Genomic DNA, 130881 nt, shown 5'->3' with positions numbered 1-130881 from the left:
GGCTGCATCTATGGAGCGAAGGAATAGGTGACGTTTCGGGTCTCGAAACGTTCTCCCCGTGACTTACGTGGGTTTTCTCCGGGTGCTTCGGTTTCCTCCCACACTCCGAGTAGGCCATTCGGCCCCTCGATCCAGCACCGCCATTCAATGTGATCATGGCTGATCATCCCCAATCAGTATCCCGTTCCTGCCTTCTCCCCATATCCCCTGACTCGACTATCATCAAGAGCCCTATCTAGCTCTCTCTTGAAAGTATACAGAGAACCGGCCTCCACCGCCCTCTGAGGCAGAGAATTCCACAGACTCATCACTCTCTGTTAGGAAAAAGTGTTTCCTCGTCTCCGTTCTAAATGGCTTACCCCTTATTCTTAAACTGTGGCCCCTGGTTCTGGACTTTGTTTAGAGTTTAGAGTTTGTTTAGAGTTACTTCAGCATTTTGTGTCCATCTTAGACAATAGACAATAGGTGCAGGAGTGTGGCCCCTGTTTCTGGACTCTCCCAACATCGGGAACATGTTTCCTGCCTCTAGCGTGTCCATCTTCAGTGTAAACGAGCATCTGAAGTTCTTTCCTGCACTTGGTTTTAACTCCGTTTAACTTTATTCAAAATTTAACTTTGGGATCAGTATCTATGTAAACAAATGGGTTGTGACAATATACTAAACTAAATATTACGTGTCATCTTTCGCAACTCGTGATTATCTAAAACATGTGAAATTTAATTGTCAGTTTTGAGATATAGTCTCACTTGTGATGAAGGTTGAGAACTAAGCTGTGAAACTGTGGGTGTGTGTGTGTGAGAACAAACGCCACAGGATGAAGTGAGAAATTAAACCCGACAAATTCACCCTTAAATTCAATTATGTTAGACTTTACACTTCAGAGATCCAGTGCGGAAACAGGCCCTTCGGCCCACCGAGTCCGTGCCGACCAGTGATCACCCCCGTACACTAGCACTATCCTACACACTAGGGACAATTTGCAGTTTGTACCAGAGCCAATATGCCTACAAAATCTGCACGTCTTTGGAGTGTGGGAGGAAACCGGAGCACCCAGAGAAAACCCACACGGTCACAGGGAGAACGTGCAAACTCCGTACAGACAGCACCCGTAGTCAGGATGGAACCCGGGTCTCCGGCGCTGTGAGGGAGGAACTCTGCCGCTGTGGCACCCCATGTCTTATGGTCCTAAGTGATGGAGCAGAACTAGACTCTTCAGCCTATTGTGTCTAATACACCATTGAACCGTAGCTGATCTATATCTCCCTCTCAACTTCATTCTCCTGCCTTCTCCCCATAAGCTTTGACACCCGTACTAATCAAGAATATGTCAATCAGTCTTCTCCATAAAAATACCGAATAACCATATAACAATTACAGCACGGAAACAGGCCAACTCGGCCCTTCTAGTCCGTGTCGAACACTTACTCTCACCTAGTCCCATCTACCTGCACTCAGACCATAACCCTCCATTCCTTTCCCGTCCATATACCTATCCAATTTATTTTTAAATGATAAAATCGAACCTGCCTCCACCACCTCCACTGGAAACTCATTCCACACAGCTACCACCCTCTGAGTAAAGAAGTTCCCCCTCATGTTACCCCTAAACATTTGTCCCTTAATTCTCAAATCATGTCCTCTTGTTTGAAACTTCCCTACTCTCAATGGGGAAAAGCTTATCCACGTCAACTCTGTCTATCCCTCTCATCATTTTAAAAACCTCTATCAATGCCCCCCTTAACCTTCTGCGCTCCAAAGAATAAAGACCCGACTTGGCCTCCACAGCCGGCTGTGGCAATGAATTCCACAGGTTCACCACCCTCTGGCTGAAGAAATTCCTCCTCACCTCCTTTCTAAAGGCACGTCCTTTTATTCTGAGGCTGTGGCCTCTGGTCCTAGACTCTCTCACTAGTGGAAACATCAGTTCGGTTTATTGTCACATGCAGTGAAAAGCATTTGTTTTGTTGCGTGCTAACCAGTCAGCGTAAAGGGCCTGTCCCACTTGCTGATTTTTTTCGGTGACATGATTACAATTGAGCCATTTACAGTGTATAGAGACATCCTCTCCACACTGTAGACAATAAAGACATCCACTCTATCCAGGCCTTTCACTATTCGATGTTTCAATGAGGTCCCCCCCCTCATCGTTCTAAACTCCAGCGTGTACAGGCCCAGTGCCGACAAACGCTCATCATATGTTAACCCACTCATCCCCATGTGGCTCCATAGATGCTGCCTCACCCGCTGAGTTTCTCCAGCATTTTTGTCTACCTACCCTATATGCTTGGTGTAAATTTATTTTTCCTGCATTTTCAATGATTCCAGATGGGATACTTGATTCCACTGTGGTTGTTCACCCTCTAGATTCACGTGAACTTGCTGCTGATGGAGGCTCGCATGCAGGCGGAGCTGCTGTATGCTCTGACCGCCATCACCCGCCACCTGACGTGAGGAGAACGCAGCCGTCTGTCGACCGTGGAGGAAGCTGCCAGTTGATCGGGACCAAAGGCAGCCAGTTGCCCCAACCCACCGCAGTGTACTGCACCACACCCGCCCTGGGACAGGTGCTCCCCCCTGCTGCACTGTGGCTCAGCCTCTACCTACCCTGCTTACAAAGGAAACGGAGGAGCTAAGAGCCGAGGCGTTTGATCAACGCTCGTGGTTCTGCAAAAAATACACTGAACGACTATTGATAAGAAAGCTATTCTTCTTTCTGTGTAAAAAAAAAAATAGACTGTGTGGTTGCTTAAAGTAGAAATAAAGAACTGCAGATTCTGGTTAATAAACAAAAGGACACAAAGTGCTGGAGGAACTTGGGGTGGTGCGAGTTGCGCTGGAGTTGCCGCCTCACAGTGCCAGAGACCCGGGTTCAATCCTGACTACGGGCGCTGTCTGTACGGAGTTTGTACGTTCTACCCGAGACCGCGTGGGTTTTCTCCGGGTGCTCCGGTTTCCTCCCACACTCCAAAGACGTACAGGTTTGGAGGTTAATTGGTTTCAGTAAAGATTGTAAATTGTCCAGGCTAGTGTGAGTGTACGGGGAGATCGCTGGTCGGCACGGACTCTGTGGGCCGAAGGGCCTGTTTCTAGGCTGTAACTCAAATCTAAACTCAGCTGGTCAGGCAGCCTCTCTGGAGAACATGGATAGGTAATGTGTCCGGTCCAAGACCCTTCTTCAGATGTTTCTCCAGCACTTTTGTCTCCACCCAAAATAGAGTTTTATTTTGTTTTATAAAAGTATTTTGAGGACTGGGAGATTTTGTATTTGGAGGCCCATGTTGCAGCTGAGTTGTTGTTGGTGCCTCTGTATCTGCCAGTGAATATCTCCAACACTGATCCGAGCTAAGGGTAGCTGGGACATTGTTGGCCGGTGTGGGCGAGTTGGGCCAAAGGGCCTGCTTTCCACACTGTAACTGATTTTGTATATATTTGTTGAAATGTTGCTGCATCTCTGTATAAATGTTTGGAAGTATTTCTGGAACTTGTATTTCTGCTGTGAAACGACAAACAAGTCCCTTTTGTATTTGGTTTCATAAAGGGGTGAAGTAGAGGCGCTGCCTCACAGTGCCGGAGACCCGGGTTCGATCCTGACCTCGGGTGCTGTCTGTGTGGAGTTTACATGTACTCCTCATGTGACTGCAGTTTCCTCCCATGTCCCAAAGACGTGTGGGTTTGTAGGTTTAATTACCCCTAGTGTGTGGCGAATGGGTGTGAAAGCGGGAATAACATAGAACTAGTGTGAACAGGTGATCGAATGGTGACATGGGCTCGATGGGCCGAAAGGCCTGATTCCATGCTGTACCTTTTCACAACACTAATAATAATAACAATTCAATAATAGTGATGTATGATACGAGTACCGTCTTTCTGAAAGAACAGTATTCTGTTTTTCTCACTTCTGGGCAAAACATTCATTCTGTAAATGTGGAGACACATGGAACTGCAGATTCTAGAATCTTGAGCAAAATACAAAGTGCAGGAGGAACTCGGGTCAGGCAGCAACTGTGGGGGGGAAATGGAGAGCCGATGTTTTGGGTCGAGACCCTTCTTCAGACTGACCCAACCCCAAATATCCATTGTGTACAAAATCACGAGAGGAATAGATCGGGTAGATGCACGGAGTCTCTTGCCCAGAGTAGGGGAATCGAGGACCAGAGGACATAAGTTTAAGATGAAGGAGTAGAGATTTCATGGGAATCTGAGGAGTAACTTTTTCACACAAAGGGTGGTGGGGGTATGGAACAAGCTGCCAGAGGAGGTAGTTGAGGCTGGGACTATCCCCATGTTTAAGAAACAGTTAGAGAGTTACATGGATGGGATAGGTTTAGAGGGATATGGGCCTAATGCAGGCATGTGGCACTAGTGTAGATGGGACATGTTGGCTGGTGTGGGCAAGTTGGGCCGAAGGGCCTGTTTCTACGCCCCATTACTCTATGCTGCCTCATCCGCTGAGTTCCTCCAGCACTTTTGAGTTTGTGCATAGTTTGTATCAAAGATCCTATAGTGAGCAAGATAGATCACTCGACGAATAAGACGTAGTACGGTCATGGGCAGATTTTCGGCTCCATTTCCGTAACCGGTTTCCGTCTCCGCACCAAAGATCCCGTAGCGGAGCAAAGATACTAGTGCGGAGACGGAAGCCGGTTACGGAAACATCCTCGTAAAAATAAACTGTTCCCCCGCAACGTTGATTACACTGCGAGTCGGGTTGGGTCGGGTTACTGAAATGGATGGAAAAAAGGCCCACGTTCCGCTCCGTTGTGTGCTACACGTCAGCCCATTGCATTTAGTAGTGGTCTATCTTGCTCCGCTATAGGATCTTTGGTTTGTATTGCAGGGTCTGGCCACGATACAGTTTTACTACCTGGTTCATTTTTGCTCTTTGGCAATAATGTCTTCAGTAGCTATGTCTGGGAGCAGGTTCTGGTTGACTGAGCAGGAGTTTTCAGAACAGTAGCAACAAATCCCTAATCTTTAATGTGATATTTTAACCATTAACAGCTTACCCAACAGAAAGCTGAAACATTGTGTTTACTGATCACTCACACGTGACTTAGAATTTCCGCATTGAGCCTTTTGTATGTTCGTCTGGTTTTCATCAACAATTGTTATAAAAAAATATTAAATGTTTTGGAAAAGTAATTATTGACATTTGAAATAAAACTGAATTTATAACCTGGCTGTTTTATTGGCACAGAAATATAGAACATAGAACAATACAGCATCAGAACAAGCCCTTCGGCCCACAATGTCTGTGCTGGATATGTCAAGATAATTGTCTGAAACTGCAGGAGTAGGCCATTCGGCCCTTCGAGCCTGCACCGCCATTCAATATGATCATGGCTGATCATCCAACTCAGTATCCTGTACCTGCCTTCTCTCCATACCCCCTGATCCCTTTAGCCACATGGGCCACATCTAACTCCCTCTTAAATATAGCCAATGAACTGGCCTCAACTACATTCTGTGGCAGAGAGTTCCAGAGATTCACCACTCTCTGTGTGAATTTTTTTTTTCTCATCTCGGTCCTAAAAGATTTCCCCCTTATCCTTAAACTGTGACCCCTTGTTCTGGACTTCCCCAACATCGGGAACAATCTTCCTGCATCTAGCCTGTCCAACCCCTTAAGAATTTTGTAAGTTTCTATAAGAACCCCCCTCAATCTTCTAAATTCTAGCGAGTACAAGCCGAAGAAGGGTTTCGGCCCGAAACGTCGCCTATTTCCTTTGCTCCATAGATGCTGCCTCACCCGCTGAGTTTCTCCAACACTTCTGTCTACCTATGTCAAAAATAATTGCTTATCTTCCTGTACCTGATCCATATCCCTCCATTCCCTGCACCTCCTGTGCCCGTCTAATGCGCTATGGCCTACTTGAGGTGATTCATTACACGAGTGATCATTGGGTGCACATCTGCTGAAATCCTTTGAAACGTTGTCACTGTTGAGGAGAGAATGCAGGCATTCTTGTCAGATGTTTGTTGCATCTATTGTACAAAAGTACAGCCTTCTGCTATCTATCGAAAAAAGAGCCCGCAGGCAGAATATTCTGCAGCTCAGCAAACCCTTGGGCTTGTAGCTGCTTCCTGCACCACCACTTCCTGAAAGACGTTTGTGAAAAAAGATAAAATTAGCTTGTCGCCTGCCTGTGTGTGGTGTGACATTGCAGACAGATTTAAGCCCTGGTGTTGAAAGCAGATTCATGTACTTGGTTGATTCTGAAAAGCGTTTAGGTTTAGGTTTATCATTGTCATGTGTACTGAGGTACAGTGAGAAGTTTTGTTTTGCATTCAGATAGTATTATACATAAATAGAAACATAGAAAATAGGTGCAGGAGGAGGCCATTCGGCCCTTTGAGCCAGCACCGCCATTCATTGTGATCATGGCTGATCGTCCCCTATCAATAACCCGTCCCTGCCTTCTCCCCATATCCCTTGACTCCACTAGCCCCTAGAGCTCTATCTAACTCTCTCTTAAATCCATCCAGTGACTTGGCCTCCACTGCCCTCTGCGGCAGGGAATTCCATAAATTCACAACTCTCTGGGTGAAAACGTTTTTTCTCACATCAGTCTTAAATGACCTCCCCTTTATTCTAAGACTGTGGCCCCTGGTTCTGGACTCTCCCAACATTTTTCCTGCATCTAGCTTGTCCAGTCCTTTTATAATTTTATATGTTTTATATATAATACCATCAATTCAAACTCGAGTAAATAGGTAGTGCAAAGGGGGAAGACTGAGAGTGCAAAATATATCGTGTTCAAGAAGGAACTGCAGATGCTGGAAAATCGAAGGTACACAAAAAAGCTGGGGAAACTCAGCGGGTGCAGCAGCATCTATGGAGCGAAGGAAATAGGCAACGCTTCGGGCCGAAACCCTTCTTCAGAATGAATGCAAAATATAGTTCTCAGCATTGTAGCGCATCAATTGCACTTGTGTCCATTCTAGTTTACTGGGCCTTGTATTTCCATCTCTCTCTGTGCTGAGTTTAGCTTGTAGATACAGCATGGAAACAGGCTCCTCGGCCCACCGAGTCCACGACGACCAGCCAAAACCCCTTCACACTATTTATATGTTATCCCACTTTCACATCCACTCGCTACATATTTACAGAGTGCAATTAGCCCACAAACCCGCACGTCTTTGGGATGTGGGAGGAAACCAGAGCACCCGGTGGAAACCAATGTGGCCACAGGGACAAAGTGAGAACTCCACACAAAGGTCAGGATCTAAACCGGGTCTCTGGCGCTGGGAGGCAGCAACAGCTCGACTAGCTGTGCCACCGAATATTGGGTGACCTGGTGATGGTGGTAACAAGACCATTCCTCTTTCTAATCATGTGACTTCCATTTGGGCCACCCCTTTATCCACATTGTGGCACATATAACATCCTGAAGCCGTGGTCTCCGGTAGGAAAGTGCCGATTCGGGCACTCCAAGCCGCGGATCGTGTTCGACTGTCCCGACATAGAAAATAGGTGCAGGAGTAGGACATTCGGCCCTTTGAGCCTGCACCGCCATTCAATATGATCATGGCTGATCATCCAACTCGGTATCCTGTACCTGCCTTCTCTCCATACCCCCTGATCCCTTTAGCCACAAGGGCCACATCTAACTCCCTCTTAAATATAGCCAATGAACTGGCCTCAACTACCGTCTGTGGCAGAGAATTCCACAGATTCACCACTCTCTGTGTGAAAAATAAAACTCTCATCTCGGTCCTAAAAGACTTCCCCCTTATCCTTAAACTGTGACCCCTTGTTCTGGACTTCCCCAACATCGGGAACAATCTTCCTGCATCTAGCCTGTCCAGCCCCTTAAGAATTTTGGAAGTTTCTATAAGATCCCCCCTCAATCTTCTAAATTCTAGCGAGTACAAGCCGAGTCTATCCAGTCTTTCTTCATATGTAAGTCCTGCCATCCCAGGAATCAGTCTGGTGAGCCTTCTCTGGTGACGTGAACCGACGTCAGAGTTTCGAGCATTCCGACGAGAGGTACATCCGGCCGCCCGTAGCGGCGACTACGGAGGGTGTGCGGCCCCGACCACGGATGACTGGCTGAACTCTGTTGCCTCCCACCACAATCAAGAATGCTGTGGTGCATGTTTGTGTTAAATTCCATTGTGTATTGTGTGTTCTTTTTTTTAAGTGTATCGCTGCTGGCAAATTCATTTCACTGCACCTTCGTTGGTGCATGTGACGAATAAATTTGACTTTGACTTTGATTAATTGGTGCGGGTTCCTTCGATCAGTATGATGCCAAATCCAGAAATAGATGCACAACAAAATAGCAACATTCTGACTGTTCTAAACAAAATGGTTCCAGTTTGCGACCATTATATGGACTTGATTGGTCTGGAAACGTAGTCACAAGGAATTGCCGATGCTGGTTTACAAAAAAAAAGACACAATGTGCTGGAGTAACTCAGCCAACATTATGCACATTGGACTTTGTCTGTGGAACTGATGCGCTACAATGCTGAGAACTATATTGTGCACTCTGTATCTTCCCCTTTGCTCCACCTATTGGACTTGAACTTCATCGTATTTATGTTTTGTATTATCTGATCTTGGGGCAGCATGCAAAACAAACCTTTTCACTGTACCTCAGTGCATGTGACAATAGTAAACCTAAACCGTTCTAACTTCTGGCTGAACCTATATGCTGTCTTTAGGTGACTTCTCTCTGCCATCCCGATCCCTTTCAACATCATCAATTCCTCATCCCTCACCACAGAGTCATAAGGCAGGGAGACAGGCCCTTCGGCCCAACTCGTCCATGCTGACCAGGATACCCCACCTTAGCTAGTTCCACCTGCCTGCATTTGGCCCATATCCCTCTAAACCTTTTCTGTCCACGTACCTGACCAAATGTTACAGTACTTGTCTCAACTACCTCCTCTGGCAGCTTGTTTCGTACACCCACCACCTTTCTTGAATCCATAGCATTTTGGAATAAAATAAAATGAAACTTCATGACAACCTTGTGGTTTTGTGGTGTCTGTGGCTGAGATACTTGTTTTCAATTTCCAGATTTATTTAGTTTTTTGTTACGATACATTGTGGAGAAGGGGCCCCACCGAGTCTGCGCCGACCAGTGACCCCCACACACTTACATTATCCTGCACACTCTGAGGACAATTTACAATTTTACAAAGCCAATGCGCCTACAAACCTGCACGTCTTTGGAGTGTGGGAGGAAACTGGAGCACCCGGAGAAAACCCACGCAGGTCACAGGGTGAACGTACAAAATCCGTACAGAGAGCACCCGGACATAACACACACAGGTCACAGGGAGAACGTACAAACTCCGTACAGAAAGCACCTGGACATAACCCACACAGGTCACAGGGAGAGTGGACAAACTCAGTATGGACAGCACCCGGACAAAACCCAGGCAGGTCACAGGGAGAACGTACAAACTCCGTACAGAGAGCACCCGGACAAAACCCAGGCAGGTCACAGGGAGAACGTACAAACTCCGTACAGTCAGGATCTCTGGCGCTGTAACTCTACTGTTGCCGCCCTGATTTAATTAACTGAATTTATTGTAGATTGTAGTGTCGTGCGGTGCAACATTTTTTGATTCTATATTTTTCTGCTCCATCACATCTTATATTTACTGCTCTGGGAATCGTTTATAATGAAGACATAAATGTAGAATTTTTATTCTGTTATCAAACGAAAAATTGATATCCACATTAAATTAGATTGCCTCGTTTGAGCTGAAATTACTCATAATGTACAAAAATATATTTCGTTTTTCAACCTCGGTTATCATTATAGTTCAGACAGGTTCTGTATCTTACACTGTACATTAATATAACGGAAGCCACATACAAAGATCAGATACCAACCCCCAGCAACCAGCGGAAGAATCACATCACTCAATTTAACAGTGTTAATTTCGGAAATTTGGAATAACATATTTTCAAGGCTCTGTGATTTTGTTGTCCATGGGGTAGATTAAACTATCAAGCAAAGTGCAAACAAAGCATTTCTATCTGGATCTGGAATGGAGGTGTTGGGTGATAACTTCAATGTTCGCAACTGAAGGCCACATCTGTCAAGGAAATACAGAATCATGTTTTTTTTTAACCACGCCACACCACAACATACGTCTGGAAGAAGTGATGAGAGGAGGGTCAGTTCTGTGCTGGGGAGAAGGGTAGGGGTTCGAGGTGACTGTGATGCCTCTGGATCCTCTGCAATAGTTGTCGTGCCACAGGGACAAACTCCGACTCCCAGCAAACTTTGTGCTGCTCCACGAGTTGCTCGTCCGAACCATTCGTCTCCAAGTCCAAGGCTATTCCTTCGTCTGAGGAACAAAAGAGCGGGATGAGTAAAGAAGCCGGCTTTTAGAAAAAGGAAAGGAACTCCTCATCGGGTATTTTAAAGCAAAATCAAGTTTGATGTTATGTCAGGTAAACAAAAGCAACTTATCTCTGTGGCAAACGGAGAGCGCAAGATGGAAAATGTTGCAAAAACAAATGATAGTACATAGAACAGTACGGCACAAGAACAGACCTTTCAGCCCACAATATTGGTGCCGAACATGATGCCAAAAGGCCAAGACCATGGGCTGGCGCTAGAGACCCGGGTTCGATCCCGACTACGGGTGCTGTCTGTACGGAGTTTGTACCTTCTTCCCTGTGACTGCGTGGGTTTTCCCCGGGTGCTCCGGTTTCCTCCCACATTCCAAATAGATATAGGTTTGTAGAACAATTTGCTTTGGTGACGATTGTAAATTGTCCCCATTGTGTATGATAATGCTAGTGCATGGGGATGGCTGGTCGGCATGAACTCAATGGGCCGAAGGGCCTGTTTCCGCGCTGTATCTCTAAATTAAACTCTGCCTCCACATGATCCATATTCCTCCATACTTTGCATATTTTGTGTTTAAAATCGTGAGAGGAATAGATGCACAGTCTCTTGCCCAGAGTAGGTGAATCAGAGGTAATAAGACCAGAGGTAATAGGCTTAAGGTGAAGGGGGAAACATTTAATAGGAATCTGAGGTGCTGCCTTTTCCCACAAAGGGTGGTGGGTGTATGGAACAAGCTGCCAGAGGAGGTAGTTGAGGCAGGGACTACGCTGGATCACTCTATAATGCTATAAACCTCCTCTGCGCCCTTTCCAGAGCCTCCAATTCCTTCCTGCAATGGGGCAACCAGAACTGCACACAATAGTTCATGTTTCACCAATTAATACTGCACTGCTCCCTATTCAAGGATAGCAGGGAGTTCCGCAGAATTATTTACTCTCTTCTCACTTTTATGATTTACAAATGATTAAATACTAAGTAGTTTCATCTCAACTAGGGCCAGAGCCAGTTTCCCGGTGGAGAGATTCAAAGGATAGGTTGGGGTGTGTTTGCGCTAAATTAAACACAAATATACTTTAGCTACCAGGATGGGAAAATCATATCAAATACTAGAGGGCATAGCTCTATGGTCATAGTCATACAGTGTGGAAACAGGCCCTTCGGCCCAACTTGCCCACACTGGCCAACAATGTCCCATCTACATTCAGTCTAAAGAAGGGTCTCGACCTGAAACGTCACCAATTCCTTCTCTCCATAGATGTGGCCTCACCTGCTGAGTTTCTCCAGCATTTTTTGTCTACCTTCGATTTTTTTCAGCATCCGCAGTTTTTTCTTAAACAAGCTATCCCATCTACAATGGTTCCACCTGCCTGCATTTGGCCCGAATCCCTCTAAACCTGTACTAATCATTTACCTGTCTTGATGTTTCTTAAACATTGCAATAATACCTGTCTCAACTACCTCCTCCGGCAGCTCGCTCCATACATCTTGTCTGTACCCGTTCCAACTTGACAACATTCCTGTATCACGGTGCCCAGTACTGAACACAACACTGTAAATGCGGCCTCACCGACGTCTGATACAACTGCAACATGACCTCCCAACTTCTATACCCAATACTCTGACTGATGAAGGCCGATGTGAGAGGAGCAAAGTATAAAGGAGATGTGCTGAGCAAGTTTAACAGGGGGTGTTGAGTGCTTGGCACGGGCTGCCAGGGGTGGCGGAGGCAGATACGATCATGGCATTTAAGAGGCTTTAGATAGGCAAATGGATATGCAAGGAATGGAGGGATATGGAGAGATGGAGTTGGCTTCATGTTCAGCACAGACAGTGGGCTGAAGGGCCTGCTCTTGTGCTGTACTGTTCTACATCCAAAATTAGCAGGGGACGGGCGACCCGAATGTTGTGGGAGAATAGAGGAAGGCGGCGCAGAAAGTAGTGTGAGTGCTAGCACCAGAATAGGGAGCAGTATTAGTTGGTAATACTGCACTGTTCTGGCTGCTGCACTATAGGGAAGATGCAACTGCACTGGACAGGCCCTTGAGCCTGGCCAACTGGCCACTCACCACGATGCTGTCTGCGTTGGAGCCCCTCAATTATAAGGAGAGATCGAAGTTTATTTTAGAACCAAGGAATTGCAGATGGTGGCTCGTTTAGTTTAGTTTATTGCCACATCTACCAAGGTACAGTCAGGGGTGGAAATCGCGACCAAAACATGGGGGGGACACAACACACACACACGGGAGGCTTCAGCCGTGGGCCCTGTGAACGGTAACATCGGGAGCTGACCTGGTTGATGACCGACTCAGAACTCCAGCAACAGCAGCTTCGTCCGCCCAGAATCGTGGGGCTTCAATCGGCCCATTCGCGGGGCCTTTCATCGCCTGGCGCGGCTTAAAATCGGCTGCGGGATCTTCCATCGCCCGGCGGGGGCTTCAACATCGGGAGCCTCGATCACCTTGATGCAGCAGTTTGACCGCGGGGTGATGGAAGATCCCGCGGCCGATTTTAAGCCGCGCTGGGCGATGAAAGGCCCCGCGAACGGGCCGATTAAAGCTCCGCTCTATGATCTTTGCTCCACCAGGACGTCTCCCTCCTCCAATCACAGCGTTCTATCGTCGGTCCCACCCCCCAACTTCCGCCTCTGACCGACACCTTCCTCCTCCAATCATCGCGCGGAATCATCATGTCCCCCCCACTGCCTGCTGACTGACGTCTCTCTCGTCCAATCGCCGCCCTCGATCATCAGTCCCACCCCCACTGTCTCGCGGAAAGCCGAGATTTTTAATAGATTTTTATCACCGAATTTCTAAATTACAGAACATGGGGGGGGATTGTCCCCCACCTCTCAAAACATGGGGGGGACGTGTGTGTGTGTCCCTCCTCCCCCCCGATTTCCGCCCATGGGTACAGTGAAAAGTTTTTGTGTCGCGTGCACGGTGGAGCAGCGGTATAGTTGGTGCCTCACAGCGCCAGTGACCCGGGTTCAATCCCGACTACGGGTGCTGTCTGTTCCGAGTTTGTACCTTCTCCCCGTGACCGCGTGGGTTTTCCCCGCGTCCCGCAGTTTCCTCCCACACTCTAAAGACGTGCAGATTTGCGGAGTTAATTGGCTTCGGTAAAAATTGTAAATGCTCCCCCGTGTGTGTGTGTGTAGGATAGTGCCACAGTGTATGGGGATCGTAGGTCGGCGCGGACTCGGTGGGCCGAAGGGCCTTTTTATCCGGGCTGTTTAAGAAGGAACTGCAGATGCTGGAAAATCGAAGGTACACAAAAATGCTGGAGAAACTCAGCGGGTGCAGCAGCATCTATGGAGCGAAGGAAATAGGCAACGTTTCGGGACGAAACGTTGCCTATTTCCTTCGCTCCATAGATGCTGCTGCACCCGCTGAGTTTCTCCAGCATTTTTGTGCACCTTCTTTTTCCGGGCAGTATCACTAAAGCAAACTAAACACCAGTCGGTGAAAAGATTATACATGACTACAGTGTAGGATAAAGGGAATTACGTTTAGTGCAAGATAAACAAATATAGCCATCGCAGGCAACATCTCTTTTCCATTTGCTATGACTTCTCATTGAACCTTTTGTACCTAAATATGCAGACAGGAGTTCCAATAGTTCCCCAGTCTCCTCTTCGCCAAAGCACAATGCAGCGATCGTTATTTTCTCACTGTAGTTCCAAAGTGTTTTGCAGACAAGACTGGCCAGTTGCCAGTCAGTGAGTCCAAAGTCTCTCAAGCAGTCAATCAACCTGAATCAAGAAAAAAACAGTGCTTAAAAACAAGGGCGTTGTGGAATAGACTGTAGAGCAGTACAGCTCAGGAACAGGACCTTGGGCCCACAGTCCATATCCCTCCATTCCCTGCATATCCATGAGCCCATCCAACTGTTTGTGAGATAGAAACATAGACAATAGGTGCAGGAGTAGGCCATTCGGCCCTTTGAGCCTGCACCGCCATTCAATATGATCATGGCTGATCATCCAACTCAGTATCCTGTACCTGCCTTCTCTCCATACCCCCTGATCCCTTTAGCCACAAGGGCCACATCTAACTCCCTCTTAAATATAGCCAATGAACTGGCCTCAACTACCTTCTGTGGCAGAGAATTCCACAGATTCACCACTCTCTGTGTGAAAAATGTTTTACTCATCTCGGTCCTAAAAGATTTCCCCCTTATCCTTAAACTGTGACTCTATCCTTGTTCTGGACTTCCCCAACATCGGGAACAATCTTCCTGCATCTAGCCTGTCCAACCCCTTAAGAATGTTGTAAGTTTCTATAAGATCCCCCCTCAATCTTCTAAATTCTAGCGAGTACAAGCTGAGTCTATCCAGTCTTTCTTCATATGAAAGTCCTGACATCCCAGGAATCAGTCTGGTGAACCTTCTCTGTACTCCCTCTACGGCAAGAATGTCTTTCCTCAGATTAGGAGACCAAAACTGTACGCAATACTCCAGGTGTGGTCTCACCAAGACCCTGTACAACTGCAGTAGAACCTCCCTGCTCCTATAGTCAAATCCTTTTGCTATGAATGCTAACATACCATTCGCTTTCTTCACTGCCTGCATGACTACTTACCATGACACCCAGGTCTCGTTGCATCTCCCCTTTTCCTAATCGGCCACCATTCAGAGAATAGTCTACTTTCCTGTTCTTGCCACCAAAGTGGATAACCTCACATTTATCCACTCTAAACCAGTATATGCAGTTCCTTCCTATACTTTGTTTTACATCAATTGGTACATTGTTCATAAAATTTGAAAATGTGCATATTGAACCTTGATGTTAAGGCGGCACGGTGGCGCAGCGGTAGAGTTGCTGCCTTACAGCGCCAGAGTCCCGGGTTCCATCCTGACGACGGATGCTCCGGTTTCCTCCCACACTTCAAAGACGTGCAGGTTTATAGGTTAATTGGCTTTGGTAAAAATTGTAAAAATCGTCTCTTATGTATTGGATTGTGCCAGTGTACGGGGTGATCGCTGGTCGACACGGGCTTGGTGGGCCGAGGGGCCTGTTTCCGCGCTGTATCTCTAAACTAGACTAACCTAAACGCTGAGCTCAGAAGTAAGACTGCAAAGTCGTTTACCGCCATTCATTATTCATTTTACTGGGGTGGAGAATTGAGGCTTTAAACTTACTTTTTGATCCCTCCATCCTGTTTCAAAATGGGGCGCTTGCTTTTGTCAACGGTAAGGTTTATAAGTACTCCACAGGCAGCGAAACAGACATCTTGATGCTTGGCATCCAGTAGTGTGATCATGAATTTGTCCACTGAGGAGAAAAATAATTTTAAGTGACATATTTTTATATGATTTTGCTAATTATTAATGCCATGTAATTTAGAAAGTCCACGGCTCCGAGATGGCGCCCAGGCCAGGCGACTCTTTTTGTGGTGGTTACAAGAGTGGGTCTGCAATCATGCATTACAACCCCTCCACTCTTTTAAACAACGGCAGATTCACGTTATTTCCTTCATCAGGTGTCATGTATCTGTAGATAGACACAAAAAAGCTGGAGTAGCTCAGCGGGACAGGCAGCACCTCTGGAGAGAAGGAATGGATGATGTTTCGGCTCCAGATCCTTCTTCAGACTGGTTACACGACTTTTTCGGCTACTGCCGGCAACCGTCACAGGACGCCGAAAATGTTCAACATGTTGAAAATTCAGCAGCGACCAGAAAGACTCTACGACTCTTTGGGTGACTGAGGAGACTACACACGACTATACAGCTATATTTAAGAGGGAGTTAGATGTGGCCCTTGTGGCTAAAGGGATCAGGGGGTATGGAGAGAAGGCAGGTACAGGATACTGAGTTGGATGATCAGCCATGATCATATTGAATGGCGGTGCTGGCTCGAAGGGCCGAATGGCCTACTCCTGCACCTATGTTCTATGTTTCTATGTTTCTATGTTTACAGGCGACACCCTGGCGACATGTCACGGGGTGAAGCCTGTATGGTCGTGAGTAGTCGCCCAAAGAGTCGTACCTTGTTCTGGTCGCTGCTGGATTTTCAACATGTTGGAAATATTCGGAGCCCTGCTGCAACAATGATGGGTGCCGGCAATCACCGAAATAATCGCATAAGTGGGACAGGCCCAATAGGGATACGAGAGATGTAGACGGTGATGTGGAGAGATAAAGAACAATGAATGAAAGATATGCAAAAACGTAAGGATGATAAAGGAAACAGGCCATTGTGAGCTGTTTGTAGGGTGAAAATTAGAAGCTGGTGTGACTTGGTTGGAGGATGGAATGCCGGGGTTACCTGAAGTGAGAGAAATCATGTATCTGTACACTGTGGACGGCTTGATTGTAATCATATATTGTCTTCCCGCGGGCTGGTTAGCATGCAATGAAAAGCTTTTCACTGTAACCTCGGTACACGTGACAATAAACTAAACTAAAGTACCTCTGTCTTAAAAGAGAAATTAGTAAAAGACTCTATCATCAATCTATGGGGTGGAAGATTGCAACCTTCACGTGGTCCGCCCTGTTTCGACTAATGCAATCAACTAGACGTGCACAAACAGAAGATCAAATAGAACAAGTTGTCATACAACTTTAAGCTGTGCATGCCACACGAAAGAAGAAGAAGCTCCATCTATTATCTATGGCATCTCCCAAAAATGCTTCATAGCCAAAGAACCAGAATTTAAACAGGTTTTTTTGTAAACAAGTACAATAACTTGCATGTGACAACAAGCTGCAAAGTGTTTTGTTAGGCAGACAAAAGTGCTGGAGAAACTCAGCGGGTGCAGCAGCATCTATGGAGCGAAGGAAATAGGCAACGTTTCGGGCCGAAACCCTTCTTCAGACTGATGGGGGATGGGGGGTGGCGGGGAGAAGAAAGGAAAAAGGAGGAGGAGGAGCCCAAGGGCTGAGAGATGGGAGGAGACAGCCCGAGGGCTGAGGAAGGGGAGGAGACAGCAAGGGCTAACAAAATTGGGAGAATTCAATGTTCATGCCCGCAGGATGCAGACTCCCTAATACAAAAAAAGTGTTTTGTTATGTTTTCCATGGTTAATATTTACTCAGAAACATTCTGCATATGAAATGGAATACTTTATTGTCACGTGCCACCAGGCACAGTGAGATTCCCTGCTTGCAAACACAACGTATACAAATAGCAGCCACCCACGACGCTGTCAAAGTTTCAGCTCCCGCTTTTGTTCCCCCACCCCCAAAGTGGATCCCCCACACCGGGTCCCCATTGTCCTTTGTTCTCCCCCCTCCCCAATTGTCCACTGCTCTCCCCCTCCCCTCCCCCCCCCCTCACAGCGGTCCCTCCACGCCGGATCCTCCATTGTTCTTCTCCCCCTCACTGTGGTCCTCCACGCTCTCATTGAGGCTTCACCACCACCGAGGCCCACCGACCAGGACTCCGACCCGTGAGGCCCGGCTCCTCCGTCCGACTCGCGAGTCCCCGGCCCGGGCTTGTACACGCCGATCCAGAAGGCATCGAGACCGCGGCGCCTCGATAAAGGCCTCCAGCCGCGTTCCCAGTCCCCGTCGGGAAGCCTTTGTGCATATCTTTATATGCTGGGGAAATGCTGGAGTAACTCAGTGGGTCAGGCAGCTTCTCTGCAGGAAAGAAATAGGTGACGTTTCGGATCGAGACCCTTCATTAGTCTGATGAAGGGTATCAACCCGAAACGTCACCTATTCCTTTTCTCCACAGATGCTGCCTGACCCGCTGAGTTACTCCAGCATTTTGTATCCATCTTCGAGGTAGATGGTAGGTCCCGTTGGTGATAGGATGGTTGTTGCCTGAAAACAGCTGTGAAGAAACTGCACCTAAATCTGAAAGAAACTGTCCCATTTCTATGCTGAGAGAATGGAGCAGCTGGGCTTGTACACTCTGGAGTTTAGAAGGATGAGAGGGTATCTCATTGAAACATATAAGATTGTTAAGGGCTTGGACACACTAGAGGCAGGAAACATGTTCCCGATGTTGGGGGAGTCCAGAACCAGGGACCACAGTTTAAGAATAAGGGGTAAGCCATTTAAAACGGAGACGAGGAAACACTTTTTCTCACAGAGAGTGGTGAGTCTGTGGAATTCTCTGCCTCAGAGGGCGGTGGAGGCCGGTTCTCTGGATGCTTTCAAGAGAGAGCTAGATAGGGCTCTTAAAAATAGTGGAGTCAGGGGATATGGGGAGAAGGCAGGAACGGGGTACTGATTGGGGATGATCAGCCATGATCACATTGAATGGCGGTGCTGGCTCGAAGGGCCAAATGGCCTACTCCTGCACCTATTGTCTATTGTCATTGATCGAAGGTAGACACAAAATGCTGGAGGAACTCAGCGGGACAGGCAGCATCTCTGGCGAGAAGGAATGGGTGACGTTTCGGGTCGAATCTTCTTATCAATCTCCGGTTACAAAAATAAATGCGCTAGTTGAGTTTAAAATGTTGAGACATGCAAACTAATGCCGCAAACTCAAACAAAGCATCGCCTAGCATTACACTGTTGCACAACAATCTAAACGATGTGCGCAAGAGCTGAAATGGGTCTTTTAACTTAGAATCTGTCTCACGGCAAGATTGCCAGCATCAGAGCCAAGCTGGCTTTCAAGTAACTCCTGGAAAAGGCTCCATCCTGTCCGAGCCACTTTGTATGAATTGGAAACTACTCCTACCTCAGGAGAATACTACTCCTACCTCAGCAGAAGGCATTAAAACGATACTTCCGTTTCTGAAACCTTGAACAATGATGCTGCTCGGTAGGTTATGTGTGAATTAAAAGATCTGAGCGTGTATTCCAATTGAAATCCGATTGCATTCTTTTCAATAGGTCATCTTAAAACAATGATCCAAAAAAAGTAGTGTGAAATTCTGTAATGATAGGCAGACAAGGTTCATGCCTGGTACGGCTTTGTTGAAATCTCTAGAGACAACAAACTAAACTCTCCTTCCTTGGCACTAAACTTACTAATCAACAGACGAGACTTTGAAGAATAGAGGGATGTTGAGAACATAGACTATAGACTGACGTCTATTACAAACCCACTGACTCCTACAACTATCTCAACTATACTTCTCCCCACCCTGCTTCCTGCAAAGACTCTATCCCCTACTCCCAAATTCCTCCGTCTACACCGCATCTGCGCACAAGGTGAGGTGTTCCGTGCTAGAACATCCAAGATGTCCTCATTCTTTAGGGAACGGGGGTTCCCCTCTCCCATCATAGATGAGGCCCTCACTCGTGTCTCCTTGGTACCCCGCAGCTCTGCCCTTGCGCCCCCCTCTCCCCTAATAGAGACAGAGTCCCCCTAGTTCTTACCTTCCACCCCATCAGCTGTCGCATACAACGCATAATCCTCCAAACTTTCCATCACCTCCCACGGGATCCCACCACCATCCACATTTTCCCATCTCCACCCCATTTCTCTCCGCAACTCCCTGGTAAACTCATTCCTTCCCACCCAAACCACCCCCTCCCCAGCTACCTTCCCCTGCAACCGCAGAAGTTGCAACACCTGTCCCTATACCTCCTCCCTCGACTCTGTCCAGGGACCCCGACAGTCCTTTCAGGTTAGGCAGAGGTTCACTTGCACCTCCTCCAACCTCATCTACTGTATCCGTTGTTCAAGATGTGGACTCTTATACATCGGCGAGACCAAACGCAGACTGGGCGATCGTTTCGCGGAACACCTTCGCTCAGCCCGCGTGAACCAACCTGATCTCCCGGTTGCTGGACACTTTAATTCTCCTTCCCATTTCTACACTAACCTTTCTGTCCTCGGTCTCCTCCATTGTCAGAGTGAGGCTAAACGCAAATTGGAGGAACAGCATCTCATATTTCGCTTGGGCAGCTTACAGCCCAGTGGTGTGAATATTGATTTCTCTCACTTCAGGTAGTCCCGGCATTCCCTCTCTCTCTCTATCCCTCCCCCACCCAAGTCGCACTAGCGTCTCATTTTTACCCTACGAACAGCTTACAATGGCTTGTTTCCTTTATCATCATTACTTTTTTGCATATCTTTCATTCATTGTTCTTTATCTCTCCACATCACCATCCATATTTCTCGTTTCCCTTATCCCTAACCAGTCTGAAGAAGGGTCTCGACCCGAAACGTCACCCATTCCTTCTCTCCAGAGATGCTGCCTGTCCCGCTGAGTTACTCCAGCTTTTTGTGTCTATCTTCGGTTTAAACCAGCATCTGCAGTTCCTTCTTACACATAGCAAAATCCAGCACAGGAACAGGCCCTTTGACAGGCAATGCCTGTGTCAAACATGAAGCCAAGATCAGTTAATCTCATCTGCCTGCATGTGATGCATATCCCTCCATATCCATGTGCCTATCGAGTCATATACAGTGTGGAAACAGGCCCTTCGGCCCAACATGCCCACTCCGACCAACATGTCTCATCTACAACAGTCCCACTTGCCTGTATTTGGCCCATATGCCTCTAAACCTGTCCTATCCATGTATCAGTCTAAATGTTGTGATAGTAACTGCCTCAACTACCTCTTCTGCCAGCTCTTTCCATACATCCACCACCCTAATTAAATGCTACTATCGTATCTGCCTTCACCAACACCCCTGGCAGCGCATTCCAGGCACCCACCACCCTCTGTGTAAAAAACAACTTGCCCCGCACATCTCCTTTAAACGTTGCCCGTTTAACTTTGAAGTTATGCCCTCGGGACTTTGACATTTCCATCCCGGGAAGAAGGGTCTGTTTCCACACTGTATCTCTAAAGTCTACAGATATATTCTCATTACCATTTTTCTGTACAATGAAGTCACGGATCTCCTTGGATCGAGAGAGATTACCAAAGACCCGGGCTCCTTCCAGAATTGCATCCATGCTGTTACACAGCAGAAGTTTCATCATTACTGAAAAGGGAAATAAATTAAGATCGTGGTTACTGATAGAGGACTTCAATTGCAACATTGATATTTAGTTTAGAGATACAGCACGGAAACACGTCCTTCAGCCCCACCCAGTCCGTGCCGACCAGCGATCCCCACACATTAAAACCCCTGTCCCACGGTACGAGTTCATTCCAAGAGTTCTCCCGAGTTTGCCCTGATTCAAACACGGAGATTTACGGTAATGGCCACTCGTCAGTACTCGGGGCTCTCGTGGACATTTTTCAACGTGTTGAATAATCTTCACGAGTCTTCCCGTGCTTACCTGCCGTTAGCGAGTCTTCCCGAGTACCTGCCGTTAGTGTTACGAGCCGCTAGGAGACGTCCCCGAGCTCCGACGTACCCGCTACGTTAATTCTCCGTGCTTACCACAAGAGCTCTTGAATGAACTCGTACCGTGGGACAGGGTTATTACACTATCCTACACACATTAGGGGCATTTTACAATTATACCAAGCTAATTAACCTTCAAACCTGTACGTCATTGGCGTGTGGGAGGAAATCGGAGATCTCGGAGAAAACCCACGCAGGTTAGAAGGAGAACGGACAAACCCGTACCAGATAAGCACCCGAGGTCAGGATTGAACCTGGGTCTCTGGCGCTGTAAGGCAGCAACTCTACCGCTGCACCACTAGATGCTGGTTTAAACCAAGGCATAACTGTTGGAGTTCCAGTCCTTTCAGTTGAGGCAGAGATTCATTTGCACCTACTCTAACCTCATCTACTGTATCCGTTGTTCCAGGTGTGGATTCGTATACATCGCTGAGACCAAGCGCAGGCTCAACGATCGTTTAGCAGAACACCTTCGCTCAGTGCGCCTGGACTGATCTCCCATTTACCAAACCACTTCAACACCATCCCATTCCCACACTGACCTTTCTGTCCTAGACCTCCTCCATTGTCACCAGTGACCCAAACACAAATTGGAGGAACAGCACCTCATATTTCGCTTGGGCAACTTACAGCCCAGAATATTGATTTCTCTAACTTCAAGTAACCCCTGCATTCCCTCTCTCTCCATCCAAGTCATACCAGCTTCAAAGTTATCTTGTGGAGACTCATTCTCACCTAGCCTCATCCACTGAATTACTGCAACATTTTGTGTCTACCCACAGCAAACAATGGCCTGTTTCCTGAATCATCATTACTTTTTTGCATATCTTTCATTCATTTGTAGGAAGGAACTGCAGATGACGGTTTAAACCAAAGATAGACTCAAAATGCTGGAGTAACTCAGCGGGATAGGCAGCATCTCTGGAGAGAAGGAATGGGCGACGTTTGTGGGTTAGAATGAGTTACAGATAATGGGACTCAACAAGACGACTTTGAAGCTGGTATGACGGAACCAGTCTGAAGAAATGTTTTGACCCAAAACGTCAGCCTTTCCTTCTCTCCAGAGATGCTGCCTGTCCCGCTGAGTTACTCCAGCATTTTGTGTCTATCTTATTTTATTCATTTGTTCTACATCTCTCTACATCACCATCTACATCCGTCGTTTCCCTTTCCCCTGTCTGAAGAAGGGTCTTGACCCGAAACGTCACCCATTCCTTTTCTCCAGAGATGCTGCCTGACCCGCTGAGTTACTCCAGCTTTTTGTGTCTATCTTCTTTATAGGGTAGGTAGACAAAAGTGCTGGAGAAACTCAACGGGTGCAGCATCATCTAAGGAGCGAAGGAAATAGGCAACGTTTTGGGCCAAAACCCTTCTTCAGACTGATGTAGGGTGGGGGAAGGGATGGGGAGAAGAACGGAAAAAAGGAAAAAGGTTGAGGAGGAGCCGGAGGGCTGAGGGCGAGCTGGGAAGGGGAGGAGACAGCAAGGGTGCAGACTGCCCAAGACTGACCAAATGAGGTGCTGCTCCTCCAATTTACGGTGGGACTCACTCTGGCCATGGAGGAGGCCCAGGACAGAAAGGTCGGATTCAGAATGGGAGGGGGAGTTGAAGTGCTGAGCCAACGGGAGATCAGGTTAGTTAATGCGGACCGAGCGGAGGTGTTCGGCGAAGCGATCGCCAAGCCTACGCTTGATCTCACCGTTGTAGACCAGCTGATATCTAGAGCAGCGGATGCAAAAGATGAAGTTAGCGGAGATGCAGGTGAACCTCTGTTGCACCTGGAACGACTGCTTGGGTGGAGTCGAGGGGGGAGGTAAAGCGACAGGTGTAGCATCTCTTGCGGTTGCAAGGGAAAGTGCCCGGGGAGAGGGTGGTGCGGGAGGGAAGGGAAGAATTGATTTTCCAGCATCTGCAGTTCCTTCTTAAATTCTTTATAGGGTAGTTGTGCAAGGTAGTGTCATCTGCAATTGAAATGGTGTTCACCTCGATGGAACATAGAACAGTACAGCACAGGATTGGGCCCTATGGCCCACAATGTTTGTGCCGACAATCAGACAACTTGAAGTGCCTTTTAATTCTGACAGAAAGCACAGTGATAGATGGAGCCACACTAGAGTAATGGACATACATTCTGCGATATGCAGCTGCCTGGTCCTGATAGCAGATTTCTTGACTTGATAGTAAGACAGGTTATTAATTGTTGCGGCCGCATTCATCATCAGCTCTTCACATTCTTCAACCTTGTTTGATTCTAGTTGCAAAACAAAAATTATAAAATATGGTTATGATTTGTTCTAAACAATCGAGAAATTGCCCTCAATCTTAAAGGGCCTGTCCCACTTACGCGATTTTTTCGGCGACTGCCGGCACCCGTCATAGTCGCAAGCAGGTCGCCAAAATTTTTCAAAATGTTGAAAATCCAGCGGTGACCAGAAGAAGGTGTGACTCTTTGGGTGACTACTCACGACCATATAGGCGACGTGTCGCGTAATGACAAAACGTATAGAAACGTACATAATTCTTAAGGGGTTGGACAGGCTAGATGCAAGAAGATTGTTCCCGATGTTGGGGAAGTCCAGAACAAGGGGTCACAGTTTAAGGATAAGGGGGACCGAGATGAGAATTTTTGGACCGAGATGAGAATTTTTGGACCGAGATGAGAATTTTTTTTTCCACACAGAGAGTGGTGAATCTGTAGAATTCTCTGCCACAGAAAGTAGTTGAGGCCAGTTCATTGGCTATATTTAAGAGGGAGTTAGATGTGGCCCTTATGGCTAAAGGGATCAGGGGGTATGGAGAGAAGGCAGGTACAGGATACTGAGTTGGATGATCACCATGATCATATTGAATGGCGGTGCAGGCTCGAAGGGCCGAATGGCCTACTCCTGCACCTATTTTCTATGTTTCTATGTTTCTATGTTTCTATGTTTCTATAAATCACATAAGTGGGACAGGCCTACAGACCTGCAGACTCCTACAAACTTCATATCTGGAGACAGAAGGAACAGGATCTTGAACAAAACACAAAGTGCTGGCAGAACTTAATTAGGGCTACTTCAGAGTACATCGTGCAAACAGGCCCTTCGTGCCACCGAGTCCACGCTGACCACCGATCACCCCGTACACTAGTTCTATCCTACACACTAGGGACAGTTTACAGAAACCAATTAACCTACAAATCTGTACGTCTTCGGAAACCAGAGCACCCGGAGAAAACCAACGCGGTCACAGGGAGAAGTTACAAACTCCATACAGACAGCACCCATAGTCAGGATCAAACCCGGGTCTCTGGCATTGTAAGGCAGCAGATCTACCACTGCGCCACCATGCCGCCCTAAGGTCCAAGTTTGAAGAAAGGTTCCATCCCAAAAGATCATCTGTCCATACCCTCTACAGGTGCTGCCTGACCTGCTGAAGTCACCAGCACTTTGTGTGTAGACCTAGAAGCCTGGATGCCAACAAGAGGATACCAACCAGCCTTGTCAGTGGCAGGTGCAATATAGTGTAGGAAAATGTAAAGACAAAGTTCTCAAAATAGAAAAGCAGAATATATTTTAAATAGTAAGAGAATGGGTAATGTTGATGTTTTAGGAACTTGTAGATGTTTTATATCAAGCTAATGCGTAGGTGTAGGAAGTAGGTAGATGAAAAATAGCACGTTGACCTTTTGTTACAAGATTTGAGTAAGCAGGAAAGAAGTCTTGTTGCAATTATTACTCATCTTGCAGCATTTGGGCTTCCAAGCCCCTGTGAATCAAGTGCTTGTGTTCTTGGTCTCAAACTGTGTTAAATGCCTTACAAAGAAACAAGTCTGTAACCTCTGAATACCTTTTCCATCCAAAACCAGAGCAATGATTTGGTAGATACAAACTGCAGATGCTAGTTCACATAAAAATACACAAAGTGGTGGAGTAACTCAGCGACATCTCTGGAGAGCCTAGACAGGTAACATTTCGGGTTGGGACACTTCTTCAGACTGACTGTGGTGGGGGTGGCGAAAGTTGGAAAAGAAGAGAGGGGGAACATAGCCTGACGAGTGATAGGTGGATACATGTGAGTGGGGGAGGTAGGCGCAAAATGCTGGGGTAACTCAGTGGGTGAGGCAGCATCTCTGGAGAGAAGGAATGAGCGACTGGCAGGAACGGGGTACTGATTTTAGAAGATCATCCATGATCATATTAAATGGCGGTGCTGGCTCAAAGGGCCGAATGGCCTACACCTGCACCTATTTTTCTAGGTTTTCTATGTTTCTACAGGCCCGGTGCCGTCAAACGCTCATCATATGTTAACCCAATCAACGCTGGGAGAATTCTCGTAAACCTCCTCTGGACCCTCTCCAACGGCAGCACATCCTCAGCTGGAATAAGTGGAAAGGGGAGGGTTTAGGGGAGAAAGGGGTGAGCTTCTAGGTGCGGGAGAAGGAAGGAAGGGTCTTTGTAGGTTTAGTTCCCTAAAATTGGAGAATTCAATGTTCCTACCATTAGGTTGTAAACTACAGGTGAGGTGCTGTTCCTCCCAGTTTGCATTGGCATTGAACCAAGTTAGTGTGGAGCAAAGTACAACGCCAATCTCACTTGAATAGAATTGTGATTTATACTCTTTGCAATCCCAGAACCTCGCAAGTTCAGAAATATAAAAATAATTTGAAAAACTACTTTTAAAAACAAGGCAGACGTAACAGCCACAGCTTTGTAAACTGGGCTTCATACTCATGGACATGTCAATAAAACTCCAAGGAAGAGTTTAGTCATGGCAGCAACATAATCCACAATTTGAATTGTAAACATATTCAAGAGTGTCACAAGGTTTCAAATGATATGTAAATTGCTAAGAAAAATGTATTTTTGGTTTAAGCTACAGCATGGAAACAGGCTCTTAGAAACATAGAAAATAGGTGCAGGAGTAGGCCATCGGCCCTTCGAGCCTGCACCGCCATTCAATATGATCATGGCTGATCATCCAACTCAGTATCCTGTACCTGCCTTCTCTCCATACCCCCTGATCCCTTTAGCCACAAGGGCCACATCTAACTCACTCTTAAATATAGCCAATGAACTGTGGCCTCAACTACCTTCTGTGGCAGAGAATTCCACAGATTCACCACTCTCTGTGTGAAAAATGTTTTTCTCATCTCGGTCCTAAAAGATTTCCCCCTTATCCTTAAACTGTGACCCCTTGTTCTGGACTTCCCCAACATCGGGAACAATCTTCCTGCATCTAGCTCTTCAGCCCACTGAGTCCATGCTGACCATCGATTACCTGTTCACACACGTTCTATGCTATTCCCATTTTTCCATGCACTCCCTACACACTGGGGGTAATTTGACAGGAATAGACTATTTCAGTCTGCGGAAGGGTTCTGACCTGAAACGTTGCCTGCTCCTTTTCTCGAGAGAGCCACTGCCTGACCCACTGAGTTGCATCAGCAGTTTGTGTCCATCTTCAATTTTATAGAGGCCAATTAACCTAAAAAGGATTTCCATGTGGTCACAGGGAGATCGTGCAAACTACACACAGACAGCACCTGAAGTCAGGATTGAACAGGTCTCTGGCGCTGTGAGGCAGCAGATCTACTCACCGCACCACTGTGCAGTATTCTGGGACGACAGATGGCACAATGGGCTAAGTGTTCGGCTGGCAACAGGAAGGTAGCCGGTTCGAATCCCGCTTGGAGTGCATACTGTCGTTGTGTCCTTGGGCAAGACACTTCACCCACCTTTGCCTGTGTGTGAATGTGAGTGATTGGTGGTGGTCGGAGGGGCCGTAGGCGCAGAATGGCAGCCACGCTTCCGTCAGTCTGCCCCAGGGCAGCTGTGGCTACAGAAGTAGCTTACCACCACCGAGTGTGACTGAGGAGTGAATGAATAATGCGATGTAAAGCGCCTTGAGTATTAGAAAGGCGCTATATAAATCCCATCCATTATTATTATTATTATTCATTACTTACTTTCCAAAAACTGAAACAGGATTTAGATAATCTCAACTTCATTATCTACCATATGATCTTTTCATTATACAATACGTTTTACTTGCAAAAGCTCAGTTCAGTACAGTGAAAAGCTTTTGTTGCGTGGTAACCAGTCAGCGGAAAGACAATACATGGTTACAATCGAGCCATTTACAGTGCACAGATACATGATAAGGGAATACTGTTCAGTGTTATAGTTAGTAAGAAATGTTGCGGTTCGAATAGGGATTTAAGAGCGAGGAACGATTGTAATATGTGATTGTAGATCTGCTTCTATGGCTAACATGCAAATAGTCGCCTGAGTCCATAGGTAATTCTAAAATAACTCTTATTGTCTGTATTGAAGCAGGTAAGTGCTTTTTAAACATTTACTTATTCATATATCGGCATAAAATGACTGCATACCAACCTAATACTTTAATGAGCAGTTCCACACAGGTCCAGTTTCCAGAGAGTGCAGAGCCGACCTCGCTGTTTATAGATAGATTGGCAATCACTCTGATCAACTTTATCAAGACATCTTCCACCTCAGAAGGTTTCTGGCTTTTGGATTCAGTCATTCCTTTTTCGCTCTGAGTCAGTGGTGGAGTGAGTTTTCTCTTAATATTTAGCTCATGATATATTTGGAACAAAGTCAATAACGTTTCCACACTGTTCTCCTGTTTATACAACTCCTCTCTTGCATTATTGTTCTTTGCAGTCATATTTCCCAAAATGAAGACAACACGGACTATTAAATCCTGGAAAGTGAAAAAGAAACACATTGTGATGGTGTGAATTGTGACAACTTAATAATAAATATGTAGGAAGGAACTGCAGATGCTCGTTTACACCGAAGATGGACACAAAATGCTGGAGTAACTCAGCGGAACAGGCAGCATCTCTGGATAGAAGGAATGGGTGACATTTCGGGTCTGAAGAAGGGTGTTGACCCGAAACGTTACCTATCCATGTTCTCCAGAGATGCTGCCTGTCCCGCTGTTACTCCAGCACTTTGTGTTTAGAATATATATTAAATTTGCACACTGTTAAAATCAATTGTAAATCCAATTTGGAAGCCTAGTATCTAAATCTCTATATAACTAAAAGTCTTCGTCTTGTTTATGTGTGTGTGCCAATCTGGTTAATTCCTATCTTCTTCAAAACGCAAGACCACAGCCTTCCCATTTTCACACATCCTACTCACATTTCCCCCCTGGTGACGATAAACATCTTCCCGCCACATTGCCACCTATATTTCCAAAGTTATTAACCGTTGAAATTTTTAAAACAGCCAAAACCGCCTTCCCACAGACGGCTTCCAGCTTTCTCACAGTGATGATGTCACAATGCACCAATCACAATGGGCTCTCAAGCTGGTTGCCAGCTGCTACTATGACATCATAATGGGATGTTGCCAACGGTAACAATGGACTCTCAAGTTGGCTGCCAACTGCGCAATGACGTCACAATGGGACGTTGCCAATGGTAATGAGGTTGCTGCCCCTCTACCAATATCTGAAGGGGCTGCTCATCGTACTGGTTGCATTTTTGTCCCACGATCCCGGTGTTTGGGCACAAGGCAGGGAGTGGGGAGGGCCGATCAGGGAGGGGGGAACTCTCATCAACCCCACCATCCACCTAACCCACTTCCCCCCCCCAGGGGGAACGCCGATGCCGCACCCTTCCCCCCCGCGTTGGGGGTCTGGGCCCAATGGGTCCCAGTTGGTCTAGAATAATTTGAAAACTTCCTGCACTTCAGTCAATGAAGTAGATTAGAACATAGAACATAGAAAAGTACAGCACAGGAACAGGCCCTTCGGCCCACAATGTTTGTACCAACAATGATGTCATGATAAACCAATCTCCTTTGCCTGCACATGATCAAGGAATGGATAAGGGTGAGCCAGTGGATGTGGTGTATCTGGACTTTCAAAAAGCTTTTGACAAGAGATTAGTGTGCAAAATTAGAGCACATGGTATTGGGGGTAGAGTATTGACATGGATAGACAACTGGTGGGCAGACAGGAAGCAAAGAGTAGGAATTAACGGGTTATTTTCAGAATGGCAGGCAGCGACTAATGGGGTACCGCAATGTTTAGACCCCAGTTATTTACAATATATATTAACGATTTGGCCAAGGGAATTAAATGTAACATCTCCAAGTTTGCAGATGACACAAAGCTGGGTGGCAGTGTGAGCTGCGATCAGGATGCTATGAAGCTGCAGGATGACTTGGACAGGTTGAGTTAGTGGGCAGATGCATGGCAGATGCAGTATAATGTGGATAAATGTGAGGTTATCCACTTCGGTGGCAAAAACAAAAAGGCAGATTATTATCCGAATGGTGTCAGATTAGGAGAAGGGGAGGTGCATCAAGACCTGGGTGTGCTTGTACATCAGTCACTGAAAGTAAGCATGCAGGTACAGAAGGCAGGGAAGAAAGCGAATGACATGTTGGCCTTCATAGTGAGAGGATTTGAGTTTAGGAGCAAGGAGGTCCTACTGCATTTGTACAGGGCCCTGGTGAGACCGCACCTGGAGTATTGTGTGCAATTTTGGTCTAATTTGAGGAAGGACATTATTGCTATTGAGGGAGTGCAGCGTAGGTTCACCAGGTTAATTCACGGAATAGCGGGAGTGATACTTTACCCTTCCATATCTTTCATTTCCCTCTCCCCTGACTCTCAGTCTGAAGAAGGGCCTCGACCCGAAACGTCACTCATTCCTTCTCTCCAGAGATGCTGCCTGTCCTGCTGAGTTACTCCAGCACTTTTATGTCTGCCTTTGATTATGTTGCCTGTTCTTCTGAGGCAACGTGAAGTGTAGATGAAGCCAATGGTGGGGAAGTTGGAATGATAATTCACAATTTTAAGGAGCAGAATTAGGCCATTTGACCCATCAAGTCGACTACATTATTGGAACAATATTGGAAAGCCATGCCTGGAAGGATGCCTGGATTCAATGACCTTCCTGTGTCTGATTCCATGTATACAGTTCATTGACACTCTGATCACCCATGGCCCAAAGTGATCAATACTTCTAATGCAAAACAAAAACTGATCAGGCAGGTTTGAAATTGATCTCGTCACCAACCTTACTAAGTGGATCAAAATATACAATAGACAATAGACAATAGGTGCAGGAGTAGTACATTCGGCCCTTCTAGTCAGCACCGCCATTCAATGTGATCATGGCTGATCATCCCCAATTCAGATTCAGATTCAATTTTAATTGTCATTGTCAGTGTACAGTACAGAGACAACGAAATGCAATCATCCCCGTTCCTGCCTTCTCCCCATATCCCCTGACTCCGCTATGTTTAAGAGACCTATCTAGCTTTGAAAGTATCCAGAGAACCGGCCTCCACCGCCCACTGAGGCAGAGAATTCCACAGACTTACAACTCTCCGTGTGAAAAAGTGTTTCCTCATCTCCGTTCTAAATGGCTTACCCTTTAATCTTAAACTGTGGCCCCTGGTTCTGGACTCCCTCAGCATCGGGAACATGTTTCCTGCCGCTAGCATGTACAAACCCTTATTAATCTTATATGTTTCAATAGGATTCCCACTCATCCTTCTAAACTCCAGAGCATACAAGCCCAGCCGCTCCATTCTCTCAGCATATGACAGTCCCACCATCCCGGGAATTAAACCTACGCTGCACTCCTTCAATAGCAATAATGTCCTTCCTCAAATTAGGGGACCAAAACTGCACACAATACTCCAGGTGTGGTCTGATGAAAGAATGGGTCGACTGGGCTTATATTCATTTGACTTTAGAAGGATGAAAGGATATCTTACAGAAACATATAAAATTCTTAAGGGATTAGACAGGCTAGATGCAGGAAAAATGTTGCCGATATTGGGGGAGTCCAGAACTAGGGGTCACAGCGTAAGAATAAGGGGTAGGCCATTTCGGACTGAGATGAGGAAAAACTTTTTCACCCAGAGACTTGTGAATCTGTGGAATTCTCTAACACAGAAGGCAGCGGAGGCCAGTTCACTGGATGTTATCAAGAGAGAGTTAGATTTAGCTCTTAGGGTTAACGGCATCAAGGGATTATGGGGAGAAAGCAGGAACGGGGTACTGATTTTAGATGATCAGCCATGATCATATTGAATGGCTGTCCTCCTACACTCCAAAGATGTGCAGGCTTGTTGGTTAATTGGCTTAGTAAAATTGTAAATTGTCAATAGACAATAGGTGCAGGAGTAGGCCATTTGGCCCTTCGAGCCAGCACCGCCATTCAATGTGATCATGGCTGATCATCCCCCGTTCCTGCCTTCTCCCCATATCCCCTGACTCCTCTATTTTTAAGAGCCCTATCTAGCTCTCTCTTGAAAGCATCCAGAGAACCCGCCTCTGCCACCCTCTGAGGCAGAGAATTCCACAGGCTCACCACTCTCTGTGAGAAAAAGTCCCTAGTATGTGTACGATAGCATTAGTGTGTGTGGATCACCGGTTGGTATGGACTTGGTGGGCCGAAGGGCCTGTTTCTGCGCAGTATCTCTGAACTAACCAAAATGAGGCATTTACGAGACTTTTAGATAGGCACATGGACACATGGGGAATGGAGCAATGTGGACAAATATCGTAGGCTGACGGGCCTGATCCTGTGCTGTATTTTTCTACATTCTATGAAATGGATCTGCTTTTGTTGCTGTTGATTGAGGCAGGGATTGAGAATCTTCTGCTCCTTTTCAAATTAGCTCTTTTATATTCAGCTGCAGAAGTCACCGTACTCTAGCCTAAGATCTTACACATAAAACCAAGAATCATACCACAGCCAAGCCTCGATCATGTGATCGGTTCTTGGACTAAAGCCATGACCTTCTGATTCAGAGACAAGTTGAATTTGCTGAGTTAAGCCAAAATTATTAACCAGTTGGTTCTCAGCTATCTCGGCTGACAAAACAATCTTGCATTTGGATCTTCAGATGTCCAAGGTTGGTTGCAAAGTTACAATATGTGCACATTTATTTTGTTTGTTCAAAATGAACTCGTTATGTTCTTGAGACTCACAAAGTGCTGGAGTCAGGTAGCATCTCTGACCCAATGAAAACAAAAATGTGCAAAGTTGGGGTTTCTGCAGGTTGAATAGTGTTATTGTGTAGGAAGAATCTGCAGATGCTGGTTTACACTGAAGATAGACACTAAATGCTGGAGTAACTCAGCGGGACAGGCAGCATCTCTGGAGAGACATTTCAGGTCGAGACCCCTCTTCAGACTGAAAGTAGAGGGGGGGGAGGAGTGAGGGGGGAGGAACTGGAGATAGGAAAATGGGGCAAGTACAATAAGACTGAAGAAGTTTGAAGAAGGGTCTCGTCCCGAGAGTTCACCTATTCCTTTTCTCAAGAGATGCTGCTTGGCCCGCTGAGTCACCCCAGCATTTTGTGCCTATCTTTGGTGTAAAACCTGCATCTTTTTCACACAAAGGGTGGTAGGGTGCCGGAGGAGGTAGTTGCGGCAGGTACAATCGCAAATTTAAGAAATATTTAGAGAGATACATGGATGGGATGGGTTTAGGGGGATATGGGACAAATGCAGGCAAGTGGGACTAGTGTAGAGTTGTGAGTCTGTGGAATTCTCTGCCTCAGAGGGCGGTGGAGGCCGGTTCTCTGGATACCTTCAAAGGAGACCTAGATAGGGCTCTTAAAGATAGCGGAGTCAGGGGATATGGAGAGAAGGCAGGAATGGGGTACTGATTGGGGATGATCAGCCATGATCACATTGAATGACGGTGCTGGCTTGAAGGGCCTGTTGTCTATTGTCTATAGTGTATTGGCATGTTGGCCAGTGTGGGCAAATTGGGCCGAAGGACCTGTTTCCACGCTGTATGACTCTATGACACTATCTGCAGTTCCTTCCTACACAATAACACTTATTCAACCTGCAGAATCCCATAGTTTGCACATTTCTGTGCACTTTGCAGGTCAATTTCAATAAGAAGCAGAGTTGATTTTTTTTGAACGGAAATTAGATTGTGAAGCACACAAAAATGTGGCAGCTGACTTTAAGCAGCCCCCTCAATCTGTTCTGGCATGTGTGTGTATGCCTGTGTTGCAATGACTGAGATAAGGAAAGCAACAAGAAGCACACAGTCACAGTAGAGCTAAGGAGAGGCCTTCAGCTTTATCTTGTTCCACTCCCTTAAGTACTCCAACAGATTATTCTTGAACGTGGCCTTCTTAAGCGGTATCAGTTGCACGCGGTTAACGACTTATCCTCCTGTAGGTTTAGGTTTATTATGGTCGCGTGTGCCAAAATACAGTGAAGAGATTTGTTTTGCATGCTACCCAAATAATCGTATACATAGATATAATACAGTCAAACTCACTACAATAAGTGGAGCAAAGGGGAAGGTACAGAGTGCAGAATATAGTTCTCAGCATTGTAGCGCATCAGTTCCAGAGACAAAGTCCCAATGTCCACAATGGGGTAGAGGTGAATCAGGCAGTACCCTAGTACCCGGCGACTGCCTGCTCCTTCTCAACCTCAGCGCAGCATTTGATACTGTCGACCACACCATCCTAATTGACCGTCTCCAGTACGGGGTTGGTATTGATGGCACTGCCCTGAGCTGGTTCATCTCCTACCTCAAAGGTGGGAGTTTCTCTACTAACATAGGCAACTCTTTCTCCTCCCCAGCTAGCCTCTGCTGCGGGGTTCCACAAGGTTCCATCCTTGGCCCCATTCTCTTCTCCCTCTATATGCTCCCCTTAGGCCAAGTCATTCAAAGGCACGGCATTTCCTTCCATTGCTACGCAGACGATACACAACTCTATCTCCCCCTGAAGCCCAAAAACCAATCAAATCTACTTAACCTTATCCACTGCCTCGAGGATACAGAGTGTTGGATGGCCCAAAACATTCTCCAACTGAACGAGTGTAAGTCTGAGGTCATCCTTCTCGGCTCCAAGGACTCAATCAAATTGATAGCAGGCAGTCTTGGAAGCCTTACCCCACTACTCAAACCTCACGTCAAAAACCTTGGCGTGATATTTGACTCAGCATTGAAAATTGACAAACAAGTCAATGCCGTGGTAAAAGGTATCTTCTTCCAGCTTCGGACGATAGCTAAAATAAAACAATTTCTCCAGTTTGATGACCTCGAAAAGATCATCCACACATTTATCTCCTCCCGCCTCGATTACTGCAACTCCCTCTACACTGGCATCAGCCAATCTTCCCTGTCCCGCTTGCAACTGATCTAAAACGCCACAGTGAGACTCCTGACGGGCACCCGAAAAAGGGACCACATCACCCCGATCCTGGCCTCTCTCCACTAGCTCATATTGTTAGATGACAGAGCCACTGGGTGGTAGTCATTAAGGCACACTACCTTACTTTGGAGTGTTGTTCCTCCAGTTTGTATGTGGCCTCACTCTGGCAATGAGAATCGGAAGGGGAGTTAAAATGCTAAGCAACCAGGAGATCCAACAGGCCTTGGCCAAATGGTCGCCTAATCTACACTTGGCCTCGCCGATGTAAAGGGGGCCACATCAGGATCAGCGAATGCAGTAGACCAGGTTTGAAGAGGTGCGTGTCAACCTATGACTCACCTGGAAGGGTTGCTGGAATCCATGGATGGAGGCGAGGCAGGAAGTAAAGGGACAGGTGTTGCATCTCCTGCGGCTTCAAGGGAAAGTAACTGGAGAGGGGGTGGTTTGGGTGGGAAGGGATGAGTGAATGAGGGAGATGCAGAGGGAGCGGTCTCTGCGGAAAGTAAAAAGGGATGTGAACGGGAAGGTGTGGTGGGTTCAGGTTGAAAGTGGTGGAACATGTAGCCGTAGATTATGCACTGATAGTGAAATGATAGGTAGCATCTCATTAATGCCATTGACAAAGTAACCAGCAGCTATATTGTATTGTAAGACTATATTGTATTGTAAGGAATGCAAGGGTGAATCTGTGGAATTTGTTGCCACAGACGGCTGTGGAGGCCAAGTCAATGGATACTTTTAAAGCCGAGTGACAGATTCTTGATTCGTGTGGGTGTCAGGGGTTATGGGGAGAAGGCAGGAGAATGGGGTTGAGAGGTAAAGATGGATCAGCCATGATTGAATGGCGGAGTAGACTTGATGGACCAAATGGCATAATTCTGCTCCTAGAACATAAATTCAGCCGGTCAGGCAGCATCTCTGGAGGACATGCATAGATGATATTTTGGGTCGAGACCTTTCTTCAGAATCTTTTAACCTCTTTGGATACTTTTGTACCATCGTATCTTCATGCCTCTCCAAGTGGAACAGCATCACACTTAGTTGATGGTCCTGTATACTAAACCTCCTGTGATTCATGTTTAACAAGGAACTGCAGATGCTGGAAAATCGAAGGTAGACAAAAAAGGCAGGCACGGGTTATTGATTGGGGACGACCAGCCATGATCACAATGAATGGCGGTGCTGGCTCGAAGGGCCGAATGGCCTCCTCCTGCACCTAGTTTCTATGTTTCTATAAAAATGCTGGAGAAACTCAGCGAGTGAGGCAGCATCTATGGAGCGATTTCCTTCGCTCCATAGATGCTGCCTCACCCGCTGAGTTTCTCCAGCATTTTTGTCTACCTCCTGTGATTCATACTGTTTTGGAAGCAAATGACACTGGTACATTTCTTCCCTTGGGCGGTTGCGTTGAACTGGACCAGCAGAAATGTGAATCCATTTTAGGGCATTCTCACAACATTTTCCAATGGGCTTGTTTTTTTTTAAACTTATTACTTCTGGCTCAATACTAAATTAAACCTATAGATAATTCACAAGATCACAAGATAAATGCACAGAATTAGGTCATTCAGCCCTTCGAGTTTGCTCTGCCATTCGATCACGGCTGATCTATTTCTCCCTCTCAACCCCATTCTCCTGCCTTCTTCCTGTAACCTTTAACGTCCTAGCATCACCTATTCCTTCTCTCCATAGATGCTGCCTCACCCGCTGAGTTCCTCCAGCATTTCTGTCCTCCTACGATTTTTCCAGAATCTGCAGTTCTTTCTTAAACAAGGACCTGCCAATCTCCGTTTGAAAAATGACTTGGCCTCCACAGACGTTTGTGGTAATGAACTCCACAGATTCACTGCCCTCTGGCTGAAGAAAGTCCTCCTCATCTCCCTTCTAAAGATATGTCCTTTCATTCTGAGGCTATGACCTCTGGTCCTAGATGCTTCCACTCCTGGAAACATCCTCTCTATCTAGGCCTTTCCTACATTAGTTGTAGCATTTCTAATTCCCCATCCCAGTCACATTGCTGGTGGGATCCTACCATGTATATTTTAACTGAACCCAAGCTGGAAGCAGTTTAGTTTCAAACAGTCAGCAACCTCGTAAAGCCATGATTGGTATTTTCATGAACTCTATAAAGTCCAAATCTGGAGTGCAAGCGGAATTATGGCTCATTTGGACACATATAACCATATAACAATTACAGCACGGAAACAGGCCATCTCGGCCCTACAAGTCCGTGCCGAACACTTATTTTCCCCTAGTCCCATCTACCTGCACTCAGACCATAACCCTCCATTCCTTTCCCATCCATATACCTATCCAATTTATTTTTAAATGATAAAATCGAACCTGCCTCCACCACTTCCACTGGAAGCTCATTCCACACAGCTACCACTCTCTGAGTAAAGAAGTTCCCCCTCATGTTACCCCTAAACTTCTGTCCCTTAAACATCCCTCCAAATGAACTGGACTAAGTAATCCCTCAGTGAGATGGCTATTTATTTCCTTTATTTTTGTTCCCACTTCTTGAATTAGATGTATGATGTTAACTTAAGTTTAATGCATTCTGTGGTGTCTGTAGCGATGTCTCGTGTGGTTCAAAAATTGATTTAGTTCATTTTTGATAAATTCTGAAGCACTGAGCTGGCAGAGTGTGAATGTGAAAGTTCCTTCTCTTCCAAACATAGAGTAAAGGAGATACAAAGCTATACAGCATGAAAACAGACCCTTCCGCCTAACTTGCAAAATGCCTCTCGTGTCGTACATTTTCCACCCTGGGTGAAAGGTTCTGACTGTCTACCACGCTATCTATGCATCACATAAATTTATATACCTCTATCAAGTATCCCCTCAACCTCCAGTGTGTATAAATGTTAGACAATAAACAATAGGTGCAGGAGTAGGCCATTCGGTCCTTCGAGCCAGCACAGCCGGAGAGGAATTATTCTCATATCTTGGCCATGCTACAATTAGTATCAGGTGGCAGAAACCCAAGTGGTAGGAATAATACAAACTTATGTGGGTCTTGAAAGTCATGAAATTATGACCTACCCACATATATAGTATAGAACAATAGGTCAATATCACCAACAACTACAGGACCACCCTTATTGAAGCAACGAACCTACGCCTCTACTTACCTAGACGGCTTGGGAAGTTTGTCATGTCCCCTACAACTCTCACCAACTTGTACAGATGCATCATAGAAAGCATTTTATCAGGATGCATCACAGCTTGGTTTGGGAACAGCTCCGTCCAAGACAGCAAGAAATAGCAGCGAATTGTGGACGCAGCCCGAATGCATCACACAAACCAACCTCCGTTCCATTCAGGGCCTTCTTAACGTATGGGCACGCTGGGCAGTTGCCCGGGGCCCCACTGGCATAGGGGCCCCATGCTAATCTATGTATTGTAGAATGTTATTGTAGAACGTGAAAACGGAGAAGAACATCGCAAGTGCATGACGGCATATTTGATTCGGCATAAAGAAACTGGAAGTGTCGAGGCCCCAGTTGTCCGGGGGCCTATAATGCTGTTAAGGCGGCCCTGCATCCATTGACTCCATTTATACCTCACGCTGCCTCGGCATGGGCAGCAGCATAATCAAGGACGAGTCTCACCCTGCCTGGCCACTCCGCTTCTCCCATCAGGCAAAAGGGAATAGAAGTGTGAAAACGCACACCTCCAGATTCAGGGACAGTTTCTTCCCAGCTGTTATCAGGCAACTGAATCATCCGGCCACAACCAGAGAGCAGTGCTGAACTACTATCTACCTCAATGGTGACCCTCGGACTAAGCTTAATCGGACTTTGCTGGCTTTACCTTGCACTAAACGTTATTCCTTTATACTGTATCTGTACACTATGAATGGCTCAATTGTAATCATGTATGGATTTCTGCTGACTGGATAGCATGCAACAAATCCTTTTCACTGTACCTCGGTACACGTGACAATAAAATAAATAAACTAAACTAATATTAAATGGAAGAAGTCTAAAACAATGCATACGTTCCAGAAGATATTCTTTGCCCTTATTCTATTTATGCAATGTTACAGTTGGTATGCAGATTTAAATAACCATTTAATGTTAACTCTATTGCTGAAGCCACATCAATAGATATTGCCTTCTCATAAAGAACAAAGTACATATTGTACAACTACAATGTTAAGGACATTCCTATACATAACAATGATATTTTAAACACTGCATTTTGTTTGCAATCATAAGCCACAGCAAGATTAAACTGGAAAGGGTGAAATAAAGATTTGCCAGACTTGTAAAGAGGCAGTAAAAACATGATCATATTTATGCAGGTGCGTAGCAGGCTAATGGGTGACCTTGTAGAGGCGTATAAACTCAGGAGGGACGTAGATAAGGTGAATAGCCGCAGTCATTCTCCCAGGGTAGGGAAGCCTAAAAATAGCAGGCGTGGGTATAAGGTGAGAGGGGAAAGATTTAAAAGGAGCCAAGGAGCGATTGTTTCACACAAAGGGTGGTGGGTTTGTGGAACAAGCTGCCAGAGGAGGTGGTAGAGGGAGGTACAATAATGACTTTTGAAAGACACTTGGACATGCACACGAACAGGAAAGGTTTGGAGGATATGGGGTTGGGAGGGAAAAATAGATCTGAGGAAGGATCCCGACCCGAAACGTCACCCATTCCTTCTCTCCAGAGATGCTGCCTGTCCTGCTGAGTTACTCCAGCTTTTGGTATCTATCAATGATCAGCCATGATGGAATGGTCCAATTCTGCTCCTGTGACATGACAAATTTATGATATGGGCCAGATTCATGCAAGTTGATCTTGCTCGATTAGGCAACTAGTCCCAGGGTGGAAGATGTCCATCACTAGAGGCATAGCTATAAGGTGAGAGGGGGAAAGTTTAGATAGGCACATGGAAGTGCAAGGAATGGGGGGGTTTGGATCATGTACAGGCAGATGAGATCAGTTTAACTTGGCATCGTGTTCAGCACAGACATTGTGGGCTGAAGGGCCTGTTCCTGTGCTATACTTTAGTTTAGTTTAGTTTAGTTTAGAGATACTGCGCGGAAACAGGCCCTTTGGCCAACTAGGTCCGTGCTGACCAGTGATCCCTGCACACTAACACTATCCTACACCCACTAGGGACAATTTTTACATTTACCAAGCCAATTAACCTAGAAACCTGTACGTCTTTGGAGTGTGGGAGGAAACCAAGGTTCTCAGAGAAAACCCACGCAGATCACGGGGAGAAGGTACAGACAGCACCCGTAGTCGGGATGGAACCCGGGTCTCCGGCGCAGCATTCGCTGTAAGGCAGCAACTCTACCGCTGCACCACCGTGACCACCCTGTTCTGTGTTCTGTTTTATTTATGCCCCACTTTTCTAATTGCTGCTGACCCCCATCATTTGGAATACAAGAGGACCATGCCCATAACAACCGACTGATGCACAGCACTCCCTTTGCAAATTCACTGTAGTCCCATACACCTTGACCCAATTAGTCTATCATTAAGGACTGTTGGCAAGTGGGAAATGCGGCCATGAACAAAATTGCCGCACTGCGGAAGATGCCTAGGGCAGCCGGCAAATCCATCCACCAGTCTCCCACACGTTCTTATTCTATGGACAGCTTGTATAAAAGTCAGGCAAATGAAAGCTGGACAGGACCTATATTCATATTTCAAGCAGCAGCTTCTTAAAGAAGATAAGCAGTGTGTGTAGGGAGGAACTGCAGATGCTGGTTTACACCAAAGTTACACAGGAGATGCTGGAGTAACTCAGCGGGTCAGCCAGCATCTCTGGAGAAAAGGATTAGGTGCCGCTTCGGGTCGGGACTCTTCTTCAGACTGAGAGTCAGGGGAGAGTAAGTAAGTAAGTTTATTGGCCAAGTATTCACATACAAGGAGAGGGAAACTAGAGATATGAAAAGGTGCAGGACAAATCAGAGCCGGAACCAATGACTCAAGAGAAAGCTGGAGCCCACAATGGTCCATTGTTGGCTGTGGAAGAGGTGATAACAAAGGGATACGAACAGTGAAACGAGCAGGACGACTAGGGCGGGGGAGGGCTGGAGAGAGAGGGAATGCAAGTGTTACCTGAAGTTAGAGAAATCAATATTCATACCGCTGGGTTGTCGGCTGCCCAAGTGACATAAAGTGCCGTTCCTCGAATTTGCGTGTGGCCTCACTCTGACAGTGGAGGAGGCCCAGGTCAGTGTATGAATGGGAAGGGGAGTAAAATCTTAAAGCTCTTAAAGAAACTTTGCTTCTTAACTAACCAATATATAGCTTATGCACACATTCTCTCCCTGGTTTTCTGAAGGAACCTCAACCTTAGCACAATATGTTGTCTGAGACCTATTCCTCAGTCCTAGCTCACCAGAAGTTTCCATAGCTTTTTGCCTGTCTCACCTGCAAACACCTAGTGCAACATCCCAGCACTGTGCCACAGCATGTCATCAGTCCCATATCATACACAGCAACAGGGCAGCATGGTGGCGCAGCGGTAGAGTTGCTGCCTTTCAGCGCTTGCAGTGCCAATGACCAGGGTTCGATCCTGACTACAGAGTTTGTACATTCTTCCCATGACCACATGCGTTATCCCGAGTATTGGAGCAAAGAGGTCCTTCTGCAGTTGTGCAGGGCCCTGGTGAGACCACACCTGGAGTATTGTGTGCAGTTTTGGTCTCCAAATTTGAGGAAGGACATTCTAGCTATTGAGGGAGTGCAGCGTAGGTTCACCAGGTTAATTCCCGGGATGGCGGGACTGTCATATGTTGAAAGAATGGAGTGACTGGGCTTGTATACACTGGAATTTAGAAGGATGAAACATATAAGATTCTTAAGGATAAAACATATAAGATTCTTAAGGGATTGGACATGCTAGAGAGAGTGGTAGCTGTGTGGAATGAGCTTCCAGTGAAGGTGGTGGAGGCAGGTTCGTTTTTATCATTTAAAAATAAATTGGATAGTTATATGGATGGGAAAGGAATGGAGGGTTATGGTCTGAGCGCAGGTATATGGGACTAGGGGAGATTATGTGTTCGGCACGGACTAGAAGGGTCGAGATGGCCTGTTTCTGTGCTGTAATTGTTATATATAGAGGCAGGAAACATGTTCCCGATGTTGGGGGAATCCAGAACCAGGGGCCACAGTTTAAGAATAAGGGGTAAGCCATTTACAACGGAGATGAGGATAAACGTTTTCACACAGAGAGTTGTGAATCTATGGAATTCTCTGCCTCAGAATTAGTGGAGGCCGATTCTCTGGATGCTTTCAAGAGAGTTAGATAGAGCTCTTAAAGATAGCGGAGTCAAGAGATATGGGAAGAAGGTAGGAACGGGGTACTGATTGGGAATGATCAGCCATGATCACAGTGAACGGCGGTGCAGGCTCGAAGGGCCAAATGGCCTACTCCTGCACCTATTGTCTATCGAGATCTTCGGTTTCCTCCAACACTCCAAAAACGTACAGGTTTGTAGGTTAATTGACGGTATAAATGTCAAAAATGTATCCCTCGTGCGGGGATCGATGGTCGGCGCGGAATCGGTGGGCCGAAAGGCCTATTTCCGCTTTGTATCTCTCAACTAAACTAAACACCAATTTCTGTGAGAGAGAGAGAGAGAGAGAAAGAGATAGCTTAGATTCCAAATTCCTAGTAAAACACAAAGTACTTGTGATATAAAACCAGGATAAGTGCTCAACCGAGAAAACCAAGCTCAAAGGCAAAATAGTATCTAAATTGCTTCTACGCATTTATGCTGAGGACAATAACTAACTCCATATGTAATAATAAGCTATCTACATGGGTAGGGTAGACAGTAATAACCTTTCTCCCAGGGTGGAAATGTTAAATACTAGAGGGCTTAGTGTGTAAGAAGGAACTACAGATGCTGGTTGACACCAAAGATAAAATGTCGAAGTAACTTAGTGGGATAGGCAGCATCTCTGAAGAAAAGGAATGGGTGAGTCGAGACCTTTCTTCAGACTCCGGCATAGTGTGTGTAGGAGCCAAGAAATTGCCATTACAGTGTTAAACTGAGAAAGTCAACATTTCAAGAATCGTCTTTTCTTAATGTTCTTTTTCTGGCTCCTACTTCAAAATCAAAACGAATATCCACGAGTGAATTCAATTCCAGGAATGCCCCAAAACATTTTGCTATATAAGGGCTAATGTTGGACAGGCAGTTGTGGTTAAAGTGAAGCCATATTCCTCACTTAAAACTATTCTCTGGTAAGTACCTTAATACATTGTAGTAAACATTTTTGAAACACATTTTAAAATGCTCAAGTCTCCTCTACCACTCTGCGGCCATTGGACTTAGTCTCAACTTTAATCTTCAGAGATACAGCATGGAAACAGGACCTTCGGCCCACCGAGTCCATTCCGACCAGTGGTATTTCGACCCCAGTGACGTGCGGTGAGGTCAATGGCTGAGCGCTGGCTAGTTTCAGTGGCCCAGCCCTCCCTGTATTGATCACCGCGTCTCCCCGGGGAGAGAGAGGGGTGGAGCCGGGGCTGTGTGCGTGAAGTACGGAGACTGGAGGGGCGGGAGCGATGCCCCGGGACCGTGAGGGAACAATCCACCTCCCCCTCTCCCCCTCACACCTCACACCCCCCTCCCCATCTACCCCTCGCTTCCCCCTAGACCCCTCTACCCCTCTCTCCACCCCTCCACCCGGGGTAGATCTACCCGAGCCGAGAGTACATTACTCCAGCGCGTGGGCCCCCTTAGGCGCTGGGCCCAATTGGGAGCTCTCAGCGGCCCAGAGCCTCCGAATCGGCCACTACAAATCAACGAATCTACCTACCAGTCAGTGCCGCTCGCAGCTGGAAAGTAAGCGCCTCCCACGGCTGGAAAGTCAGCGCTGCCAGCGGTGGAATCCAGTGCTGCGCCACCGCTGCTGAAGCTAGCTAACGTGGAGGGAGAGCGAGGCAGCGTCAATTACATGGGCTGAGCCTAGGTAATTGACGCTCGCTCTCCCTCCACTGGGCTCAAGACACGCCCCTCACTGAGGCAGATGTGATCGCTGCCTCTCCTGGTGCTTTTTCATTGCAGTTTTATGACGAGACCAGCGAGCCTAAATTTAATATATTTATACGTGAAATAATCTACCTGGACTATGGAAGGCGAGGAAATGTAATGAAGGGGTTTACAAACATTACATTGGTGACATACATAGCGATAGTAACAGGCACACGCTTATTGCCCGCGCTCCATCCAGTTTCTGAGGGGTTGTGCAATCAGAGGGGAGGCTCAGCTCGTCGCTGCCTCACCTCTCATCTCTTCCTGCATTGGCAGCGGAGCTGCGCAAATTTGGCGATTTTGACTATAAAAAATGATTAGATTCATATAGAAATGACATTTATAACACAGATCAGTGGAAAAATCTTTATATTTCTTTTATTTTATTTTTTATTTTTTAAACTTTTCTTAACAGCTATTTTCATTGGGCGTATGACAGGTGAGGCTCTGCCTCCCCTGCCTCCCCTGACCGCACGTCCCTGTTCGACCCCATACACTGGGACTATTCTACACAATTAAGCTACAAACCTGTAAATCTTTGGACTGCGGGAGGAAACTGGAACACCCGGAGAAAACCCATGCGTTCACGGCGAGAAAGTACAAACTCGGTACAAACAGCACCTGTAGTAAGGATCGAAACCGAGTCTCGGGCACTGTAAAGCAGCAGCAGCTTTACCGCCGTCCCAACTGGAACTGATGCACGACAATGCTGGGAACTATATTCTGCACTCCGCATCTTTCCCCTCTGCTCTACCTTGATTGTATTTATGTATAGTATAGTATTGTCTGATTTAATTGGATAGCATGCGAAACAAAGCATTTGACTGTACCTCAGAAAATGTGGCAATAACAAACCTAAACAGTAGAAACAAGGAACTGCAGATGCTGGTTTACCAAGGAAAGACACAAAGTGCTGGAGTAACAATGAGTCAGGCGATATCCCTGAAGAACATGGACAGGTGATGTTTCGGGTCAGCTCCCTTCCTCGGTCACCAATGCTGCCTGACCCATCACCGAGATACTCGAGCATTTTGTGTCTTTCCAGAATAGCCATGTTTTGACAAACGTCAGAATTTAGGTTAAACCATTCATCTCTATTCCACGGGTAATTATTACAGTCATCAATAATTCACCAGTCTGGAGAAGGGTCCCCTAGACAATAAATGATTACATTTTTGAATAACTTGAAGAAGGGTCTCCATCAATCCCCTCTGCTGATGCTACCTGACCTGGTGAGTTCGTCCAGCAGTTTGTTTTGTTTGTGTCTCAATAACTCAGTGTCAAATGAGCCAATTCAAAATTTAGCAAAAGTTTTCTTTAATGTGCGAGTCAAACATTTCAAAACGTACACATTTCAAACTCAATATAACTTACTCTCAAAAGCCAAACACAATCACACACACCTCATAGAAACCCTCTAAGGCTTTAATACAAAAGAGTGCTGCAAGGCTTGATCATGTAGACTTTGGGCGGCATAGAGTTGCTGCCTTACAGTGCCAGAGACCAGTGTTCCATCCTGACTACGGGTGCTGTCTGTATGGCGTGTGTACATTCTCCCTGTGACCGTGTCGGTTTTCTCCAGGTTACAATAGACAACAGGTGCAGGCGTAGGCCATTCGGCCCTTCGAGCCAGCACCGCCATTCACTGTGATCATGGCTGATCATCCACAATCAGTCCTGCCGTCCCCCCATATCCCTTGACTCCGCTATCTTTAAGAGCTCTATCTAACTCTCTCTTGAAAGCATCCTGAGAATCAGCCTCCACTGCCCTCTGAGGCAGAAAATTCCACAGACTCGCAACCCACTGGGTGAAAAAGTGTTTCCTTGTCTCCGTTCTAAATGGCTTAATCCTTATTCTTAGACTGTGGCCCCTGGTTCTGGACTCCCCCAACACCGGGAACATGTTTCCTGCCTCTAGAATTTCCAATCCCGTAAAAATCTTTTATGTTTCAATAAGTACTCCCTCTCATCCTTCTAAATTCCAGTGTATACAAGCCCAGTCGCTCCATTCTTTCAACATATGACAGGTCCGCCATCCCGAGAATTAACCTCGTGAACCTACGCTGCACTCCCTCAATAGCAAGAATGTCCTTCCTCAAATTGGCAGACCAAAACTGCACACAATACTCCAGGTGTGGTCTCACCAGGGCCATGTACAACTGCAGAAGGACCTCTTTGCTCCTATGCCCAACTCCTCTTGTTATGAAGGCCAACATGCCGTTAGGTGCTCTGGTTATCTACCACACTCCAAAGACGTGTGGGTTTGCAGGTTAATTGGCTTTGCAAATTGTAACTAGTGTGTAGGATGGAACTAGAGTACAGATGATCGTTGTTTGGCGTGGACTCGGTGAGCCAAAGAGCCTGCTTTACCTGTATCGCTGTATCTCGAAACTAAACCTGGATCACGTGCATTTAAACATCCCCACCTTGGTTAAAAGTCCAGCACCTTCAAATTTCCTATTGTGGTTCAAACTGTCATTGTTTAGAAGACAACATGCCAATGTTTGCAACTTTGACTTTAATCTTTGGTATTTTGTTCACATTTCCCTTCAAGACTTGTTTTACAAACTTAGGGAAATTATGTAATGAGAAGAAAACAAAGGGTCAACCACCTCCAGCTCTGAGTATGAGTAATGTTAAAGAAAAACTGCTGACAGATTTTTTTAAGAACATGCTCTCACACGGGAGAGCCAACCAGGCATACATTGAAACTCACATTCACATGAACTAGCTTTCACTTCCCATCATACATCCTGTGACTTGGTTCAATCATTTGACTTCTCTAATTTTCAGACGCAAAGACACACTAGCTTGTTATGAACAAGGAGGATGAGTGGTGGTCTTATGCAGGTGTGCAAAATAATCAGAGGAATAGATCGGGTAAATGTACAGTCTTTTAACCAGAGTAGCGGCATCGAGAACCAAAGGACATGGGGGGGGGGGGGGGGGGGGGGGGGGAAGATTTAATAGGAACCTGAGGGGCAACTTCTTTACACAAAGGATGTTTGGGGTACGAAACGAGCTGCCGGAGGAGGTAGTTGAGGCAGGTACTATCGTAACATTTAAAAGACATTTGTTTTGACAGGTACATGGATAGAATAGGTTTCAAGGGATATGGGCCAGGTGGGACTAGTGGAGATGGGGCATGTTGGTCGGCGTGGCAAGTTAGGCCATAGGGCCTGTCTCCACGCTGTAATGACTTTAACAGTACCATTGGCAAGCACGCAGTTGATGCTTCTAGTGACAACCTGTCATGAGGGTTACAGTCATCACCTCTAGCTTTATATTGTTAAACAATTAATGGTGACGAAGGCAAACGACTGTATTTTTCACCAAACCGGACATACTACAATTTCTGCATATGCTGTTGTAATATCAAAATAATTCACATGTAATATTCGTAAGCATAAAATATATTTTGTGTTTGACAATAAACTAAACTGAACTGTGCTTTCTGGTACAAATATAAACATTATACACTAAATAGTTTAGTTGAGAGTTTAGAGATACAGCATGGAAACAGGCCTTTTCAAGTCAAGTCAAGTTTATTTGTCACATACACATACGAGATGTGCAGTGAAATGAAAGTGGCAATGCTCGCCGACTTTTGTGCAAAAGACAAACAACCAAACAAACTATAAACACAATCATAACACACATATTCTTTTACATAATAAATAATGGAAGGAAAAACGTTCAGTAGAGTTAGTCCCTGGTGAGATAGGCGTTTACAGTCCGAATGGCCTCTGGGAAGAAACTCCTTCTCAACCTCTCCGTTCTCACAGCATGGCAACGGAGGCGTTCACCTGACCGTAGCAGCTGGAACAGTCCGTTGCAGGGGTGGAAGGGGTCTCTCACGATATTGTTGGCTCTGGAGTTGCACCTCCTGATGTATAGTTCCTGCAGGGTGGCAAGTGAAGTTCCCATAGTGCGTTCGGCCGAACGCACTACTCTCTGCAGAGTCTTCTTGTCCTTGGCAGAGCAATTCCCAAACCAGATGGTAATGTTCCCGGACAAGATGCTTTCCACAGCCGCTGCGTAGAAGCACTGGAGGATCCTCGGAGACACTCTGAATTTCCTCAATTGCCTGAGGTGGTAAAGGCGCTGCCTTGCCTTACTCACGAGTGCTGAGGCGTGTGATGCCCATGTCATATCCTTGGAGATGTGGACTCCCAGATATTTAAAACAGCTCACCCTATCCACAGTATCCCCATTTATCCTCAGTGGTGTGTACGTCCTCGGATGATGTGCCCTCCTAAAGTCCATGATCAGCTCCTTCGTTTTTTTGATGTTCAAGAGGAGGCTGTTATCCTGGCACCAGAGTGCTAGACCAGCCACCTCCTCCCGGTAGGCCTTCTCATCGTTGTCTGAGATCAGGCCCACCACCACAGTGTTATCAGCAAACTTAATTATTGAGTTGGAGCTGAACCTAGCCACACAGTCATGTGTGTACAGGGAGTACAATAGGGGGCTGAGGACGCAACCCTGGGGCGATCCTGTGCTCAGGGTGAGGGACTTCGATGTATTCCCTCCCATCTTGACTACCTGGGGCCTGGCGGTGAGAAAGTCCAGGTCCCAGGCACACAGGGAGGTGTTGAGCCCCAATTCCATTAGCTTCCCGGCCAGTCTGGTGGGGACTATCGTGTTGAAGGCTGAACTGAAGTCTATGAACAGCATCCTCACGTAGCCCCCCTTCTGGCTGTCAAGATGAGAGAGAGCGGTGTGCAAAACCTGGGAGACCGCATTGTCCGTGGATCTGTTCGGACGGTGTGCGAACTGTAACGGGTCCATGTTCCGAGGGAGGAAGGCGCAGATGTGTTTCTTCACCAGCCTCTCAAAGCATTTCATGACTACCGAGGTGAGGGCCACCGGACGGTAGTCATTCAGACAGGCTGGAGAGGCATTTTTTGGTACCGGTACAATGATGGATTTTTTGAAGCAGGCAGGGACCACGGACTTGACCACGGACTTGACCACAGGCAGGGACCACGGACCACAGGGACCTTAACATAGTATTTTTGGCCCACTGAGTCTGCACCGACCAATGCTCACCCGTTCACACAAATTCTATGTTATCCCAGTTTCGTATCCTACACACTTGGGCCAATTTACAGAAGCCAATTAACCTACACAACCTGCATGTCTTTGAAATGTGCAAGGAAATTTGAAATGTGCAGAACCCATAGTCAGGATTTAACCGGATGTGAGGCAGTAATTTTACTGCTGTGCCGCCCAGTGGCATATACCGTTCTATTTCTCTCATCAAACTATAAACATTATACCTTAACATAGTATTTTACATTGAGGGATTTGTATTAGACCTCATTGTACTATGACATTTAGTTTTGACATTCAGTGCGAAAACAGGGCCTTCGGCCCACCGAGTCCACACGGATCAGCTATTCCCGCACATTAACACCATACACTAGGGACAATTTTACACTTATACCAAGCCAATTAACCTACAAACCTGCAAGTCTTTGTAGTGTGGAAGGAAACCGAAGATCTCGGAGAAAACCCACGCAGGTCACGGGGGAGAACGTGCAAACTCCATATAGACAGCACCCGTAGTCGAGGTAGCAACTCTACCGCTGCGCCACCATGCCACCCTTTCATTACTTGTGGCATGCATACTTGTAGATGCTTGGGTTTGTGATAACTCCTGATCAACAGCAGGTAACAATTTCAGCACTGCAAAATGTATAAAATGTACCGGTATTTGTGATTTAAATACAAGCTATTTAAGGGACCTGCCAGATGAGCAGAAACAGAAGAGCAAAACAAAATGGGATGAGGCAGATCACTTTAATATTTAAACTAGAAGGAGCAATGATAAAGACACAAGAAACTGCATAGAAACATAGACAATAGGTGCAGGAGTAGGACATTAGGCCCTTCGAGCCTGCACCGCCATTCAATATGATCATGGCTGATCATCCAACTCAGTATCCTGTACCTGCCTTCTCTCCATACCCCCTGATCCCTTTAGCCACAAGGGCCACATCCAACTCCCTCTTAAATATAGCCAATGAACTGGCCTCAACTACATTCTGTGGCACAGACTTCCACAGATTCACCACTCTCTGTGTGAAAAATGTTTTTCTCATCTCGGTCCTAAAAGATTTCCCCCTTATCCTTAAAATGTGACCCCTTGTTCTGGACTTCCCCAACATCAGGAACAATCTTCCTGCATCCAGCCTGTCCAACCCCTTAAGAATTTTGTAAGTTTCTATAAGATCCCCCCTCAATCTTCTAAATTCTAGCGAGTACAAGCCCAGTCTATCCAGTCTTTCTTCATATGAAAGTCCTGCTATCCCAGGAATCAGTCTGGTGAACCTTCTCTGTACTCCCTCTATGGCAAGGATGTCTTGCTGGAATCTTGAGAAAAGCACACATTGCTGCAGAAACTCTGCAGGTCAGGCAGCATCTGGGAAGTGGATAGACAGATGTTGTTTCGGGTCGGGACTCTTATTCAGTGAAGACTCTTCTTCAGAATCCTGAAAGCACCCTGCTTTTTTGAATTACAGAGTAGTTCCCCTTTCAAGCTATGAAACTTTCCATAACTCAACACCAAATATTTGACCTGACCAGTGGAGACAAACAAAAACTGTCTGCACATCATCCACTCAGACATATAATGAAGGCTGACTAATTGTCCTGACGCCACCAGTCCATTCCCTCCACTGGTGCTACCTTACCTGCTGAGTTCTTCCAGCACTTTGTATTTTGCTTCAGGGAAAAATTATCCTCTGTTTAAGAAGGAACTGCAGATGCTGGAAAATCGAAGGTAGACAAAATGCTGGAGAAACTCAGCAGTCGCAGTCGCTGCCTCAAAAAGTCTGGCAGTATCATCAAAGACCCACACCATCCTGGTCATACATTCATCTCCCTGCTACCTTCAGGTAGAAGGTACAGGAGCCTGAAGACTGTAACAACCAGGTTCAGGAATAGCTACTTCCCCACAGCCATCAGGCTATTAAACCTGGCTCGGACAAAACTCTGATTATTAATAACCCATTATCTGTTATTTGCACTTTATCAGTTTATTTATTCATGTGTGTATATATTTATATTATGGTATATGGACACACTGATCTGTTTTGTAGTAAATGCCTACTATGTTCTGTGTGCTGAAGCAAAGCAAGAATTTCATTGTCCTATCAGGGTCACATGACAATAAACTCACTTGAACTTGAACTTGGGTGCAGCAGCATCTACGGAGCGAAGGAAATAGGCAACGTTTCGGGCCGAAACCCTTGGGTTTCGGCCCAAAACGTTGACTGTTTCCTTCGCTCCATAGATGCTGCTGCACCCGCTGAGCTTCTCCAGCATTTTTGTCCACCAAAAAATATCCTCTGTTCCCTGGTTATCAAAATAAATCCTTTGTAAAATGAAACCCACAACAGGTAAAGGCCCGGTTCTCAAACAACAGAGGAGGTAAAACCCAGGACTTTCAGCAACAGTAAAACTAACCTGCTTCCTTTGGTGTCTGTGGAGGATGGTCAAAAATAATTGGTAGCAGCTGAAACATTCGGACAACACAAGGCAGAAATCATTGTAGGCTGAAAGTTTGCTGCAAATAGAGATGAATTAATTGAGTTATACGAGTGATAACAAAGCAATTTTGCATGAGGGTTGATATACTAGAATCATAGAGTCACACAGCACGGAAACAGGCCCTTCAACCCCAGCTTGCCTATGCCAGACCAAGGCGCCCATCTACACTAGTCTCGCCTGCACGCATTTGGCCCACATCCCTCAAAACCTTTTCTATCCATAAATGAATTATAAATGTTGTTATAGTTTCTGCCTCAACTACCTCCTCCGGCAGCTCATTCCATAAACCCACCACCCTCTGTGCGAAAAAGCTGCCCCTCAGATTTCCAATAAATCTTTGCCCTCTCACCTTAAACCTACATCCCATGGTTCTTGATTCCCCTCCTCTGGATAAGTGACTCTGTGCATCTACCCTATCAATTCCCCTCAGGGTCTTATACACCTCTATAAGATCGCCTCTGATCCTCCTGCGCTCCAAGGAATAAAGTCCTAGCCTGCCCAACCTCTTGCTATGGCCCAGGTCTTCAAGTCCTGGCAACATTCTTGTACTGTACCGAGTTGCTCTACGCAGCATCGGATTCATTTTTTCTGCATGAAGTTAGTCCATCCAAAAGCAACATGTTGTATGTAGCCTCCCAAATTAGTGCTCAAGTCATCCAAAATTCCTGTTTGAATCACTCCAATATTCTATCTCTGCTAAAACGCCAAAGGATCTCTTGTCAAAGTCACTGATGGCATCCGAGGTATTGAGACATCGGTAATAAATCCATGTCCTTCTCGACATGTGCCTAGTCTATGACATGGTTAGAGCCTTCGGCCCAACTTGTCCATGCTCAACATAATGCCCCATCTTAGCGCATGCCATTTGCCCGCATTTGGCCCATATCCCTCCAAACCCTTCCTATCCATGTACCTGTCCAGGTGAATTTTAAATGTTGTTATAGTACCTGTCTCAACTACCTGCTCTGTGAGCTCTTTCCATATATACCTACCAAGTGCTGAGTGAAAAAGTTGCCCCTCAGGTTCCTATTCAATCTTTCCCCTCTCACTTCAATGATTCAATGACACTTTTTCATCACATGTACCTAGGTGCAGTGAAATACTTTCTATGTTTCGAGGTTTCAAGGTCAGTTTATTGTCACATGTACCAATTAAGGTACAGTGAAATTCAGATTACCATACAGCCATACTAAAAAAGCAACAAGACACACAACTACATAAAAGTTAACATAAACATCCACCACAGCGAATCCCCACATTCCCCACTGTGATGGAAGGCAATAAAGTCCAATCTACTTCCTCTTTATTCTCCCGCGGTCGGGGCAGTTAAACAATCCGTAGCCGGCGGTTGGGGCGATCGAAACTCCCGCGTCGGGGCAATCGAAACTCCCACGTCGGGGCGGTCGAAACTCTTGCGGCTTGGAGTCCCCAATGATGTTAAAGTCTCGCAGGCTCCCACGGTTGGAGCTCCAAAGATAACTCCCCGACAGGGACCGCGAGCTCTCGGTCGATCTCCAGCAAAGGCCGTCACTCCACGATGTTAGGCCAAAGATACGATACGGAATAAAATCGCAACTCCGTCGAGGTAAGAGATTAGAAAAAGTTTCCGCCAATTTCCCCCCCCCCACATAAAACAAGCTAAAGAACACTAAAAAATATACATTTAACACATACAAAAGGAAGGGACAGACAGACTGTTGGCGAGGCAGCCATTTGTTCTATGCCATTTGGTTCTTGATTCCCCTACCCTGGGAAAAAGACTGTGCATTCGCCCAATGACATTTAAAATACTTTTGGAAAGACACATAGATATGCAGGGAACTGAGAGATATGGATTATGTGCAGGTAGATAAGAGTTGGTCTTGGACTTATGTTCGACACAGACATAATGAGCCGTAAGTTGCATTGTTCTATATTCTATGTTCTGATTAAAATGTGAAAGTAGGAGCAACTGACAACAGTCTGCAGCTGCCCAGGGAGAAATAAACACAAATTACAGTCATTTCTATCCAAGTTATCAAATAAAATTCAACTCTAAATTTGTCATTACACACATAAAGGATATAAAAAACCATTTAATCATTGCAACATGCTAAATTGTATTACGCACTAAATTAATTCAAATATGTGTTAACTGGTGTTACTTTTGATCCATTAAGTAATAATCACGCAGTTTCTAACCTTGACTCTAAACATGGCGGCACTGTGGTGCAGCGGTAGAGTTGCTGTCTTGCAGCGCCAGAGACCCGAGTTCGGTCTCGGTTAACTCAATCGGACCCGATTAACTCATTCCTTCCCTCCCAAACCACCCCCTCCCCAGACTCTAAACTAGAAAAAAACTAAACTAATTCGTAAGCACATGTGATTTAAAACAAAGATTTAAAGCAAAATGAGATATTAAGTGAAATGTTTTAATTTATTTAGAGATTTCCAACAGTTGCTCACGGAATGTTTTTATCCTATTACCTGAATATTCTGGCCACATTCAAACAAATGTCTTTGTCGTTTATGTGTTGCTCCATTATCACACACAGTTCTGATAGAGCTCCAGTGCCTAGGAACCGAGAACGGGACTGAGGCAGCTCCGCCAGGTTTCGCAGAGTAGCGGTGACCTTTCAATGAGAAAAACACATATAAATACAAAAACAGGATAATTCCCAAAACATTGTTTACAAATCTGAGTTAATTCCATTTTAAATAATTTTTATTTTACATTTATTTCACACTTATTGTCAAATAAGGAAAACGGAAAAATTATGTCAATAGACATTAAGTAGTGGGCATTTAAGAGAATCAAACACTTTTCAGGTTTCAGCAAACCTCTGTATAGCATTTCTCAACAAAACTTTAAGATGGCCACTGCCGGGGAAGATGATGGGACGGTCAGTGCGGGAGGCATCAAGACCGCCACCAGCGCCGCCACAAGATGGCCGCCACGTGAGGAGGCAACAAGATGGCTGCTAGTAGCAAAGTCAAGATGGCCGCCTAGGGAGAGGACACAGGTTGATGGAATGTAAAGGAATGGTGAAATAAAACAAGGTTTCGAGGTTTAAGGTCAGTTTATTGTCACATGTACCAGTTAAGGTACAGAGAAATTTGAGTTACCATGCAGCCATACTAAGTGAAAAGCAACCAGACACAAAAGCACATAAAATAAAGTTAACATAAACATCCATCACAGTGGATTCCACATTCCTCACTGTGATGGAAGGCAATAAAGTTCAATCTTCTTCCTCTTGTCCTCCCGCGGTCGGGGCAGTCAAACCATCCGGAGATCAAAGCTCCCGCCGCCGACCATCAAAGGGGTGATCAAAACTCCCACGTCGGGCGGTTGAAACTCTCTCCGCGGCATGGAGCTCCCGAATCGGCCTCTTCTTACCAGAGACCGCGGGCTTCACGATGTTAAAGTGCACGGGCCCCGCGGTTGGAGCTTCGATCCCCAGCAAAGGGATCGCAACCTCCGCAATGTTAAAGTCCGGCAGGCTCCTGCGGCTTGGAGCAGCCGTCGGTCTCCAGAAAAAGCCGCCAACTCCACGATGTTAGGCCGCAGTGGGGACGGAGATACGATACGGAAAAAAATTGCATCTCTGTCGAGGTAAAAGATTGAAAAAACGTTTATGTTCAGTGTCCTTGAAGTGTGTTTATTATATTCGGTCCAAGTGAGGATCTGACATTAACATGTAGCTTTATTTTCTCTCTATATAACTTTCTTTACTAATGTATTAACCGGACAGGTTCATAAACATAAGGATTGCCCAGGTAACTCTGGGCACACGTGATCAGAGATATTCCCTTTCTCCTATCCTTCGTTCCCCTGCTTTCTCTAACTTGTTTTCTCACCGGGGCAGCCTGGTGGTGCAGTTGTAAAGTTGCTGCCTAAAGGGCCTGTCATAAAAACATAGAAAATAGGTGCAGGAGTAGGCCATTCGGCCCTTCGAGCCTGCACCGCCATTCAATATGATCATGGCTGATCATCCAACTCAGTATCCCATCCCTGCCTTCTCTCCATACCCTCTGATCCCTTTAGCCACAAGGGCCACATCTAACTCCCTCTTAAATATAGCCAATGAACTGGCCTCAACTACCTTCTGTGGCAGAGAATTCCAGAGATTCACCACTCTCTGGGTGAAAAATGTTTTTCTCATCTCGGTCCTAAAAGATTTCCCCCTTATCCCACGAGCATGCGACTCCATGCGGCAAGCACAACCTAACGTGGACACAAAAGCTGAAGTAACTCAGCAGGACAGGCAACATCTCTGGAGAGAAAGCATGGGTGACGTTTCGGGTCGAGACCCTTCTTCAGACTCAAATCTCATTTGACATTAGAGATGCTGTTTATAATGTTTCAAGGAGATAGTTGAAACAAGTGTTGCGTTGAATCTTTTTAATTTTTTGACTTTAGACTTTAGAGATACAACTCGGAAACAGGCCCTTCGTCATTACTAACGTTGAGGCAGCACAGTGGTGCAGCGGTAAAGTTGCCGCCTCACAGCGCCAGAAACACGGGTTCAATCTTGACTACAGGTGCTGTCTGTGTGGAGTTTGTACGTTCTCCCTGTGACTGCGTGGGTTTTCTCCGGGTGATCCTGTTTCTTCCCACACTCCAAAGACGTACAGGTTTGTGGGTTAATTGGCTTTGGTAAAATTATAAATTGTCGCTGGTGCGTAGGATTGTGCTACTGTACAGGGTGATCGCTAGTCGACGTGGACTCTATGGGCTGAAGGGCCAGTTTCCATGCTGTATCTCTCAAGTCTAAAGTCTGACCCCCCCCCCCCCCCAGTACATTATTGAAAATCAGACATCTATTACTCTGTTGATTACTCCTGTCCTTCAAACAGAATGATTATTACTTCAGTGAATATCACATTCACGGTGTTCCCTCAATTCAAGCAAATTAAAATTCAAACTAAATAATCTTTACTTAAGGGCCTGTCCCACTTAGGCGATTTTTTAGGCAACTACAGGCGACTAGGCTGCCGACCACATGGGTGTCGCCTGTATGCTCGTCAGTAGTCTCCTCAGTCGCCCAAAGAGTCGTAGCGACTTTTTGGTCGCCGCTGGATTTTCAACATGTTGAAACATTTTCGGCGACAGTCGGCGACAGTGGGTTTGACGCTGTTGAGCGTAGCTTGACTTCTCCTGATGTAGGTGTTGTCGTAGTTGTCGCCAGGTTAACGTAGATTGTCGCCAGATGCTGACTTCATTTTTTTGTTGTTGTTAAAGTAATGATTCTATTTCAAATTTTATATCGAAGGGGGGGTCCAGTTGCCGGTTTTTCGGCGACCTGCTACGACTATGACAGTCGTCGGCAGATGCCTAAAAATAGCCCAAGTGGGACAGGCCCATAAGTCAACAGCAGGTCAGGTAATGAAAAAATATTGCTTTTATAAAACCCTTATTGACTCAAGGCATTTCACAGATCAGTTGCAATTAGTTGTTGGGTGGTGCAGCATGTATTTGGAGCTTGCCAAATAGTTCAAGTCAAGTCAAGTCAAGCAAGGATTTTGCCACATGCAAAAATGCGGTGAGAAACAGCAACAGTGAAAATCCTGAATGCAGCAAGATTGCGGACATATGGACTCAGACATCAAACTAAAACATAAAACATAAATTATACTGAACACGTACATGAATTCTCCTAGACAATGAAAAGAAAAAGATAGGAAGTGCTGGAGTAACTCAGTGGGCAGACAACTGTGGCGAACAAATTTAGAAAAGAACTACAGATGCGGAAGATAGTCACAAAGTGCTGGAGTAACTCAGCAGGTTAGGCAGCATCTTTGGAAAAAAAGGCTAGGTGACATTGCTGTAGTAGCTCAGTGGATTAGACAGCTCCTCTGGAGAACATGGATAGGTGATGTTTTGGGTCAGGATCCTTCTTCATATCAAAAAAGACAAACTGCTGGAGTAATCAGCAGGTCAGGCAGCAAAGAAAAATGCTGTGCAAAAACACCAAGACATCCCGACAAAAATACACAATTATGAAATGTCCAGAGTTGAGGTCCATCAAAATTGGAGTAGCTGACTCGGTATATAACCCCTAGCTGTGTGCTCGAAACCTAGTTGACCATACTTCAACATGGGATTTTACCAAATGCTTCTGAGAATCCAAATACAGTACAGCCACTGATTTCCCCTTATTATCCATTCAGTCATATCCTCACAGAACTCCATTAAATTATTTAAATCAAAATATATCAGTGCCAACAACTTTCTGATTCAGACAGGATCGCACTACCAATTGGTCCAACCTCCTTTGTACACTCTGGAGTTTAGAAGGATGAGAGGATATCTCATTGCAACATATAAGATTGTTAAGGGCTTGGACACGCTAGAGGCAGGAAACATGTTCCCGATGTTGGGGGAGTCCAGAACCAGGGACCACAGTTTAAGAATAAGGAGTAAGCAATTTAGAACGGAGACGAGGAAACACTTTTTCTCACAGAGAGTGGTGAGTCTGTGGAATTCTCTACCTCAGAGGGCGGTGGAGGTGGGTTCTCTGGATGCTTTCAAGAGAGAACTAGATAGGGCTCTTAAATATAGCGGAGTCAGGGGATATGGGGAGAAGGCAGGAACGGGGTACTGATTGGGGATGATCAGCCATGATCACATTGAATGGCGGTGCTGGCTCGAAGGGCCAAATGGCCTACTCCTGCACCTATTGTCTATTGTCTTTGGAGATATCACATGCACTCTAGATAAATGGGAGCAGATGGAAAGTCCTGATTACTGCATTTGATCAGATGCTGCATCACAGATCGTACGTCCATGAGTTCTAGGGGCAGAATTAGGCCATTTGGCCCATCGAGTTTACCCAGCCATTCAACCATGGTTGATCTCTATCTTTCCCTCTCAACCTCATTCTTCTGCCTTCTCCCCATAACCCCTGACACCCACCCGTACTAATCAAAAATATCCATTGACTTGGAATCCACAGCCGTCTGTGGCAATACTTCCCACAGATTCACCACCCTCTGACTAAAGAAATTCCTCCTCATCGTTCTAATCATGCGTCCTTTAATTCTGGGGCTATGACCTCTGGTGCTAGACTCTCCCACTATTAGAAACATAGCCATGTTTGAATGGCAGTGCTGGCTCGAAGGCCGAATGACCTACTCCTGCACCTATTGTCTATTGACAATCATTGTCTATTGCCTAACATCATCTCCACATCCACTCTATCCAGGCCTTCCTCTATACGGTCAGTTTCAATGAGGTCCACCCTCATCCTCCTAACTCCAGCGAGTACAGGCCTAATGCCGTCAAACGGCCATCGTATGTTAACTAAGTCATCCCAGGGATAATTCTCGTAAACCTCCTCTGGACCCTCTCCAGAGCCGGCACATCCTTCCCCAGATATGGGGCCCAAAACTGCTCACAATACTCCAAATGCGGTCTGACCAGCGCCTTAAAAGCCTCAGTATTATATCCCTGTCAAGGGATGACAAGGTTGATGGATAATGTAGTATAATATAGCATGTTTAGAACATGAGGACATAACATGATTTTAGAAGAATGATTAATGATCTTCTTAGAAAATATTAAATTCTGAACGGAACTGACAGAGTACAGATCCCTCTGGCTGGAGTGTCTAGAACTAGGACACAATGTCAAGATAAAAGGTTGGCCGCAAATCAGAGTTGTGAGGTTTAGTTTAGAGTTACAGCGTGGGCCCTTCGGCCTACTGAGTCTACGCTGACCAATAATCACCCGTACACGAGTTCTATCCTACACACGCAGGACAATTTACAGAGACCTATTAACCTACAAACCTGTACGTCTTTGGAATGTGGCAGGAAACCGGAGCTCCCGGAGAAAACCCACATGGTCACAGGGAGAACATACACACTCTGTACAGACAGCACCCATAGTCAGCATCGAACCCGTGTCTCTGGTGCTGTGAGGCAGCAACTCTACCGCTGCTCTAGGTGGCACTGTCGGTGATGGCTGCCTTGCCTACAGTCTGTCTGTCTTTTTGTCTTTATTGTTATTTTTAGTGTGTTTTAAAAAGTTTGTGTATGTTCTCTGGTTTGTTTTATGTGGGGGGGGGGGGGGGGGGGGGGGGGGGGTCGGGGGAAACCTTTTTTCAATCTCTTACTTTGCCGGAGATGCGATTTTTTTCCGGATCGTATCTCCGGTTGCTCTGCGGCCTAACATCATGGAGCTGGCGGCCTTGCTCGAGACTGACTTTGATCCCCATCGCAGGGCCGTGGACTTGCCATCGGAGCCTGCGATCCCTTGCCTGGGATTGACGCTCCAACCGCACGGCCTGCTGATTTCACCATCGAGGAGCTCGCAGTCTCGGGTAGAGACTGATGTCGGGGAGCTCCAAGCCGCGGGAGGTTCGACTAGCCCCGAATAGGTAGTCTGATCACCCGGCGCGGGGAGCTGAGGACACCCGGGTGCGGGAGCTTGATCGCCCCGACACAGAGGGCTCGACCGTCAGTTGCGGGAGGCAAGATCGCCCCTCAACGGAAGGTTCGAGTGCCCCAACCGCGGGAGAACAAAGCAGGGAAGAAGATTGAACTTTTTTTACCTTCCATCGCAGTGAGGAATCCGTTGTGGTGGATGTTTGTGTTAACTTTTATGTGGTTGTGTGTCTTGTTGCTTTTTCTATGGTATAGCTGTATGGTAACTCGAATTTCACTGTGCTTAAATTGGTACATGTGACAATAAACTCACCTTTGAACCGCCCTGTAGAATTCTTAGTCCCCTACAGCTATGGCAGGATCGTACATTGAAGTTGAGATCAATAGATTTGTTTTGAGCACCAAGGGAAATATAGATATCAGGCTGGAATGTGAACCAGTAAGTGGATCAATGGTAATGCCACTGAAAGACAGACCTGCCTCGAGAGAATACATGCTCTATCATTGCACCTGTTTCTAACAATCTTATGATCCAAGGTCGATGCCAAGAAAGGCAATTGGAATTTCTCTGTTACACCCAAGACAGCGGGGGGGGGCGAAAACATTAACAACTGCCACTCAATCTAATTAAACACTGCTTTATATGGGTAAACAGTATCTCTGTAGACTGTAAGCAGCAGTGATAGCTCTATTTGTTACAACAAACGAGAAAAAGATATAGCAGGGATCAGTCCTAAGGCGCTTAAACTTGTCTGTGCATAACAAGAGCACCATCCACTGGTTGCTTTGAGAAAAGCTAAAAGATTTGAGTATATCTGTATTATCTGTATTTATCTGTATTTTGAATATTTTGATGCAATTTACACAGAAGGAGTTTTTTTAAATAGCCACTTTGATGTCTGATCTTGCATTCATTCCCTTGTTTAAATTGAATTTGCCTTGGGCAGTGGAACAGAATAGGTAATAACAAACCATCAAGCTGTTTCACACCACCTTGATTGTTTAAAAATACTAATGACTAAAAGCAAAACTAAAAATCTAGTAAGAATGTACATGTAAAATGAAATAATTGGATGTTCTTAATCAAATCTCACAGTTTAAGGATAAAGGGGAAATCCTTTGGGACCGAGATGAGAAAAGCATTTTTCACACAGAGAGTGGTGAATCTCTGGAATTCTCTGCCACAGAAGGTAGTTGAGGCCAGTTCATTGGCTATATTTAAGAGGGAGTAAGATGTGGCCCTTGTGGCTAAAGGGATCAGGGGGTATGGGGAGAAGGCAGGTACATGATACTGAGTTGGATGATCAGCCATGATCATATTGAATGGCGGTGCAGGCTCGAAGGGCCGAATAGCCTGCTCCTGCACCTATTTTCTGTGAATCTATTAATCTAAATTGCTATTAATAGGGGATCAGCCATGATTGAATGGTGGAGTAGTTGAAGGGCCGAATGGCCTAATTCTGCTCCTATGAACATCAATGCATGGACAGTGTGTGGAAAAACAATTAGGAATATGTATGTCTGAAGAAGGGTTTCGGCCTGAAATCTTGCCTATTTCCTTCGCTCCATAGATGCTGCCTCACCCGCTGAGTTTCTCCAGCATTTTTGTCTATTTAGGAATATTTTCGCATAACTTACCTGCTATCAAAGTGGTGACCATGAAAAATATCAGCATGTAAATATGACAAATTAAATGTTACTGACCTGGACCAGTAAGTGCCCAGAGCTGCAAAAGTATGTGTCACTTGTTCTGTTAGCATCGTTTATCTCCTTCATTAACTGTACCAAAGACTCAACCAAACCTTTGTTGAGTAGGTCCTTGAGTAAGATCACATTCCCAGTGAGGAATTTGATTGTTCCCATAAAGTACAAAAAAGCATCGATGTTACTGAGTGGGTCTGCAAACCTGAAGACCTCCAAAAGATAATCTGCAAAAAATGCAGTGTTCAATCAGCGTTCAATATTTTTTTTAATGTGAAAATAAAATAATTAATATCTTACATTGTAAATTCTTGAGCAATTATTTAAAAATGCATTAATAACAGGACCAATGGAAGAAATTTCAGAAATTTCACAAATCTGACTACAATATTTAAACCTTCAGGACTGAATAACTAAATGTTATTCCCTTTATTGTGTATCCATCTGTACACTGTGGACGGCTCGATTGTAATCATATATAGTCTTTCTGCTGACTGGTTAGCACGAAACAAAAGCTTTTCACGTACCTTGGTACATTTGACTATGAACAAAACTAAACTGAGGGGCAACTTTTTCACTCAGAGGGGTATATGGAAGGAGCTCAGGGGAGGTAGTTGAGGCATGTACTATAACAGCATTTAAAAGACATTTGGACAAGTATATGGATAAGAAAGGTTTAGAAAGATATGGGCCGCACGCAGGTTTAGAAAGATATGGGCCGCACGCAGGCAAGTGGAACAAGTGTAGATGGGATATTTTGGTCGGCATGGATGTTGGATCAAAGGGCCTGTTTCCATGCTCTATGACTCCATGACTCTAATATTGCTAAATATGTGCATTATAGAATAGATGTTGGGGAGAGTATAATGCACCTCAAAACAAATACACCTGTTACATTCAAACCTCTGGGGTTACATTCATACTTAAAAGCAGTCAGTACCTTTTTTTTCCCAGGGTGGAAATATCAAAGTCTAGAGGGCATAGCTTTAAGGTGAAAGGTGCAAACTTTAAAGGAGATGTGTAGGGCAAGTATTTTTACAGAGGATGGTATGTACCTGGAACATATTGTCAGGGCTGGTGGTGGCAGCCAGATACAGCTGTGGCTTTTTCAGTTTTATTTCTAGAGATAGGGCAGCCCACCGAATCCACGGCGGCCAGCAATGACCCATATACTCCTTCCATACTACACACTAGGGACAATTTTCAGAAGAAAATTAACCTATAACTCTGCATGTCTTTGGAATGTGGGAGGAAACCGGAGAAAACCCACGTGATCCCAGGGAGAACGTGCAAACTCCATACAGTCAGCACCCGTGGTCAGGATCAAACCTGGGTCTCTGGTGCTGTGAGACAGCATCTCTACCGCTGCGCCATTGTGCCGTCCAGAATTTAACAGGCTTTTAGATGGCCAGATGGATATGTAGGTTTAACAGGCTTTTAGATGGCCATATCACAATGATATGGCCATGATCATGATCAGCCATGATCACAATGAATGGCGGTGCTGGCTCGAAGGGACGAATGGCCTCCTCCTGCACTTATTTTCTATGTTTCTATGTTTCATATGGATATGTAGGTTTAACAGGCTTTTAGATGGCCATGTGGATATGTAGGGAATGGATCAGGTTCAGGCAGGGTAGATTAGTTTAACTTGGCATTATGCTTCAGCACAAACATCTGTTCATGTGCTCCTCTGATCTATGTCGCATGGTTTATGTTCAAACCATTAATATATGCAAAGTTAAACTCACTTGGACAGGAACCAACTGATAATTTTTTTGTTGAATTTGGAAGATCACCGAATTGAGGGTCACAAGAGGAACTAACACAGAATAGAGATAAGGGCTGGAGCAGATCAGGCATGGTCATATTGAATAGTGGGACAGGCTTGAGAGGTAAAGTGGACTGACTATTCCTGCACCTATTTCCTTATGTATCTATGCTTCATCTCAATTTAAAATTACAGTTTTTCAAGTTGGAGGCAAAAAAAGAAAGAATAATGGAGAAAGCATAGCGATCTTTTACATGAATAGTTTTTAATGCATATGATTCATGAGGGCACTAATTAAAGTATTTCATTTAGAGGCTTGTATTTTTCTAGTTAATACCAGCAGATGGCAATGCATTTCAGTAAAACCCAAGGCAGAATGTTGAAAGAAAGAGCTGCAGATGCTGCCTTATACCAAAATAGACGCAAAGTGCTGGAGTAACTCAGCGGGTCGGGCAGCAACTCTGGAGTAAAAGGATAGGTGATGTTACAGATCGGGGGCCTTCTTCAGACTCTGCGTTCTGAAGAAGTGACGCGACGTGAAATGTCACCTAGCCTTTTTCTCCAGAGATGCTGCCTAACCCGCTGAGTTACTCCTGCTTTGTGTCTATCAAAGTGCCACAAAGTTCAGAATGGTGGTACTAATGGTGATCCCGGGGAAATTTCAATGACCTTTTCATTGATTTTATTTTTAAGTAAGGGAAAAAGATTTGATAAGCACCTGCATATCAGCTTATACATTAGCACACCATCCACCCTTTAAACATCACCATTACCCAATCTCTCACCACTTCACCAAAACTCAGCTTTTCTATTACTCTAATTAAAGAAGATGTCCACTTTTTCTGCATTATATTCCATCTGTCATGTTCTTACCCCCTGACTTGGATTGACAATATCCCTCTGAAGCCTTTTTACATCCACCTCTATTATTACAATCTTGCCGAGCTCAGTTTATCAGCAAACTTGAAAATGTAACAATTGTTCCCCTTGTGAAATAAATCGATTGCTGGGACCCAAGAACACTGATTGTGGATGATCAGCCATGATCACATTGAATAGCGGTGCCAGCTCAAAGGGCCGAATGGCCTACTCCTGCACCTATTGTCTTTTGTCACACATCTCTGTGATATCACACCAGAGATAACCTGTAAATGCATGCTTGTACGACGTTTCGAGACCCGACCCGAACCCATTTCTCGACCCGAAACGTGGCCCATTGCTTGTCTCCAGAGATGCTGCCTCACCCACTGCGTTACTCCAACATTTTGTGTCTACCTTCAATTTAAACCAGCACCTGCAGTTCTTCCTTACACATAAATGCATGCTTACTCTGTTCAATCCTATTATTCTTTTTGAGACAAAGTGCTGGAGTAACTCAGCGGGTCAAGAAGCATCTCTGGAGAACATGGATAGGGAAAGTTGCAGGTTGGGACCCCTTTTTCAGGCACAGGGTCCCAAACAGAAAGGTCACCTATCCATGTTCTGGTACTGCCTGATCCGCTCCAGCACTTTTCACTGTATGTCGGTACAAATGACATTGATCTAAACTAAGGCTGGATAGCATGCAACAAAAAGCTTCTCGCTGTACCTCAGTACAGGTGGTAATAAACTGAACTAAGACATTTTGTATCTTTTTTAGTAAACCAGCATCTGCAGTTACTTGTATTTGTTATTATATCTTACATCGTAACTTCCAGCATTTTTCTCACCACTCATGTTCAGCTAACAGGTCAGTAGTTCTTCGTATTCTTCCATTTATTTAAATAGTGGGGCCATGGTTGCTATATTCATGCCCAGAGGTATAATTCCACAGTCTATTTCCAGTAGATAATAACCAAAGCATCCGTTATCTCTCAAGCCTCCTCCTTCAAAACTCAGGAATGCTGATCCTTGAGATTTATCAGCTTTTAGCCTCACCAACTTCTCTAGTACTATTTATGAACTAATAGTTATAGACAATAGACAATAGAAGCAGGAGTAGGTCATTCGGCCCTTCGAGCCAGCACCGCCATTCAATGTAATCATGGCTGATCATCCCCAAACAGTACCCCGTTCCTGCATTCCCCCCATATCCCCTGACTCCGCTATCTTTAAGAGCCCTATCTAGCTCTCTCTTGAAAGTATCCAGAGAACCTGCCTCCACAGAGAAAACATTGCAAAACAGCTATTCCTACCAAGACTTATAGCCCTGTCCCACGGTACGAGTTCATTCCAAGAGCTCTCCCGAGTTTAAAAAAAAATCAAACTCTTGGTAAGCACGGAGAATGAACGTAGCGGGTACGTCGGAGCTCGGGGACGTCTCTTAGTGCTAACGGCAGGTACTCGGGAAGACTCGCTAACGGCAGGTAAGCACGGGAAGACTTGTGAAGATTTTTCAACATGATGAAAAATGTCCACGAGAGCCCCGAGTACCGACGAGTGGCCATTACCGTAAATCTCCGAGTTCGAATCAGGGCAAACTCGGGACAACTCTTGGAATAAACTCGTTTCCGGTGGGCGGCGCGACTCTCGTCAACAGCGGCCTCTGCAGTCCGTCTGCGTTTTTATTATTTTATGTCTATGTTTTTATGTAGTTTTTGTTATTTTTTGTTGGGGTATGTGTGTGGGGGGGGTGGGGGTGGTGTGGGGGGGGAGGGGGGAACTTTTAAATCTCTCCCTGCACGGGAGACCCAACCTTTTCTTTGTCGGGTCTCCGTTGTCGTTGGGGCTGCAACGAGGAGCGGTGCCGACTACTCACCTCACCGTCGCGGAGCTGGCCGAGTCCAGAGCGGGTGGAGCTGTGGTGGACGCTGCTGCGGCCCGACCTCCGGAGTATCGGAGGCTGCAACTGCGGGTCTGGTGGACAGCGGCACCAGGAGCCCGCGGGTCCCTGTAGGGAGACCGCTTTTCAGGGCTCCCGCAACGGCGACTTCTCCCGCCCGAGTTGCGGGGTTGAAGCGCTCCTGGAGCGGGGCCTACATCACCGCCCCGCGCGGCTTGGAATGGCTGCGGGACTCTGTGAGCGCCCGCCGGGGGCTCTAACACCAAGAACCCGGTGTGCGGCCTTGCATCACCCGGCGTGGCTTTAATGGCCGCGGGACAATTCGCCATCGCCCGCCGGGGGCTTTGACTTTGACTTTGACTCTGACATCGGGGGGGAGAGTGCAGTGGAGAGATACGTTTTTTTGGCCTTCCATCACAGCAATGTGATGGATGTTTATGTAAATTATGTTGTGTCTTGGGTCTATTTGTTTGTAATGTATGGCTGCAGAAACGGCATTTCGTTTGGACCTCAAGGGGTCCAAATGACAATAAATTGAATTGTATTGTATTGTATTGTATTGTACCGTGGGACAGGGCTTTTTGTTTATTCAGCTACTCTTTCGACTTTAGAGAAACAGTACGGAAACAGGACCTTCTGCCCACTGGGTCCGCGCCGACCAGCTATCACCCCGTACACGAGCACTATCCTACAAACTAGGGACAATTTTACTGAAGCCAATTAATCTACAAACTTGGACTGTGGAAGGAAACTGGAGCAAACCCATGCAGTCACAGGGAGAACGCACAAACTCCGCACAAATGGGTGCTCCAGTTTCCTCCCACACTCCAAAGACGTACAGGTTTGTAGGTTAGTTGGCTTCAGTAAAATTGTAAATTGTCCCTGGTGTGTAGGATAGTGGTAGTGTATGGGGTGATCGTTGGTCGGCGCAGACTTAGTGGGCTGAAGGACCTTGTTTCCGCGCTGTATCTCTAAAGTCTAAAGGTGGGACTAGCATAGATGGTGCATCTTCCCCCAGAGAGTTGAGAATCTGTGGAATTCTCTGCCTCAGAAGGCAGTGGAGGCCAATTCTCTGGATGCTTTCAAGAGAGAGTTAGATAGAGCTCTTAAAGATAGAGGAATCAGGGGACATAGAAACATAGAAATAGGTGCAGGAGTAGGCCATTCGGCCCTTCGAGCCTGCACCGCCATTCAATATGATCATGGCTGATCATCAAACTCAGTATCCTGTACCTGCCTTCTCTCCATACCCCCTGATCCCTTTAGCCACAAGGGCCACATCTACCTCCCTCTTAGATATAGCCAATGAACTGGCCTCAACTACCTTCTGTGGCAGAGAATTCCACAGATTCACTACTCTCTGTGTGAAAAATGTTTTTCTCATCTCGGTCCTAAAAGATTTCCCCCCTTATCCTTAAACTGTGACGAGAACGGGGTACTGATTGGGGATGATCAGCCATGATCACAGTGAATGGCGGTGCTGGCTCGAAGGGCCGAATGGCCTACTCCTGCAACTCTTGTCTATTGTCATACGATGAATTTCATTTGCCACACCAATAAAAAGCAACAGAACACACAAAATACACCTATTGTCTATTATCTTGGTCGGCATGGGCAAGTTGGGCCTGTTTCCGTGCAGTATGACTGTTTGACTAATCTATGACCCAATGAGACATAGATTTTCACGAGGGGAATGAAAGCGTCTAGAGATAAAGCATTGGGTCACGTTGGATCTTACTGAGCTGCAAGGCATGCTTGAGGAACAAATAGCCACTTCTATTTCTTTTGTCCTGGACACCACACGATGTTTTAAAGATACATATGACAAGTAATTGTAGATTATATGACATTGCTCAACAGCAATTCCTGCCAAGACTATTTTTAGAAGGCAAGTATTTTTAGCAACACGTAACTTACCCAAGATTTCATCATTTTGGAAGAGAGCATCATTGTTCTCACTTCTGCTAACTTTGAACATCAATTTAGAGACATTAAGAAGATTTTTTCCACTTACTTTCAGCTGGAAGTAAAGAAACCAAATACAAAGATGTGACTAATTTGATATGGTAGTCCAAATATTACTAATTATAGCCTTCTCAAAATTGCAATATAGTGGTAATTGGGAATTCTATAATCTCTGGCCCCCATTAGTTTAATCGTATGAGGGGAGACCTCATCGAAACCTACTGAATAGTGAAAGGCCTGGATAGAGTCTGGTCTGGTTTGGCTCAGCCACCAAGCACGACACCTGGAGGCTGCAGCGAATCGTCCGATCAGCAGAGAAGGTTATTGGTTGCAACCTTCCCTCCGTGGATGACCTGTGCACTACAAGGGCCAGGAAGCGAGCGGGCAAGATCATCTCTGACCCCTCTCACCCTGGCCACAAACTCTTTGAATCACTTCCCTCTGGAAGGCGACTCCAGACTGTCAAAGCTGCCAGAGCCAGACATAAAAACAGCTTTTATCCACGAGTAGTTGCTCTATTCAACAGCCAAAAATCTGTAGCCTCCCTTTGATCTGGTATTTTGTTGGTTCACATGCTTGATCAATGGTGTTTTATCATTAATGTTTTATTATTATTAATGTTTATTGTTTTCTGAGTCATTCGTGACTGTCACTGTATGTCATATTGTGGGCGGGGCATCAAGGCAAATTCCTTGTATGTGAATACTTGGAAAATAAACGTACTTACTTACTTAGAGTGGATATGAAGAGGATGTTTCCACTAATGAGAGAGTCTTGGACCAGAGGCCATAGCCTCAGTATAAAATGACGTGCCTTTAAAAAGGAGATGAGGAGGAATTTCTTTCGTCAGAGGGTGTTGAATCTGTGGAATTCATTGCCACAGAAAGCTGTGGTGATAAGTTATTGAATAGTTTTAAGGTGGAGATTGACAGATTAGTTAGGGTGTCAAAAGTTATGGGAATGAGGCAGGAGTATGGGATTGAGAGGGAAAGATAGATCAGCCCTGATTGAATGTCAGAGGAGACTCGATGGGCCAAATATCCCAATTCTGCTATTATGAACTTGCCATAATAAAAATCCAAAGTGCTTATGATGCTCTACTAGTGAGGCAGCACCAGCGGGGAGAGAGGGTAAATGTTCAAGTCCAGGACATTTCCTCTGAAAAGTTCTAACCTGTACGTCAAACTGCGGTCCTTCACTTTGATGACATTGTCCTGTAGAAGTCATTGTACCTCAATAGCTGACGAAGACTAACAGGATCCAGGGCGGCTCAGTAGCGCAGCTGGTAGAGCTGCTGCCTCACAGTGCCAGACACCCGGGTTCGATCCTGACCTCGGGTGCTGGATGTGTGGAGCATGCACTCCCTGTCTTCTTCTTCTTTTCGTGTCTTTGAAGCTGGTTGGCTATATGACAGTTTCCCATTCCTTTACACAGTCCTTTGGGTTTTTATTGAACAGTGCAAGATCCTTTGAGCTGCACTGGTTGGGTAGTAAGGGGCAGACAAGGCAGTACTGCATTGTATGGTCCTCTTCTCCACATTCACAGGTGGTTTGGCGAGTTTCATAGCCCAATCTGGCCATGGCAGCTTTTGATCGCCCTGTTCCTGTTCTCAGGCGGTTGAGCGTCTTCCACTGGACCCATGGTGCTTCTGAGCCCGGAGGGAGGGCTTCAGAAGGAGGGATACCCATGTCAGTAGGAGGGGGGTCGTCCTCAAGCCTTTTTGTCCATAGTTGGAGTCTGGTTTCTTCCCGTGATGCTATTAGGGGCTGGACATGGCTGAGAAAGCTTCTCCTGGACTTCAGCCGTTGGACCGGGGGTACACGTCCGTAGAGGCACTCCCTGTGACCACGTGGGTTTCCTCCGGGTGCTCCGGTTTCCTCCCACTTCCCATAGACATGTGGGTTTGGAAGTCGTTTGGTCTCTGTAAACTGCCCCTAGTGTGTAGGGAATGGATAAGAAAGTGGGATAATGAAGTGGGATAATGTGGAACTAGTGATGGATTGTCGGTGTGGGCTCGGTGGGCTGAAGGACCTGATTCCATTCTGCATCTCCAAACTCGAAACTCAACATCATGGAAAGTTTGTAGGTAAGCAGGAGTGTACTTAACAATGACTTCCATTCACTTGCCACTGATGACAGAATCTAAGCCTCGTCATGGAATTTGAGGTGCATGTCCTTAAACTTAGATATAGGCCAGGAATGGAACTCTGTAAAGAATGAAACTTACCGCTAATATGAGTTTTGCGAGCTCGATGGAAAGTTTGTCTGAGCCAAGATCCACCAGTTTATACAATGTTTTCAAAAGCAGAGCTCTCCTTTTACACATTTTTCCTAGCATGTTTCCCTCTTGCAGTGTATAATGGAGTCTGTAACATGTTTGACAGAGATGTTCCACACTGTTGCCTAGTCAGAAAAAAAGTAATACCTTTATTTTGTACATACTCTGCACGCATTAGATAAATTCTTCGTGTAGGAAGGAACTGCAGATGCTGGTTTACACCGAAGACAGACACAAAATGCTGGAGTAACTCAGCGGGACAGGCAGTATCTCTGGATAGAGGGAATGGGTAACATTTTGGGTCGAGACTGATTGCAGGGGGGAAAGAAAGCTGGAAAAGAGGAGGGACAGGACAGATCATGGCAGGTAATAGGTAAACACAAGTGAGAGGGGGGTTTGATAGGTAGATTGTTGGACAAAGGCCAGGGATGAAAAGACAGTTGTAAGGCCAAAAAGGATAAAGAGTTGTAAACTGTGAAACTCGAGTTGCAAATTGTGTAGCCCCGACCAGAAACATCACCTATTCATGTTTCCCAGAGAAGCTGCCTGATCTGCTGAGTTACTCCAGCACTTTGCGTCTTTTTTGGTAAACCAGCATGTACCGTTCCTTGTTTCTAACTTAAAATAAGTTTCCGATGACAGTTGACGAATAATCCTACAAATGATTAAATTATATATATATACCTACCACTGCTTAGAGGTTTAAGTTCGTCAAGAATAGGCTGGATCTTCATATTCCAGTACAGAATCTCTTCTTCACTTTCTTCTTCATGTGGTCTTGAGCCACTCTTCAATTCTGAAGCCCCAAAATTATATGAAATGTTAATTTCTTGTAGTAAGTTAACTTGCAAATTTACTTTGAACTAAAATATATTGCAATTACTCCATGCAGTAGCAAGCTCCACCAGCAAGTTCCAGCAGTTCTCAAAGGTTCAAAGGTTGATTTATTGTCACATACACCTAGATGTAGTGAAATTCCTTTTGCCAATGCAGCACATAAGAAAGAATACAAAAATAACAATAATAAATAGCTTTAACATAAAAACATCCCCCCACAATGGTTCCCATTATGGGGGAAGGCACAAAGTCCAGTCCCATCCCCATGTCCACCCATAGTCGGGCCTATTGAGGCCTCCACAGTTGCCTCTACGGAGGCCCGATGTTCCAGGCCGTCCTCGCCGGGTGATGATGTTCCGGCGTCGGGAGAGTCCTCTCAGCGGCATGGGAACCCTGGAACGGCCGCCTCCCTACTCGAGACCGTGGCTTCCGGAGCCGACAAGGCCGCGCCGAATGGAGCTCAACTGGCGATCTCGTCGCGAGATCCCAGGCTCCCGATGTAAAGTTCAGCGCCCCCGCCCGCAGCTCCGCGTTGTTTTTAACGCCGGTCCCAGCTCACCGGAGTTCCAGCGCGGCGACCCAGGCAAGGCACCGCCCGCCCCGCAATGGCGTTCCAGCGCTGCACCGCCGTCCTCACACCCGCAGCTCCGCCGCCGCCGCCGATGCCGGTGCCGCCGCCGCCGATGCCGAGGCTCCGGGCGGTCCCCTCGCTCCTCGGACCCGCAGCTCCGCAGCCGCCGCCGCTGCCGCTGCCGATGCCGATGCCGAGGCTCTGGGCGGTCTCCTCAGGAAATGCCGCTCCAGGCCCGCTGGTAGGCCGCGGGGACGGGTCGAAAGTCCAGCCCGGAGAAAAGCTGCATCTCCGACCAGGTAGGGACCCTGAAAATTAGTTTCCCTCTTCCTCCCCCCCCCACACATAAAAAGAACTCCTTAAAAACAAAACACTAAACTAACTAAAAATAAGAAAAAATAAATGAAAAACAGACGCCATACCCCCTACAGGTCGGCGCCAAAGGTCTGGTCACCACATTACAGGAAGGGCATGGAGACTTTTGGAGAGGGTGCACAGAAGGTTTACCAGATGCTGTCTGGATTATAGGGTATCATCTACTAGGAGAGATTGGAAAACCTTGGATTGTTTTCTCTGGAACGTCGGAGGTTAATATATTTTTTTAGACTTTTAGAGACACAGCGCGGAACAAGTCGTTCAGCCCACCGGGACGGCACCGACCAGCGATCACCCCATACAGTAACACTATCCTGACGTAGATAGGGTAGACGGACACAGTAGGGACAATTTACAATGTTTTACCGAAGCCAATTAGCCAACAAACCTGCTTGTTTTTGGAGTGTGGGAGGAAACTTGAGCACCTGGAGAAAACCTACGCGGCCACAGGGAGAACGTACAAACTCCATACAGACAGCACCCGTGATCCAGATCGAACCCAAGGCTCTGGCGCTGTAAGGCAGCAACTCTACCACTACACTGCCCAGAATAGAAACATAGAAAAATAGGTACAGGAATAGGCCATTCGGCCCTTCGACCCAGCACCGCCATTCAATATGATCATGGCTGAACATCTAAAATCAGTACCCCGTTCCGGCCTTCTCCCCATATCTCTTGATTTCTTTAGCCCTAAGAGCTAAATCTAACTCTCTCTTGTAAACATCCAGTGAATTGGCCTCCACCGCCCTCTGAGGCAGAGAATTCCACAGATTCACAACTCTGTAGGTGAAAAAGTTTTTCCTCATCTCAGTCCTAAATGGCCTACCCCTCATTCTTAAACACCCCCAACATCGGGAACATTTTTCCAGGCTAGAACATTTTCCTAGCCAGTCCAATCCTTTAAGCATTTTATGTTTCTATAAGATATCCTCTCATCCTTCTAAATTCCAGTGAATTTAGCCCAGTCGACACTAATTGATCAAATTAGGATCAGACATGATCACATTGAATGGCTTGAAGGGCCAAATGGCCTACTCCTGCACCTATTGTCTATTGTCTATTGTCCTAATTTGTTCAAATAAAACATAGAACAGTACAGCACAAAAACTGACCCTCTGCCCAACAATGTCATTGGCTATATTTAAGAGGGAGTTAGATGTGGCCCTTGTGGTTAAAGGGATCAGGGGGTATGGAGAGAAGGCAGGTACAGGATACTGAGTTGGATGATCAGCCATGATCATATTGAATGGCAGTGCAGGCTCGAAGGGCCGAAGGGCCTACTCCTGCACCTATTTTCTATGTTTCTATGTTTGTGCCGAAGGGGGTGGGAGACTTGATAGAAGTACATAAAATTATGAGAGACGTAGATAGGGTAGACGGACAGAACCTTCTTCATAGGGTGGAAAAGTCCAGCACTAGAGGGCATAGCTATAAAGGTGAAAGGGGGAATGGTTAATGGATATTGTGGGATACAGAGAGTGCTGGAGGCCTGGAACGCATTGCCAGGGATGGTGGTGAAGGCGGTAACGATAGTGGCATTTATGGAGCTTTTACATAGGTGCATGGAAGTGCAGGGAATAAAGGGATATGGATCATGTACTGGCACATGAGATCAGTTTAACTTGGCATCATGTTTGGCACAAACATTGTGGGCCGAAGGTCCTGTTTCTGTCCTGTTTATTATTCTGTGCTCTATTTGAACAAAGTTGGACAATTCTGGGCCAGCTGTGACTCAGTTAGTGGCATAGTTGAGGCCAGTTCATTGTCTATATTTAAGAGGGAGTTAGATGTGGCCCTTGTGGCTAAAGGGATCAGGGGGTATGGAGAGAAGGCAGGAACAGGATACTGAGTTGGATGATCAGCCATGATCATATTGAATGGCGGTGCAGGCTCGAAGGGCCGAATGGCCTACTCCTGCACCTATTTTCTATGTTTCTATGTTTCTATTTGCGTCTCGGGATCAGACAGTACGAGCACAAATTCGAGGCTGAGTGCTACCCATGTGTAGCACTCAGGCACGTACTTCATCGTTTCGGGTGTCATATTTCTAATAAAACATTTAAACAAGGCCTGAAGAAAGACACAAAGTGCTGCAGTGACTCAGCGGGTCAGGCAGCAACTGCGGAGAACATGGACAGGTGACGTCTCAGGTCAGGCTCTTCAAACAAGGCGTCTACTCTTTTAGGTGGGTGTAGAAAAACAATCAAGGCACTATTGCAAAGAGGTGCAGGGAAGTTAGCCAGGTTAATAATTGACATTCAACCAAGCTTACAGTTGGTATAATTTACAACCAACCAAGCAAAAACCCTTAGCGTATCAGATCATTATCACACTGCTGTTAGTGGGAGTTCTATTGAGAGAACTCAAAGCAGTCATTTTACAACATTATAAAGGTAACTACATTTCAAAAGTACTTCATTGGTTGTGAAAGGCATTGTGACATTAAGGGGCCATGAAAGGCAATACAGAAATAAAAGTCACAGAGTTTGAGTAACTAAGCATGCCAGGCAGCATCTCTCGGGAACATGGATAGGTCACATTTTGGGTCAGACTGAAGAAGGGTTTCGACCCAAAACATCACCTATCCATGTTCTCCAGAGATGCTGCCTGACCTGCTGAGTTACTCCGTAAACCAGCACCTGCAGTTTATACTTTGGACTTTGGAGATACGGCGTGGAAACAGGCATTTCGACCCACCTAGCTCCACGCTGACCAGCAATCGCCCGTACACTAACACTATCCTACACACTAGGGACAATTTTTTTACAATTTTACCAAAGCCAATTAACCTGTATATCTTTGGAGTGTGGATCAAAGATCCTATAGCGAGCAAAATGGTCCACTCGACGAAAAAGACAGTACGGTCATGGGCAGATTCATGGGTAATTTAAGGCCCCATTTCCGTAACCGGCTTCCGTCTCCGCACCAAAGATCCCGTAGGATAATAGTGCGCAGCCGGAAGCCGGTTACGGAAACATCCTCGTAAAAATAAAAGTTATTTGGTAAAAGTCTTCTCCTCATTTTCAGAATTTAAATTTATTAACACAAACTGTTCCCCCGCAACGTTGATTACACTGCGAGTCGGGTCGGGTCGGGTCCGGTTACGGAAATGGATGAAAAAAAGGCCCATGTTCCGTTTCGTTGCGTACTACACGTCAGCCCATTGCATTTAGCAGGAGTGGTCTATCTTGCTCCGCTATAGGTTCTTTGGTGTGGATGGAAACCAGAGCACCCCGAGCAGACCCACATGGGCACAGGGAGAAAGTACAAACTCCGGACATACAGTACCCGTGTGCGGAATCTAACCCGTGTCTCTGGCACCGTAAGACTGCAGCTCTATCGCCCGCGCCACTGTGCCGCCATTGTATCCATGGATCTACATCCTTGTTCCTTGTGTCTACATTTTACTGCTCCACTGCAAAGTCTCGTCAAGATATGTCTACTGTGAAGAAGTTCAGAGACTGAAGAAGCGTCCCGACCCAAAACATCACCTATCCAAGTTCGCCAGAGATGTTGAGACCTGCTGTGTTACTCCCCAGCGCTTTGTGTCATTTTTGTAAAGCAGCAAATGCAGTTCCTTGCATCAACATAGAAATGAAAGTATTGTAGCGGCACCATACGTGGTGAATAAAGGTGAGACGTCAGGCCGGTTCAAAGAGTCCTTTATTCAGTGGTGACACGTTAGGTTGGTGCGCTAACTATAATACAATGTTGCTGTAGCTGAGCGAGGTTGTTATCTCGGGCTCAACTACCTGTCGACTCCTCAAGGTCTCGAGGTGAGAGACCTTAAGTACTAGGACACTCCCTCTAGCCCATGACGTCACGTGCCCGCCCTCGTATCTCCTGACGAGGGTTCGAGCATGAGTGGCCCGTGTTTAGGCTGACGCCACAGTATTCTGCAATGGTGACTTTTGAGTGAAATAATATAAGCAATACAAATCCCAGCACTGGAGTCAATGTTTTCACTGTTTTCAACATCTGGGGTGAAACATTATGAAATAGTGTAGATGATTTCTACAAATCTCAAATATTATTTTGGCAAAGCAGACATGGGAGGTGCTGTTAATGAATAATTAAAAATAAAACCATGTCAAACGATACAGGAATTGTGAAATGGGCCTCTGGGTATCACCATAGAATCATAACAGCACAGTAGAGGATGGTGCCGGGACCTGAGGGCCTGAGCTACACAGAGAGGTTGGGCAGGCTAGGTCTTTATTGACTGGAGCACAGAAGGCATCATATAGACATGTATAAAATCATGAAGGGAATTGATCAGATGAATGCACAGTCTAGTACCCAGAGTAGGGAAATCAAGAAGAGGATCTAGGTTTAAGGCGAGAGGGGACAGATTTAACATTAACCTGAGGAGAAACCTTTTCACTCAGAGGGTTGTGAGTAAGTGGAACGAGCTGCCAGGGGAGGTAGTTGAGACAGGTAGTATAACAGCATTTAAAATACATTTGTGCAGGTATCAAAGGTTTAGCGGGATATTTGCCAAATGCGTACAAATAGGAGTAGCTTAGATGGGGCATCTTGGACGAGTTGGGATGCAGGACCTGTTTCAATGCTGTATGACTCTATGACTATCTAAACCAGTGATTCCCAACCTTAGACCATATGGCATGGCAAATTTCAGGGGGGCCACAGAAAAGTTTTGGGATTTAGGGGCCCACAGGTTCAATGAAGGGGGCCGCAGAGCTACCACCCTGTTGCCTCCTAAATTTCAGTTCTAATAAATTTAAATCTATGTAGTTGAAATATTTTTGACGTTTGTGGAATAGAATAAAAGAGAATATATGTGCAACTAATAGACTGATATTTTTATGGAAGGTATAATATTGAAGTACTTTTTTTCCACTAATAATGTCAGGGGGGGCCACAGAAAAATTAAAAGATCCCAAGGGGGCCATGAGCTAAAACAGGTTGGGAACCACTGATCTAAACCATCCAGCCGAGCAAGTCTGCTAACTCTCAGCAGATAAGCCCATTTTCCTCATTCACTTTTGAGTAGAATAATGTAAATCCAATGGCATTGCACTGGCATTTAATTTTAAGCTTGGTGTAGCTATGCTAAATCTGTGACACCACACTTAAGTGTATGGCATACTCAAGGGTACAGAGGCAGTGAAGCGGGTTCAGGGAAGAATCAAGAAATGCAAGGCTGCACACCCTTTATCTTAAGAACAGGTATCTGAAAAGTGACCTCAAAGAAATCTTTAAAATTATGAAAGGTTATGATATAATTAATACGGAGAAAACATTTTCACCAAATAGGGCGGCACGGTTGTGCAGTGGTAGAGTTGGTGCCTCACGGCACCAGAGTTCGATCCTGACTACGGGTGTTGCCTGTACGGGTTTGTACTTTCTCCCCGTGACCTGCGTGGGTTTTCTCTGGGAGCAGTGGCTTCCTCCCACACTGTAAAGACGTACAGATTTGTGGCTAATCGGCTTGGTGAAATAGTAAAATTGTCCCTAGTGTGTAGGATAGTGTTAGTGTACGGGAGTGATAGCAGGTCAGCATGGACTCAGTGGGCCGAAGGGCCTGTTTCTCGAACGTCAACAGATTGGGTCTCTTTTCCTTTGAGAAAAGGCATCTGAAATGTGACCTCATATAAATCTTTAAAATTATGAACAGTTATGTATAATATAGTGAATATAGAGAGAACATTTCCACTGAAGAAACATAGAAAATAGGTGCAGGAGGAGGCCATTCGGCCCTCTGAGCCAGCACTGCCATTCATTGTGATCATGGCTGATCGTCCCCTATCAATAACCCGCGCCTGCCTTCTCCCCATATCCCTTGATTCCACTAGCCCCTAGAGCTCTATCTAACTCTCTCTTAAATCTATCCAGTGATTTGGCCTCCACTGCCCTCTGTGGCAGGGAATTCCATAAATTCACAACTCTCTAGGTAAAAAAGTTTTTTCTCCTCAGTCTTAAATGACCTCCCCTTTATTCTAAGAACATAACTAAAGATGCTTAACATAAAAAAGTCACTAAGAAATCCAATGGACATTTCAGATAAAATACTTCCTTTATCTAAAGGGGGTGAAAACGTGGAACTTGCAACCGTGTACTATAATACCTTTGAAATATTGTCCCTTTTGTAACGTAGGACTGCTTTGAGTTTCTTCAAAACTAGCTCACTAATGAGAGTGATCATTGCCAAATAATCTGCGGCTTTTTGAAAGTCAATTTGGTCGAGGGAGAGGAGAAACATTTTTTCAAAGTCAAAACTCGAGACAAATAGAAACAGCAGACACAGATACAGGAAGAAATAGACATTATTATACTCATTTATACGGAACAGCACAGGAAATCAATGATTGTTTTCCTATGTTCCTTTGGGCCCTATACATGATGTGTTTTGCACATGTATAAAGGTGAGAGTACAGGCTTCCTTGCAGCAGCTCTAGCTTTCATTTATGAAATTACTAAAGGATCGCCAATAACACTTCTGATACATAATAGGAGTGATTCCACACTGCTGCAGGTTTCTCCCCAAATTGTATAAATTAGGCTCAAATGGCAACTACTTAATATATTAATATTAATATAATAATATTAAAAGTGATAATATTAATATATTAAGTAGTTCATCGAAGGGCCGAATGGCCTCCTCCTGCACCTATTTTCTATACTTGACTAACCGTGCAAATATACTTAATAACATTTCATTACAACATCAGAACTGCCCCCTCCATCGACTCCTTTAAGTCGAGACTAAAAACCCATCTGTACTCCCAAGCCTTTCTTGACGTCCTCTGAGTGAGGACTATATGTATGTAGTTTGGTTGTTACACTATTCTTATACAAATGCAAAGCACTTTGACACACGAGAGTTGTTTTTTTAAATATGCTATATAAATAAATGTGACTTGACTTGACATTAATTAAAAATGTTAATCAAAAAAAGAAATAGTGTTGGAGTAACTCACTGGGTTTAAATGTCTACAGAACTTTTAATGTCTACAGAACTTTTAATGTCTACAGAACTTTTAAGGAGGAAGAAGGGTTTCGGGACGAAACGTTGCCTATTTCCTTCGCTCCATAGATGCTGCTGCACCCGCTGAGTTTCTCCAGCTTTTTTGTGTACCACAGAACTTTTAATGTTTGGTTGTATATGAATTTAAAAGTGATAAACTCATTGAATTTTATATTTAACTTGGTCACCCCGATTTCTATTTCACGTAAGTAGATGAAAAATGTAAAAATGTTCCTTCACTCATTGAGAACTAGCTTTATAAATGGCACAATAATTATAAAACTACGTGCTGGAGTAACTCAGCAGGTCAGGCAACATCACTGGTGGACATGGAGAGACGACATTTCGGGACGTGACACTTCTTCAGACCTTTTGAAAAAGGGTCGCGGTCTGAAACGTCATCTAACCATATATTCCAAAGATGTTATCTGACCTGCTGAATTACGAACTGGTCCTGACCCGAAACAACATCTATCCATGTATTTCAGAGATGCTTCCTAACCTGGTGAGTTACTCCAACACTATTTTTTTTTTGATAAACCAGCACGTGCAGTTCCCGGTTTCTCACAATTATTATATGCGGACTTAAAGGAAAAGGAAAGGAATCTCTGAAAGGGTTGTGTACAAAGAATTCAATGATTCGTAATACATTTAAGCATTCAAGGCAAGACGATTTAAGGAGGTTCTATTATCTTCAGTGGCTTCCATTCACGCTGTAAAGATTCTATGACTTTGGTCACATCAGCTAGTTGACCTCCGAAATTCAATTATGTAGTTTTGCATCCTGAAGTATCAGCCTAATCGCATGTTCCCAGGTATCTGAATGGAACCTGTTCTCATAATATAATTTCCCAGAGATGAGGAGTGTTACCAGCTGCCACCAATCTTGATGACCAGAATAAATGTAATAATTGTTAATTAAATGTTTATTTGCTAATTGCATTCAACGAGAATATTCCTATATAAAGAAATACCTGATCTGTTTGGTTCCTTGATATTTTCAGTGCTTCCAGGACTGTTAGAAAGTCCAACATCTTGTTTAACAAATTCACTGAAACAGATGAACAAAAATATTTGAGAGATTAGTTTAGTTTAGAGATAAAGCTATGAAACGGGCCCTTCGGCCCACCGAGTCCACATCGACCCGTTCCCACACATTTTACGTTATCCCACTTCCGCATCTGCTCCCTACACATTTGGGGTGATTTTAGAGGCCAATTCGCCTAAAAATCTGCACGTTTTTGGCTGTGGATGTAAACCGGAGCACCCGGGGAAAACTCACCCGGTTACAGAGAGAACATTGTCGATGGAACTGATGTGCTACAATGCTGAGAACTGTATTCTGCACTTTGCTCTATCTATTGTATTTGTGCCCGACTTGATTGTACTTATGTAGAGTATTATCTTGTATCACCCATTCACATAACTTCTATGTTATCCCACTTGCCCATCCTCTCCCTATATACTCGGGGCAAATTACCGAGGCCAATTAACTGACCTGCTGGGGTCAAGGAAAGAGCGTTCACGTCGCGGCCCTGTTTCCACCAATCTTTCCACCACCACGCACAAGAAGCACAAGAAGTGACAAGACAGACACCATTGTATGCAGATGCCAAGAAGTGTGTTCAGCTCTGGCTGAGCAACTTCTAGTCTTGTGTGTGGACTCGATAAGAAGAAGACTTACCTGCTGTTTTATTCATAGTCATACAGCTCAGAAACAGGTCCTTTATCGCAATTCATGCATGCCGACCAAGATGTTTACCTGAGCTAGTCCAATTTTTGCCTGTTTAGTATAGATTTTACTTCGGAGTCACGTGAGTGACTACGTGAAGAACCCCGCCAGGACGCATGCGTGTCATATCGCTACACGCATAGCGAAACAGTCATGCAGGTGGAACGACGTTCCTCCTCAGCGGCAGAATTTAAAAGCCGGGAACTGCAGGTAAGGAATATTCTGCGTTCTTTTTTGTTCCACTTACTGTGTTACAGGTGGAGCCAATGGACAGGACAAAGAGAAATAAGAAGGCTGCGACAAAGCTGGCGGGGGAGGACCGCGGAGTTGCGGGCAGCCAGCAGCGGCCAACGGCACACGAATCGCCCGTAATGGGAACAGCTGTGCCCGACTTCGCCCCCGCACCGGCCAGATCTACACCACGGCCGGGCGGTAAGGCAAAGCAAAAATCTGACAGAGTCGTTGACTCCGATGAGTCCGACTTTCAGCAGCCGCGAGCGGCCAGTGACTATGAGCATTGGAGCCGGTTGGAGCGGCTTAGGGAGCAGCCGCGAGTGGACGGTGACCGAGAGCATTGGAGCCGGTTTGAGCGGCTGATGGAGCAAATGCTCCAACGTGGCAGGCTCCGGGAGATGGAGGCTAGTCACTGTGGGCAATTTGTAAGTCCTACAGCAGTACCTCTTGTAGGGCTGCACAGTGCTTCTCCCTCGTCAGAGGGGAGTACTGTAGCAATGTTACAAAATTTTGAGATTTTAAAAATCAAGTCTGTAATTTATCCCATCAGATAAAGCATAAAAATAAGTTTAATTTGACATCTAATTCACTTTCATATCTCAAGTATTTAAAAAGTTATGGCCATTTTCATACTCAGAAATTAGCATCTTGTTCCCTATTGATTTTCTATGGACATAACAAAAAAGTTGTGATCGTGAACAGTCAAAAGCCCATAACTTTCTTAAAAATTAAGAGAACTGAATGAAATTTTCAGTTATCATAGATTGAAGCATTCTGAAACAAATATAAAATAATCTTACTTGGATGACCTGAAATTAAAGCATATAATTAGTTAGTTACCTAATTGTAGCTAATTTCAGACTTCAATTACTAGATCTAAACATCTATCCATTTCTTAATAAATGATTAACATTTTTAAATAGCCTAAATGTCCAAATAATATTCACAAATAATTCACAATAAAACATGATTTTAAAATCTCATTTACATTAATTTATAGGCCAAATGGAAGGAATTCAGTGTTCAATTGCTGTAAATAAATGCCCATTTAAATCAGCTTTCCAGTGGGTCTCTGTGGAACGCGCTGGTTTAGAACGTTCACATTGCGGTAGATTTGTGCCTCAAATGCCGAGAAAAATACTGCGCGATATAATGGGCCCAAATTGAGCTACTCGCAATATTAAACTTTGTATAAAGGGATCTTTAGAAGCCCTTTTGAATGTAAAAATATACAACCTACCTTCTGCTATTTTCTTTATGAGACCCTGCGGTTGCTGACGGTCGCGGGTTTAAAGATTGATTTTTAAACTACTATAACTATTATTCAAGGCCTTTAAACCTAATAATAGCTTTTGCGACGGGGTCTTCCAACGATTTTTCGTTAATAATTAACTAGGCTGAACATTTTCGATTGGAACAGCTTAGAGAAAATCGCGTTTTAAACCCGCCCCCTCTAAACGGCGCCAAAATCGCGCACAACCTCAGCGGCAGATATTCAGCGATGCTTCAGGTAGGCTTTGCAACATACCTAAGTACTGGGGGTCACTTCTGGGCTGACCCTGAAGAGGTGTTTGCAGAACAATCACCAAGTGTGCGAGGGGTGCAAGAAAACGAAAATTTACTGGACATGGTGTCCCAATTCATACAACCAGACCTAACTGGCCAAAACCTGGAACCAAAACTTGCTGCCAGTATTGACTATATGTCATTTAAGCAGCTACAAGGACAGGCATTAATGGACACCACGGCATGACACTTACCACCAGGGAACTGTACATCACTGAATGTTCCCATTGTAAACCAGTGCATATGGAAACACGTCAGAGTAGCAATTAGAGCCAGGGACTTGAAACTCCAAAAAGTACTGAAGGTCCTAACAGCGGGAATTACAGCTTTCGCCCGAACAATAGACGAAAAAGACATGTCACAGGATCAACAGGATGCACTTGCTTTATTCTGTAACACTCAATACGAAATAAACAGTACCTGTATTAGGAAGAGTGCCATCCAACCCGCTTTAGACCCTAAATTTGCAGGTCTGTGCAAACCTGGAACCCCTAAACCACCAATTCTACTATTTGGAGGTAATCTATCCAAACAAGTGAAAGAACACGATGAGGAGGCAAAAGCCCTGGGGCTCATCAAAGCAACATCAGCTAAAACCTACTTCGGCCACAAACAGCACCCTTACGCACCCACCAGTCGAACAAGACAAACTGGTGAAAGCTCGAAGGCCAGGTACACTGAACATCGGTCTTTTTTAGGCCATGGCCCAGACCGGTCTTCCTGGAAAATGCGCAAACCCTCAACACCAACCCAACCACAGACCCAGACACCGGCGCCTCAACGTCCACGAAGTATACCGAGAAAAAAGTAAACCTACCACTGGTAACCATGGAGGTAGGTGGGTCTGGTTCCTTACGAATTAAAGGGAGCATGGAGGTTGGTGGGAGATTACACTTCTATCTGGATGCATGGAATAAGTTAACTACCGACACTTATATTTTAAGCAGTATCCAGGGATATACCATAGAATTTATACATAAACATAACCCTCCAGTTCAACATGTACCGAACCGAAAGTTCATGCTTTCAGGCAAAGAAAAATCAAAAGCATACGCTGAACTGGAGCGGCTTTATGAAAAAGGGGTAATTGAAAAAACCCAACACGAATCAATGGAATTCGTGTCCAATATCTTTATCAAAAACAAAAAAGATGGTGGTTGTCGCATCATCATAGATTTGACTAATTTGAATACTTTCGTACAATATATTAATTTCAAGATGGAAACCTTTGTTACTGCTAAGCAATTGATTTCCAAAGATTACTACATGGCAAGCATCGATTTAAAAGATGCTTACTATTCAGTACCTATACGAGGTGACCGCAGATGTTATTTAAAATTCAACTGGATGGGTCAGCTCTGGCAGTACAGAGCACTACCTAATGGCCTAACATCAGCCCCCAGGCTGTTCACAAAAATTTTGAAACCAGCCCTAGCGTTTCTGCGGAAACAAAAACACATGGTGATGGCATATCTAGACGATATACTCATTGTGGGCAAAACTTTGGAATTGGCTAAACAAACGGTAACAGCCACTAAACAATTATTTGAAAACCAGGGTTTTATCATCCATCCAGTTAAATCTAAATTAACGCCTTCTACCACAATGGATTATCTGGGGTTCACCATTAACTCAGTTCACATGTCAGTGACTTTGCCTAAGGAAAAGGTTACAGCCTTAACAGAGGCTTGCAGTAACCTCATTGACATCAGTAAACCATCCATCAGATTGGTAGCAAGAATAATTGGCAAAATAGTGGCTGCCTTTCCAGCCACACAATTCGGACCTTTACATTATCAAAATTTACAGAGGGCAAAAATACGAGCACTCAAAATTAATGGTGGTCATTTTGACAGACCAATGAAGCTACCAACCGAGGCCATAATGGAACTAAAATGGTGGAAAGATAACATTCGGCATTGTTCCAACCCAATCATTATCAGCAACCCGTCTATGGTGCTACAAACTGATGCCAGTGCACTTGGTTGGGGTGCTACCAATTCCATCTCCAGCTGTTGAGGTAGATGGAATGCACAGGAGGCATCATTATTACAAACACTGGGCATAAATTACCTGGAAACGTTGGGTGCATTCCATGGCCTTAAGTCATATTGTTCTGGGTTATATCACCAGCATGTTAGACTACAAATTGATAATACCACCGTGGTAGCATATATCAACCACATGGGTGGAAACAAATCGACATCATGTGACAATCTGGCCAACACAATTTGGCAATGGTGTATCCAGAAAAATATTTGGATATCAGCTACCTACCTACCAGGTAAACTAACTTTAGTGGCAGACACCAGGTCACGCAAATTTAATGAAAACACCGAATGGATGTTGGATAAAAAGTATTTGCTGATATTGCAGCATGGTATGGAACACCAGATATCGATCTATTCGCATCCAGGCTTAATCACCAGTTATCAAACTATGTTTCATGGGAACCAGACCCTGGGGCAGCGGCGACAGATGCATTTTCGCTGCATTGGGGGAGATTGTTTATTTATGCATTCCCTCCTTTCTGCCTCATCAGTCGGGTATTAAGGAAAATACAGCAAGACTGCGTCTGGTATTTTGGTAGTACCTGATTGGCCTACTCAACCATGGTTCCCTGTGATACTTAACATGGTATTAGAACCATGCATCACCATCCGGCATAGACCAAATTTACTGGTTCATCCCGTAACAAGGGAAAGCCACCCATGTCATAACCATATGCACTTATTAATTTGTAGAGTTTAAAAGCCCCTCTACTGCATCTGGGACTGACGGACCGAACAGTGGACATTATTTCAGCGGCCCACAGACAGTCCACCAAAAAACAGTACCTGGTGTACATCAGGAAATGGGAAATGTACTGTCACAACAACAACATCAACCACAGATCAATGAACATCCCGTCTGTTCTGGAATTCCTGGCAGGCCTCCATTACGATGAGGGGCTCAGTTATAGTGCCATCAACTGCGCCAGAATTGCTCTGTCAACATACCTATGGCAAGGAACAGAGCAGCATTCTGTTGGGACACACCCCCTGGTAACTAAACTCATGAGGGGAATTTTTAATGTCAATCCCCCGAGAACCAGGTACTCCCAAATATGGGATGTGAGCATTGTACTAACCATGCTAAGGAACTGGTCTCCGGCTACAGCTCTGTCCCTACAGAAACTGACACTGAAAACAGTCATGCTGATGGCCTTGGTCACGGCACAAAGGGTACAGTCGCTACATAAATTAAGACTGGACAACATGACTTCTTCATCTGGAAACTTAACTTTTCACATCAATGAATTAGTCAAGCAGAACTGACAGGGGTCAGCAGGCCTTAAAATAGAATTTAGGGCCTACCCGACAGATGATCGTCTCTGTATAGTGAGACACTTACTATTATATATGGAGTATACAAAAATCATCAGATGCAAAGAAATGGCACTTTTAATCAGCCACAAACAACCACACAAAAAAGTGACAGTCTAGACCATCTCGAGATGGCTGAAACAGGTTCTAATAAAGGCTGGAGTGGATACTAACATTTTTAAATCTCACTCCACCAGGGCTGCAGCTACATCGGCAGCTATGCAGTTGGATGTTCCGATGGACCAAATCCTCAAGACAGCAGGATGGTCAACGGAGAAAACTTTCCAACGATTTTATCACAAACCAGTAATTAAACCTGGAACATTTGCAGAAACAATTTTAAGTTCTGTAATATAATTTTACCTCATGAATAGGGGCTATAATTTGGTGTTAATAAATTTATCGTTGATTTCAACGTCGAATTCATGTCTAATAATGTTAACACTATTCTTCCCATAATCAAGGCAGATGTGATGCATGGACTCGTTTCCACGGCATTAAATCACAGAGCTTTAAAATCTACACGTAGTCACTCACGTGACTCCGAAGTAAAATAGTAAGATTAAACGAGAACTTACCAGTTCGAAGTTTGATCGTTATTTTATGAGGAGTACGTTGAGGGAATACGTGCCCTCCGCTCCCACCCTTGATCATATACTCAACTGGTATCTTCTTCTCTAATCTTACTATGTTTAAGTCATTACAGTTATCTGTGATTTCACACCGCTGCTTTGAAGAATGACACGCATGCGTCCTGGCGGGGTTCTTCACGTATTCCTTCAATGTACTCCTCATAAAATAATGATCAAACTTCGAACTGGTAAGTTCTCGTTTAATCTTACTATTTAGTTTAGAGATACAAGATGGAAACAGGCCTTTCGGCCCACCAAATCCATGCCGACCATCGATCACCCGTTCATACTAGTTCATCCATGTTGTTTCACTTTCTCATCCACTCCTTACACATTTGGGGCAATGCACAGGGAGGCAACTAACCTACAAACCTGCACGTCTTTAGGATGTGGGAGGAAACCGGAGCACCCGAAGGAAACCCACGCAGCCGTAGGGAGAACATGCAAACTGCACATGGAAGCACCCAAGGATGTGCTCTACAAGCTACTCCACTGTGTCGTCCACAGGCACAGAGCCTGTGTTTGGTTCATACCCCTATATACTCGGGGAAACAGGAAACAAGAAAGGAGATAAGAAAGAATTTCTTCAGATTGTGCTGAATGTGAGGAATTCATTGCCACAGAAGGCCGTCATTGGGGATTTTTAAGTCAGAGATTGACAGATTATTGATTAGTACGGGTCAGGGGTTATGGGGAGAAGGCAGGAGAATTTGGTTGGGAGGGAAAGATAGATCAGCCATGATTAAATGGTGGAGTAGACTTGATAGGCCAAATAGCCTAATTCTAGAACTTATGAAATTATCACCCTCACATAAGTAAAGTATCCTTTATTGTCATTCAGACCTTCCGGTCTGAATGAAATTTCATGCCTTGCAGTCATACATATAATAAAATAACAAAAACACACAATAAACACAAATTTAACATCCACCACAGTGAGTTCACCAGGCACCTCCTCACTGTGATGGAAGGCAAAAGTCTTAAAGTCTTTGACTCTTCCCTCCTTGTTCTCCCTCTGCGCTGAGGCGATCCAGGCTTCCGATGTTGGGCCCCCGCCGGGTGATGGTAAGTAAGTCAATCCCGCGGCTGAATCCGAGCTCCGCGAACGGGCTGTTTCAAACTCCGTGGTCGAAGCTACTCAAATTACCGTGTTCATACGTGGGAGTCAAAATTGAATGCTGGGCGTCTGAAATAAGCAAAGGTCACCTCCCACACACAAAGGTGGTTAAGCAAATTTCTGCACTATTTTGAACAACAGCGATGTGACCCACACTAGAGGTTTATTTCCTCTTGTTTCTCCTCCGCTACCTCTTCCACCATCTGATAATTTGCTGCTGTTAGATGTGACAAACACGCACCAGCTCTCTACCACAGCGGCATTCTTATTCCACGGTGAGGCCCAAGGTCATCAGAGCACATCAGCAGCAACTCCACTCAATGTTTAAGCATCTCTTATCTCCGTCATGATACAAGAGTCAGGAGTGTTTTATTATCATATGTCCCGAAACAGAACAAAGAAATTCTTAATTGCACTTGCAGAGGCATAACAAATATGTACACATAGTACTCTGTAAACACCATGTTAAACAATAAAAAAGTTCAGTATGCATATATATATATATATAAACTATAATCGTGCAAAGAAAAATCGACACCCCACAAATTTACGTAGTTCAGAGTTTAGTTGGAGGTAGATAAATGTGAGGTTACCCACTTTGGTGGCAAAAACAAGGGGGCAGATTATTATCTCAATGGGGTTATTTTAGGTAAGGGGGAGGTACAGCGAGACCTGGGTGTCCTTGTACACCACACCGGTCACCAAAAGTTGGCTTGTAGGTACAGCAGGCAGTGAAGAAAGCTAATGGAATGTTGGCCTTCATAACAAGAGGATTTCAGTATAGGGGTAGAGAGGTTCTTCTGCAGTTGTATAGGGCTCTGGTGAGACCACATCTGGAGTATTGTGTTCAGTTTTGGTCTCCTAATTTGAGGAAAGACATCCTTGTGATTGAGGCAGTGCAGCATAGGTTCACGAGATTAATCCCTGGGATGGCGGGACTGTCATATGGGGAAAGATTGAAAAGACTAGGCTTGTATTCACTGACATTTAGAAGGATGAGGGGGCATCTTATAGAAACATATAAAATTATAAAAGGACTGGACAAGCTAGATGTAGGAAAAATGTTCCCAATGTTGGGCGAGTCCAGAACCAGGAGCCACAGTCTTAGAATAAAGGGGAAGCCATTTACGACTAAGGTGAGAAAAAAGGTTTTCACCCAGAGAGTTGTGAATTTGTGGAATTCCCTGCCACCGAGGGCAGTGGAGGCCATGTCACTGGATGGATTTAAGAGAGAGTTAGATAGAGATCTAGGGGCTAGTGGAATCAAGGGATATGGGGAGAAGGCAGGCACGGGTTATTGATTGGGGACGATCAGCCATGATCACAATGAATGGCGGTGCTGGCTCGAAGGGCCGAATGGCCTCCTCTTGCACCTATTTTCTATGTTTCTACGTTGCGGTGTTTAATAGCCGGATGGTGGTTGGGAAGAACCTGCTCCTCAGTTCAGTTTCACTTGAGTTTATTGTCACGTGTACCAAGGTACAGTGAAAAGCTTTTGTGGCGTGCTAACCAGTCAGCAACCAGAACTTGGGTGTTCAGGCTCCTATATCATCTTCCCGATGACATGCGAATAATGAGAGAGTGGCCAGGGCGACTCCATTGACCCGTATCACAACCACTGGACTCCCGTGTTCAATGCAGCTAAGAACTGGTGGGTGATCCTTGGGGTCCCTAGTTTTCTGAAGTCCAGCCACCCAATTTTAACTGATTGCAGATAGTAATTGGAACAGAAGCTTGTTATCATCGCAGCAAGGTTCAAACATTCCATGCCTCATATCTGCCATGGGTAGATGGAATTTTTTCCTGGTGGGACCTAGGCCAGCAGAAACAAAATCCTCTCTCTTCATCCTACCCGCAACCAGCCAAAGAACATTCTAGTTTATGAATGACTCATCTAGTTGTGGAAACTGTTCATTACACACAGTGGGACAGCTGGTAGAGCTGCTGCCTCACAGCGTCGGAGACCCGGGTACTATCCTGACCGCGGGTGCCGTCTGTGTGGAGTTTGCATGTTCTCCCAGTGACCACGTGGGTTTGCTCCGGTTGCTCCTGCATCCCAAAGAAGTGCGGGTTTGTTGGTTGATTGGCCCTCTGTAAATTGCCATTAGTGTATAGGGAGTGGATGAGAAAGTGGGATAACATAGATCTAGTGTGAATGGGTGGTCGATGGTCGGCGTGGACCTGGCGGGCCAAAGGGCCTGTTTCCGTACTGTATCTCTAAACTAAAAACGATACTAATTAGGCAAAATGGGACTAGCTCAGATAAACATCTTGGTCGGCATGAATGAACTGGGCTACAGGACCTGTTTCTGAGCTGTATGACTATAAATAAAACAGCAGAGTTAATTGGGCTCTGTAAATTGCCCCAAGTGTGTAGGGAGTGGATGGGAAAGTGGGATAACATAGAACATGCTGTATCTCTAAACTATAAACTAAATAAGCTAAACTAAACCAGGAAGAAAGTCACTAGACATTCTAGAAATACTAAGTGCCTTCCCTTTCACCATTTCTACATTTTAAAGCTCCTCTTTAATGCTGTTCTCAGAACTATACATTTTCTAACTTACAAATGATATTCATGTTTTTCTGTTGTGAGAAATCTGTACCTATTGTCATGACGATGAGTCGTGATGATGATATGCAAGTATCATAGATAGATAGATTGATAGATAAAGACTTTACTAATCCCCTTTTCAGGGAAATTCAGATGTCCTTGCAGAACACTAATAAAAATACAACATAGCATTAAAGAAGAAATTTAACATCAAGACATAAAAACATCCCCCCACAATGGTTCCCACTGTGAGGGAAGGCACAAAGTACAGTCCTCTTCCACTTGTTCGTTCAAGTTCAAGTTTATTGTCATGTGTCCCTGAGAGGACAATGAAATTCTTGCTTTGCTTCAGCACACAGAACATATTAGGCATTGACTACAAAACACATGAATAAATAAACTGATAAAGTGCAAAATGACAGATAATGGGTTATTAATGTTCAGAGTTTTGTCCGAGCCAGGTTTAATAGCCTGATGGCTGTGGGGAAGTAGCTATTCCTGAACCTGGTCGTTGCAGTCTTCAGGCTCCTGTACCTTCTAACTGAAGGTAGCAGGGAGATGAGTGTGTGGCCAGGATGGTGTGGGTCTTTGATGATACTGCCAGCCTTTTTGAGGCAGCGACTTCGATAAATCCCCTCGATGGAAGGAAGGTCAGAGCCGATGATGGACTGGGCAGTGTTTACTACTTTTTGTAGTCTCTTCCTCTCCAGGGCACTCAAGTTGCTGAACCAAGCCACGATGCAACCGGTCAGCATGCTCTCTTGTCCACCCATGATCGGGCCTATTGAGGCCTCCGCAACCGACGGCCTGATGTTTTAGGCCCTCTCGCTAATTTTCAGGTTTAAACATTTAAACCTGAGCTAAGTCGATAAGTTTAATTTTCTTTTAATGTTGTGCATGGTCTTAGTTAAAAGCCTGTAAAAATAAACATAATTATAAATATTCTAAAAACATTTCATTCAATCGAGCTGAAAAAAATATACTATGTATTAGGGAAATGAAAACCTGTGGTTTACCAACACTGGAATTGTTGGCCAAATAATGTATTCTGGTGTAGTTGCTCTCCAATGATATAGAAGATAGGTGGGGCAGAACTATGTTCCTTTAACTTATCTTCTTAAACCAAAGTTTGTTGAAGTAAAAAAAAGTTTCTGCATGGCTATGTGAAAGGGAGAAAATTTCAAGTTGAAGGCCTTTAATCAGGTTTTCAAGTAATGTGTCATAGCCCTGTCCCACGGTGCGAGTTCATTGAAGTACTCTCCCGAGTTTAAAAAAAAACAAACTCATGGTAAGCACAGAGAATGAACGTAGCAGGTACGTCGGTGCTCGGGGACGTCTCTTACCGGCTCGTACCGCTAACAGCAGGTACTCGGGAAGACTCGGTAACGGCAGGTAAACGGGAAGACTCGTGAAGATTTTTCAACATGTTGAAAAATGTCCACGAGAGCCCCGAATACCGACGAATGGCCATTACCATAAATCTCCGAGTTCGAATCAGGGCAAACTCGGGAGAACTCTTGGAATGAACTCACACCGTGGGACAGGGCTATGACACATTACTTGAAAACCTGATAAAAAGGCCTTCAACTTGAAATTTTCTCCCTTTCACATAGCCATGCAGAAACTTTTTTTTACTTCAACAAACTTTGGTTTAAGAAGATAAGTTAAAGGAACATAGTTCTGCCCCACCTATCTTCTATATCATTGGAGAGCAACTACACCAGAATACATTATTTGGCCAACAATTCCAGTGTTGGTGAACCACAGGTTTTCATTTCCCTAATACATAGTATATTTTTTTCAGCTCGATTGAATGAAATGTTTTTAGAATATTTATAATTATGTTCATTTTTACAGGCTTTTAACTAAGACCATGCACAACATTAAAAGAAAATTAAGCTTATCGACTTAGCTCAGGTTTAAATGTTCACAACTATTTATCTTATCAGAGTACATACACTTGTAAATAGTCAATATAAGATTCTGTTCCACCAAGATAGAACAACGAGGCATATCTGCAAAGTGCAATCAGCATATGTGCAACAAATTCTACAAAAAAAATTCATATTGACCCATTTATTCTTTTGGGAATTAATTTTTTTTTCTCAATCTTGGGCTGGGAGAGTCAACAAATTTATGAGAGAGTCATAGAGCCATACAGTGCGGAACTAGGCCCTTCGGCCCAACTTGCCCATGCCGTCCAACTCGGGAGCACGCAACAAAAGCTTTTCACTGTACCTTTGTATATGTGATAATAAACTAAACTAATCTACAATAGTCCCACCTGCCTGAGTTTGGCCCTTTTCCCTCCAAACTTATACTATCCATGTACCTGTCTAAATATTTCTAAATACTTTACGATATTACCTGCAATAGACACGAGCATGGCAGCAGATAGTTCCTGCGATTATGTAAATGCAATATATTGACATCCGTGACCAGTGATGCACTCCAGAGATCGGTGTTGGGCCCTTTCAGTTTGTGGTATAATGACTTAGATGTAAATGTATGGGATAGAATTTGCAAATTTGTGGTGGACACGAACATTTAGTAATGTTGTGGGATAGCTTCCACCACACCCCCACTCCCACCAAGATACACAGAGCAGAATTCTCCCCAGCTGTCATCAGGCAACTGAACCATCCTACCAACAACCAGAGAGCAGTCCACAGCTAACATCTACTTCATTGAAGACCCTCGGACTATCTTTAATGGACTTTAATTAATGGACTCCAAATCTCTGCCCTTCCCATGATGAATACAATATATATTAACGATTTAGACAAGGGAATTAAATGTCATCTCCAAGTTTGCGGATGACACAAAGCTGGGTGGCAGTGTAAGCTGCGAGGAGGATGCTATGAGGCTGCAGGGTGATTTGGATAGGTTGGGTGAGTGGGCAGATGCAGTATAATGTGGATAATTGTGAGGTGATCCACTTTGGTAACAAGAACAGGAAGGCAGATTATTATCTGAATGGTGTTAGATTAGGAGAAGGGGAGGTGCAACAAGACCAGGGTGTGCTTGTACATCAGTCACTGAAAGTAAACATGCAGGTACAGCAGGCAGTGAAGAAAGTTAATGGCATGTGGCCCTACATTAGCGAGAGGATTTGAGTATAGGAGCAAGGAGGTCCTACTGCTAGTTGTACAGGGCCCTGGTGAGACCTTCACCTGGAGTATTGTGTGCCATTTAGTTCTCCCTAATTTGCGGAAGGACAGTTATTGCTATTGAGGGAGTGCAGCAGTATGTTCACCAGGGTTAATTCCCGGATGGCTGGGACGACTATATGATTAACGGAATTGGATCGACTGACTTGGTATTCGCATGGAATTTAGAAGACGACTGAGAGGGATCTTTATAGAAATATGGAATTCATTAGAGGAATTAGGACAGGCTAGATGCAGGAAAAATGTTCCCGATGTTGGGGAAGTCCAGAACCAGGGGTCACAGTTTAAGAATAAGGGGGAGGCCATTTAGGACTGGAAAACCTTTTCACCCAGAGAGTTGTGAATCTGTGGAATTCTCTGCCACAGAAGGCAGTGGACGCCAATTCACTGGATGTTTTCAAGAGTTAGATTTACCTCTTAGGGCTAAGGAAAAGCAGGAATGGGGTACTGATTTTGGATGATCAGCCATGATCATATTGAATGGCGGTGCTGGCTCGGAGGGCCAAATGGCCTACTCCTGCACCTATTTTCTATGTTTCTATGAATGCTCAGGATCACATTTGACCTTTTGGGTCAGGTCTTTGTGCTGCCTACCATTTTGGCATCTCTCATTTCAGGCTGTTAAATCATTGCAAGGAAGCTTAGGTTTGCAAAGCAGAACATCATCAGTCTGAAGAAGGGTTTCGGCCCGAAACGTTGCCTATTTCCTTCACTCCATAGATGCTACTGCACCCGCTGAGTTTCTCCAGCACTTTTGTCTACCTTCGATTTTACAGCATCTGCAGTTCCTTCATAAACACAACATCTTTCCTTGTCTACCTTTCATCTTTCTCCAGGTACTTTGACAAACAATTAATGTATTCAGTCACGGAATATGGTTGACACTGTTCAAATTGAACGATCTCCCTGGCCAACATTCAAAGCCCATACTCAACCGCCCATTCAGTTAAGGGCTGTGCTAGATAATTTCAGAGGTCTTTGGGAGTCAACCATGTTGTTTTAGGTCACAGATCACAGACGTCCGACCAGATTTCCTTCCCTAGGAGATTAGTTGAGATAAATACTATGGAAACAGTCTGAAGAAGGGTTCCGATTCAAAACATCACCTGTTCCTTCTCTCCAGAGATGCTGCTTGACCTGCTGAGTTATTCCAGCTTTTTGTGTCTATCTAAGTCAGAGCCGGCCTGTGGATTACTTTGGCAGTACCACAACCATGGTATTGCCATTCCACTGTACAAGCACATAATTTTAGATCATAACCACTTTACACATTTATCATACTACTGTTGTTTGAGTCTGAAGAAGGGTCCCGACCCGAAACGTCACCTATTCATGTTCTCCATAGATGCTGCCTGATGCACTGAGTGACTCCAGCACTTTTTTTCATAAATCAGCATCTGCAGTTCCTTCTGTCTACATGTTGTTGGATTATGATGTTCCTATTTCTTTAGGCCCAAATTATTTTCTTTATTTGACCCATAACTTCGTTTCGCCATGCATCATTATTTTCTATGTTATTTCCAAGTTCACAAGTTACAGGAGTAGCATTAGGCCATTCAGCCCATCGAGTCCACTCCGCCATTCAATCATGGCTGATCTCTGCCTCCTAATCCCAATTTCCTGCCTTCTCTCCATAACCCTTCGCACCAGTTCTAATCAAGAATCTATCTATCTCTGCCTTAAAATATCCACTGACTTAGCCTCCACTGCCCTCTGTGGCAATGAATTTGCACAGATCAACTACCCTCTGACTAAAGAAGTTCCTCCTCACCTCCTTTGTAAAAGAGCGCCCTTTAATTCTGAGGCTATGACCTCTGGTCCTAGACTCTCCCACCAGTGGAAACATCCTCTCCACATTCACTCTATCTATGCCTTTCATTATTCTGTAAGTTTCAATGAGGTCCCCCCGCAACCTTCATAACTCCAGCGAGTAGAGGCCCAGTGCTGTCAAACGCTCATCATATGCTAACCCACTCATTCCTGGAATAATTATTGTAAACCTCCTCTGGACCCTCTCCAGAGCCAGCACATACTTCCTCGGATATGGGGCCCAAATTTGCTCACAGTACTCCAAATGCAACCTGACCAGCGCCTTATAGAGCCTCAGCATTACATCTTTATTTCTGTATTCCAGTCCTCTTGATATAAATACGAGCATTGAATTTGCCTTCCTCACTATTTAATATCTCCTGACCTCCGCTCCATCACAATTTTTCCTCCCCGTCCTCTTTGTTTAGTTTAGTTGATATTTACAGCGTGGAAACAGACCCTTCGACCTGCCGAGTCCACGCCGACCAACGTCCATGTTGTGTAGGATAAAACCCTACAATGTGTGTAGAGTTCTATCCTACACACTATTCTAGAGAATGTCAGTGGACACATTCAGGCAGAATATTATCAACACTGCCAAGAGACATCTTCCATTAGCCACAAAGAGATAATATCAAAAATTGGTAAAACTACAGTTTACAACATTTTACTCAGTTGCAAAAAGAACATTGTTGACAATCAACCAGAATAAGGAGATAAAGAAACAAAATTATTTAAGTTAATATTCCTGATATGTTTGATTCAGCAACGTTTATATTCTCTGACAGTAGTCATGAATCAGACAGCGTGGAAACAGGCCCTTCGTCCCATCTCATACATGCCGACCAACATGCCATGTACACCAGTCCCACCTACCTGCGTTTTGCCCATATCACTCAAAACATGTCCTATTGATGTAGCTGTTCAAATGTTTCTTCACACAGAGAGTGGTGAATCTCTGGAACTCTCTGCCACAGAAGGTAGTTCAGGCCAGTTCATTGGCTATATTTAAGAGGGAGTTAGATGTGGCCCTTGTGGCTAATGGGATCAGGAGGTATGGAGAGAAGGCGGGTACAGGATACTGAGTTGGATGATCAGCCATGATCATATTGAATGACGGTGCAGGCTCGAAGGGCCGAATAGCCTACTCCTGCACCTATTTTCTATGTTTCTATGATAGTACCTGCCTCAACTACCTCCTCTGGCAGCTCATTCCATATACCTACCCTCCTTTGTGTAAAAATGTTGCCCCTCAGGTTCCTATTAAATCTTTACCTTTCCCCCCCCCCCCCTCCTACTCCCCACCTTAAACCAATGTCCCCCAGGTACTTTAGAAAAAACATGTCAATTCTTTTCCAAATGCAGTAGTTGGTTGGATGCTTTATTAATAATTGGAACTTCAATCATAATATTTGGATCAAACAAGTACCTTTCAAGACTGTTCTGTGATGAAAGTGAGCTGGTCTGCTCCATAATCCTGTCAGGCATCATCTCTTCTCCCTCACATTTCGTGCTCCAAGTTGCTGAGATATTTGTGTTCAATTGCGATGTGGCAGATTTATCAGCATCATATGAAGTGTTTTTATTGCTGAGGGATCCATCTGAATTTAACTTCTTTATAACTGTAAGTAAAGCATAAAACATTGCATTATGTAGTCCAAGGCTACAAGGAGGACATTGCATTGATGAGTCAAGATTCAGGCGTAGAAGCAAAGAACAGATGCTGGTTTTTACCAAGTGCTGGAGTAACTCAGCGGGTCAAGCAGCATCGCTGGAGGTAAAGGATAGGTGGCGTTTCAGGTCGGGACCCTTCTTCATACTGAAAGTATTGGGGGGGGGGGGGAAAGGGGTGAAGAGTTGGAGGCGGGAAAAGACCAGGACTAATCAGAACCAGCAACACATGACCTCAGGTGCCTTGGTGGGCACCATCGTTGGCTAGGGAAGGTGTGAACTCAAGAGGGATACAATGTGAAATGTGGAACTGGTTGGGGTGGAAGATTGCAACTTTCACGTGGTCCGCCCGGTTTCGACGAATGCAGTCAACCTGGTGTGCACAATCAAATAAGAACAAGTTGTCCTACAACTTTAGGCTGTGCATGCCATACGCAAGAAGAAGAAGAGTGGAACTGGTTAAATGACGGGTGGAGGGAGGCGCAAGGTGGGGAGGGGAGTGTTTATTAATACTAGAGAGCAATTGATTGTCATTTAAACAGAGCAATTAAGTTCTTACTCCACAAGTCCATAAGAACATGTTATAGGAGCAGAATTAGGACATTCATAATAACTATTATCAAAACCTAGAATATTGTTGTCAGTCAGCTGAAAGCACAATACTCCTGACTTGAGCTGATAACCATGTAAAGTGCCAATTCAACAGAACAGGTAAACCCTACCATTAGAAGCAACTAACTTTGTGGAGAAGGCCTTGTGATAAAGTAAGTATGAGTTAAGACTGGGATGGAATAGGAGACCAAAGATTCGTGCCAGCACAGTGGCGCTGCGAGTTGGCTGTCCTGCCAGCAGCGTGTTCATTATTTCAACTTGTTTTGTTTTTTTTTGGTGTGTCTAATGTTAGTTTAGGTGTCTCTAAGTGTGTCTTGTGTGGGGGGTGGTGGGGAGGGGAAATGGGGATACCGTTTTCCAGAGCCTGGGATCCCTCGCTGGGGATCGCCGGAGAAGAGCTCCGACCGCCGGCCCGCGGCCTTTCACATCCTGAAGCCGCGGTCTCCGGTAGGAAAATGCCGATTCGGGCACTCCAAGCCGCGTTTGACCGATTCGGGCACTCCAAGAGTGTGTTCGACCGCCCCGACGTCGGAGTTTTGATCATCCCGACGGGAGGGTCTGTACATCGGGCCATCCGTAGTGGCGACTACAGAGGGTTTATGGCCCCGACCACGGGTGAACAAAGGAGGAGGACTGGCTGAACTTTGTTGCCTTCCACCACAGTGAAGAATGCTGTGGTGGATGTTTGTGTGAAATTTTATTGTGGATTGTGTGTTCTTTTTAAGTGTATCGCTGCTGGCAAATTCATTTCACTGCACCTTCGGATGCATGTGACGAATAAAATTGATATTGAGTTTGACTGACTTTGTTGAGTTGCTGCATTACAGCGCCAGAGTTCCCGGTTCCACCCTGACTATGGATGATGGCTGTACGGAGTTTGCACGTGCTCCCAGTGACCACGTTGTTTTTTTCTGGCTGCTCCGGCTTCTTCCCACACTCCAAAGACGTAAGGGTTTGTAGGTTAATTGGGTTTGGTAAAATTGTAAATTGTCCCCAGTGTGGAGAATAGTGCTCATGTACGGGGTGATCGCTAGTCACCGCTGTATCTCTAAAGTCTAAAGATTGTGAGTAGTCGTTAGCATTAAATAATTTTATACGAGTATAGGAGCAGGGAGGTTCTACTGCAGTTTTACAGGGTCTTGGTGAGACCACACCTGGAGTATTGCGTACAGTTTTGGTCTCCAAATCTGAGGAAAGACATTCTTGCCATAGAGAGAAGGTTCACCAGACTGATACCTAGGATGTCAGGACTTTCATATGAAGAAAGACTGGATAGACTTGGTTTGTACTCGCTAGAATTTAGAAGATTGAGGGGGGATCTTATAGAAACTTACAAAATTCTTAAGGGGTTGGACAGGCTAGATGCAGGAAAATTGTTCCCGATGTTGGGGAAGTCCAGGACAAGGGGTCACAGTTTGAGGATAGAGGGGAAATCCTTTAGGACCGAGATGAGAAAAACATTTTTCACACAGAGAGTGGTGAATCTCTGGAACTCTCTGCCACAGAAGGTAGTTGAGGCCAGTTCATTGGCTATATTTAAGAGGGAGTTAGATGTGGCCCTTGTGGCTAAAGGGATCAGGGGGTATGGAGAGAAGGCAGGTACAGGATACTGAGTTGGATGATCAGCCATGATCATATTGAATGGCGGTGCAGGCTCGAAGGGCCGAATGGCCTACTCCTGCACCTATTTTCTATGTTTCTATGTTTACATCAAAATTACCAGGGGGGTACAGTTACAAAACTACTTCAGCATTTCAGTAACAAAACTAATTTTATTTTTTTCCAAGAATCAAAAAGAAACAATGAATAACCCAACTGGGTGTAAATATTTTGAGCTACTTACTTTCTTCAGGATGACTCGTTTTGTCAGGCAGAAGATTTCCCTGGGAAGTTACTTTAAACAATCGGGCACGAGCACTGCTTACTCTTTTGATCTCGATTGGGTCCAGCGGCGGTTTTGGAATGGGAGGCTGTTCATCTTTACATGAAGAGGTAGCAATTTTTGGTTTCTGATCCAGAGAAAAACAAAGTCCAGAATTTAAACAACATTCTAACAAGTTTAATAAGCTGAGTCTGCTCCAATCACTGATCACCCGTTCAAACTAGTTCTCTGTTATCCTATTTTCCTTACCCATGAAGTGCAACTCGCATAGGCCAATTAGCCTATCGAACCACATGTCTTTGGGACGTGGGAGGGAATTCACGTGCTCACGAGCAAACTTAGTTTGAGTTTGAGTTTCGTTTATCGTAACATGTATCGGGATACAGTGAAAAGCTTTTGTTGCGTGCTAACCAATAGGCAATAGACAATAGGTGCAGGAGTAGGCCATTGGGCCCTTCGAGCCAGCACCGCCATTCAATGTGATCATGGCTGATCATCCCCAATCAGTACCCCGTTCCTGCCTGCTCCCCATATCCCCTGACTGCTATTTTTAAGAGCCCTATCTAGCTCACTCTTGAAAGCATCCAGAGAACCTGCCTCCACTGCCCTCAGAGGCAGAGAACCAGTTAGGAGAAAGACCATACGGGGAGTTCAACTCCACGCAGGAGTTATATAACTGTACGTGTTCACCCATAACTATACCCTTACTACACAATGTAACTACTACATTATTGGTGGCCAACTTTTCACTGAATATTCCAATGTAAAATTTATAATATAATGTAACTACTACATTATTGGTGGCCAACTTTTCACTGAATATTCCAATGTAAAATTTATAATAGTCCTTAGTTTAGAAGGCGGCGCGACTCTCGTCAGCAACGGCCTCTGCAGTCCGTCTGCGTTTTTATTATTTTATGTCTATGTTTTTATGTAGTTATTGTTATTTTTGTTGGGGTATGTGTGTGGGGGGGTGGGGGTAGTGTGGGGGGGTTGGGGGTAACTTTTAAATCTCTCCCTGCACGGGAAACCCGACCTTTTCTTTGTCGGGTCTCCGTTGTCGTTGGGGCTGCAACGAGGAGCGGCCTCCAACAGGAAGACCGGGGGCTCTGGTGCCGACTACTCACCTCACCGTCGCGGAGCTGGCCGAGTCCAGAGCGGGTGGAGCTGTGGTGGACGCTGCTGCGACCCGACCACCGGAGATTCGGTGGCTGCAACTGCGGGTCTGGCGGACAGTGACACCGGGAGCCCGCGGGTCCCTGGAGGGAGACCGCTTTTCGGGGCTTCCGCAACGGCGACTTCTCCCGCCCGAGTTGCGGGGTTGAAGAGCACCTGGAGCGGGGCCTTACACCATTGCCCCGCGCGGCTTGGGCGGGCTGCGAGCGCACGCCGGGGGCTCTAACACCAAGACCCGGTGTGCGACCTTGCATCACCCGGCGTGGCTTTAATGGCCACGGGACAATCGCCATCGCCCGCCGGGGGCTTTGACTTTGACTCTGACATCGGGGGGGAGAGTGCAGTGGAGAGAGAAGTTTTTTTGGCCTTCCATCACAGCAATGTGATGGATGTTTATGTAAATTATGTTGTGTGTTGGGTCTATTTGTTTGTAATGTATGGCTGCAGAAACGGCATTTCGTTTGGACCTCAAGGGGTCCAAATGACAATAAATTGAATTGTAATTGTAATTGTAATTGTAATTTCAGTCAAAGCAGATAAGTGGGGCCTCACAGGCTAATCCTATTTTTTATGTTCCTTTTTATTTTGGTGTGTTGTTTAGAGTCAGCAAGAGTGGCAAAGGAGATCAAGGGATGCACTCTTTCTGGACTATACTACAGGAAAAACTAAATTGCTTGATCCAGGTGTGTATGCAGTATATCCATTTTATGCCTAATTTCACAGGCCCTTGGAAATCTTAATTAAGTTTAAGCAGCCTGTCTGTTGTACTGTGGAAGCCTGATTTAAATCTTACAAGAATGCATTGTGTCTCCTGAGATTGGGAATCATGCACACAGGCGTTTGACAGTAAAAAGGGTGAGCAAAACACACAGTGCCAATGGACCTCAGCAGATCAGGCAGCATCTCTGAAGGGAGTAGACCTTCGTCAGACTCATTCCCTCCACCACTGCTGCCTGACCTGCTGAGTTACTCCAGCACTCTGTCTTACTCAAGAGTCCAACATCTGCAGTTCATTGTGTTGACTTATAAAGACGATGGGTTGAGTTTGAACTGAGTAGCAAATCTTGTGAAATTTGTGTGGGAGTTAATATAAACCGCAAATATCATGAGGATATTCTTTCATGGACAACATCACAAACGTTGGTTTAATTACTACATGTAAACATCCTCAATAGGATCAAGCTGTTCAGTTCTGGGCACCATGTCATAGGAAAGATGTTGTCAAGCTGGAAAGGGTACTGAGTAGATTAACAAGGATGTTGCCATGACTCGAGAGCCTGAGCTATAGTGAGAGGTTGAGCTCTATTCCTTGGAGCACAGGAGGATCTTATAGAGGTGGATCAAATTATGAGATGAATAGATCGGGTAAATGCAGAGTATCTTGCCCAGAGTATCTTGCCCAGGACATAGGTTTAAGGTGAGGGGGGAAAGATTTAATTGGAACCTGAAGGGTAACTTTTTCACACAAAGGGTGGTGGACGTATAGCACGAGCGCTGGAGGAGGTAGTTGTGGCAGCTACTACTGCAATGCTTCAGAAACATTTAGGCAGGTACGTGGGTAGAATAGGCTTAGAGGGCTTTGGGCCAAAAGTAGTCAATTTCCCTCCTGGGATATATAAAGATCTGTGTATCGTATCGTGAGACTAGTGGAGATGGGACATGTTTTATCGGCATGGGCAACTTGGGCCTGTTTCCAAGCTGAAATACTCCATAACTCTATTTATCAGTAGGTCCCCTAGCTACTTTCCCATAACTGACTCAGAGATATCTCAACGAGGGCAGCATAGTGGCGTAGCAGTAGAGTTGCTGCCTTATAGAGCCAGAGACCTGGGTTCGATCCTGTCTATGGGTACTGTCTCTACGTAGTTTGCACGTTCTCACCGTGATCACGTCAGTTTCCTCCAGTTTCCTCCCATATCCCAAAGACGTGCAGGTTTGTACATTAATTGGCTTCTGTAAATTGTTCCTAATGTGTAGGAGAGGGCTAATGTACGGGTGATCATTGGTCGGCACTGACTGGGTGGGCCAAACGGCCTGTTTCCACACTGTATCTCTAAACCAAACGTAATCGTACCAAATGTTCCCAGTGCTGAGATAATTAAACTGGTGAAAATTATAGATGAAAAATGGATCCATTACAATATATTTTCCACCACTTCTGATTAGAATTTTTCTCTGCTTCATTATAAAATAATTGGCAGAAAAGGACAGGTTAGACAGATTTGTTTGCTCAGGAACGCCGGAGGTTGCAGGGATATATGAAAATGCGAAGTATATGAAAATGCGAGAGGCATAGATGGGTGAGACAGTCAGAATCTTTTTCCCGGGATGGAAAAATCAAACACCAAAGGCCAGAGCTTTAAGTTGAGGGACAAAGTATAGGAGATGTGCGGGGCAAGTTTTTTTTACCTGGAACGCGCTGCTAGGGGTGGTGGTGACGGCAGATACGACAATGACATTTAAAATACTTTTGGATAGGTAGGGAATGGAGGGATATGGATTTTATGCAGATGGTTAAGTGATGAACTTGCAACATGTTCGGCACAGACATTGTGGGCCAAAGGGCGTATTCCTGTGCTGTAATGTTCTATAGGTACAAAATGCTGGAGTAACTCAGCGGGTCATGCAGCATCTCTGGAGAAAAGGATAAGAGACGTTTTGGGTCGAGACCCTTCTTCAGACTGAAACGTCACCCATTTCCTTTTTTCCAGAGATGCTGCCGTCCCGCTGAGTGACTCCAGCATTTTGTGTCTATCTTCGGTGTAAACCAGCATCTGCAGTTCCTTCCTACACAGTAATGTTCTATGTTCTTTAGCCACAGTGTTCAAACTGAAGTTCAAATAGGTTGTCCATAGGAAGGGCCTCGACCCAAAACGTCATCAGGCCATTTCCCTCCACAGATGCTGCTTGACCCACTGAGTTCCACAGGCAGTTTATTTATTGCTCTGGATTCCAGCATCTACAATATTTGGTGTATCTTGTCTTTGGTTTGTTGTTTTACTCACGTGATCAAGTGGGCTGAGCCGTGCTACTGACAAGGGTCTTGATTCACTTCCTTCAAAACTGCGAGCATGAAGGCTGTAGAAATAATGCATGGAATTTAGTTCTTCCTGGTACTTACGATGAGATTTTTATAGATATTCATGTTATAGGAGCAGAATAAGACCATTCGGCCCATCAAGTCTACTTCGTCATTCAATCATGGCTGATCTATCTTTCTCTCTCAACCTCATTCTCCCATAACCTCTGACACCAGTACTTGTCAAGAATCTGCCCAATATTTGCCTTAAAAATATCCATTGACGTGGCCTCCACAGCTGTCTGTGGCAATATTGCATAAGGGCAATGTAAAAATCCCCAAAATGTAATATTACAAGGTTAAATATAGCAATTTAGCTGACCTTGAGTAAACAAAATTAGTGCAAGCATAGTCAAAACAAACTGTACAAAGATGCTTCACAAGACTGATTCCTGATTTAGTTTAGTTTTAGTTTAGAGATACAGCACGGAAACAGGCCCTTCGGCCCACGGAGTCTGCGCCGACCAGCAATCCCCGCACACCAACACTATCCTACGCACACTCCGGACAATTTTTATATTTACCAAGCCAATTTACCTACAAACCTGTACGTCTTTGGAGTGTGGGAGGAAACCGAAGATCTCGGAGAAAACCCACATAGGTCACGGGGCGAACGTACAAACTCCGTACAGACAGCACCCATAGTCAGGATCGAACCTGGTTCTCCGGCGCTGCATTCGCTGTATGGCAGCAACTCTACCGCTGCACCACTGTGCCGCCCTTGTTTGCCATATAATGGGAGATTAAAGGGCCTGTCCCACTTTCACGACCTAATTCATGACCTCTGCCGAGTTTGTCTTTGACTCATACTCGCAGCATGCTCGTCACAAGGTCGTAGGAGGTCGTAGGTAGGTCATAGGTAGGTCGTGATGCTAGTCGTAGGTACTCGTGGCATCAAGTAGGTCGGGGCGTTTTTTCAACACGATGAAAAATGTCCACGAGTAAACAAGGTCGTGAATTAGGTCGTGAAAATGGGACAGGCCCTTTAGTATTCTGAAATTGTAACTCCTAGTCTAGACTCCTCAACTAGATGAAACATTCTTCCTGCATCCACCCTGGCTGGAATATTGTAAGTTGCAATGAGATCTCCTCACATTTCCTCCTTACTCTACAGCAGGGGTTCCCAACCTTTTTCGTCCCATTTACCCCTGGCAACTTTAATAGCACATAACAATGTTATTTCACTTATTAATGAACAACTAATGATGAACAGATACCGGTGTACCAGAACCAAACACAGTCAGTCAATGAGAGAAAATATGTACAAATCCAGAATCAACAAAATCTGAAGAAGGGTTTCGGCCGAAACGTTGCCTATTTCCTTCGCTGCATAGATGCTGCTGCACCCGTTGAGTTTCTCCAGCATTTTTGTGTACCTTCAACAAAATTACACCCTGGATAGGTGCAATTTACTCCAGGTTGGGAACGTTTGCTCTACAGAATACAAGTCTAACCTAATGAATCCCACTTCACATGACAAACCTGTCCAAGCATCCATTTTGATGAAACATCTTTGCACATGCTGTGCCTTCTATCCTCGTTTGGATAAGGAGACCAAAACTGTGCACAATTCTCCAGGTCCAATTCTGCTGTTAGTATTGGTTTATTATTGTCACATGTACCAAGATACTGAAAAAAAAGTTGTCTGTGGGGTATACCAAAGATCAGTACAAATAAGGAAGGTTCTTTATTATAGGTACACAAAAATGCTGGAGAAACTCAGCGGGTGCAGCAGCATCTATGGAGCGAAGGAAATAGGCAACGTTTCGGGCCGAAACCCTTCTTCAGGTTAATAAAGGTTCTTTATTATTACTGTGTTCAAAAGGGAACTGCAGATGCTGGAATATCGAAGGTACACAAAATTGCTGGAGGAACTCAGCGGGTGCAGCAGCATCTATGGAGCGAAGGAAATAGGCGACGTTTCGGGCTGAAACCCTTCTTCAAACTCGAAGAAGGGTTTCGGCCCGAAACGTCGCCTATTTCCTTCGCTCCATAGATGCTGCTGCACCCGCTGAGTTCCTCCAGCAATTTTGTGTACCTTCTTTATTATTACTGTTTAGTTTTAGTGTTCTGTTTAGTTAATTATTATTGCCACGTGTACCGTGGTACAATGAAAAACCTTTTTGATGTTGCGTGTTATCCAGTCAAAGACTATATATGATTATACAACTAAGCCGTCCACAGTGTACAGATAAGAATAAAAGGTGCTACGTTAATTGCAAGATAAAGTCAGATTAAAGTTCAAAGGTCTCCAATAAAGTAGATGGTAGATGGAAGGTCAGGGCACACAGTAGCTGGTGAGAGGACAGTTTAGTTGTAGTACAGTACAGTTAGATCAATGCAGTAGACCTTTTTAAGGTGGCACAGCCGCCTTTACAGCGCCAGAGACCTGGTTTTGATGTTGACTATGGGTGCTGTCTGTACGGAGTTTGTATGTTCTATGTCTGCGTGGGTTTTCTCCGGGATCCGGTTTCCTCCCGCGCTTCAAAGATGTACAGGTTTGTAGGTTAATTGGCACGGTATAACCGTAAATTGTCCCTGGTGTGTGTAGGATGGTGTTTGTGCGTGGGGATCGCTGGTCGGCGCAGACACGGTGGTTCAAAGGGCCTGTTTCCGCGCTGTATCTCTAAACTAAACTCTGTATAGAAAATATCGGTCCCATTGAATATCCACATTTTCCAAGCAATGGACATTTTCAAAACACTGCTGTTTTATTTACAGAGTAACAGAATTTTCATTTTACTCTGTTTTGCTTTTCTTCTGCTCGCTCGCAACAGGAATTGATAATTAGTTCAATAAATCCCCAAAACAAAAATAAAACTGTGGCTCTAATATCAGACATACAGTATGCTTGATTCACCTTCAAAAAGAGTTAGCGTATCGAATGAAACCAGAAACAATAGGTGCAGGAGTAGGCCATTGGGCCCTTCAATGTGATCACGGCTGATCATCCCCAATCAGTACCCCATTCCTGCCTTCTCCCCATATCCCCTGATTCCACTATTTTTATGAGCCCTATCTAGATCTCTCTTGAAAGCATCCAGAGAACCTGCCTCCACCGCCCTCTGAGGCAGAGAATTCCACAGACTCGCCACTCTCTGTGAGAAAAAGTGTTTCCTCGTCTCCGTTCTAAATGGCTTACTCCTTATTCTTAAACTGTGGCCCCTGGTTCTGGACTCCCTCAACATCGGGAACATGTTTCCTGCCTCTAGTGTGTCCAAACCCTTAACAATCTTATATGTTTCAATGAGATAGCCTCTCATCCTTCTAAACTCCAGTGTGTACAAGCCCAGCTGATCCATTTTCTCAGCATATGACAGTCCCGCCATCCTGGGAATTAACCTTGTAAACCTACACTGCACTCCCTCAATAGCAAGAATGTCCTTCCTCAAATTAGGGGACCAAAACTGCACACAATACTCCTGGTGTGGTCTCACTAGGGCTATGTACAACTGCAGAAGGACCTCTTTGCTCCTATATTCGATTCCTCTTGTAATAAAACAATTTTGATAAACATTGAGAAATATATATTGAGAAATTGAGAAATCTAACTGTCTGACATCTATACCTGAAAGAAGATGGAGGCCTAATCTCATCAGTACGAGAGGAAGTCAAGCCAAACAGTTTCCTTTGGTCATCTTTTGGGGTGAATGGTCTCTGCGTCTTTAATATTCTCAGTGAAGTTCGGGCCTCACTAATAATTTCTGCACTAGTCTTTGGTTGACATGTTGAATGCCGTACAGAGGCTGAAGCTTTTATACTTCTTTTAGTCCTTGGAGACTGCATCTTTCCCAGAGCAGATGAGTAACCCTGGAAATTCTCCATGTCGTATACACAATTTGAATATGCACTGTGGGAAAAATAAAAAGAGAAATGATTGTGAACTCAACAATCTTTATCACATGGAAAAATGCTACAGTATACATTTTATATCTACAACCCTGCCAATTCTAAATGGAGTTAAGATGCTGAACGATTCCACATACAGCAATATGAATAATTGTCATTGCAGATACAGCACTAAAACAGGCCCTTCGGCCGACCAAGTACGCACCAACCAGCGATCTCTGTACACTTGCACTATCCTACACACTAGGGACAATTTAAAATCTTTACCAAAGCCAATTATCCTACTAACCTAGACGTCTTTTTGTAGTGTAGGAGGAAACCGGAGCACGTGGGGGGAAACACACTTGGTCGCAGGGAGAACGTACAAACTCCGTATAGAACGTACAAAATCCCCAGGGGCAGATGGTCTGCATCCCAGGGTACTTAAGGAAGTGGCTCTAGAAATTGTGGACGCATTGGTGATCATTTTCCAATGTTCTATAGATTTTGGATCAGTTGCTGTGTATTGGAGGGTAGCTAATGTTATCCCACTTTAAAAAAAAGGAGGGAGAGAGAACACAGGGAATTATAGACCAGTTAGCCTGACATCAGTGGTGGGGAAGATGCTGGAGCCAATTATAAAAAATGAAATAGCGGCACATTTGGATAGCAGTAACAGGATCGGTCCAATTCAGCATGGATTTACGAAGGGGAAATCATGCTTGATTAATCCTCTGGAATTTTTGGGGGATACAACTAGGAAAATGGACAAGGGAGAGCCAGTGGATGTAGTGTACCTGGACTTTCAGAAAGCCTTTGATAAGGTCCCACATAGGTGATTAGTGGGCAAAATTAGAGCTCATGGTATTGGGGATAGGGTATTGACATGGATAGAAAATTGGTTGGCAGACAGGAAACAAAAAGTAGGGGTTAGCAGGTCACTTTCAGAATAGCAGGCAGTGACTAGTGGGGTACCGCGAGGCTCGGTGCTGGGACTGCAGCTATTTACAATATACATTAATGATTTGGATGAAGGGATTAAAAGTAACATCAGCAAATTTGCAGATGACACAAAGCTGGGTGGCAGTGTGAACTGTGAGGAGGATGCTATGAGGATCAGGGGACCTGGACAGGTTGTGTGAGTGGCAGATGCAGTTTAATGTGGATGAATGTGTGGTTATCCACTTTGGTGGCAAGAACAGGAAGGCAGATTATTATCTGAATGGTGTCAAGTTAGGAAAAGGGGAAGTACAATGAGATCTGGGTGTTCTTGTTCATAAGTCACTGAAAAATAGCATGCAGGTACAGCAGACAGTGAAGAAAGCTAAAGGCATGTTGGCTTCATGACTTTCATAACACGAGGAGTTGAGTATAGGAGCAAAGAGGTCCTTCTGCAGTTGTACAGGGCCCTAGTGAGACCACATCTGTAGTATTGTGTGCAGTTTTGGTCTCCAAATTTGAGGAAGGACATTCTTGCTATTGAGGGAGTGCAGCATAGATTCACGAGGTTAATTCCCGGGATGGCGGGACTGTCATATGTTGAAAGAATGGAGCGACTGCGCTTGTATACACTGGAATTTAGAAAGATGATAGGGGATCTTATTGAAACATATAAGATTATTAAGGGATTGGACATGCTAAAGGCAGGAAACATGTTGGGGAAGTCCAGAACCAGGGGCCACAATTTAAGAATAAGGGGTTGGCCATTTAGAACGGATGATGAGGAAAAACTTTTTCACCCAGAGTTGTGAATCTGTGGAATTCTCTGCCTCAGAAGGCAGTGGAGGCCAATTCTCTGTCTGAAGAAGGGTTTTCCTTCGTTCCATAGATGCTGCCTCACCCGCTGAGTTTCTCCAGCTTTTTTGTCTACAGGCAAAATATGAGGCGCTGTTCCTTCATTAACTTCTCATGATTTTGCACACCTCCATAAAATCACCCCTCATCCTCCTGCACTTCAACGAATACAGTCCCAGCCTGCTCAACCTCTGCCTTTAGGTCAGACCCTTGAGTCCTGGCAACACCCTCATGTCCATTCAGAAGGATGAGAGGGTATCTCATTGAAACATATAAGATTGTTAAGGGCTTGGACACGCTAGAGGCAGGAAACATGTTCTCGATGTCGGGGGAGTCCAGAACCAGGGGCCACAGTTTAAGAATAAGGGGTAAGCCATTGAGAACGGAGACGAGGAAACAGTTTTTCTCACAGAGAGTGGTGAGTCTGTGGAATTCTCTGCCTCAGTGGGCGGTGGAGGCCGGTTCTCTGGATGCTTTCAAGAGAGAGCTAGATAGGGCTCTTAAAGATAGCGGAGTCAGGGGATATGGGGAGAAGGCAGGAACAGGGTACTGATTGGGGATGATCAGCCATGATCACATTGAATGGCGGTGCTGGCTCGAAGGGCCAAATGGCCTACTCCTGCACCTGTTGTCTATTGTCTATTGCTCAGACCCTCGTGTCCTGGCAACACCCTCGTGTCCAATACGGGAAGTAATTGGGAAAGCCAGTGAGATGTTACTGCAGCAGACGCTGGGATCTGGAGCAACACACACACACACACACCATGTGCTGGGGGACCCAGCGGGCCGGGCAGCATCTGTGGAGGAGGGGGGGGGGGGAGAGGGGCGACGTCGCCCTTGGCAACCACGTGGGGGAGGTGCTGACCCATTCCCGCCCCCGTGAGCGGAAACGTCCGTCATTTCCGGGTGGTGGCCATGACGACGGCAGCGGTTGTTGTGGCGCGGCGCCGGGTTTCCATGGTTACGGGGCCCGCTCCGCCTCGCCGTCGGAGATTTTTTTTTTTTAAACACTTCTCCCTCCGTGACCGGCCATTCAGTTTCTGCCCACCTGCATCTAGCGGACCCGCATGTTGGCGACGGATGCCCGGGCGGGGGTTGCCGTCCTTCAGCGTCTCTGGGCCCCGGTCGCCTCCAGTCGCTGCGGAGCCGGCGAACGCCTGAGGAGAGGCGGACTCGGCCGGGCACCAGCGCGCAGGCGCAGCTTCGCTCCCTGGAGTCCCCGCGACGCGATGCCCAGACGTGACGTCACGGTAAAGTGTCACGTCACTATTGTGTGTGTGACGTCACTGCAGTGTGTGTGTGTGTGTGACGTCACTGCAGTGTTTGTGTGTGTGACGTCACTGCAGTGTGTGTGTGTGTGTGTGTGTGTGTGTGTGCGTGTGTGACGTCACTGCAGTGTGTGTGTGTGTGTGACGTCACTGCAGTGTGTGTGACGTCACTGCAGTGTGTGTGTGACGTCACTGCAGTGTGTGTGTGTGACGTCACTGCAGTGTGTGTGTGTGTGACGTCACTGCAGTGTGTGTGTGTGTGACGTCACTGCAGTGTGTGTGTGTGTGACGTCACTGCAGTGTGTGTGTGTGTGACGTCACTGCAGTGTGTGTGACGTCACTGCAGTGTGTGTGTGACGTCACTGCAGTGTGTGTGTGTGACGTCACTGCAGTGTGTGTGACGTCACTGCAGTGTGTGTGTGTGTGTGTGACGTCACTGCAGTGTGTGTGTGTGTGTATGTGTGTGTGTGTGTGTGTGTGTGTGTGTGTGTGTGTGTGTGTGTGTGTGTGTGTCGTCACTGCAGTGTGTGTGTGTGTGTGTGTGTGACGTCACTGCAGTGTGTGTGTGACGTCACTGCAGTGTGTGTGTGTGGCACCAGGATTCCCCACCCACAAGATGAATTGAAAGAAAGAAATATAGAAAAATAGGTGCAGGACATAGCAATGTTACAAAATTTTGAGATTTTAAAAATCAAGTCTGTAATTTATCCCATCAGATAAAGCATAAAAATAAGTTTAATTTGACACCTAATTCACTTTCATATCTCAAGTATTTAAAAAGTTATGGCCATTTTCATACTGGGAAATGAGCATCTTGTTCCCTATTGATTTTCTATGGACATAACAAAAAAGCTGTGATCGTGAACAGTCAAAAGCCCATAACTTTCTTAAAAATTAAGAGAACTGAATGACATTTTCAGTTATCATAGATTGAAGCATTCTGAAACAAATATAAAATAATCTTACTTGGATGACCTGAAATTAAAGCATATAATTAGTTAGTTACCTAATTGTAGCTAATTTCAGACTTCAATTACTAGATCTAAACATCTATCCATTTCTTAATAAATGATTAACATTTTTAAATAGCCTAAATGTCCAAATAATATTCACAAATAATTCACAATAAAACATGATTTTTAAATCTCATTTACATTAATTTATAGGCCAAATGGAAGGAATTCAGTGTTCAATTGCTGTAAATAAATGCCCATTTTAAATCAGCTTTCCAGTGGGTCCCCGTGGAACGCGCTGGTTTAGAACGTTCACATTGCGGTAGATTTGTGCCTCAAATGCCCAGAAAAATACTGCGGGATATAATGGGCCCAAAATGAGCTACTCGCAATATTAAACTTTGTATAAAGGGATCTTTAGAAGCCCTTTTTAATGTAAAAATATACAGCCTACCTTCTATGGTTTGCTTTATGAGACCCTGCGGTTGCTGGCGGTCGCGGGTTTAGAGATTGATTTTTAAACTACTATAACTATTATTCAAGGCCTTTAAACCTAATAATAGCTTTTGCGACGGGGTCTTCCAGCGATTTTTCGTTAATAATTAACTAGGCTGAACATCTTCGATTTGAACAGCCTAGAGAAAATCGCGTTTTAAACCCGCCCCCTCTAAACGGCGCCAAAATCGCGCACACCCGCAGCGACAGATTTTCAACAACGATTCAGGTAGGCTTTGCAACATACCTACAGGACACTGTGAAACGTCACCTATCCATGTTCCCCAGAGATGTGGCCCTTGTGGCTAAAGGGATCAGGGATAACGGAGAGAAGGCAGGTACAGGATACTGAGTTGGATGATCAGCCATGGTCACATTGAATGGCGGTGCGGGCTCGAAGGGCCAAATGGCCTCCTCCTGCACCTATTTTCTATGTTTCTTTTTCTATGTTGCCAGAATTCAAAAGAGAGTTAGATAGAGCTCTTAGGGCTAGCGGAATCAAGGGGTATGAGGAGAAGGCAGGAACGGGGTACTGATTGTGGATGATCAGCCATGATCACATTGAATGGCGGTACTGGCTCGAAGGGCTGAATGGCCTACTCTTGCACCTTCAGTCTTCAGTCAAACCTTCAGTCTGAAGAAGGGTTTTGGTCCGAAACGTCGCCTATTTCCTTTGCTCCATAGATGCTGCTGCACCCGCTGAGTTTCTCCAGCATTTTTGTGTACCTTCGATCTTCCAGCATCTGCAGTTCCTTCTTGAACACTACTCTTGCACCTATTGTCTTTGTATATATGTATGTATAATCCTGTCACTGCTTTCCAAACGTGGTGCTATTACTTCTTTGATAGTCGGCTCAAGCAACTTCCCCACTGCCGATGTAAGGCTAACAGATATAGCATGGAAACAGGCCCTTCGTCAGTCTGAAGAAGGGTCTCGACCTGCAATGTCATCCAGTCCTTCTCTCCAGAGATGCTGCTTGTCCTGCTGAGTTACTCCAGCATTTTGTGTGTATCTGCATACCAACCGACCGCTTTTGGCAATTTATGTCACTTTTTTTTTCAGACTTCCAGTAACTGCAGCTTTTCCCTTCAAGTATATTGCATTTAGTTTTAACTCGGCGTTACAGGAAAGATTTGGAGCCAGTTGAAAGAAGTCCAGAGGGGGAATGTATTGCCTGCACTTACAGAGGTTTGGGAATTGGGAATGTTTGTCTCTGGCACTTTCCGGAAAGGCGGTAGATGACTGGATGTAACAGAAGTCTTGAGCATGAGGAGCTTGGAACCGTGAAAGTTATCTTTGGCATTGAATCGTACAATTTGGAACAGGGAGTTCACAAAAAGAGATGAGGCATTGAGAGAAAGTTTTTCAGTAAGCGGAGAATTCATACAGGTTTGTAGGTTGAATGGCCTCAGTAAAATTGTAAATTGTCCCCAGTGTGTAGGCCAGTGCTAGTGTGCGGGGTGATCGCTGGTCGGCGCGGACTCGGTGGGCTGAGGGGCCTGTTTCTGCGCTGTAACTCTAAAATCTAAGTTGTCAGTCCTGCCCTTCTCTCTGTCATGGCTACAACTTCAGAGTTCCATGTATTAATCCAGACTCCGAGTTAGATAGAGCTCTTAAAGATAACGGACTCAGGGGATATGGGGAGAAGGCAGGAACGGGGTACTGATTGTGGATGATCAGCCATGATCACATTAAATGGAGGTGCTGGCTCGAGGGGCCGAATGGCCTACTCCTGCACCTGTTGTCTATCGTCTATAGTATAAATCTGTGTTTGATACTGATCCCGGGTGCTGTCTGTGTGGAGTTTGCACGTTCCTGTGACCGCGTGGGTTTCCGATTTCCAGCTCCGTGCTCTGGTTTCCTCCAAAGGCGTGCGGATTTGAATGAATGAATGAATAAGTTTATTGGCCAAGTGTTCACATACAAGGAATTTGCCTTGGTGCTCCGCCCGCAAGTGACAACATGACATACAGTGACAGTGACAGTTAGGAATGACACATAAAAACATGAAACATTGCAGGTTAATTGACCTCTATAAATTACTCCAGTGTGTCGGGAGTGGATGGGAAAGTAGGATAACATAGAACTAGTGTGAATGGGTGATGGATGGTTGGCGTGGATTCAATGGGCCGAAGGGCCTGTTTCCATGCTGCATCTCTAAACTGATCCAAAAGCAATCCAAGTTAGCATCAGCTTTTGTTTAATACCTCGTTTGGATGAAGAAGTTACTTGCAATCTGGTGCTTCTTCCTTGAAACTCTCATTGATATTTCCTTCCCCATTCTATATCAAATTGCAGCTGCTTGCTACTAATTACTATTGTTCTAATGCTAGCTACTGAGATGAAGCTGTGACCTTATTCCACTGCACAAAGCCATCCTACAATCCGAGTCTCCGTGATTTAGGTTAGTGCTAACCGCTGCTATTATCTGAAGCTTATGTAAAGCCGTACAACTAATGTGAGGGATTTTGCTTCACATCACTGCCCGATTAATTGCCAACTCAATTATCATCCAACGGCCAAATGTGCTTCATTAATTTTTAATTTACATGCATCCCCCTCACGTTTTACGCGCGTTAGATTTATGCGTTTTTTGGGATTACGCAGGTGTTTAATGAACGCCAAAGCCTAATTTAGGCAATGGGGCAGAGGTGAATCGGACAGTGCCCTAGTGTCCCGGATGGGACAATGAAATTCTCTGTTGTGCTGCACCCAGTAAGAATTTCATTGTCCCATCCGAACCATATGACAATAAAACACTCTTAACTCTTGACTCAACTCTTATGGACCGTTCAGAAGCCTGATAACAGAGGGGAAGAAGCTGCTCCTGAACTGTTCATGAGCAAAGTGCAAGATAGAGAGTGCAGAAAAAAGACACATAAGAGTGCTGGAGTAACTCAGCGGGTCAGGCAGCATCTCTGGAGAACATGGATAGGTGACATAGAAACATAGAAAATAGGTGCAGCACCGCCATTCATTGTGATCATGGCTGATCATCCCCTATCAATAACCCGTGCCTGCCTTCTCCCCATATCCCTTGACTCCACTAGCCCCTAGAGCTCTATCTAACTCTCTCTTAAATCCATCCAGTGATTTGGCCTCCACTGCCCTCTGTGACGTTTCACAGAGTGCTGCAGTAACTCAGCGGGTCAGGCAGCATCTGTGGAGAACATGGATAGGTGACATTTCACAGAGTGCTGGAGTAACTCAGCGGGTCAGGCAGCATCTGTGGAGAACATGGATAGGTGACGTTTCACAGAGTGCTGGAGTAACTCAGCGGGTCAGGCAGCATCTGTGGAGAACATGGATAGGTGACGTTTCACAGAGTGCTGGAGTAACTCAGCGGGTCAGGCAGCATCTGTGGAGAACATGGATAGGTGACGTTTCACAGAGGGCTGGAGTAACTCAGCCGGTCAGGCACCATCAGGCCGACCACCGGATGGCGCTTGTAATGACCGCCTCGCCAACAGTCTGTCTCGTCCCTTCTCTGTTTTTATTATTTTAAGTATGTCTTAAATGTATGTTTTAATGTTTCTTGATATGTTTTATGTGGGAGGGTGGGGGGATCGGGGGAAACTTTTTTCAGCCACTTACCTCAACGGAGATGCGATTTCCGTATCGCATTCCGTATCGCATCTCCGTCCCCCCCACTCCCCCCTGCGGCCTGCAAAGTGGAGTGGTGCGGCCTTTCCTGGGGACCAACCCGGAGCTTCAAGCTGCGGGCGCGGCGCGGACTTACCTTTGCCGAGGTTCGCCAGTGAAAGCGCCCGACCGCGGGGCCTGTGGACTTTAACACCGTGAAGCCCGCCATCTCCGGTAAGAAGAGGCCGACTCGGGAGCTCCATGCCGCGGAGTGTTCCGATCTGTCCCGACGCCTGGAGTTTCCATCACCCCGACGCGAGGGCTTCGGACATCGGACCGTCGGCAGCGGCGAACTGCGAAGGGTTCAAGGCCCCGACCACGGTGAGCAAAGGAGGAAGATGACTGAATTTTATTGCCTTCCATCACAGTGAGGAATGTGGATTCCGCTGTGCTGGATGTTTATGTTAAACTTTATTTTATGTGGCTGTGTGTTTTGTTGCTTTTCACTTAATATGGCTGTAGGGTAACTCAAATATCACTGTACCTTAACTGGTTAAATGACTATAAAAGCGAACTTGAACTTGAACTTGATCTCTGGCGAACATGGCCGTTTGGAGTCGGGATTCTTCTTCAGACTGATTGGGGTGGGGGGAGGGGGTTGGGGGGGGGGAGGGTAGAGAGCTAGGAGAGAGGAGGGGCAGGACAAAACCTGGACAGTGATGGGTGGATACAGGTTTAGGGGAGCCTTTGATAGGCAGATGGTTGGACAAAGGCCAGTGATGAAAAGACAAATACAGGCATCTTGTGTTTTATGCGGGGTTTACACACTTGTAAAGTAGCATGCTAGTCAAAAAGTGAGTAAATGAAACATATTATGCGAGGCAGTGTAGCAGACTTAACTGTCATATGGTGCCAGGCCAAAATTTGATTGTGTTATTCCAAAAATAGAAGAGTGTAAATTAAACTTCAGTAGTAAAGAGACAAGCACATTATTCTAAAATAACGTCTCCGTTCTAAATAGCTTACCCTTTATTCTTAAACTGTGGCCCCTGGTTCTGGACCCCCCCCCCCCCCCCCCCCCCCCCAACATCGGGAACATGTTTCCTACCTCTAGCCTGTCCAAGCACGAGGTGTCTGCACAGATCTCAGCATTGTAGCGCATCAGTTCCATGGATAAAGTCCAATGTCCGCAATGGGGTAGAGGTGAATTGGACAGCGCCCTTGCTTATGGAAGGACCGTTCAGAAGCCTGATAACAGAGAGGAAGAAGCTGTTTCTGAGTCTGGTGGTGCGCGCTTTCAAGCTTCTGTACCTTCTGCCGGGCGGGAGCGGGGAGAAGAAGGAATGACCGAGGTGGGACAAATCTTTGATTACGTTGAAAGAAGAAACTGCAGATGCTGATTGGCAAGGTATAAAGTGCTGGAGTAACTCAGTGAGTCTGGCAGCAACCCTGGAGAACATGGGTAGGTGGCATTTCAGGTCAGGTTTTTCATCTCAAGCCAATCATTTGTCCATCAAAAATCCCCTTGCCTGTGTTCATCTACAGTTTACAGTTTAGTTTACTGTCACGTGAAAAGCTTTTGTTGCGTGCTAACCAAAAGACTATACATGATTACAATTGAGTCATTTACAGTGTAAAGATACATGATAAGGGAATAACGTATAGTGCAAGGTAAAGCCAGTAAAGTCCAAGGGTCACCAATGAGGTAGATAGTAGTTCAGGAATGCCCTCTGGTTGTGGTAGGATGATTCAGTTGCCTGATAAATGCTGGGAAGAAACTGTCCCTGAATTTGGAGGTGTGCGTTTTCACATTTTTAGTTTAGTTTAGTTTAGAGATACAGCGCGGAAATAGGCCCTTCGGCCCACCGAGTCCTCGTCACCAGCGATCCCCCCACATTAACAACATCCTACACCCACTAGGGACAATTTTTACTTTTACCAAGCCAATTAACCTACAAACCTGTACGTCTTTGGAGTGTGGGAGGAAACCAAAGATCTCGGAGAAATCTCGGGGAATGTACAAACACAGTACAGACAGCGCCCGTAGTCGTGATCGAACCCGGATCTCCGGCGCTGCATTCGCTGTAAGGCAGCAACTCAAGATTCCGGATTCAAGAGACATTTATTGTCACATGCACCAATTGGTATAGTGAAATTTGGGGTCACCACACAGCCACACGAATAGAAAAGAACACAACACACGATAGACTTTAACATAAAACATCCCCACACAGCGGAATCAAAGTTTCCCACTGTGAGGGAAGGCACCAAAGTTCAGTCATCCTCCTCTTTATTGTTCACCCATGGTCGGGGCCTCCCGAGCCCCCCGCAGTCGCCGCTACGGGCGGCCCGATGTTCAGGCCCTCTCGCTGGGATGATGGAACTCCGACGTCAGAACGCGGCGGCTTGGACCTCTGAATCGGCCATTTCTTACCGGAGACCGCGGCTCCTGAAGTCCACAGGCCGAGCTGGGCGGAGATTCACACTGGCGGTCCTCGGCAAAGGGATCCCAGGACTCCGCGATGTTGAAGTCAGCGCCGCCCGCGGCTGGGAGCTCCGCAAACCACAGCTCCACGATGTCGAAGCAGCAGGCCCAACACTCCGGAGATTCAAATGGCGATCCCAGGTGAGGCATCGCCTCCTCCACGGTGAATCCAGTGCTGCGCCACCACTGAAGCTCTGGTCCGGTCTCCGGCAGGAAAGGCCGCGCCAATCCAGTTGGCGGGGGGGGGGGGGGGGGGCCAGGACGCGACTCGGAGAATAGTTGCATCCTCACCAGGAAGTGACTGGGAGACAGTTTCCCATTCTACCGCTGCACCACCATGACGGTCAGTTCTGTACCTTTCACTGGGCTTGTACACTCTGGAGTTTAGAAGGATGAGAGGGCATCTCATTGCAACATATAAAATTGTTAAGGGTTTGGACACGCTAGAGGCAGGAAACATGTTCCCGATGTTGGGGGAGTCCAGAACCAGGGGCCACAGTTTAAGAATAAGGAGTAAGCCATTTAGAACGGAGACGAGGAAACACTTTTTCTCACAGAGAGCGGTGAGTGTGTGGAATTCTCTGCCTCAGAGGGCGGTGGAGGCAGGTTCTCTGGATACTTTCAAGAGAGAGCTAGATAGGGCTCTTAAAAGTAGCGGAGTCAATGGATATGGGGAGAAGGCAGGAACGGGGTACTGATTGGGGATGATCAGCCATGATCACATTGAATGGCGGTGCTGGCTCGAAGGGCCAAAGGGCCTACTCCTGCACCTGTTGTCTATTGTCTATTGTCTATTTTGCCCGATGGGAGAGGAGAGAAGAGGGAATGGCCAGGGTGCGACATGTCCTTGATTATGCTGTTGGCCTTGTTGAGGTAGCGTGAGATATAAATGGAGTCAATAGAAGGGAGGTTGTGATGGTCTGGGCTGTTCCCAAGCCAAGCTCTGATGCATTCGGATAAAATGCTTTCTGTGGCGCATCTGTAGAAGTTGGGGAGATGCTGAACTTCCTAAGCCTTCTGAGGAAGTGGAGGCGTTGCTGTGGTTTCAATGGTCGTTGCTTCTATATGGGTGGTCCAGGAGAAGTTGTTGGTGATGTTGACTCCGAGGAATTTGAACTTTTCAACCATCTCTACTTCGGCGCCATCAATGCAAACTGGGGTTTGTGAACCGCTTCACTTCCTGAAGCCCATCACTGTCTCCTTTGTCTTGCTGACATTGAGAGAGAGGTTGTTGTCTCGACACTAGGACACGAGGTTCTCGATCTCCTTCCTGTACTCTGTCTCATCATTAGTTTGATATCCGGCCCACAATGGTGGTGTCGTCAGCGAATTTGTAGATTGAATTAGATGTGTAGACGGCTGCACAGTGGTGGGTGTACAAGGAGTAAAGAAGGGGGCTGAGAACACATCCTTGTGGAGCACCAGTGTTGAGGATCATCGTAGAGGATGATTTGTCCCCTATCCTCACTGACTGGGGTCTGTTGGTCAGGAAGTCGAGGATCCAGTTGCAGAGATGAGTGCTGGCACCAAGTTCAGTAAGTTTGGTGATCTTTGGATGGTATAATAATGATTCAAGATTCAAGATTCAAGAGAGTTTATTGTCATGTGTCCCTGATAGGACAATGAAATTCTTGCTTTGCTTCAGCAAAACAGAACATAGTAGGCATTGACTACAGAACAGATCAGTGTGTCCATATACCATAATATAAATATATACACACATGAATAAATAAACTGATAAAGTGCAAATAACAGATAATGCGCTATTAATGCTCAGAGTTTTGTCCGAGCCAGGTTTAATAACCTGATGGCTGAGGGGAAGTAACTATTCCTGAACCTGGTCGTTGCCGTCTTCAGGCTCCTGTACCTTCTACCTGAAGGTAGCAGGGAGATGAGTGTGTGGCCAGGATGGTGTGGGTCCCTCATGATGCTGCCAGCCTTTTTGAGGCAGCGACTGCGATAGATCTCCTCGATGGAAGGGAGGTCAGAGCCGATGATGGACTGGGCAGTGTTTACTACTTTTTGTAGTCTTTTCCTCTCCAGGGCGCTCAAGTTGCCGAACCAAGCCACGATGCAACCGGTCAGCATGCTCTCTACTGTGCACCTGTAGAAGTTAAAGTGTTAAAGGCCAGAGCTGTCGTCTATGAATAGGAGTCAGACGTAGGTAGACACAAAATACTGCCGTAACTACAAGGATGTAGGATGTAAACATCCTTTTAGGTAGATGTGGCCAGGACTAGGGGGTGTGAGCTATAGCGACAGGTTGAGTCGGCTGGGTCTCTATTCCATGGAGTGCAGGAGGATGAGGGGAGATCTTATAGAGGTGTACAAAATCATGAGAGGAATAGATCGGATAGCTGCACAGAGTCTTGTAGCCAAAGTAGGGGATTCGAGGACCAGAGGACATAGGTTTAGGTGAAGGGGAAATGATTTAATAGGAATCCGAGGGGTAACTTTTTCACACAGAGGGTGGTGGGTGTATGGAACAAGCTGCCAGAGGAGGTAGTTGGGGCTGGGACTATCCTATCGTTTAAGAAACAGTTAAACAAGTACATGGATAGGACAGGTTTGGAAGGTTATGGACCAAGCGCAGACAAACATAGAAACATAGACAATAGGTGCAGGTGGCCATTCGGCCCTTCGAGCCAGCACCGCCATTCATTGTGATCATGGCTGATCGTCCCCAATCAATAACCCGTGCCTGCCTTCTCCCCATATCCCTTGATTCCACTAGCCCCTAGAGCTCTATCTAACTCAGTGGGACTAGTGTACCTGGGACATTGTTGGCCGGTGTGGGCAGGTTGGGTCAAAGGGCCTGTTTCCATTCTGTATTTCTCTATGACTCTATAACTCAGCGGGCCAGGTAATATCTCTTGATAGAAGGAATGGGTGACGTTTCGGGTCGAGTCTGAAGAAGAGTCTTGACCCGAAACATCACCCATTCCTTCTTTCCAGAGATGTTGCCTGTCAGTCTGACGTAGGTGTCTCCCTTATCCATGTGTTCCAGTGATGAGTGTAGGGCCAGGGCGATGGTATAGTCCGTGGAACTGCTGTGGCGGTTGGCAGATTGCATTGGGCCAATTTATTACCTGTGCATAGGAAGAAACTGCAGATAGACACAAAATGGTGGAGTAACTCAGCAAGTGAAGCATCTTTCAAGAGAGAGCTAGATAGGGCTCTTAAAAATAGCAGAGTCAGGGGATATGGGGAGAAGGCAGGAACGGGGTACTGATTGGGGATGATCAGCCATGATCACATTGAATGGCGGTGCTGGCTCGAAGGGCCGAATGGCCTACTCCTACACCTATTGTCTATTGCCTATTGCATCTCTACCTTCGATTTAAACCAGGATCTGCAGTTCTTTTTTACACAAGGAACTTCAGATGCTGGTTGATACTGAAGATAGACACAAAAGGCTGGAGTAACTCAGCGGGACACGGAGCATTTCTGGAGAAAAGGATTGGGTGACGTTTTGGGTCGAGACCCTTCTTCAGACAGAGAGTGAAAAAGGGTCTCGGCCCGAAACGTCACCCATTCCTTCTCTCTCGAGATGCTGTCTGCCCCGCAGAGCTACTCCAGCACTTTGTGTCTATCTGCGTGATGTAGCTAATGTCCTAAATACAATATTCTATACTGAATTAGCAGAGTGTGGGTGGCATTTAGCCTGTGGTCATCTCTGCATGAATGCTGCTCAAAGAACTGTGAACGATTCAGACAGACACGATGTCTTTAGATGATATAATTCAACTGTAGCTCCTCCACGTACTGCACTGGCACGCAGGGCACTTCCTATTATTCCCAGGCAAGCAAAAAATAGCTGCACATGACTCAGTGCCTTGGATACAAAGCTGTTCGTTTGTCTCGAAGCTCTCTCCTTGTCAGCCAATGGCAGTTTTATCCCTGCTTTCTGCAGCTCCAGTTGGCAGGCCAATTCTACCAATCGTTTGGGACACCCTCCAGTTCCGAAAGCCAATCGCCAGACTGTTGCTGGGACTAGAAGCAAAGAAGAGCATTTCACAAACCACACACACACTCGCACGCAGTCCTTTTGTTTAATATTGCTGGCATTGCATTAATAATGGGTGGCAAACACTATTTAAGAATGCATTTCTTTTTTTAAAAGACCGTACAGCGCGACTAAAATGCATCATGAAAAATAATATTCAAATATTCTTGCTATTATTTGCTCTAATCAGTTGACAGGATGCACCAATTTGCAAACAAAGGTTTCACTTTGACAGTGGGAACGATAAGTGGCAGAATAAAGTCATTTGCATTTAGATTTTACTTTGAATTTATTGACACCATTCACTTCAAGTTTAGTTTCGAGATACAGCATCGAGAGGCCCTTCGGCCCATTGAGTCCACTCCGACGTCCACTTGATTATTTCTCATCCGCTCCCTGCACACTGGGGGGCAAGTTGCACAGGACAAATGGCATACAAGTCCGCACATCTTTGGGATGTGGGAGGAAACCGGAGTACCCGGAATCCCCGTGAACACGCAAACCCCCCCCTCGTGGTCACAGGGAGAAGGGGCAAATTCCACACGGAAAACTAGATTTACTAGAATGTTGCCTGGGTTTCAGCAACTAAGTTACAGAGAAAGGTTGAACAAGTTAACTCTTAGAAACATAGAAACATAGAAATTAGGTGCAGGAGTAGGCCATTCGGCCCTTCAAGCCTGCACCGCCATTCAATATGATCATGGCTGATCATCCAACTCAGTATCCTGTACCTGCCTTCTCTCCATACCCCCTGATCCCCTTAGCCACAAGTTCTTTGGAGCGCAGAAGGTTAAGGGGGGACTTGATAGAGGTCTTTAAAATGATGAGAGGGGTAGACAGAGTTGACGTGGATAAGCTTTTCCCATTGAGAGTAGGGAAGATTCAAACAAGGGGACATGACTTGAGAATTAAGGGACAGAAGTTTAGGGGCAACATGAGGGGGAACTTCTTTACTCATAGTGGTGGCTGTGTGGAATGAGCTTCCAGTGGAAGGTGGTGGAGGCAGGTTCGATTTTATAATTTAAAAATAAATTGGATAGTTATATGGACGGGAAAGGAATGGAGGGTTATGGTCTGAGTGCAGGTAGATGGGACTAGGGGAGAATAAGTGTTCGGCACGGACTTGTAGGGCCGAGTTGGCCAGTTTCCGTGCTGTAATTGTTATATGGTTATATGGAAAACACCCAATTCAGGATGGTCAGAAAGCCATCAGGCTAGTAATCACAACATCCTCCATTAAACTCTGAACTACATAGACTATTATTATTATTATTGCACTATATATATGTGTGTGTGTGTGTGTGTGTATATGTATTTTTTTCTCATTTATTATATTTTTTACAGTATACTTTAGTAGTCTGAGAAACGACTACTGGAGTTTTCAACAGATCTTTATTCAAAAGTTCGATATCCTGTATACAGGTTCTCCAGACACGTCTGCCCACAACGGTGGTCAGCGCTGAACTAACGTGCGCAAGTGAAAAACCAGGCGAAACAAGCAGCCCCTCCCGAGTCACGTGACCGCGGCTTCCGAACGCCGGGTTCGATATCTGCGTGCGCTAGCAGGGGCCGCTACAATACTATGTTTACACATATACTGTTGTGCTGCTGCAAGTAAGAATTTCATTTGAAATTGTCTGAAGAAGGGTTTCGGCCCGAAACGTTGCCTATTTCCTTCGCTCCATAGATGCTGCTGCACCCGCTGAGTTTCTCCAGCACTTTTGTCTATCTTCGATTTTCCAGCATCTGCAGTTCCTTCTTAAACAGTAAGAATTTCATTGTTCTCTCTGGGACTTAGGACAATAAAGCACTCGACTCCTGATTAAACCAGGGTCCTGGTGATGTGTGAGACAGCAGCTCTTCCTATAGTCTATCTATGGTCTTTACTGTAAATAAATCATTTTCATTTACCAAAATCATTTATTTGCCTCAGGCTTTCTAATGTAAGATGAGGGACTACTGAAAAATAACGTATTTAAAAAAAAGATGATAGTTAAAAGAACATAGAAACATAGAACATAGAAAGTAGGTGCGAGAGTAGACCACCAGGTCCGTCGAGCCCGCACCGCCATTCGCTCATGGCTGAACACTAAACAGACACACTTACCCACAAACAGTAGACACAAGACACAGAACACAAAACACTATCCTCACCTTTATACCGCTATCACCCCTCTCCACCCCAAGAACCGCGTGATCTCCTGGGGGAGGCAAAAAACCGGATGAAAACCCAGGTCCAATTCGGGAAAAAAATCCGGGAAATTCCTCTCCGACCCCAATCCAGGCGATCGACACTTGTCCAGGAGATCACTCAGGTCTACTATACTAACCATACCTAGGTCCATATCCCTGCCCTCTCCCCGTAGCCCCTTAGAACCTAGCTTTCATTGTGACTAAAAGACACAGTGGTGGAGTAACTCAATAGACAATAGGTGCAGGAGTAGGCCATTCGGCCCTTCGAGCCAGCACCGCCATTCAATGTGATCATGGCTGATCATCCCCAATCAGTACCCCGTTCCTGACTTCTCCCCATATCCCCTGACTCCGCTATCTTTACGAGCCCTATCTAGCTCTCTCTTGAAGGTATCCAGAGAACTGGCCTCCACCGCCCTCTGAGATACAGCATCTCTGGAGAACATGGATGGGTGACGTTTCACAAAGTGCTGGAGTAACTCAGCGGGTCAGGCAGCATAGAAACATAGAAACATAGAAAATAGGTGCAGGAGTAGGCCATTCGGCCCTTCGAGCCTGCACCGCCATTCAATATGATCATGGCTGATCATCCAACTCAGCATCTGTGGAGAACATGGATAGGTGACGTTTCACAAAGTGCTGGAGTAATTCAGCGGGTCAGGCAGCATCTGCGGAGAACATGGATAGGTGGCGTTTCACAGAGTGCTGGAGTAACTCAGCGGGTCAGGCAGCATCTGTGGAAAACATGGATAGGTGACGTTTCAGGTCAGGACCCTTCTTCCTTAATAATATCTCTCAGTAACCATGACAGGTAGATATTACTCCCAATATCACCCAGAGTAGGGCATTCAAGAACCAGAGGACATAGGCTTAAGGCGAGAGAGGAAATGTGTAATAGGAATCTGAGGGGCAACTTTTTCACACAGAGGATGTCAGGTACATGGATAGGAAAGGTTTAGAGGGATATGGGCCATACATGGGTAGGTGGGACTAGTGCAGATGGGGCATCTTGGTCAGCATGGGCAAGTTGGACTAAAGAGCCTATTTTGGTGTGGTATGTCTCTATGGCTCTGTCAATCATCATAATTGTGTCTCTTTTCTTCTATTAATTTAGTATTCCTCAGTTGTTAAACAGACTTTATTTTTAATACTGCATCAAGTTAGACGTTAATAGTTTTCTGAATGAAACATATCAAACTGACCAACCACCTTCAAAGTCAGTTTGAGCTGCAAGTTCACTTCAATTAGTTTACTTTAGAGGCAGTGCGGAAACAGGCCCTTCAGCCCATCAAGTCCGTGCCAACCAGCGATCCCCATGCACTAGCACTATCCTGCACACTAGGGACAATTTACAATTTTACCAAAGCCAAATTAACTACAAACCTGTATGTCTTTGTAGTGTGGGAGGTACCCTGAGGCACCTGGAGGAAACCCACGAGGTCACGGGGAGAACGTACAAACACCGTACAGACAGCACCGTAAACAGGATGGGAACCCGGGTCTCTGGCACTGTGAGGCAGCAACTCTACCTCTGAGTCACCATGCTGCCCCTTATTTAGAATGGGAACCTGATGGGCAACTTTATCACTCAGTGGATGCTGGGTGTATGGAAAAAGAGTTGCCAGAGGAGGGTGTTTAGGCAGAAACCATAACAACATTGACAAGACCCTTGGACAAGTACATGGATAGGAAAGGTTTAGACGGATAAGGGACAAATGCTGGCAAACGGGGCATTTTTGTGGGCATTGTTGTTGTGAGCTGAAGGGACTTTCTGTGCTGTCTGTCTCTAAGACTCTAAAGATAGACACAAAATGCTGGAGTAACTCGTCGGGGCAGGCAGCATCCCTGGAGAGAAGGAATGGGTAACGTTTTGTGTTGAGACCCATCTTCAGACTGTCAACCCTTCTTGAAATTTCACCTATTCCTTCTCTCCGGAGACGCTCCCTGACCCGCTGACTAACTCCTGACTTACTCCAACACCAAGGCCCTCCAACATGTACAGGGTCTTGGTGAGACCACACCTGGAGTATTGCGTACAGTTTTGGTCTCCTAATCTGAGGAAGGACATTCTTGCCATAGAGGGAGTGCAGAGAAGGTTCACCAGACTGATTCCTGGGATGGCAGGACTTTCATATGAAGAAAGACTGGATAGACTCGGCTTGTACTCGCTAGAATTTAGAAGATTGAGGGGTGGATAGTTATATGGACGGGAAAGGAATGGAGGGTTATGGTCTGAGCGCAGGTATATGGGACTAGGGGAGAATACGTGTTCGGCACGGACTAGAAGGTCGAGGTGGCCTGTTTCCGTGCTGTAATTGTTATATGGTTATATGGATCTTATAGAAACTTACAAAATTCTTAAGGGGTTGAACAGGCTAGATGCAGGAAGATTGTTCCCGATGTTGGGGAAGTCCAGAACAAGTGGTCATAGTTTAATGATAAGGAGGAAGTCTTTTAGGACCGAGATGAGAAAAACATTTTTTCACACAGAGAGTGGTGAATCTCTGGAATTCTCTGCCACAGAAGGTAGTTGAGGCCAGTTCATTGGCTATATTTAAGAGGGAGTTAGATGTGGCCCTTGTGGCTAAAGGGATCAGGGGGTATGGAGAGAAGGCAGGTACAGGATACTGAGTTGGATGATCAGCCATGATCATATTGAATGGCGGTGCAGGCTCGAAGGGCCGAATGGCCTACTCCTGCACCAATTTTCTATGTTTCTATTTCGTGTCTATCTTCGGTGTAAACCAGCATCTGCCGTTCCTTCCTACACATTTCGTCTAACGACTCTAAAATTAGTTTTGTGCCTCAGACCTCCAGCATCTGCACTTGCTCTATGGTTTGATGAAACGGTGTTACGCTTGAGTTGTTCAGACACTCGTGTCATCGTGTCATCCTGTCATGGGATCACAGGTGCATTTTAGACAACATGTGATTTTAAAAAAAGTATTCTGAAATTTATCTAAATCTGACCTTGGGTTTTTCCATTGTGGTTTATATTATTTTTGCTTAATTAATGCAATACTTCTCCGTGGATTGTTACCCTGTCGTGGTGGAGAAGCTTGTGTGGTCCTGAGATCCTGAGAGCGATGCCGTCTGGAGCTATGCTACTGGTAGGGCCACCCACGGCGGTAAGGTCGAGGGGGAGGTCTCTGACAAAGAGCAATCCAACCAAGACCTCAACGGTGGAACAGGCGGAGGACGATGGCTGACCTTAGTGGAGCGTCACAACGGCTGGGAAAGCGGATGAAGGCTGCGGCAGAAAAGGGTCTCCGGTCGTCTTGGACTCCATGCCACTGGATCCTGACCCACATCTGTCAAGGACCGTGTGGTGGTTGTCTGTGCACCAGTCTCCCCACGTTAAACAAAGTCACGCACAGGCGTCCTCCATATAGGGAATAGCCCCCTGGAGACACCCATGGTCAGCCACGACTGAAGGGGGCATAAAAATGCATAATAATAAATGACCTCAAAATGACTGGAGAAAAGCCTGTGCCTAATATCAAAACAAGGGATAATTATGGCAAAAGAGAACACAAGGTGCTGGAGTAACTCAGCGGGTCAGGCAGCATCTGTGGAGAATATGGATAGGTGACGTTTCAGGTCGGGACCATTCTTCAGACTCACATTGGCTGATTATAGTTCCATTTAGACACAAAGTGCAGGAGTAACTCAGCGGGTCAGGCAACATCTCTGGAGAAACATTCAGTTTAGTTAGAGGTACAGCATAGAAATAGTCCTTTCGTCCAGCAAGGCCTCACCGACCATCGATTACCCATTCTTCTACTTATCAAACAGCCCCCTCACTTGTTTCAATAGACAATAGGTACAGGAGTAGGCCATTCGGCCCTTCGAGCCAACACCGCCATTCAATGTGATCATGGCTGATCATCCACAATCAGTACCCCGTTCCTGCCTTCTCGCCATATCCCCTGATCCCTTTAGCCACAAGGGCCACATCTAACTCCCTCTTAAATATAGCCAATGAACTGGCCTCAACTATCTAGCTCTCTCTTGAAAGCATCCAGAGAACCGCCTCCACCGCCCTCTGAGGCAGAGAATTCCACAGACTCACCACTCTCTGTGAGAAAAAGTGATTCATCGTCTCTGTTCTAAATTCTTTGTGGCCCCTTATTCTTTGTGGCCCCTGGTTCTGGACTCCCCCAACATCGGGAACATGTTTCCTGCCTCTAGCGTGTCCAAACCCTTAACAATCTTATATGTTTCAATGAGATACCCTCTCATTCTTCCAAATTCCACAGTGTACAAGCCCAGCTGCTCCATTCTCTCAGCATATGACAGTCCCGCCATCCCGGGAATTAACCTTGTAAACCTACGCTGCACTCCCTCAACAGCAAGAATGTCCTTCCTCAAATGAGGGGACCAAAACTGCACACCATTGATGGAGGGTTGTTCCTCTCCTCCTAAAGTCCACCACTAACCCCTGAGTCTTGTTGGTGTTGAACTGCAGGTGATTCAGCCCACACCACCCAACAAAGTCGTTGCCTGGTGTTCAAAGCACTGGAGAAGTAAAAAAACATGACTCACACAATGCTTGCTGGCTTGGCCGATGGAGCAGGTGGATGATGGCTTCCTCAACCCCCATCTCTGTTTGGTAAGCGAACTGCAGGGGGTCCAGATAGGGTTTAACCAGGGGTCGCAGGGGAGTGAGCACCAGCCTCTCCAGGGACTACATGATGTGTGAAGTCAGGGTCTGTAGTCTGTAGAGGAGCTGGTACAGGAAGCAGGCAGGGTGTCTTCCACATCACAGGAACCCTCTCCAGGCTCCGGCTCATGTTGAAGATATGCTGGGGTACTCCACACAATTGGCTGGCACACACACGCCTTGAGGGCTGACACCATCGGGACCCGTGGCTTTGCCTGGGCGGACTCTGCTCAGCTCCTTCCTCACCTGCTCAGCCTTGATGGTCAAAGAAAGGGCAGAGGAAGTGGACCAGGGAGATTGAGGGGGAGAGTCTGTCGGGGAGCAGGGGGGGGGGGGGGGGGGGGGGGTGGGTGGGCAGAGACCCCACCATCAAATCTGATTTAAAAAAATAGGTTTAGCTCGTTGGCCCAGCCCTGATTGTTTATACCCCTGTCCCACTGAGGAAACCTGAATGGAAACCTCTGGAGACTTTGCGCCCCACCCAAGGTTTCCGAGCGGTTCCTGGAGGTTGCAGGTGGTTGCCGGAGGTTGCGGGTAGTGGAAGCAGGTAGGGAGACTGACAAAAACCTCCGGGAACCGCACGGAAACCTTGGGTGGGGCGCAAAGTCTCCAGAGGTTTCCGTTCAGGTTTCCTCAGTGGGACAGGGACATATCCCTCCCCAGGCCGCTGGTCTTCTTGTAGCCTGTTATGCTCTTCATACCGCTCCACACATCCCTTGTGTTGTTCTGCTGAAGTTTCAGCTCCAGCTTCCTCCTGTAGTCTTCCTCCTTGCCCTGTCTCAGTCTGGCCTTCAGGTCTTCCTGCACCTGTTTCACCATCCTCCCTGTCACCATTCCTGATGGCTCTCTTCTTCTGGTTGAGAAGGGCCTTTATGTGACTGGTGACACAGGGCTTGATAGAAACATAGAAAATAGGTGCAGGAGTAGGCCGTTCGGCCCTTCAAGCCTGCACCGCCATTCAATATGATCATGGCTGATCATCCAACTCAGTATCCTGTACCTGCTTTCTCTTCATACCCCCTGATCCCTTTAGCCACAAGGGCCATATCTAACTCCCTCTTAAATATAGCCAATGAACTGGCCTCAACTACCTTCTGTGGCAGAGAATTCCAGAGATTCACCACTCTGTGTGAAAAATGTTTTTCTCATCTCGGTCCTAAAAAATTTCCCCTTTATCCTTAAACTGTGACCCCCCCAACATTGGGAACAATCTTCCTGCATCTAGCCTGTCCAACCCCTTAAGAATTTTGTAAGTTTCTATAAGACCCACCCTCAATCTTCTAAATTCTAGCGAGTACAAGCTAGTTGGGGAAAGAGTGTACAGTCTCCTCAGGGGCAACGTCATCCACACGTAACTTTATGTAGTTGGTAATATAGTCTGTAAGTCCATCAATAGACAATAGGTGCAGGAGTAGGCCATTCGGCCCTTCGAGCCAGCACCACCATTCAATGTGATCATGGCTGATCATCCCCAATCAGTATCCCGTTCCTGCCTTCTCCCCATATCCTCTGACTCCACTATTTTTAAGAGCCCTATCTAGCTCTCTCTTGAAAGCATTCAGAGAACCTGCCTCCACCGCCCTCTGAGGCAGAGAATTCCACAGACTCACCACTCTCTGTGAGGAAAAAGTGTTACCTCATCTCCATTCTAAATGGCTTAGTCCTTATTCTTAAACTGTGGCCCCTGGTTCTGGACTCCCCCAACATCGGGAACATGTTTCCTGCCTCTAGCGGGTCCAAGCCCTTAACAATCTTATAAGGATGTCCTCTACATGGGGCCTACAGAGTGCATCCCAGTCTGTGTCCTCAAAACAGCCCATTAGAGCGTCACAGGCCTCGTGTGACCACCTCCTCACTCACCTTGTGGTCACTGGCAGCCTCTGGGGACCGTTGGCTTGTACCTGGGTAGGAGATAAACCAAGTTGTGGTGGGATCTTCCATCCCAGTGGCGGAAGGGCTATGGAGCTGTACACCTCTTTAACATTGACATACAGCAGGTCCACGTCACAGCGGCCTCTGCAGTCCGTCTATCTTTTTTTAAAATTTTCTGTCACGTTTGAGTGTAGTTTATAGTTTTTTTTTTAAACTGGGTATGTGTGGGGGGGGGGGGGGGGGGGGGGGGGGGG

At 45.6% G+C, this 130881-nt stretch overlaps 2 protein-coding genes across 3 annotated transcripts in view; one reads left to right on the top strand and one right to left on the bottom strand.

Annotated features, from left to right (window-relative positions):
* The window catches only part of sesn1 (sestrin 1), an 11152-nt gene extending 8386 nt beyond the window's left edge, over positions 1–2766 (top strand). For both annotated transcript variants that reach the window (XM_033021969.1, XM_033021968.1), the window contains exon 7: positions 2366–2766. In XM_033021969.1, coding sequence (XP_032877860.1) covers positions 2366–2452 — 87 coding nt within the window. In that variant the 3' untranslated portion in view covers positions 2453–2766. The remainder of the gene's footprint in view (positions 1–2365) is intronic.
* Positions 2767–9638: 6872 nt separating this feature from the next.
* armc2 (armadillo repeat containing 2) lies at positions 9639–110280 on the bottom strand. Its single transcript, XM_033021967.1, has 18 exons — positions 110158–110280; positions 107056–107337; positions 103414–103486; positions 99194–99359; positions 96497–96689; positions 79863–79939; positions 70806–70913; positions 70067–70242; positions 67792–67894; positions 61346–61569; positions 53738–53883; positions 51188–51287; positions 27916–28246; positions 23667–23789; positions 21056–21169; positions 15464–15596; positions 13914–14074; positions 9639–10315 (listed from the first exon to the last, which is right to left on the bottom strand). Exons 2-18 carry the CDS (start codon positions 107310–107312, stop codon positions 10143–10145), a joined length of 2658 nt encoding a protein of 885 aa, XP_032877858.1. The 5' UTR covers positions 107313–107337; positions 110158–110280; the 3' UTR covers positions 9639–10142.
* Between the last annotated feature and the right edge of the window lie 20601 nt (positions 110281–130881).

This window comes from Amblyraja radiata, chromosome 5 (genome assembly GCF_010909765.2).
Source record: "Amblyraja radiata isolate CabotCenter1 chromosome 5, sAmbRad1.1.pri, whole genome shotgun sequence".
NCBI classification, from domain to species: domain Eukaryota; kingdom Metazoa; phylum Chordata; class Chondrichthyes; order Rajiformes; family Rajidae; genus Amblyraja; species Amblyraja radiata.
The sequence above is the reverse complement of the archived record's forward strand: the minus strand, read 5'-3'. Positions and strand labels throughout refer to the sequence as shown.

Bases quoted from the DNA above. Each gene is read 5' to 3' on its own strand.
- armc2 (XM_033021967.1), bottom strand. From the start codon at position 107,312: ATGGAGAATTTCCAGGGTTACTCATCTGCTCTGGGAAAGATGCAGTCT. The intron at 51,288-53,737 runs GTAATAGGATAA...CTCTATTTGCAG, and splicing joins AATGTGGCCAGAATATTCAG to CAAACTTTCAGCCTACAATG. The intron at 10,316-13,913 runs GTACAAAAGGTT...TTTGTTCCTCAG, and splicing joins ACTCCTGTCTGCATATTTAG to ACGAAGGAATAGCCTTGGAC.